Source organism: Pezoporus flaviventris, unplaced genomic scaffold (genome assembly GCF_033815535.1).
Source record: "Pezoporus flaviventris isolate CSIRO_AGI_PZ_B2104156 unplaced genomic scaffold, CSIRO_AGI_Pfla_v1 ptg000055l, whole genome shotgun sequence".
In the NCBI taxonomy this organism is placed as follows: domain Eukaryota; kingdom Metazoa; phylum Chordata; class Aves; order Psittaciformes; family Psittacidae; genus Pezoporus; species Pezoporus flaviventris.
The window spans coordinates 3,243,794-3,349,212 of record NW_026892603.1 but is presented as its reverse complement, the minus strand read 5'-3'; the positions used below and the strand labels follow the sequence as shown (position 1 = coordinate 3,349,212).

Sequence of the window (105,419 nt, the reverse complement as noted above, 5' to 3'; positions counted from 1 at the left end):
GTGGCATTTGCAATAGAATGTGCTGTCTCTTTTACCACAGTGTACCTTAGTTACTTTTTCCTGACTGATTTTATAGCCAGGATATACCTTTTTGTCTTCTAACTTCACCAGCTATATAAATTAAAGAACAGGACCCAGCAATTTCTGCATCAGCCATAATATCTGTTCTAGGCTGGGTGTCTTTCTGAAAGATATGTTACAGCTCAAGTTAAGAACTGCAACAGATGGAAAATACAGCACATCATTATGTCAGATTTTTTCCAAACATTAATTACTATCACTTGATATTTGTGCTCTGTTTCCAGCTCAGAAATGTCAAAATTAAATTTCCAGTAGTTTCATTCTTATTATTAATTGGATAATGTCAAATAACAACAGCAACTGAAAAATAACAATTCATTCTAAAGACTTTGTTAGTTAACTAAACAGAACTGTTCAAGAACATCTTTTCCATGAAAGGTCTTACAGACTGTGAGAAAGTCTCCTTCTAAACTTCAGTAAACTGAGCTTCTTCAGTGTCTCCGTAAAAGGCAAGTTTCCCAGACTTCATACCTTTCCTGCAGTTTTCTTCTGGGTCTGTTCCAGTTTGCCAGTGTCTCCTCAAAGCTGTAACTGAAGAGAGTATTCCAGGAATGCTCTCACTAATGACATACACAGAGTATCATCCTCTCCATCCGTATTCCCTTCTTATATATGAAGCATTGCACCTGACAATCATAGCATCATTCTGGTAGCTCGCTTTAAAATCATTATTTAAGTCTATTTTAGAGTGCATGCTCTAGAGGTTTCAGTTCCCCCATAATAAGTGTTATATTTAGATTCTTTATCCTTTGGCCTCAGGTTTGGCCATGCAAAAATACCTTGTTTTGATGAATCTGCTGTAATGAGCACTCATTACAGATTAGCTCATTCTCCTTTCATCATTATTAATTGTTCATCAAATGATTTTGTCACCTACAAGTTTTGCTATCGATAATCTCAAAATTTACAGACTTTGCTTAAAGATATTGAATGGCACTGGAGAAAAGAACAGATCCTCACAGGACCACACTAGAAAAGTTTTTGCTATATGGATATTCTACACCTATGCTTATTTCTTTACTACCTACATTTTAGTCAGTCTTTTGTGTGATTTTTTTATCAGATTTTTAGTTGCAAACCTCATTAATAAAGTCTTTATCAATTTCCCCCACATTCTGTAATTAAAAAATGCTTAGTGCACTGACATAAGCTACATTGGCTTGCATCACAGCTATTATCTGATCCTGCCAATTAGTAAAAAAAAAAAAGGAAGAAGTAATAATATTTGTTCAGCATTGTTTCTACCTACTGGTGGGATAGAAAATACTGTTGATTAGCTTCAAGGTAGAAACAGATTTTCTGTCTTTTTCTAGACAAAACAAGAGTGTATGAACTCACCTGCCTTTTGTACATCGTGATCCATTTTTTTTACTTTCCTTGCTAGGTACTGGATTTAAACCATTACTAAGATCGCACTTTTTTATATATATATATATATATATATATATATATATATATATATATATATGTATACTTATTGTTTCCTATTTTCCTCTGTCCTCTACAGAGTTTTGCAAAGATACTTTCAGCTTCATGTATCAATTGCCCTTATTTCCCTAGAGCCAGTTTTAAACTCACTGCTATTACTCTTGGTTATAGTTTTGTGAAACAGCATATTTTTAGGCTGAAGATGTCTTTTAAGTATTGCAAAATAGTGTCTTTTGGCACTGAATTTATCAAATCTGAATTATATTTAATATTTTCATGTTTAAACATTTCCTGACACATAATTTTTTTCACAGTTTTTCTCAGCCTTAGGAAACCAGTTTCTAAAAGTAGAAGTATATACATTACTAGTAGTGTATTGCCAAGGCAGATATTGGCAAACTACATAGATATTTTTGATGGGAAAAAAATAACAATCTCACTCTTTCCTTCCTCCAAATGCACATCAAAATAAAGTTTGCTGTATGAGAATTCTGGGGTTTGGGTTTGCTTGTTTTTTTTTTTACTCACCAAATTAAATTAATAATATTTTCTCTGCTTTTCAAACAAACATTTAACAGTTTAATTCATTGTTTCTACTGATTTTTCCGAAGGAAAGATACATACTAACTTAGAAGTTAACCTTAAACATAAGACCATATAACCTGCTCTGACTCAAGTTGTCTGTGATCTGGAAAAAGTCCCTTAGTTTCTCTGTGCCTCAATTTGCCATCAGGAAAATTGAAACAACAGTTTTCTAACATAGATAGGTATTATGTACAAATGCAGAAAATAATGTGATGACCAGGAAAGCATGCTGAAAAAAATATGTAAGTATTGATGATTTAAAACCAAAACCACTAAATGGATCTGTATCCATCAATAAAACTAAGTGCAGAAACATCGTAGAACTGCATCTGGTGTTCCTTTGTTATTTTCATTTTGGAAATGACAGTTGTGTCTTTGTTCCACTTCAGAAGTTCTCAACCTCTTCATTTTAAAATGAAATATTGTATACACACGTGTAAAGCCAATAGAACTAAGGATTTTTGTATTTCCTTCTGCATGAATATCTGTGTAGCACTGTCATTCACTTAGGCATCTGTGAATTCTTTGACTTTTCAGTGAATGTCACAAAAAGCAAGCTGAGTTTGATGTCTGGATCTTTAATTTAACCAAAGCATGCGTTAAAGAGTCTGTATAGATAGACATGTGACAACCTTGCTAAATAGGCTGAAGACCATAACTTATTCTTTCCAAAGTCAACAGTGAACTGGTATTAGAGTCTTCCAGAATTAATGGCCCAGAAATAATTTATTTGCTTTGAAAAAGAAAAAAAAGACGTGATCACTTGGGGCCAAACCCATACTGTCTCTTGGAGATTCACCAGTGGAACTGGAAATAAAATAAAAAGACATGATCTTTACAGCATCATAGAAAAACGGTGAATGTAAATGTGAAATACTGGCTGACACGAGCCTTCAAATTCTCAATTTCATAGCTGATCTGACAAGCAAATTTGTCTTTAGAGGATTAATTAAAGTGTACACAGGACAAAACCTAATTGTTTTACCCAGGCCACCAAAGACACCTCCTCTGCTGCTGCTTCAGAAATGGTTTGCTCAGATTTAGTTCTTACATCATGATAGCTATTAATTTTTTTGTGTGTTTTCCTTTAGAAAGGGGGAAAATTTATGGAGACATCTGACACAAGCATTCAGTTTTGAAAGGAAAAAAGTGTCTTATTTCTTACCACTTGCCACATATTTCAGTTCAGAACAGAATACATAGCATCTACCTCTAAAATACACAAAAAAACTCCAACCCCAAACATCGTAGACCTTAGCATCCAATCCAGACTTTGAATGCCGAAGTGCTAATGTTTCTGTTCCAGCTTGAGGTTCTGTGCAATAAAGAACTGGGAGCAGAGTTCACAGGTGGGTTTGCATGTGTATGTGTGTACACTTAACCAATTTTCACGGGGTTAAATAAAAATTAACTTATAGAATCAGGAACTTGGTTACAAATATCTACACTTGTGAATTTGCCTGTTTGGCTGAAAATACCATATTAATTTTAGTTCACTAAAATATAACCCAGCTGTAACTTGACCTGTTTTGAGTAGCTATACTTAAACCAGTGTTATGTTTTTAGTACTAAAGACTGATAACTTGATAGCTCCCCAGGGTTTGTTGGTTACAGTTTAAGTACAGAGTTGACATTACATGCTATTTTTCTGAAAATCCCAGCAGTAATATTACAGATGAGATACTGGTATTCAAAGATATATTCAATGATTAAGTTAAAGTGTGGATATCTTCACACAGCATCATTCGCTAACCTGCAATTTTATTAATTTTCTGGTCTGTTTAATCTTACGAATATTGAATTGTAAAACCGAATGAAAACAGCAGTTTAGGAGTATTCGTTGGACCAAGACTAAACCAGCCTGGATTCTGTCATCCTTACTCACAGTGTACAGTAGGTTACTCTGTAAACAGCCCTCATTATTTCAATATGAATAAAGATCATCCAATTTGGTGATTAGGGATTACGTAATCATTTTTCATTTTTATTTCTCAACTTCTTTAGAAAGCATGCCTCATTCATTCTTGTTTCACAGTTGGGAAGCTGTGTAGAGTTAGATCAAATGAGTTATCCTATATTGTTCAACAAGACAAAGGGAGCCAAGAACTGAACCTTTCTGAGCAGATTTCTATGAGCATTTCTTTCTGCTTCACCATTTCCCAAAAGCTACATTTCAAAGAAAACAGAGGCCTGCTATATCTGTTTTTATTTCTTAGCCCATCAATGGATGCAAGCAATGATGCTGTCTGATCATGAGAAACTTTATTTCAAATGCAGAAAAAAAAAATTGCCATTGGTAACATATCTATGAATCTGAATGATTTAAGGCTTTAATGCAGATTAATGGAGGGGTTTATTCCATTTCCCAGAATTTATGTGTTTGTTTTCTCATAATAAAGGAAGTTTCTAGCTTCTGGTTGTGAAGATAGCCTTGACAATGTAAACCAACATACTTTCATCTTGTTGAGTCCTCATCCTTACCAGCTAAAACAATAGCATCAAGCGAATTTAACTTCCCCCATTCATCTTACTGGATTGTCAGCCTTGAAGCATAAACATGCACACTTAAGTACCAGCACCGTTAACCAATTCACTGCTTATGATCAGATCAGAAATAACTAATCAGCGCAATTAGACAGTGACTGGATGTTTGTGATGTTCTTGCATGCTATCACTTGAAAATGTTTAGGAGACTATTGATTAGAAAATAGAGAGCAATCTATAAAGTTTAAGTTCTATTTTTCGAAAATAAGTATCTGTGTAATGTTGCGCACTTAAGTTTTTGAATGCTTTTTAAACACCTCCTTCTTTTACATGCCTAAAAATCTCCCAAACAGTGACCAGTTGCTGCCTGACTGTCAGCTGCCTATGCCCTACCAGGGAACTTCATATATATATTCAACTTCTTTGAGAGGATGTTAAGGAAGAAGCATTCAAAATTGGCCCAGAAGCATATGTATACTCATTTATTGTGAACTGGTTGAAACAAGCAAGCAAAAATTAAACAAAATCCACACTAACACCATTCTTAGAGTATTGCAAGGATGAGGAAGGAGGCAATGGAACCATATGAAACCTCTCTTCTAAAACACCTTGCATAAAAATAAATAGTGCCTTATTATTATACATCACATTTTCTCTCTAGAATGAAAAACCCTTAACTGATTGCTTCTGCAGTGCTTACTGCATCCATTTTATAGCTGAAGAAACTGAGGCATTAGGCTGAGAAGGTCATTCAGTGGGAGAGCAATGGCAGAGAAAGGAAAGGGTGTAAAGTCCCAAGACAGCTCTCAATTTATTAAATCACTGCCTCTGCTCAGGCAGTATCTTAAGTATGCATTGCAAACTCTGTAAACAGCTGCCGGGAAAAACAGCTGCCCTCTGGCCCCCTTACCTTGAATGTCTGAATAATAATATGAACCCAGAGGCACAGCATCAAACACAAAGTCTGAATCCTACCTTTGCTACAAGAACATAAGCAACGCTGCTATTCATGCTTCACCATGCTACCAGCCTGCCAGAGGACAAGACTGGTGGAGGAAACCACAAAAACACTTCATAAAGTACCCAAACAATGCAAATGGACTGTAACAGGAACCAAAAACATATCACTGATTCCTCTGTCTGTATTGTTCAGTGTACTTTGGTTTGCACCAGGAACAAATTAATCTCATTAATACACGCAGCAAGTACCTCATTCCTGGAAGTCTATCTGTGTTTCCCACTAGGGATTTTTTCTTCTTACCTGCATTCATTTGCTAGACATAAATTTATTGGCAGCTTTTCTCAAGACTTTTTTCTGCCAACATCTTCCTCCCTCTGCCTCTTTCTTGAAGCGTCTTTCAGATTAAAACTTTTTACACTGGAAATGCAGTTAAACACGAAATAATTTAAAAAGCAAAATACTGCAGTATGAGGAATTAGGATGTATTCTTTACATAATGACAGTGAAAATATTTGGAGTAGGTATTTTTTAGAATAAAAATATAGTTTTTTTTCTGACACAGTTCTGAGACAGCACCTATGCTGCTGTGTTTATTGATCAATACTTGACATACATTCATTGAGCAGCCATCAATGATAGCACTCAGTCCATGTGGCTTTAAATGATGGGTAGATTTAAAAAAAAAAACTGCATTTCAAAAACTCTGTTTACTTTCCCTGACAAGTGTTTAGCTATTGCACAAGGATTCTTTCTAACTACTTTAATTTAGCAGGCACTTTTCACTTTCAAAGCAATTAAGAAAGATTCTGCTAAGTATTACACAAGTTGCACAATTATTTTGTTGATGTATTTATATTTAGATACCTAGAGGAGTGTACACAAGCCTCAGTTTTAGCAAAGAGCAGGAATGAAAGCAAGAGAACAAGATACCACACTGGCAGTAATCCCAAAATGCTCACACACTGACGTTCAGGACAGCACATGAGGGTGCCACATGCGCAGGTGAAACTGTGATTCGACATGTGTGGAAGGGAGGATAATAATTAAACAATCAGATGTGCTAAGTGCATCATGCTGGGACATCACTACATTTCATATGGGTTGTGATATTTGAAACCAAAGGTGCTAACTCAGGAAGTGGGCACATTACAGCTGTAATCGTAAGGTTTTCTGCGTGGTCCCTGGAGTGCCTCGGTGCCAGTCTTGTCCTGACACAGTCCCCGGTAGCATGCCAGACGCTTCACAGCGTAAGGTGAGCCTTCGACATATTTCAGCTGCTAAGGCTCTAAGACTTTCACTGTGGATATATTCCAAGGCTCCTCTCCTGCGTGCCCTCCCTAGACACCATCTGCAAGATTTCCCCCTGCCGCCTGCTCACGGAGACGGCGACTTGTCCGTTGCAGCGGCGGAGACCGGGACCGGGACCGGCGACGCGGCCGGGGCCCAGGGCTGCCCTCTGCCGACTGCCCGCCGGCCCGGAGCGGCATCAATCGGTAGGGCAAAGGGTCATAACAAAGCCCGAGGACAAAACCTGCCCTCACAAGGCTTTATGAGCCGTTGAAAGCTTTCACTGCATTTCAGTATGGCCTCCTGCATCCTGACGTATCCTTCCCTCTCCACTTTGACTGACAATCTTTGCCTGGATGGTTTAACTGTAATGTGACAGCTGAATAATAACAATGTAGTAATAATGGCAATGGCAATATCAATAATAACAATATAAATATCGATGACAACAACAATAATAATAATGTTATTATGTCTTTTGAGGTAGAGGCTATACTATGGGGATTTATTCTTTGCACTGCAACTGAACTATTAACCTGAGCTGCACGGAAACACTACACCAAAAAGCCATACATTTGTTCAGCTGGTTCTGCACCTTTTTAAAGCCAAACCGGGGTAGTTTCTCAAGAAGAGCTACAGCAGGGGGTCACAGAGGGCACCCATCCCTCCGCTCCCAGGCCCTGACCTGAGGAGCACCATGGGGCCCTCCTGTTTCTCCTGTCCTGCGCACACACAAAGCTGTTGGGGGGACCTGTGTGGATGCATGGTCATGTCAGTGTGCAGCTGTGTGTTTCCACACAGTCTCTCCACGCTCAAAAGTTTGAAGGGTAAACAAACAAACATATCCTCCTGTGGACTGGAAGTCACAGCTCGCAGCATGGGGCTCAGCCTGTGGGACAGCTCCATTGGCAGTTCTGTGGCTTCCATAAGTTGCTTCTCTCAAACGTCTGGTTTCCTTTCCACCGTGTCTAAAGCATCTGTATTTTAAATTGCAAGCTCTTCTGCACAAAGATGATTTCTGTCTACACACTTGCAGAGTGTTTAATACAACAGCCCTGATCTCTTGCATTGCATCTAAGACCTACCATCATACACCACTAGCAGTAAATGCACATTGACTAATATTTTTACTCCACTGTCTCTATCTGAATACAAAGAAGTTCAGAGCTTTGCCTCTCATGATAGAAAACTTGCATAGCATGAGCTCAAGATATTTCACAGACCACCTGCCTCTTCTTAACCATGTGCAGAATTGCCTACTAGGATCCCCAATATGTTTTATATGTTATTAATAAAGATAACATTTCTAGTAAATACTACTCTCTTCTGGGATTCTCACCCAACCCTGAGAGTAATAATCAAGAAAAAACTTTCTGTCACATTATTAAATGTTCAGTTGTAACACTATAGATGACTGGTAGCATAACTCCATGTTGACATCTTTCCAGTATGGGAAGTTCTTTCCATACTTTTCTTTTTTTCAAGTCAATTTACTGCAAAGCAGTTGCTTTCTATAATATCACAGATTTATCCAGAGTTTACAATGCAATAATTGCTCCATGCTATTGGAAAAGATTTATTTAGCCAGTTTTGGCTTTGATTCCAAAAAGCTGAATGCCAAATCATTACAGTGTATCTGGTGTTTTGTAGTCAGAAAATATGATCTAGCATTAAGATACTACTCAGAAACTCTGAAAGCCAAAGAAAATAATTGTGGTAAATCAAAAGCTCATAAATACTTTATAAAGTTGTTTTTAATGTCTGTCCTTATGTGTGACAAAAAAGTACCAGTTTACATGCAGTGAAAACACATGAGTTTGGAGGCTTCATTTCCTATATTGTTTAAGTTTTAAAACAATATTGAAGTCTATCCCATATAGATGGAGGAGTCAGGCGGTAGTTGTCACATTATATTTTCTGGTGCTACTGCATTTTAATGTGACGGAAGACAGCAAACTACTTTTCTAGACTTAACTCCAAATGATGTTTGGTTTGTTTGTTTTTTTTTTGTTTGTTGGTGGTTTTTTTTGTTTGGTGGGGTTTTTTGTTGTTTTGTTTTTTCTTAAGAAAAAGACACCAAAAGGCTAAGAAGCATACACATGGTTCTGAAGCTGAGGCCATAACTGTGCAAGCACATAGGCAATGCTCAGTGTGGTTAAAGAAAAGAACATGCCAAAGACTTAGGAGCAGCTGGCCCCAAATTTTGGCCTCAACACACCATATGAAATTGAACATATGTGTGGACTACATTTGACTCCCTTCAGATGCTTTTGAAACCAAATAATATCTCACTGGGTAGGAAAGCTGTTCTGTCTTCCAAACTACCTATGCCAATAACTTTTATTTCTCCACCAAAAAATTTTCCTGTGTAGCACATCAATGTGACACATAACAGTGATTGCCAGAAGTTTGGAGATGGCAATATGTCTGTGATGGATATTAAACTGAGTCTGTCTGGGAGCATGGGGGAGCAACAGGCAGAATAATAAACTCAAGCAAAGATCATGTCCAGATCTTACCCTGTAAATATTCCACGTACTTATTTTTGGAGCACCAGAAATCTATCAATAATTTAAGGTTGTAAAATTAGACAACCTGTGGGCCAGCGAATCTGCTACTTTACGTCATATTGCATACAAATTCAGAAGCAGCTAACTAATGCAATATGGGGAGGTGTCTCTTTTTTGGAAAGAGGAAACCATAGAGGCCAGGAGATAACATTGGATTAAGAAGAGGGGCTGAGCTTGCAGGTAGCACTCGGCCTCATCTGACTCAGTTGCTTCTGAGCAGTTTAAACCATGGCCATATTCCAAAGGAAGACAGAACTTATTTAAGGACTGTAATGCATCACTGGTGGAAGAAACTGAAGGTAGTAAAATCCTGCCGAACTCCGATGTTCATGGTAAGCTATAGAAGTAACAGCAATTTTACCCAGATGGGGTTTTTTTTTGCTAGTGGGGAAGGAGACTGATCTATATGTTCTGAGCTGCCCAGTATTTTTATGGGCCTGGCTCAAAGGAAACAGATTTTCATAAAAGTACTGAGCATGTTCTGAATATTAGGCAACTTTAACATTGTTTCATGTTGAACAGTCTGAACCTGACAATATTCAGTCTTTAATCAACTTTGAAAATTCTGGCTGTCATATGGACCTGTTCCTGGTAAAAGCAGAGAGCATCTCACCGAGAAACTGAAACCGAGGAAGAGGTAATCTAGGGAGCGTATACCCTCCATCAGAGATTTTAACCCATCCTAATTCCTATTATATCAGAGTGCTTTTTGAGTAAGTCAGCCCCTCTGCTGACACTGCAATGACAGTCTCGTTTTTAAAAATCTCCCAGAGGTAGTAAGCCTTCACAAATCTGGAATCAAACCCAAGTTCTGAAAGAGCTTGGTTTTGAGCTGGATATTCCAATTTAGCAGACTACAATTATAATTACAAATGGATTACTTCCAGTTTACTAGGATTATGGAACAAGAACTCTTCATTTGGACACTGTCTCAAATAGTCTTTAAATGGCTTCATAGTCTGATGGTAAGGCTATGGTAAGTATAAATGATGGTAAGTATAAAAGGAAATTACTAGTAATGAAAAAGGGAAAACATACAACATAGAAGAAACAAAGTTTACTTCAGTTAGATTCAGCTTCAAAGAAATATCAGGCTTTGTACCAACCACAATTATTTTTTACTGAAACATCCCAGCCAACATACTTCTTGCACACACTTAAATGCTTTCAGCACTTAAGTGCTTTCACTGAAGGTTTTAAGAAACTGAAGTTTCATAGCAAAGCAGTCAAAATACACAACTTCTAACACTGCTGCCTGAGCAATGTTAATTTGGTCCTCTTAAATATATACATGATGATTACTGTCTCGCACTAGTGTTCCCTTACTGTATATTTCTTTCTTTCTCTTTGTTTCATTGGGGATATTCCTAGTAAGCATGTAGTGAATAGTCCATTTCATCCATGCAATTCAAGGTGTGACTTCATGTCACATTTTGCTACGATTGTGAGCGTTGAGTAGTTCTGCAGCTTGCTCCTGCATAACCTCTGCTATCAGACACTCAGAAAATAAATAGCACACCATTTCTGAGTGCCTTTGAGAAGCCAGTTTTAATGGTCATCTGGCACCACCTCCCAGGAAACAAAGGTAGGAATCACGGCACCATGGAGCAGCTGTACATGCAAAATGATTTTCTACTTTCTGCAGTTCCTGACTCATTCAGTATGCCTCTCAGCCTCTGCAACAAGCAAGAAAGTGGCTACAAAATCCTGATTCACCCCCTAGTGAGTTTATCCTGTCGGATGAAATTTTCTCCTGCTAAAAGAATAAATAAACATGTGAACAAAGCCTTTTATAATTAGAGATACCAAAAGAATACAGGTTATCTCTTTGTGTTCCCCAGAAAATTCTGCAGTTAAGAAATGTTGAACTGGCCTCACAAAGCTATAAAGAAAAGCTCTCTGAAGCTGATCTGTTTGTCTTGATTTCAAATTTTAAAACTTTGTAGTTTTTTATATTGTATTTAATCCAAATAAGAAACAAGATCACAAGAGCTAACAAAGCATTTCATTCTGAAAATGGGGAAACAAAACCATGCAGCACTTTTTCCACCCCTGCCACCAATGGAAATCTTTGAAATCAGCAGATATAAATATATAAATTATCTGCACCCTCAGTTCTGGCACAACCAAATTTTGGAAAGTTCAGAACCACAACATTTATGGTGCTTGTGTATGTTATTTTATCTTAGAAATGTAAACTGGAAAATCAGAAAAAAACCCGTCATTTCAAGTTCCAAGCAGCAAAGTGTTCTTAACACCTTCATAAAGATTATAACCTGTATCTCTAACTTACAGAAACTACGGGCAAAATTCAATTATCCTCCTTTTTTTCCTTTTTCATCTTCCCTGGTCAATGAGAAATATTAGGATGAGTAGGCACATTCACATTATTAGAGTCCATACTAGATTGTGATTTCTTGTGGTGGCTTTCAGAACATGTCACTTCCTTGTGAATTTCCTTTAAAATACTATTTGACTTGAGAACTGCTTTGTGTTCATAAAAAATTAAGATCAAGTTCAATGAACCCACTATAGACTGAATATTCGCAACTGTGTGTGAAGTTTTACTTCATTGTACATTCTGAGACAGCCACACTGACAGCAGCTGGGCTCCAAGAGTAAAAAAATCTATCTTTCACACCCCCTGTGGAAAAAAAGATTCCATTATTTATAGATACAAACACATTGGCCAATTGTCCATGCCAAAGCTATTTTTCCTAAAGCTGTGAAAGCTTCTAGGTTTTGAAAATCTCTTTCCATGCTAAAACTCCACATGCTAAACCTTAGAAAATAGTTATCATCTTGTCAATCAGCATACAAAATTCACAATTGTATCATTTAGATTTTCGCTTTGAGGAAGTTTATATTTTCATAAAAGGATATGCTGTCCCTTAAACCACAGTCCTGTCTAAGGCAAAAAACAATAGTCAATAAATACACTATATAAAAGTATCTTTATTTTCTGCCCTGAACTTGGATAATGAAAAGTTTCAAGTGGGCAGAATAGCATCAGGACAGATTACACTTTATTTCTACTTTAACTTCTTTTCATCTAATTTTCAGGTTTAAAACTCTATTTCATAACAGATGTCTGTGTTCAGTGAAAAATTAAATTTTTTATACAGAATTTTAGGTGAAACAGGGAAAAACAAAAAACAAAAAAAAAAACCCCAACAAACAAACCCCCCCAAAACCAGCCAAAAACCTAAGCCCTCCATTAAAAAAGAATTGCCATGACACATTGTTATAGGAATTTAACACTTTGGGAGGCAATAAGAATATGAACACTACTAAGGCAACACACAGTAAACAGAGCTTCAATTGCCACACTGAACCTAGCCCAAGGTTTTCAGGCAGCACCATATAATGTCTGCACCACCACCTAAGAGGTATGGTGTAATCAGGTATTCTGGCCCACAGGATGGAATGGAGACACGACATTTTAATATTTTAACATATTTTTGTTCTATACCACAGAAGGAAATAATAAGAGAAGGACCGAATTACAAATTCCCTACTGAAGAAATTCCCAGTTTCTGTTTCAGTCATGTTTTGAGGGGTTTGACTGTTTTACAAAAGCTTCCAGGAAATGCCTATGAAGATAAAAATTGCTTTTAGATGTTAGTTATCAGTGCATATTTCACAGAGGGGGTGGATGGATGCAGAATGAAAAAAAGAATGAAAAAAATAAAAAGAAAAAAGAAAAATAACATTTTCAGTTAACTCATAGGTTTCTCATTTCAGCTGGCAATTTTTGAACCACTATTGTACTTTTACGCAAATCTGATGGCTTATTACCATGCTTTGAAATACTTAGTTTTGGTCAGATTCTTAATTTTTAACCTCACAAAAAATCCCTGCAAGGTCTTTCCAAATACAATGCTCTCAATCCAGAAGAAAAATGAGTACTAACACAGTAGGTGGTCTTCCCTCTGAATCACTATCAATGCTTGCACCATCTGGGTTTTCCTTGGAGGCCTCCTATCCAAGAACTGACAAGACTCAACCTTAATTTATGAGACAAGATCACAGCCAATGATGATGTGAATGCAAGCATGTATAGTAACATTCATGAGGTTTGCAAATATTGTGTGAAACAACTGATGTATAAGTAGGCTTTTAGGGTCATTATCACACCTTTACAGAATTCTGTGTCAGTGAACTTTCATGGCCTACTCAGTTTACACACTATTTGCCTGGGAAAAGTACACAGAGAAGAAAATAAGATTTCATTTTTGTTGGAAAACATACAAAAACTTTATTTACTACACATGGATTATGTTTTGAAAATCCAGTGCATGCCCAATTTTTTTCTCCTTCGGAACATCAAAAAGTGGTAGTCAAGTGGTAGCATAGTTGCCTACATAAATCTAGTCAAAGAATACAAAGGAGTTTATGCAGAAATTAAACAAAAATTTTGTGTACAAAATCTTTATTTTTTTCTTGCAATTAAATTTTATCCTGCTTAGAATTTAAGAGAAAGATGTCTATCTGTACCTAAGGGACTTTAAAGAAGGAAATCATATTTTTTAAACTCTGAAATAATACACATAGAAGAACTTTAACAGACAGAAGCCTATAGGGATAAAGAACTGTAATTGGTAACTGAGAGCAGCAAGTGTTTCAAATCTCTGAACAGTATAGCTGAGTCACTGATATCCCAGAAAGAAATCTATATATTTAATGATTAACAAATACTTACCAATATTCCAAATTAGAAAGGCAGCAGAAAATCAAGTTCAGAAGTTCATATCTAGGTTTAATACAAACTGAGCTGAATTACAAGTCACTGTGGTTCTGACCTCCTACTCATGAATTTTGCATGGTACGAAAAGTTTTTCTTCTTACCCTTTTATAGTTAGTAATTCGTCTACTTTCCCAAAGAAACATTTTTTTTACTAACCTAAATATTACTCACCAGTTTCTTTTTTTTTCTTTGCTACTTTCTCATTTTAATTATTTTGATTTCTTTTTCTCTCTTTTAAAATAAAGAGATCCACTATGCAGACTTTCACAGTTCCCTAGTATATGCAATGAAGAGACAATGGATGAAACTTTGCAGCCCATGTCCAGCAACAATGGGCAAGTTTCCACTTAATTTTCTCTTAATATCAGAAATGCATCTGGCTTGTCTAGACAAAGACAGAGGATAAAGACTTTAGGCATCCAGTTTAGGAGCACTAGCTCTGTGTAAAGACAGGATGGATGAAAGGCTCTGTAGTACCTGCAACTTCATGATGAGAAGATTTCTCTACTGTTCATCCAGACCTTAAGTAATGAGAAGCAGCTGTAAAACATTAATCCAATGGTGTTAGGGATGTTAAAAACTGGACTGAGGAACTGGGAATCTCCATTAGCAGCACTGCCAGCTGCTTCTGGCAGCTAGCTACTCAAACATGCCTTCTTGAGAGCAGTTGCCCTGTCAGCACAGATTTACGAAAGGCAGGTCCTGCTTAACTAACTTCATTTCCTTCTATGACAAAGTGACCTGCTTAGTGGATGAGGGAAAGGCTGTGGATATAGTTTACCTGGACTTTAGTAAAGCCTTTGACACCTTTTCTTACAGCATTTTACTGGAGAAACTAGCTCCTTGTGGCTTGGATGGGTGTACACTTCACTGGGTAAAAAATTGGCTGGGTGGCTGGGCCCAAAGAGTGGTTGTGAACGGAGTTAAATCCAGTTGGTGGCTGGTCACTGAGGTGGGTGTTCCCCAGGGCTCAGTACTAGGGCCAGTTCTGTTTATCAATGATCTGGACGAGGGCATTGAGTGTACTCTCAGTAAATTTTCAGATAACACCAAGCAGGGCAGAAGTGCTGATCTGCTGAATAGTAGGGAGGCTCCACAGAGGGATCTGGACAGGCTGGATTAATAGTCCAAGACCAACTGTATGAGGTTCAACAAGGCAAAGTGCCCAACCCCACATTTGGGTCACAACAATCCCATGCAACACTGCAGGCTTGGGGAAGTGACTGGGAAGCTGCTGGGCAGAAAAGGATCTGGGGATGGCAGCTGACAGCCAGCATCCTGATGTCAGCAGATCTCATTACCCTCTAGAAGACTATCAGTTTAGCTCAGCTGTTGCAGTCAGTTGTGAAAGCACAATTCTTACCTGCCTGCAGTATACAGGGGCAGTTCTACTGACTGCAATAGAGATGACAATTTTTAAACTACCTTTTTACAGAAATCACGATCTACAATAGCTTCCAAGTCTTAATGACTATTGCCTCCCTTCTGCAGGGCAAGAAATTACACAACAAAACAGATAACCCCTTCCTGCAAGCAACTCATTTCCTATAGGTGAAACTCTGCAGACCAGAACAGATGTCTAGGAGAGGATGACAACATGAGTCACAGACTCATCAGTCATTCTGAGCCAAGCTCAGCCACAGATACCCTCTCAACATATCTGATGTTTTGCAAGGTCTTTTGTATGTCTGAATCTTAGTGTCACAGATGCATTTAAATTTGAGCTCTCATGCATGAATTTTCATCCAGATGTAATCCATCCACTTTTCCTTAATACTACCACAGATATTTGCCTCTTCTGTTACAAGCTTAGTTATTTACAAAGCTGTTTTCAATAATTTGGATTGTCCTGTTTCAAAACCTACAGTCTATCAGAAAGCCTGAACAGCTTTTTGTAGTTCTTAAAAGGCTAATAAGAAATCAGGTTCTTAACAGCTTAAGTAAGGGGATAGAAAAGTACATACGGAGTCCCAAGGAAGTAAAAGTCCGTGTGTTCATTGCTAGCAGATGTCACTGGACATTTTATTTCTGACTGACACAAGCACTGCACAAAATGCAAGTTCAACTTAAGAATCAGGTTAAGGGTAATAGTATAGTCTATATAATATTTAAAAGAAATAAAGCATTGTTAGTCCTAGAACACTTCACACATAAATGAATCTTAATTTGTAGAAATAAAATCTCTAAAATATTATTTCTCTCTGTATTCATAAAAGAAAGCAGGTAAGAACTCCAATTGAAGTTATGTCTTCTTTACAAAGGTACCATGACCTGCATTATTTAAGCCAAGGGTGTAGAAAGCAAAGCTCTGCTTCTCTCAGATATTTTTCTTAGCTAAGAATTAATAATCAAATGTAAATTGTCTAGCCATTTTAAAGTCAATGAGACTTGCAAATAGGCAACTAAAGATCATATCAATTTAATCACACATTTTCAGGGAAAAGCAGGAAGGCTGTTCTGTCGTCCAGAGAGGAAAGCATTCACCTTTTCATTTCGTCTGATATATAAGAAAGATTTAAGAAAGAAATTCTTCACTGTGAGGGTGGTGAGGCACTGGAACAGGCTGCCCAGAGAAGTTGTGGTTGCCGCATCCCTGGCAGTGTTCACAGCCATGCTGGGTGGGGCTTTGAGCCTTTGTGGCAGGGGGGTTGCAACTAGATGATCTTTAAGGTCCCTTCCAACCCAAACTGTTCTATGACTCTATGATTCAATGATTTTCAGGTATACTCAGAGTAAGCAAAGTACATTTTGAAAAACAGGGTTGCTTTAACATGAAAGTGAAATGCAGCTTCTGTTACTGAAAATACACCTCTGCATCATGGGTATCATACCTATGTTGCAGAGAGTGTTGCATTATGTAAATGCATATTCCTTCCTTTTGCTTCAGTCCCAGACTGATTCAGACATATGGTTTGCAGAATGCTTGCAACTGTCTCATTTTTGGCACTTCAAATACAGGAAGCAATACGTTATTTGTATATTCTGTTAGGGACTAATACAATACAAAGCCCACTGAAACAGCTCAACTTTGGATCATACCCTTCAATTCTCTCCTGACTAGTCTACATTGTTTCCTGAAAAGTCATCACTTAGGTTTTTTTATAAAGGTAGTTTGACAGCTGCTCTACTGGTTATTACTAGCATTAAGGCTTTTCCTGCATTATTCTGCATTTACCCTGTATTTTTTTCCACCACCTCTGTGTTGGGCTCCAGACCTGATCTCACTGAAGACAACAGTAATCTTTCCATTACTTCATGACAAACAGTTTGGCTTGGAAAGTGAGTCTTGCCCTCCGGGGTGAGAAGTGAATTGCATGTCTTCCAGCTGGAGAGGCTCTAGTCTGCACCAGGACACTTGGCTATCTGATCACACCCTAATTTCTGAGTACTTATAGGAAAGCTACAGATTTGCTGTGTTAGCACGTTAGGCAGCAGTGCCTTTAAAACAAGACAAAAAATATGTTTCTCTAATTTAGTGTCAACAAAGTTTATTTATAATATATCATAATCCAGTTAAATTATGTTCTAATATGGCTTAAATTAGTGTCATTTAATCACAGTTTTATTTTTACTGCCCTTGTTTTCAGTCCCAGTGAGGTTGCCTTTTAAAACTCTGAGTGATCACAGAGATTACAATGACACTAAATATTACACCTTGCTCTTTTCAAGCAGTGCATGTGGTCATTAATTTACCCTTTGTAAAAGGATGCTTTTTTCAGTTCGGTCTTCCAAGATCTACAGTAAGGTCTTTTCTTCTAGGAAGAAAACAGGTTAATAAATAATCCAAAGTCTGAGGTTTATTGGCCTTTTTTGTCATTCACCTCCAGTGGGAATTATAGCAAAGAACAGTTGCCCTTGTTAACCTGCAAACATTTTTCACTCAGTTAGGTCATTGCCTCTGGCTCAAGGGTCCAATTTTCCTTTCATTCATTAAGCACATTGGGAAGCGGAGTTCCTAACCCTTTCCAGTCTAAATGTGGAACAATCACATCCCCTCACAATCAAGTGCCAATGTGCTGGGACCTTTACGTTTCACTGTGATCTCTCAGTGACGCAAGTTTTTAACAATTGAAGGATATTAAGTCAAAAAGTTGTTTTCTAATTGGAGGAGCTCAGGGGATTTCAAATAATGAACTCTTATAAACTGGAAGCTGGTACATGTGCCTTTCCAATTATTTTTGTTTAAAATCAGGCAAGAGGGCACTGCTAATCTCAGAAAGCAGATTCCAGAAGTCCTACCTAGGAATTAAGGCCATGAAGCGTAACAGTTGAGCAGGCATAAACCATTATTGCTTTGGGAGATGAAATGACATAGTCTCATATGTCATTTTACCAGATGGTGTATTAGCTAAACAACAATGTAATTCCAGTTTTGAAAAGTGTATTACTTATTCATTTTGGAGCATTCAGAAAGAAAGAGGGGAGAATGACTGTTTCCTACTGGTAAAAAGCTTTGCAGCAGAGAGTCTCTGGATTCAGAGATGGATGAATGATGGATGCAGTCTGATAATTAGGAGTGAAACACTTAAGTTCTATATAAATAGACTTCTCTATCCACATCATTGGCTGTGCCAAAATAAAATGAAAATCTTATCTCTGTAATAAGTTAGCATCAGTGTTTAAACAGGGCCAGCTCTATACGATAAGCAGAAAAATCAATAATCTTTCACAGTGGTATAATTGGAGATTTTGTGAAGTAGAATATTTTAAAATGGGAACAAAATAAGTAAATGGGTAAGCTCTGTAAAACTGCTCCGGAAAGGCTTTGGGATATGGCAAAGGAGAAGACAACTGAGTGAGAGAAATGAGAATATGAAAAAGAAGATTCTGTCTGAATTTCACATCTTCACCTGATTATTACTCCTCTGAATGGTCAGAGGAAACATAGGAAGGATTACTCAAGAGTTATATGTAATGATTTCATGTCATAGTGTGGAGGGGTATACTGGAAAAGAATTGCAGTTAGGACATGAGATAAGCACAGTATGTCCCAGAATCTTGGCAATGGAGAATGAGGGGAAAGGGATGCAGACTGAAGACTTAGCAGAAGGAAACAATACACAAGGGTTTGGATGTGTGGGATGCATGTAAATAACAACCCAGCTAGAGACAGAGGATGAGAAAGGTTGACATTAACGTTGGCGTTAAACAGAAAAAAGAAAAGAGTTGATGGTCAGAAGCTGGCAGAAGAAAAGCGGCTGTGGATTTTCATCTTGAAAATATTGAGCTTATTGTGGTCTGTACAAAGATTTCCAGAAAAGTTAGCAGACATGACAGGGAAAACATTAGGGAGAGATGAAAAGGGAAATTTGGGAATTATGTCTTGGCCAATAGTTGAAGAAATTGGAACTGATTCAAATTTTCAAGGAGGTTCCCAAAGAGAGGGAAAAGCAAAATTAGTTCTTTTTGAAAATACACACATCCAGCTTCCTTCTTACTAGTACAACTTATGTGTGAAATGTCAACATTTTGTTATTTCTAAGAAAGGAGGGAAGAAGCAGATTTTGTCTGAACCATGTGACTGCCTACATGCAGATAGCAAAAGTGAAGCCTTCAGGTAGAAGAGTGAAGGGTAGTTAGACACACACATTTTGAGGTATTTCCTGAATAAGTTATCAATGCAGACACATTGTTCTGCTGTCTTTACACTCTCAAAGGCTCAGAAATAAGTTAGGGAGGAGACTGGTCAGTAAGAGGGTAAATCACAAAAATTCAAAAGCTTTTTTTTCCTCCAGTTGGGATTCTCTCAAAATTTAATTCCTAAAGTTTATATGCATAAGTACATCTAAGTATATATGCAGAGAGAGAGAGAGAGAGAGAGAGAGATCTATACCAGCATAGTTACAGAGACATAATTTCCATCTGTTAATATTGTGCCAGATACCAGCTAGGTTCTAGAGCAGGCCTTAGTCTCCTGTTCAACTGCTTTTGCATCCAGAACCCAGAAGGAATAGCTGGTGGATCCTCATTCCCACACTCCCTGTCCCATAGGGTCCAGAGCAGGCAGACTTCCCTATGAGCTGGAACTTCCTAAGGTTTCCAGGCTACTATTGACTCCAAAGCAACTTTTTTTTTTCTTTTTCCTGCCTTTTATTTTTTAAAGCAAATATGAAAGTCTTTTCCATACTGGAATGAAAACAAAGCTTCTCAAGTTTGTATGTGTGTGGCAGATTTATGCTGGAGGAATTCAACTGTCTCTCACACGGTGGTTATTACAAAAGCCTGGGACATCAGAGGTTATGATTCTTGCTCTGTTATAAAGAACAGTTCTTTATCCGTATAACAACACAAAAATCTGAGTGGGACCTATGTCTTCTGTCCAACCTGGACGACAGATTATTTTTCCTCTTCTCTGTTGCCTCCCAAAAGCAACTGAAAAAAAGCTGGCAGGTCTCTAAAAGCTTCCATTTTGAGAAAATGTATACTTTGGAAACTCCCGTGCACTGAAGCTTTTTTGATTACTCTACTCAAAGCTCTTTGGAGTATTTAAAGAACACTAGGAAGCCAATGCCATTTTCCAAAATGCTCCCTCTGGGTATAGGTTTCAAGTACAGTGGTTTGAAGATGAACACACCATTTCAAAGAGAATGCCTTAAATTTAGTTTTACAGGAATGAAACTAAAATAGAAATATGCAAAAAATCTGTGAAATGGGGTTGCTGCTTTCTGTTCAATTGTAGCCGTACACACAGGTTTTACTGGAAAGTCGAGGATCTTGGTTAGAGAATAAACTGAATGATAGGGAAAGAATGATGTTCTGTCAGCTCTTATCCTGAAACCTGTAGTGCTGCTGCTGCGGATTACGCACTTTCAATGTCAGCAGTTATTGTAGCAGCTGCTATTTGGTGGTGTTCCTGAAAGCCCAACTTCTGGAATCTTGCATAAACATATGAATTTAAGAGTAATTTTCCCCTCTAAAACAGATTTAAGTTTGTATTGGCTGCAGAGAAAAGTTTTAAATTATGAGTCAAAATGCTCAACCGTCAGTCACAGAGGAGATGGAAAGACCCTTCTTTTCAAGATATTTATACTTAAAGTTCATGAATTTAAAGCAATTTGCTGAATTTCTGGAGCACAATTCAAAATGTTTGAGTGCTCAGGTTTGGCAATACTTGATTTTTTCTTTGCCCACACACAAGCTGATGCAAGCAAGTCATGAAAAAGGACTTAATACATCTAGTTATAAGGCCCTGCCAAACCTTTGTTTGCTGACAAGATCAGCATTTTGGAAAGGCCTGAGAAGTGCTGAAAATCTCTTTGCCAGCTTAAAAAAAAACCAACAAGTTGCACCTCTGTATTCCAGGCCACACAGACTGAAGTAATTTCTGAAATGGAGATTACAAAGGAAAGAATGTTCTCATATACATTTGTTAAAGCACTGAAATCCAAATGCAGGAGTGATTCTTTACATTATAAGTCAATGTTACAAGAAAAATATTAAATCTGTGAGTGTATATGGCAATAACAACAGATTGTACTAGTCTGTTCAGGAAGAAACACTTCTAGGTTAACTTCTTGATCACATTGAGAAATTATTTAAGAAACACTGTAAAAGCTGTTTACACTTTCCATGTATTATACATAAATATTTGTTTATGGAGCAACTGTGTGGTACTTTGCCTTTGTCAGCAACTGGAAGTTGTTACTAATAATGACATTTAGGGTTATAAATGCCATAACCCCTATCTGACTTCATGCAGTACTTTCCAAGAAATTGCAAAGTGAGAACTCTGGCCTGGGCTTCAGTGAAAAGTTATGCTGAGACACACAAAAGCATTCTATGAGAAACTTTTGAGTGCTTTCCATACTCCACATTAGTCCCATCTCCGCAGCCATGTAGAGGACACTCTGGAGCTTTACGCAAATGTATATCTACAATGTCAGTTACCCAGAAGTTTGAGCCCACTGTTAAAATCAGACCTAATCCCTACCATGCGCTATAATATCACATCATTCTTCTCTGTCATCCAGTTCAAACTTCTCTCTTCACTAAGTACCTAAGTCCCTGAGCTAGACAGATTTGTTGACACTAGTGACATATACTCTTAATAGCAACGAACTTTATCTTCCTCTTACATTTCCATGTTTAACTCTTAGTTCATTTCATTCAGATTTTTAATTTCAACTAATACATGTCACACAGAAAGAGTAGAAAATCTGAACTGTGTGTTTGTGACATGTCAGTCATCAGTTTAAAGATTTAAGAATGAGCCAAAACAGAGCAGAAAAAATCAGAAAAAATCCTTTCTTGTATTCCAGATATCAATATCAAACTTGCACTAACTATTTAGGTACTAACAGAAAGGCCTAGGGAATTAGTATTGTGTCCAGCTTCAAGACATCAGGTCTTACTACATTACCTTGCCAGATGAAAGAGAAACCTTATGTAACAGGATAGACAAATGAGCTCAGGAAAGTGTTCTGGGCTTTCTGCTGTACGTAAGGTTGTGATATCCTCCTTCAATAAGCACAATTCCCAGATTCCAAAAGTTATTCCAAAAAAATTAGTACAGTATTTGGCCCATTGTTAGCATACTATGCTTAGCAATCTCTAGCATAGAACAATACCCAGTGGATTTTGTGGGTTCAGCTTTCTACAAAACTATTTCTTTCCTTTGCACAAAAAAGGACAAAAAAGAAGAAAACACACAGGCCTGGGAAAGTAAGTTAGGCAGGAAATAAGCCTGTATTCACATTTGTTATCCACAAGAAAAGTGCATTTAGGAAAAAAAAATCATCTTAAAAAAGCTGAACATTTTAGCTTAATTTTAAGTAGTATTTAATCGGTGTCCTGTGAGAAAGAAGAATGAATACTGTATAACATATATGATGCTGGAAAGCATCAAACTCACATTAATTAAAGTAGAAGATGGAAACTGAAGGTCCTGATCTATATTTTTATTTGTAAATGTAATCTAGGCCACAATTTGATAATAGTTAAAATAGTAAAGCATTTGGGAATTTGTATCAAGTAAGAATTCCTAAGAGAAGAATCCTGCATGTTTAAGTCTCTGGAAGCGATGAAAATCATGTGGTTTAACAGACTGTGTGTGGCCAGTATGCTTAAAGTAATTTCTTTGATACCAATTTTGTTGTAAGTAAAATTATTCTGGTTTGCATCTACAGGACCAATAATACAAATGTAGGAATTATAGTAGATGTGTCTCAGTTTATCTTACCTGTCATTAGACAAGCCGTTTCAGAGTAGTTCTGTGTTAAATTATATCACTTAGAAAATTTGAGAAACAAAAAACAGTTCACAGAATTTGGGTGAAAAGTAACTCAATCCACTGATGTTCAGTTCATACTTGTTATACTTCACTGGAACAAAGAGTATCCTGATAAATCAATAAAATCAATAAAAAAGCAAATGATGTATGAACTAATAAAAGTAAGAAACACCACTGTTAAATTCATCCATATTTCTTACCACTTTTTTATTAGTAGGTAGTTCTCAGTTTCTTATTGGTAGGCATATTAAGTCAACTTTTGAGAGCCCTCCAATGACAAATCATTCAGGCTTTTCCTCTCCACCATATAATCTCCCTCAAATCTTCTCACTCTAGTTTGAGAAACAAACATGAATTCTCACTAGTTTGAGAGCAGCTACCCACTATCATTAAAGAAAAGGTGAAGAAATTCTTCATGGTCACTCCTATGTTCTGAAGGCTTCTTTTCGGAAGAGAGGTTATCTTCAACACTAAGCATGATCCCTATTTGCAAACCCCTCCCATTATTATAGTCTTACTTCCTGCACCACATGTCACATTTCTTTTAAGTTTGACTGACAGCTTTTATCCTTCAGAATCCCTTTTTTTTTGCTTTAGATCGTACCACATGGGAGAGCATTGCCTAGTACTGGCTGTGGTTTCGAGAATCAGTGTCACGTACTGGAGCTCTCACTTGCATTTCCAGAATTCAGGCTGGTCTGTAAAGTCAGGTGCTCATGATGTACAAAACAGTCTCTGTTTTTTTTTGCACAATCCAAAGTATGCAAAGAGATTAAATATGATTACTTGACCTAATGAAGTAGTGGAAAGGTGCTATGCACACATACTCCAAACACATCATTACATTTCTGAGCAGTTTATGTAGTAGACTCTCTGGTTTGGAGATGTTACAGCACAGATTCTACTACACTGTTCATGAAAGGGCTGCAACTAGGAAAAAGAGCTTCCTCTACATATATACGTGAATATATCAGTGTATATCTGAAAAGAAAGGAAGAAGAGTTCCATTAAAGATCTGCTCTATGAAACTATGGTAGTGCTGGCAAGATATTACTAAAACAGTGTGTTTGGTTCTATGAGCACTGGCAACTGTTGATGTTTAGCTGGAAATAATTTTTTCTTCTAGTAGGGTTTGTCAGGAGGAGGGTGGAACTATAAAGTTCAAAATATTTCCTGAAACACTTGTAAGTTTTTAAAAATGAAAGGCATGCTCAGTGAGTAGGAAACTATTTGGTACATATTTCCATTAAAACAGTCTTAAGCTTTGAAAACAACGCAATTATCAGCCTACAGGCCCATTCTCCAAACCCTTATCAGAGTGAAAGGGTAGAAATAGTGAGCTTATTTTTCTTGTTGCTCAAAATTATGTTCTCCACCTAATTCTGGACAAGTGGGAGGGAAGAATTTGGCAAATCCAATTTCCATCGAGTAGATAAAAAAAAAAAAAAAAAAGCAGTTCCAAACCTCTTCTTATGTATGTCCCACCAAACTCTAAATAAATTGTATTAACCATTACCCTGGCTGTCAGGTATTTTCTCTGTTTCAGAAAGAAGATGCAGCCTTCATTTAAATCTGCTTAACTCACTCACAGTGAACCTGCTGTGTGAATAACAAAATCTCCTTTATCCTGTCCTGGACAGGATACTTAATTAAGTCCTGACCTTCAAATATTTTCTGACTTCACCTAGAATACACGCTGAAGCTTCCAAATGCCTATCTGCATTACCTCGAAAGGTAATTAGGTTTTGAATTGACACAAACTGCATACTTACAAGGTTTTCCAATATCAGCTGCTTCAGGATTCCTCTTGAGAATTTTTTTTTTAATGGTTTGATTCATATAATTCCAAAGGTCTGCATTTTTCCTTATACTATTTCCCTTTCCGGCAGCTGTTAGCTACCTTTGATCTGGCAACATAGCTTGATAGACTAGGTTTCTGTGCTCTGGTTCCTCCTTCCCAGTACAAGGGGGTCAGCCATCCACATGTGCTTACTTTTTAAATGCCCAAAGGTAAATAGCCATAATTTTGACAGTCTCTCCTCATGTTATCTTTCAGCTCTTTAACAATTGGTAAATATTTTAGATAATATTCTTAAAATCACAGAACATTTTCCTATTGATATAACAAAGCCCAAAATTTTCTAAATTCCTATCACTGTCTGTATTTCACACGAAGTGCTCAGACCTTCTTGAACACAGGAGAATTAGGTAATTTTTAAGCTCCAGCCCTATTTAGTGTGTGTAGTTTTGTACCCACTGTCAACTGTGACTACCAATTGACAGATATCGAAAAAGAGCATGAGTGTCAAACTTCAGTGTGACAGTCTCACAATCCTGTCCTTTGGGATCAATCAATCAATCAGTCAATCAATCCCAACTGTGAAACACCTGAAGAATAGGTGCCTGGTTTCTGCTCTTTGGAGCCTTCGTGTCCTGATCTCATCTCCTTATTTCTTTCTTTTTTTGTTAGGCTAAAACTGAAGTTAGCTTTTCTCATTCCTATCCAGTTGCCTTTCGTACAATATATTTATTTCTTGTCTTTTGTGTTTGCATAAGAATCTTGTAGCACTCAAGTACACACGCTGAAAAATAAAGATTAATCACATAAACTGAAAACTCGGAAGAAAAGTATCAACTGAGCTGAAAACGTTTAAAGTCCTGCAAGGGTTTAAAAGGTTACAAACTGAAAGGACAAGGGTTTCTGAAAGCAGACTTATGAGTAAACAACCTCACCATGACCTTGTGCTCATATAAGGAGTGAAGAGGAGGCGATGGACCCATTAGGCAGGAAGTTACAAGAAATCTGCTGAGCTAAAAAACAGCAGAGAAAATAATATATGAAGGTCTGCAGTTGAATTTGAAGAGGAGGAATCTCCAAGGACTAACTGGAGAGAAGAAACTACATTACAACATTTTCCTGGCCTATAAGTCTAAGTTAAGAAGCAAGCAAAGCCCAGACCCGGTGCCAGATCACTGGGATTCACTGAAGCTTACTGCATGCCAGAACATCCTCCAAATTGAACAAGAGGGAACAGAGACAACAATGACCCTTTTTTTTCATAAACTTTCCTAACTAGGAGCTGTAAAGCAGCAAAACCTAGGGACTGACCTGGAGATACTCCATATGAATCTGCTGAGCTTTCCACAGGAAGAAAACTCCCAGAACAATGCACAAGAGGGCTGAGAAAAGGGATTTAGATGGCTATCTAAATGTAGAGAAAGAAGTTCATCTTTCCTACCAGACAGGATACTCAGAAATGTTTGAAAGGAATTTCTGCAAACTGACCTTATTATTTTTCTAGTGTGAGAAAACATGCCAGGTACCTGACAAGCAAAGAGACAATACCAGTTCAAAGAGCATCTGACCTTAATACAGCATGACACCAGAAGCAACGACTACAGAAAGAAACAACTGGAACAGCAACCTCTACCTATTTATATTCAACTTAACTGGAAAGGGGGATGAAGCAATACTGAGGAAATACAGTTAATGGAGAAAGCACTATGCTAAAGTCAAAAGGAAGTTTGAGAGCCAGGTTAAGAAAGAACAGGAGCTAGAATGAGTAAAGAGCCTACAAGGAAAAAAGAAAATGTTGCAAGAAACCAAAAGGTGTTTATTTTAGAGAAAAAGAAGAGTCAGGAAATGAAGATCCAGTAACAAATGCAGTCACTGTTTTAGGGTGTAGAGTTCCATGATGTGTGAACTTGTAAATAATTAATATAATTAAATAAACTCAGCCTCCTCAGAGTAATGGTTTTCATAGGTGACCTAGACACATAAAAGTAGCTGTACCATATTCTGCCCAGAGAAATGTATGGATTCCGGTCATCCATTCCTTACAGCAGGTATTATACTTTAGAGGGCTCATCCAAAATACATGCAGTTCCGTTTTTGCCTGTGCTTTCTAAGCTGAACAAAACCCACTTTGCTGCATCTTAATATAATTTGAACTTGTGGGGGAAAGGAAGGGATTAACAAAAGTATGGGAACATACAGGCATTTCACACCACATACCTTAGCCTATTTAGGATTCTGTCTTCCACCCTGAAATTTCCACAGTGAGTACAGAGGGATAGGCAGTTGTCAGGCAGTTTTTCAGAAGTGGTCTCTAGATGTGTCTGCATCCTCCACTGAGTACCATCTAAGGAGTTTGGAAAGGCTAGTCTTCTGGGCTGGGTGCTTCAGTTGAGTGCCTTGTCCCAGTGGTTCAGAGATTAAAATAAGGCTTCACGAGTCAAATCTTTATACAATCTAATTCCTCCAGCTCTAGTCTGTACTTTATACTATAACTTTGAGGATGGTTCCTATACATAAACACTACATAAGGTCAGTATTTATGTCCTGCAAATGAGTCCCTTAAAAATTCTCTTGTGCTCTTGAATTGGTTTATAGAAATATTTGTTCCACATGAACATTTGCCTCACCACACTTGTCCCAGCTTGTTATACATTTCTTTGTTCAAAGGCCTGGCTTCTCATTTCACAGAAATCGTTAATATAAAATATAAATATAAAAGCTACAGGGTGTGTGATGTATAATTGCTTCCCATTCCTGAATTGCCAGGTTTCTCCCCCCACACATAGTCATGGCACTCATTTAACAAAGAGATAAAGAGAGAAATCATCTTCCTGGAACATTGTAAATGTCACTGAAGCCAGTCAGCAAGACAGACGGGCTGGTATGAGATAAGAGTGGAAATAATAACCTCACAGAGGTACAACACATGGAAGCTGAATGGTGGACTTTCATGGGAGTGAGCTCAGTGAAGCTAATTAGGGTGTGAGTGAGTGAACAGGTAGGCACAGCATATAAAGGCAGTAGTGTGTGTGTACACATAAACATCTGTTTGTTTATGGTATATGAAGGAACAGAGTGAATTCAAAATTCTAAAACTCAACATAAAATGAGCTGAATTCATAACACGTATTTGTGTGGCAGCCTTTGCTGCACATGTCATATCTGCAATAATCTGGGGTCCAGATGGCTGGATAATGAGAGCCCACTGGCCTGTCCTGGATAAGGTTCCCAAGTCTCTTCTCACACATGTCGACTTCTGGAGATGCAGCTGCTGTGCCAGTAGGCACACTGCACCATGAGCTAGATACATCTATGTTTGAAACAAGCACGACCTCTGTAAATTAATCCATCAAGGCCGGGTAGGGCTGGAATAACACAGACTGAAGTAACCTTCCTGACAGTGACATTATGAGGAGGGACTCTTCTAAAGCAAGTTATTTCACTGTTAGACTAAAAAAAATGTTATAGAGTTCATAAGAAACCTACACTCTGAATTTCAGACACCTGTTTTCTGTGAATTACCAATAGTTGACTGCTCAGTAGTCAAAACTATGGGGAACAGCCATGAAAACAGCGCATCGGTCAGTACTTGAGTACTTTAACCCCATTCATTCATTTTCAAAAGTGCTGTCAGGCTGTTGGCTCTGCTACAAAAATAGTAAAAGCGAAGGAAAGACATGTGAACTTGAGCCTGAAGTAGCATTTAAAAGGAAACAGACTATACAAAGTATTAAGGCTTGTGGTGGTGATGGAGACACATAAGCACAAATGCTGAGTCTATTGGCTACTCACAGTGGAGGGATTTTCTGTAGGTGAAATGAACTCCAGTCCATTATTAAAATTATTAATTCATTCTGGATCATCCCTTGTGCCAGCTCCACCTATCATTCACACTTCATGTGAAGTTCAATTAAAAACACTAGCAACTGCCATCTTTATAATGTTAAAGAGTTGTTATTAAAATAGAAAATAGCAGCAACCCGTATCATCAGACCACCATAACATTGCACAGCTTGGCACAAATCTTGAAGTCTCTGCTGTACTGAGGCCCTGTCCAGACCACACACAGAGCCTGAAATAGAATAAATAGAATCTAAATCATAAAATAAAGAAAAAGATAAAAATAAGATGGTATGTCTTAATCAGAATTTGTAATATAACCATCTGCTTTGCCTAATCTTTAAGGGGCATAGCTGATCAAAAATGAATTTTCCACCCTAGGGGAAAGTCAGATATTCTGATGCTTGTTTTTATAATTAACTGGGACAAAAGTTAAAAATTTCTCTTTCTTCTTTTTCAGCTTTCTAGCTGAATTATTTCAATATCCCTGAATCAACGTATTTTATCTGATCTGTCAATCCAAACTGAAATAAAAGGATCTGTTCTCTCTGCTAGCATGAATCCCCAGGGACTGACTGCCATGCAGTATGGAGAACATAGTCCAGATGCACAGCATCTTTTCTGTTGAGAAGAAAAGCATGAAAGATCCAAAGCAACAATTCTATATGTCCTTACTAAGCTTATGCTGAGACAGAAATTAAACACTGACGGACCTGAAATATTTCCACCTCCTTCCTGTGAAATCTTCAGAAAGGACAAAAAAAAAAAAAAAAGATGCTTTTTCATGAAAATTTCCATTCTGATAAAACCACATTTATTGATATGGAAAATTCTGTTCTAATTTCATCACATATTAAAATTACTGTTAAGTCTATGTGAACACAAAGAACAGCCACATCTAAATGTGCATACATATACCTTACAACAAAATAAAATAACTACACAAAACTACCCATTCTGGCACTTTCAACATCACACATACAGCAGTTAAGAAATCTGCAAGTCAAGCATGTCTTTTCAACTGTACTACGGTTCTCATGTGCTTGTACATTAGGATACTATCTTTAATTACAGAAAACACATACTGTTTTTTCCACAAACACCTCCTACCTCCCACCCCCTCACCCCCTTTCATTCCCCCCCCTGCCCTGGCTCATTCGCTGGACAGAGTGAAAGGTGATGCAGAAATGAATCAGTGTTCTGCAGTGAATGAGCCCATTGTCCATCGGTCCCTCGCCTCGCTCACTGCACAGCTTAGAAGGTGTCCGGTAAATGAGGCAAAAGGCTGCAGGAAGAGGATTGTTCATCCTGTGCTCTGTGTGCCCCCTAAAAGTGTTGTTACAATTATGCCATTAAAATCCTGGTTGCAGTTCTTGTGCACAAAGAGACCCAGTTGATGTCATCTATTAAAACATAACGATCATTTTCTAACTTTTGAAGAGGTACATTTGCAATGTTCATTTATATACAGACAGGTAGAACTTCTGCACTTGGTATCAGACTTCAGCTGGGCTTTCTGCAGAGAAAGAGACCATTCAGTGACAAACTTTAATTCACAGATTTCCAAGAAAAGAAAAAAAAAGAAAAAGAAAAAGAAAAAGAAAAAGAAAAAGAAAAAGAAAAAGAAGGAGAAAACGAAAACGAAAAAGAAAAAGAAAAAGAGAAAACGAAAAAGAAAAAGAAAAAAAGAAAAAGAAAAGAAAAAAGAAAGAGAAGGGAAAGAAAGAAAGAAAGAAAGAAAGAAAGAAAGAAAGAAAGAAAGAAAGAAAGAAAGAAAGAAAGAAAGAAAGAAAGAAAGAAAGAAAGAAAGAAAGAAAGAAAGAAAGAAAGAAAGAAAGAAAGAAAGAAAGAAAGAAAGAAAGAAAGAAAGAAAGAAAGAAAGAAAGAAAGAAAGAAAGAAAGAAAGAAAGAAAGAAAGAAAGAAAGAAAGAAAGAAAGAAAGAAAGAAAGAAAGAAAGAAAGAAAGAAAGAAAGAAAGAAAAGAAAGAAAGAAAAGAAAGAAAGAAGGAAAGTAAGTAGGGGAAGGGTTTGAAATAAATTCCTGTAAAACTTGAACAAAAAATACTCAGCCATTAAAGAAAGTGAAAACCAATTTATACCACTGCTGCTAAGAGGGCAACCGTTCATTTCAGTATCAGAAAGCTTGTTATGTTGTGTCAAGCTGATACTGCTGAAGACTACTGAAGTGCTGATATGTGAACCTAATTTGGAGGATTTGCAAGCTGTGGAACTAGTAAGATCACAGATAACAAGAGGATGGATCTATTACACACTTTCTCTGGTTTCATCATGACATAATGCTCCAAAAATCAGAAAGTAAAATACAGAATTGGCTCCAGTCCAAGCATCCCAATATGTTAACTACAAAGCTGGATTTGTGGATGCAGTATCCATTAGTTTCCTTTTTAAAAAAAAAAAAAAAAAATTGAAAAAAATTAACACAACTGAAGGCTAGAAGTCCTAGAAGTCCTTGTTAAAAACACAAAGCAGGCTTCTTCCTAGGGGTAGGCTGCAGGGGAAACTCAGGAGGGCTATAGCTCTCTATCTTTCCTTTTCCCCTCCAGTTAGCATCATATAGCACACCACAAACTCTGGGTCACATGCAGTCATATGGTTTGCAGAGCTCTAGTCCTTCCTCTCTTCGCATCACAACTGTGTTTAGCCCCTGCCTTCTGCTGCAACATACCTCTGGCCCGAACAGAAAGCATATTTTCAAGCAGGATATTCTAGCTCAATGTCCATTCAGGCTTCTGAAACTGACAAAAAACTAATGGAAATGTGTTGCATTTACGGTAATGATTTTTGTGTTATAAACACCTGGTCTTGATGGCTCAGATATTTGGTATAAGCTATACAATGACAATTTAGGTCACTGTTGGCTCTCAACTTTGAACATATTACTAACAGACTATTGAAGGTTCTACACTAGAAACTGGTGAAAAGAATATTTTCATAGCAAACAAAAATTTCTGAAGATTTTCCTAGGTAGTGCTTGGATGAAACAGACAAATTTTAGTGTATTTTGAGAGAAAACAGCAAGAGAGTGTCACCAAAATAATCAGTGTCCCTTGATGATGCAAAAGAACCAAGCTCAAATCACCGTCCTGAATCAATGCAACACAGACTGAGCCCCCATACTGAGGGTAAGCACCCCAACCAGTTAGCCATCATCATTCTGGGTTGGGTTTCTGTACTGAAAATTCCATCTTGAACCTGCAAAGCCTCTCCTGAGAAAAAATTCATTGAAACCAGCATGCTTTCCTGCAAAGTATGATTTGTTTTCTGCACTTTCCAATAAAAATAATAATTCAAAAGTATGAATTGCATTATAATTTATATCTCATTTATTAACTTGGCACCTGAATTACAAATTAATTTCTTTATAAGCATGAGAATTTCTCAATTCAACTTACCAGTTTTCTCAGCAGCCAAACTCCTGAGTTTTGTCTGATTTGCAATCTTGAATCTGATGACTTGGGCCAAAGATATGAAAAATAGGACATTTGGCTTCTATTTCCAGTACTGTCACTGAGTCTTTGTTGCAACTTGGATAAGTCATTTAACCTCTCTGTCCAACAGTTACTTGATCTACTAAATATATACAGCAGTATGCAATCTGAGTGTGTTATAAAACTAAATTAAAAGCCTTGAACAAAAGGTTCTAAGTGTCACTTCCCCTCCTTTTTTTTTTGCTAGTTATAAGATCAAAGAGTAAGAAAGGCAATGTATTGTGTTTATAAGCAGTGAACATCTGATAAGTTTCTTAGTCTATGCCAGTATCACTATAATCCCCTTTAAACCTACTTTCCCCAATTACAAAGATAATAATAAAAGGTCTTGTAAGCAAACAACAGTGCAAAAGACATTCCAAGGTGCAAAGTACAGTTATGTTTATTCTTATCCCAACAACTTTGGTGGGAGTGTAACAATTAGGGCAAGCCACAGCAGGCTTCCCAGTCCCCAAAGTTTTCTGATGATTGCCACCACACAAGTTTTCAGGGATTGATGTAGACTCCCTGTTACTGATCAAAATCATTTTGCTGGACTCCATTTTTAGGTTTCTTAGATTCCTTAACCCCTTCCAAGACTTAAGGGAAAATGGCAGCATAAGCACACTTTTCTTATATTCCAAATGTAATTGGTTGTGCCATGCCATGTTTATGCTGCAGTTGTGTATCAGATTTTGTAGCTTCACGCACAGATGGATAATAAGGAACATTACTACCAAATCTGCATGGAGTTATACAACTGGATATTGTTCCCGTACACACTTCCATCTCTGATTTAAATGTTTGCCTTATGTCTTTAAAGTGCATGTCAACAGGATCTGGGAGCATACATTTATTCATATTGTCAACAGAACACTATCATGTCAGACATATTCATACCTCCACCAAAATCCTACATGAAATAACCTTAGATGTGTCACTCAGGACAAGCCATTTCTCCCTTATTCAGCACTGCTACCTGGTGAAAAAGCTTACATTTTTGTTTACTGCTGTGGGCACAGTGTATTGAAGAGTAGAATAAGTCTTTGACTGGAAAAGTCTTCTACAACTTACTTCCCTGTGGGTTTTCTATTTCCCCTGCATTGTGCATTCAATGCAGATGCCCAGTTCACATGTGTTTTTTCTAAATTTTTATGCAATCTATACAAATATCTGTTCTTTTTCTAACCACATTGATCAGTTTGAACCTGGCTAATGTGGATAGCAATTGCATGATTATCCACAGGTTCTGGCCTAATTACTGTGGTGTTACAGTCTGGTTAACACTTTTTGCTGATCTTGTTTTTCGAAGTTTATCTGATTTTTATTTAAAGGCAATCTTCCTAATTTATTCTTATCAGAAGAGCCACCATTTCAGTATTAATACATAAGGACCTCAAATCTATCTTCAATCCAATGTGAATTTGATTTGACAACCAGGAAGTTACTTCCACTTTTGTTATGCCCCTGTGTTTCCACTTCCTGCAAAAACATGAACTCCAACTTAACCCACTCTTCGGACCCACATGATTTATAATACCAAACAGGCCATTGCTTCTTATGATGTTTAGTAAGTGAGATGTATACTCTTCCAACTGAACCCATGCTCCTTTCCCTATATTATAGCTCAAAATACCAAGAGCAGTCAACAAATATTAAAGCAGAAATAAGACACTGGACTCCAAATGTTTATCTTCTGTGCTAAACAGGGAAAAGGGGAGAAATGATGAAGTCATTGCTGACTTATGAAATATCTATTACTAGAAAACAACCTAATTCTTCAGGAATTAGATTTTGCAGTATTGCCTATATCATTGATATTTGGAAACATAGTAAGAGCCTAAGTAGCTTAGACGAAAAGGGTAGAATGTGGACAATTAAAACAGGCCAAGAAAAAGGCAGAAATTAATTCATTTTCTCAAACATCAAAACTGTCTCAAAGAAGACAATACTGTTCAAGACGAGAGCCAAATTTTAAACATCTTTATGGATGTCTGAAGACTGATAAAGAAATTCACTGATAGGGCTGTTGCTGATTTCAGCTAGATCGTACTGGGAGATTACAGTGTAAACTGGAAGGGCCAATACTGAAAAACTCTTTAAGTAACCTTTTGTTGTCTTCACTAGGATCTTCAGGGCATCTATCCAGTCCAGCTACTTTCTCCATTTGGTTACATCTCAGTCTTTTACCAACACATCTTCACTCAAAATACACAGTGAAAATACCGCCTTGGTAGCAGCACCAGCATAAGGCAAGTTTCAGGCATAGAATATGAAGTCACCATGAGGAAACTGGTTATCACAGATCATTACATCAACCTCTGGCCTTGTCTTCCAACATCCATGTCTCAGGGCATTTATAAAACTGCTTCAAATCTGGGGTTAAGACTATGTTTAATAACTGTCTTCCTCTGGAAGGCTGTCCAGCTCTCTACAGTAATTAAAGTGTTTATCTAGGCAAGAGACAAGATTTTCTCACAGACCTTTCAAAACTCTGAAATAAGCTCACTCATCAAGTAATAAGCTTTAGAAGTCTCACCACCTTTTATTCCAAGATAAAAGCATACTTCCATTAGATGGACTTGTAAAACGGTAACTGTATCTATAAAAAATAAAGAACAAATCAAAAGAAGCTCTACCAAAATAAATGTAAATGTCATTTTCCCTATGTGAATAAGATCTGAAAAGCAAGTGCCCCATGCTATTGCTCAGCATCTTATTGAGGGTGCTCACATTCTGAATTGAGGAATGTGACAAAAGACCTGGTCTGAAAGTATACACATACAAAGGTACTCATGCAAGAAGAGTATCTCAAGGCATAGACTAGCAATGCTCACCATTTAATCATATTTATTGTTTGACCTCTCACCCCTAGGTCAAAGTTCAGAATATTTAAAGATTTAAAAGTTTCCAAATAATTCTATATTACATGTGGAAATAGCTTTTCAAATACTCTTACATACTTTTGCATGAATGTGCTCTCAGTCATTTTACTGAACAAACCATACTCCCCAGATTTAAGCTGCAATCCATCTTTAAGAGCTTTTTATCTAAATTAATATTGCCTGATTTTTTTTTTTTACTGCATCTGGAATCTTCAGGGTCCAGACATACTTTTTATTGTAAAAATCCTACATCTAGACTAGCAGGGATCTAGTAAGCAAAATTATTATGTAATTTCTATCTAAAGATTCATATCAACTCTCACTAACATCATAAGCCCATCTGCTTCATTTGACTTTATCCCTTTGATTTTCTCTGATGGTGTTGTAAATCCCCTGTCATTTTCTGTTTTCTGCCACATGTCTACCATATGTATTGCATAAAAATAAAGGTTATTTTTCTACCTCCCACCTATGAAGACTATTCAGCTACCAGAGTGTGCTGAAAATGATTCTTAGATGTTTACTCTAAGCAGCCTGCGAAAAGCCAATCTACAATATACAATAAGAAATCCTAAAAGTTGGCAAATGGAAGATAACCACTTGACCAAACAAGCATGTTATTTATTACCTACCTTGGAATGAGGATCAGGTCTCCAGAGTTGAAGGGCTAGGGCACTAAGCCCTGATTCTGGGGCTGGAAAAACTATCTGCCTCTGCACGTTGTTTATTGAATTTCATCCTTTCTCTGTTTCCTGCTTGTCCAAAATACAAAGCACAGTTTGGATCTACTGGAGCTCTAAAAATATTTTTCTTCAGCTGGAAGGATTCCACTTAATGGATGTCACATTTGTGGAGATTGACATTATTTGAGGCAGTGGATATCTTCATTCTACAGTGCTCCTACAACACACTGGATGGCACAAAACCAGGACTATCTGTGATCTCAGATTTCTTATCAATTCCTTCCTTGAAACATTCATACAAACACGGCATTCAATATTCTTTATAAAAGTGCAGGTTCTAAGCATTCTTTCTTAAAGGTGTCTATTGCTCGTCGTAAGTGTATTCAAAATACAGAACTAAAATGCGTGATTTCTTTGGGTAAGCCACTAAAGAAACATTTTTTTGGTTATGTCCTGAACGGCAAGCTCAGAAGTGTGCAAAACCACAAAGAGAGCAAATTCTTTAAATAACAAATGTGTACATTTTTTGTTTGTATGTAGCTCTTCATGTCAAAAAATAATCCTCTTGCTTTGGTGAGATAAATCTGATGACACAGTCTTGAAATATATTTTTGCTCTATGCCACTTTTATCTCCTTTGTAGCATTCTCTAATGTGACTGCCAGAATGCTGTTCTAATTTGGAGGATAATTTTCTATATGAGAACTGACAGAATGAAAATAAATTCAAAGTTCCAGGAAATAATGAGTTCCTGATTATGTGTCTGATTACTGTCAGCTCAAGGAATGTACAGGCTTCAGAAATGGAGGAGACCACTTTTGCTTTCACCAAACTGGGAGCCTTGATTTGATGGCAGAGGGAGAGGGCTTTCAAGTACTTTTAAATCCTCCCCAGTTCTACATGAGAGTTATTTTGAGGTCATGATCACGTTTCTAGACTGGATAAGATTCTCTGGTAAAGACATCTGAGTCTTATCTGCCTATTTCTGGCTTTGTTTGAGAATGTTTATATTATTCAATGTGGGAGACTTGAACTCATGACAAGGAACATGATAAATTTTCTTAATCAAACTGGGTATCAAGAGGTGGTCTGTCATCATTTCCCTTTTGTTGCACTGTGAAAGAAAGCAAATAAGGAGCATCTAATGTGATCCCCACTTCTGTTTCAAGTCTCCCCATCAAACCATTAAACATTCTCTGGCCTTTGTCAACAGCCTGGTAAACATCCAGAGAGAATCAGAATAAAATAGTTTATTTAACATTCCTCTCCTCCAACTGCTGATTAGGATAAATAGTTTGGATAAAAAGCCTATCTGATCCAAAACTCACAAAAAGAAAGGATTCAGCTATCAGCAAAGTTTAGATTTGGTTTCAAATATTTTTAAACAGCAAAAGAGTTTTTTGTGCTCTTTGATATTTTCTCAATCCTCAGCACATCATGTTAGCACTGTGTCAAAGCAAAACATCAACATCAAATGATCACTGGGTAAACTCCAGTGAACTGGAGTAAAAGGCTGGAGGCTGAAATTCCAGGCACAATATAAAATCTGGAACGGCGCCAGAACAGAGTTCTTTTTAAACTCCCTAAAAGGCTGAGGAATTGATACCTAGCAAATCCCTTCATTGACCTAATAGTTTGGCAATTGCTAATTCTGGTCAGACTGATGAGCCCTTTGAGCCAGGATCATTTCCTCTGACAGGGAAAAGTGTCAAATGATTCAAAGAAAAACATAATCTTCTTCCTCTGGCCACCATTGTGCTCATCCATAATGAAAACAAAGCAACACTATGCCTAACAGAAAGCATGTACCTAGCACACAGAAACTTGCGGTCAGCTCAGGAAGTGAAATAGAAGAATTCAGAACTTGTTTATATTTTAATCCTGGACAAAGTGATTTTGTAATCCTGATCTCCTTGCATTGAAATACTGGGGGATGGAATACTCCCCAGCAGTTAATTATGTGCTCTGACAATACTTCTCTATAATAATGTTGTTGCCATTTATGTTTGCCAACTGTCCTACTGATCTTATATTATACCACAGTAAACAGAAACAGCCGAATTATCTTAACAACCTTCAGAACTATCATGTCAGACGCTTAGCTGACACAGGTTAGAATAGCTCTGTTGCATTCAATCATCATTTTAAACACTGAATGCCCATTCTTTGTGTTCGAGTTCCGTAAGAAACAGTCAGTCAACAGTTACTTTTTATTGTATGTCTGATATGTTTAATATCTTTTAAACACTGGGTCAGATCATCAGTTACCATAAATCAGCAAAGCTGAAGTTACTGTATCAGTTTACACAACTTAGAATGTTGCCTGTGGCTTTCCCACAGTAATAAAGTTAGACCACATATCCACTTTGGTGAAATATTTGAAAATATCCAAACAATCTGCATCCTTAGCTCCCTTTAACAGGAATTAGGGATAATCTTATCCATCTATCTGTTGGGTAATTTCTATTTGCAAACCACAGTTCCCCACAGTGCACATACACACATCAAAGTGATAGAAGGCAAGAAAATGCCACAAATGAAGTCCACAAAGGAATGTTTTAATATATATATATTCTTTTGTCAAGAAACTGTAACCACAGAATGTGATAACACCATGACTGAACTTAAAATTGTGAACTCACTTCTAATCTTTTAAAATGTATACTTTTAAATTTCTCTTGAGAAAAAGTTTCACAATTTTGGCACATTAAATAATAAATAGCTTTAGATTTCATGGTTAATATACTAGTAAAACATAATAATAGAATAACTTATGAGTCAAGAAGCAGACAAAAATAAGTCAATTTTCATTTTTACTATTGTCCATGAAAAGAAAATTAAGATAAGCTTTTTCAAAACCACTTTTAGGAAGAGGCTACATAACTGTAGCAGTTGAGTGAAGCAGGGAGTTTACCACTAAATTCACCACTGAAAATAATGTTCTTCAAGTAACTGTGAATGCATGCTGCACAAATGATCTAGTATCCTACACCACACACAGAAGTGGAGTCTCTTTAAAATCTTACAACTTTATCAATAGTCTGAAAAATATTCATGATTTTCCTGAAAGCTACAGCTAATTTCTTTATTTTATTAGGTCCCTCTTTTTTACACGGTTTAGGAGAGCTGGCTGAAAAGGTGATCAGAACAAACTGAACAAACGCTGGAACCAGAATCAGAAACAGAGAAATGCCTTCTCCTAAAAAGTCATGTTTGAAAGACCACCATTCTCACAACACCAGGGAGCGCTAAGGAGTGTTTCACCAGGATGGAGACCCCAACAACTGCTGGCTACTTCATGCAAAGAATTTTGTGCATGTACTTTAAAGTAAGGCCTGTTAAATAAATGTATGAGGACAGCGTATTCTCATTGCAATGAGAGTATGCATTAAAGACCCATTCTGTTATTTTGACATCAATTCTGAATCAGAGTGAAACCAAAAACATTATTCAAGAAATATGAAGTTTGAAACTTCTCACTTCATAGTTTCCCTCCTGTACTTCAGCATTTAATTTCACAAACTACTGCAAGACTGTCCCAAGGCAGCTCAGCCACATGAAAACAGCATAGCATATCACATGAGGATGGGCACAAAGAAAATGAGGGAACTCCAGCTCATCACTACAGCTCATCCTGGTGAACTGGGGAAAGAAAAAATAAATAAATAACAGAATCTAACAAATTAATAAGGGGAAAAAGAAATCAAATTAGTTATCCTTCTTCTTAAAACAGAGGAAAAATAATTTTGTTCATCATTTCTGCTCTAACATTTGTGTTCACCCCTCCTATTCACCCTCTTACAATTGAGACTTTAACAATAAACACTGAGTTTAAAAAACAACACAAAACTTCCATGATCATATGGTTTGTTTGCATTTTTTCAGCTAGTACCATTCATTAGAGTGGACCTAGGAGGAAAAAGAAGCAGTAGCTGTATGCTGCCACTAAAGGTGAGGAATGCCATGAAACAGCAGTAGCGTGCAGAGAGCAGGAGAGAGGAAGCCAGGTATCATTTCTTATCTGCAGAAGTCAGCCTGGAGTTGGATTTCCTGGATAACATGAAAAAAGTGCTTGATTTGTTGTTGTTGTTGTTTTTTGTTTGTTTTGTTTGTGAAGTGTTTTTTTTTTTCCCTTTTTGCAAAAAGGCAAATATGGTTTGAATACAGAAAAAGCTCTAAGCAGCAATACAGAAAATGCTAGTTAAATTTGGTTTGTCTGGTTTGGAACTGGTAGCCTGGACAGAGTTCATTTTAAATTGTTGAATGCCATCTGTAAAATGATTCCGTATGCATAAAACAACTTTGGGGAAAGGGAAAAAGAGAGAAGAATTGACCAGTGGAATCCCTTGTGAAAGTATGTCTAAAAATACTGAGGTTTAACATAAACCGAAAGAAAAAAAAGCCAGGAAATTCTAACTTAAACCTAACAACTCCATCCTGAACCCATGCTGCTGAGAAAAATAAAAGGAACAATGCTGAGATTTCAGAACAGATCTGCACCTTTAACTGAGCTTCCTGGTTCCTCTCCCTTTGTTAAACATTTCTAATGTTAACATTTAAATAGTTAACAGCATTTGTGACTGCTCCTAAACAATAAGTTTTGCAGCCATACTATAGGGTAAGTTCATTTGCTGCAGGCAAAGCACTGGGTTTAAGCACTTTTCATGATGTTTCTTGTGTAAACAAACATCAGTGAAGCTTTGTGAAGGTTCTTTTTTATGGCAGTTTCTTAATATCCTGCCATACCTAAGTAAATGAGGGTTTTTTCCAGGTTATCTCCTTGGGATGATGCAGTATTTTAAATATTATGAAAATTCATAAAATTATTGAGTAATAATTCTATTTGTATGCCAAAATTATAATCTGTTCATTATTTCTACTTAGTTTGTTGGCATTTTCAGTTGTTAGTGATTTGCTGTTTGACCCTGGATATGATACAGGCACAAATGTCCTCCTGCAATGTGCTTATATGTGATATTTAGATTATATTTATGATACTGGCATTTATTTTGCAGAATATTTGTTTTCCTTTCTAATGATTATTTCACACTCAGAGAAAAGAAAGCATAAAGTTTGCTCAATCAGATGAGATGCGTATTTTAAAATTGTCTAATAAAAGTGATACTGCTCTTGCTTATATTCTGGTTTAGAAACAACACACATCCAGTCAGAAGACTGATGTTAAACCATGTTATTCTTCTGCCAGTCAAGAAGAAGCTATATTATTATGCAATATGGGTTTCCAAATTCATACTGCACACCGCAGCTTGGATTTTATCAACTGAATACGTTTATATCCATCTACAAAAGTTCACATCATTTCCTTTGGGATACTGAAAGCATAAAATGACCAAATATTATTTGTCTGAATTATCTGCTGATTTGCCCTCAACTCCCACCAGTGGCTAAGTCCTTCCCACAAGACATAGCTTTTTTCCCAAAGCACATGTCCATGAAAGACGACTTTTAATTACTCTTTGATCAACATTGAAGAACCTGAATATTTGTTTGCTTCATGCACTGATTTTTTAAAAACTTGTTTTTCTTCTGATTTGCCCACCTGTTTGCTATTATGCTGAGTTCAGTGTAGGTCTCAATGAAAACATTTCTACTGTTGGCTGACCAAATGGACACTGATTGTATAACAGCTGCATTTTGATAGGTGTAGGAGATGAGCCTGTGGAAAATGTGGCAATGTGTTTAGCAGACTTAAAAAAAAAAAAAAACAACAAAAAAAAAACAACAAACATAAAACAGTGCTTTGTTCAAAAGCAGGCACTCAGGATTATTATGGTTATTTATGTTTTATTGGGATAGGCAATGTATGGATATTAAGCATAAGAAAGTCTCTTTACTGAAAGTAAAGTAGGCAATATAACCCTGAAACAGGGCAGAATGCAGCATTGGAGGCACACATTATTTCAGTCCCATGCTTTTGGAAGGACTGAGTAGTTAAGATCGGTAGGAACTGAGTGTAGAAAACAAAGCAAATAAAAGATGATAAAGGCATATGTGAAAAGACTGTGAGAGGATCGGAGGAAGCAAGACAAATTTGGAGCTAGCAGTCTATTTGCTTAGTGAGAGAATCTAGTCAAAAACCTTGATATTTTCAGCCAAAATCATCATCATCTTTGTTTTGTTAGGTTTTCTTAGTAAGTATAAGCAAATGCTGCTAAATTGCTATACTGAAGAGCAAAAATATTTTCAGATACAAAAGCCTCACATCTATCTACCAAGTGTGGGACATCTATCTACCTCCAAGTGTGGGACAAATGTGATCCAAAGGTGGAACAAATTCCACAAAAGAAAAGAGAAATTATACATTCCAGAAGTCTTTCAATGTATCATAGTGGCATCTAGTGAGCAAAGCATCGGTTTCTATTGGGAAGAAATTCAAATGTGGTATTGAACACTGAATTAGCTAGAAAAGCAACTCAGAGGAGCTAAAAACACCTCCAGTAATTAAAGGACGAATCACAGCTCTTACCAGAAACTACATCACATGAAAAATTAACAGGTAGGTTTCACCATAATAAAGAATGTAAGAAATGGAAACATTCCTGGGCCACACTACTTCTGCTCTGCCAGCAAATTATATATAAAAATAAAAAAATAAAAATAAAACAAACTCCATCTCTTCCACGTTCCCAGTGGCTTATTTAGCAACTTCTCTCTGCCTACATAGAGAAAGAGGACTGTATTTTCACAGATGGTAATAAGTGACTCTTCTGCCAGAATCTGGCAACTGCTGCCCCATATTGGAAGATCTGGGAACTCTAACTGCAGCAAATTGTGCAAAATGTATGCTATATACAGCACAGTTTGTCTTGTAAAGTAGCAAGGTATTCAAATAAAGGGAACTGATTCACGTAACAGTTTGGAGAAAATTCTACAACAGATGCAAGTACTGGTTCAAACCTCTTTCTCAAAATGCTGAAATATCAGTACAGACATTTGCATGATCTTATAGCTAAACATGAGACAGTGTAGTGAATATACAGTCTTCCTGAGAATTCTTATTCATCCTTGGACATTTGGAGTCCTGAAGCTGCGGACCCACCCAGTTCCATGTGAATATATAGAATTATTCCATGCTTATGTACTACAGCACACAGATTGAAATGTGCTTTTCAGTTCCACCATATTGACCATATTATGCAGATGGGGTGATTAAAAAAACATTGCAAACCAAAAGCAAAGCAGAGAATCTTGTTGTAAAAATGTACAAAATTACAGTTAGGGCTTGAAGTCCAGATTACAATTATATTCCTTTCTGCAATAATTGGAAGGTTACCTTGAAAATAAAGGAATACAGTTATTCTGTAGCAAAATGATTTAGAAAATATTTCTTTTTGTGTTCTGCCAGTGGTTTTCCAGGTATTTAACAAACAATTTATCAGCTGCCTTTTACACACAGGGAATTTAAGATGAACATCAGCTATTTCCTCAGGTTCATAACACAGAGTTTTGGCAAAGCTGGAATAGTTCCCATTTCTGCTTTTCATACATAAGCATGACAGTGGTTGACCTGGCAGCTCATCTGAACTAGTCTTGATTAGTTTTTTTAGCTTTTAGTTTTGTGTTTTCCTAGTATCTGCTGGGTTCTAGCTCTGCTTTCTTCCTGGAATCAGAGGAAAGAAAGAAAGCAATACAGAAAAAAAAAAAACCAACAAAACAAGCAAACAAGGAAACTCTAAACATATCCAGTTACCTTTCTGGTTTACATCACCCAACATGTTACCATTCTGCTGAAGGTCTGCATGTGAAGGACCCACTTTCCTTTCAGCCCTGAGGCAACGATTGAAACATAATGTACTCCAATGAGCAAAGCACACCTTTGGAAGTTTTGGAATAGCTATTCTGGAACTTCTCATTTCAATCTATTTTGAATAGATTTCAAACTATAGATAATGAGATCGGCTGTAGTAACAGAAGCTCTAACATTCCGCAGGTGGAACACAGGACTGTAAACCTGGAAAATCGCAAACTTGCCTAACATCTAAATACAAAGGATGAAGTCTGTGCCTTACTGAGATGGTTAGGAATTTTTGTTGCCACAAAGATATTCTCAAGAGCTTAATGTCAGTGCAGTGCAATGACAAAAAAAAACAAACAAACAAACAAAAAAAACCAACTTTCTTTGGATGTCTAAAACTGAGAGTATTAAGCAATGAAGAAAGAGTAATCCAGCTTCTGTTTTGCACAGCACTAATAGGGCAAGTACTTGACCATACTTGTGTCTGAGCTTTGGTGATAGTGGCAGATCCTGGAGTTCAAAGGAGGGTCACAGAAATGATACAGGGCCTGAAAAACAAGGCATAAGGAAAGCTTCGCTAGTGCAGACTGCAGGAACATGCAGGGAGAAATTCGGCAAAGTAATAAGAGCTTTTCAGCCTTTTTCACGAGGATTTTACAAGACTTTTTCTGAACACTCACTTTGAAAAATTCAATCCCTAGATATGACAGTAGCTTAACAGTGAAGATAATTAAACATAGGGAAAGTCAGGGACTAAGGAATCAGGTTTCTAAGGTGAAACTATCTCTCTAACAAAGTTTTTGCTTTCATTGAGCTTTAAGGAAAATTTCTTTGGCCTCTTCTTCCACAGACAAGTATGTTCATATAGAAGAAGAGGCAGTGAGAGGAAACTGGGCCAAATGGAAGTGCAGTCTTTCCAGATGTCAGAATTCAGATCTCTCAGATGTGAGACCTCAGTTGGAGTATTGTGTAGAGTTCTGGTGTCCTCAACATAAAAAGGACATGGAACTGTTGGAACAAGTGCAGAGGAGGGCCATGAGGATGATCAGGGGACTGGAGCACCTCCCTTATGAAGACAGACTGAGAAAGTTGGGGCTGTTCAGCCTGGAGAAGACTGCGTGGAGACCCCATAGCAGCCTTCCAGTGTCTGAAGGATGCTGGGGAAGGACTCTTCATTAGGGACAGTAGTGATAGGACAAGGGGTAACTTAAACAGGGGATGGTTAGATTAGATATAAGGAAGGAGTTCTTTCCTGTTATGGTGGTGAGGCACTGGAATGGGTTGCCCAGGGAAGTTGTGAATGCTCCATCCCTGGCGGTGTTCAAGGCTGGGTTGGAGAGAACCTTGGGTGACATGGTTTAGTGTGAGGTGTCCCTGCCCATGGCAGGGGGGTTGGAACTTGATGATCTTAAGGTCCTTTCCAACCCTAACTATTCTATGATTCCATAACTGGTAGAAATGTATCTCCTACATCCCCTCACCTTATGTTCAACCATAGATATTGTGCCTCCACATTACACGACACATTTAATGGTTTGAGGTGTCAGTCCCTTACATAAAAGTCAAGAAGCAAGAAGAATTATTTAACTTCTGCTTTACATTGCAGAATTTTTTATTTTTTTTTTTTTAATCCCATCCCCCCCCCCCCCCCCCTTCCCTTCTGTGAAAGAGAGAATCAATTATTTATAATTTCAGGGCACTTAGCAGCCTTCAGTACCTAAGGGAGATCAACAAGAAAGCTGGAGAGGGACTTTTTAAAAAGGCAGGTAGTGATAAAACAAGGGGGAATGCTTTAAACTCAAAGAGGATAGATTTAGATTAGATATAGGAACAAAGTTCTTTACCATGAGGGTGGTGAGGCAGTGAGCAAAACAGGTTGCCCAGAGAAGTTGTTGTTGCCCCATCCCCAGGAGTGTTCAAGGCCAGGTTGGACAGGGCTTGGAGCATCTGGTCTCCTGGAAGATGTCCCTGCCCATGGCAGTGGGTTTGGAAGTAGATGAGCTTTAAGGCCACTTCCAACACAAAACTTCCTATGATTCTATGATTTGCTGTTTGTGCAGCTCCTTTTTCTCACAGCTTTGCTGCTGAGAATCAAAACATTCTGTGCAAGTGCTGTAAGGGGATGGGTGAGATCTACGGCATTCAGCACTAGCAGTGCAAGGCCAAAGGAGACCTTATCATGATATACTCCCCATTCTTTCTCATACACCTCCTGTGTCCCACACAATAGCAGACACATTTTGAGTAATTATATAATTGAGCTAAACCCAGAAATTTTGTTTCTGGATTAGTTAGAGTCTGTCCACATAAATGAATGAAATGCAATAGTGTTTGCAATAACTTCCCCATGGATGATGATGCTTTTTTACAAAACAGAGTCCACACATAGCTGTTGCAGAGTAAAGGCAATTAGTGATGGACTTGCTTGGTGAGAGAAGTCATCAGGCAAACTTTGCATTGCAACTGTGTTTAGAGCAAGTAAAGAAAATAGAAATTTAGTGGGAGGGTTGAAAACATAGGCATCCCTGGCAGACGTTTATGGAAAGCCAAGAAAAGAAATAAGATTCTAAGCTGCTCCTGTACTAGTCAAATGAACAGATTCTGTCCATGAAAAGCAGTTGTTTTCTTTCCTCCATTTGTTGGGTGACACAACATCCTTGCTCTAAAGCGCACTCTTCCAGAGTCCCCATACACCTAACTAAAAAGCCTCTGAGCACACATTATCATCTCTCAGCAATAAGTCAGCCAGGTCATGGACCCCACTTTGCTTCCTACTGTCCAGAGATACTGGACATGGCAAAGATTAACCAAGCCATCAGTCTATGTATGTGAATAAGTGGCAATAATTTAACAGTTATTGAAAGGAAGTTGGAAAAGTACAGTCTAAATTATTTGATTGTGAAACCAGTGATGGTCTGTCAGTTCCTAGGACAACTCTCCTAGTTTACAATGTCCAGGCAGGTCCAAAGTATGCACGCCAATCACAGTGCCCAGTGGGACCTGCTTATACTAAAAATAAATAAAAATAAAAATAAAATTAAAAGCCACCACTTTGTGAAATCTCAACTTTAGCTTTGGCATTGGGGAGCTAAAGTGGCCAAGGGAAGTCCCATCCAGGCCCCATCCACGGAGGCCAATTTCCAAAGCCCTTTATACAGCTGCAGTTTTCCAGGACTTGTTTTGATTCTTCAAAGAGTACATGAAATCTCAGTAGTGCCCCTCTCTTTCCATCCCAAGCATACAGACCAAGAAGCTTTAAAGTACTCTTAGAGAACAACAGACAAAAAAATGCTTCTGCTTCCTTAGCTATCTTTGTTCCAGAGACTTTTTAAAAAGAAAACATACATGAGAAAATAATGATTAACTAATAAAATAAACCATCTTTAAGTCCTTTTCTGTCTATTGAAACCTTTTTACAGGCTACTGTTAGGCATCAGGTAGGCTGGTAATCTCTGTGCAGTCAAATACTGTATCACATGAAGTGAATTACTGGCAAAATGTGACAGGGACCACAATGGAAACACTGAAGTTATTTTAATTTGGGTTTTATAATCTAATTTCCTTTGTTTCTGTAACAGTCTAAGAAGCCAAAGGAAAAAAAAAGTCACAATCAAAGTGTGAGAATGACTCATGATTTATAACTTTTTGACAGCTATCACAGGGAGTCACAGGAAGAGAGAAGATTGAAAGTCCTGATACCTGGAAAGATGCATATAAATAACAGCACTTGCCAAGAAGCATCTCGTTAGGCTCTTACCCATCTTTCAACTTCCTTTATTAATTATTGCATGATATTATCACTCCTTGGAACACCTCCCTCTAAGTAGTAGCAGCAGCATAGACCTTTTAGCATATATCAACTGGAAGCCAGGAAGGGGGTCACAAAACAGGCCAAGCCTAAGTTCCCCACTCTGTTCAAAGCACAGGATAACACTTTCATTAATAAATGTCTTTGCTACTGAATAGTTTAATGATCCCACTTTCATCTCAGTCTTTCAGATTTTAACTATCATCTTCCTCTTTCTTCTGCATCCCTTTTTTAAAAAAGACACAGAGAAAAAGCATACCATCCAAACCAAACTTGTGGCTATACAAAATAAAATCAAATCAAAAGGCAGGGTTTGAAAGGAAAAAAAGATGAACCCAAAAATTTCATTGAAAATAAGTTGCTAAAATAGTTCCAAAGTTCTCGCTGTTTCTTTCACTTAATAAAAAAATCTTGATTTTTTTCCTCCACACTCAAGTTTGTATCACTGTGCTATTTCATAAGGAAAATAATGGGGGAAAATGAACAGGACCAAAAAATATCATTTGTGTCTTAGTTCAAACATGCAGAGGAAATATCACAATGACAGATAAGTTTAGCAACCTAAGATCTTATTTATCACATTATGTATGTTATAGGGTCTTTTTATATTTTAAGAACCAATGCTCCTTCAAGAAATAAGGGGGCATTTTGATCCTAAGGATGAAATCACAAAGAAATCTCCCAGTGCACTATGACTAGCCTTTTTCAGAAAGCAGGGGGTAGAATCAAGATTAGACTCTAGGACTAAACATGAGCTTGCTTTATTCCCAAAAGTTTTAATGCGTGGAGATAACAGTCTCTTCACAAATATCTCAGATGGTGCTTCCAAGCCCCAGGTCAGAGTTAGAGAAAATGAAAGAGTGGGTAAATCAGTGGCATTCATATTCATGCCCTCTGTTTTCATGGCAGTTGCCCACAGATTTGCAAATACTAGGAGTGTATAATCTTTTCCATGGATTATTTTTGTGGTTTCCAGTGGTAGCTACAGTCACAGGAATCTCAAATAATGCTCCTGCTGGAGACCTATGGTGGAAAGAATCCACTGCTTGCTGCAAAGCCACTGTCTAGTTTTAGTATCTGAAGCATGTTTTTTGCTTTTCACCAGATTTCAGAGGAGACTGGAACCGATAAAGTGATAAATTAGTTCATTGATCAGAAATAATAGAAGGATATGGAATTCCATGGATGAAAACCAAGACAAGAACCCAAAAGGGTGATTTAGGGAGAATATCAAAAAGGACATTTCAACAGACACTCGACTCTGGGGAGGAGAAGTTACTACAGCACTGTGCTGGGATCCAGGGAATCTCCAGTTTAATTCTTGCCACTTATCTGCCAAACAGTGTGGTTTGACTGCCTAAGCTTCTTGATCTACAAAATAGCTCTTAGGACAGGATATTTCTTTAAAGTATTTTGAGATTTTTAAGTCAATATTCTACATAAAGGTGACTTATTTCTGTTACAGGCAAAGCTATCAGAGGTGAAATGTAGTCCATGCATAAATCAATCACAGTTTGCCAAAGGTTCAAGTTTTTGTGTGTGAAATTTACTGTGTATGGAACAGTGCTGTACTTGCAAGCTGGTTGAAAAAAATTTCTTTTTCTGGTGTATAATTTCTATTGTTCACTTCTATTTATTGTAAAGGAAATAGATCGTGTTGTACCAGGCCCAAAGGTGGTATTAGCTAGTAGGCGCCTTTGGAATTGAGGTAATAAATTATCAAGTTTTTATATCAGCTTTACTAAAGAGGCAACTCTGTGATCACATGCTGAACAAATGGAGCATTGTTTCAGAGGAGAGATTCTGATTCAGAAGGGATTCCAAATTTAATTGCACGGAACTGATAAAAGAAACACTTTCCCCCCTTTATTACCCGATAATATACAATTACACTAAGAAAAAGCACACAGAGCTAGACATTGCCACTGGAGTATTGACCTGAAACAGATGGGAAATAGCTGAAAGATCTACATTTATACTGTCACCATACATCTACATTTCATTTAAAAATAAATGTTCCTATTGGCATTGTATTTAGACCCCTTATTAACAAGGCAATGGACACAAAAACTATGCTAAATTAAATCTTCTACAGCTTACACACTGACTATGCTGCTTTTTTCGTCTCACTCTTTGGCCTATGCAATTTTGTTTCCACGCAAAGAATTTGGCCCTTTTGCGCATTACAGAGAATCCAAAGGATTAACCTTCTGGTGCTGGGAAACAGCTAATGTTCCTGCCAGTGAGCTAAAGCTGGAGTATCCCTTTGTCATGGCCAAATTTATGACATGGATCAAAAACTATAAAAAGCTGTGTTGCATCCTGCCATTAAGGAGAATTAATATTTTCAGTGGTACGTTAACCAAAGTTTTTCCAGTGTCTCTCGTTAAAAGCAGACTGTTGACTTTTCATCCTGGTGTGCCAAACATTTTCACTGAAACTCTAACAAGACTTTCATCTTACAACCATTATTTCTTAATGGACTTGGATAGGGGCAGTGTACAGGAATGGATTTCCTTTTCAGCTCAGCGCAATGGCCCATCATTAGTGTGCTGGGTCTTGGAGAACCATTACACATGCAAACATTTAAAGTATTTCCAGGGTAACTACTTTTCTTCCCTGAAATGCAATTCATGTTTTATCTATTATATTTAAGCAACATTTGGTTGCGTTTCACCTTTCAAGTATCTCTACCATGATCACTTCTCATTCTGCTGCATAGTAAAACTCATAATGACTGAGCTCATACACAAAAACATTATATTTTTTTTCATGGAGTGGATTTTGTAGAACTTTCCCCTCATCTTGGGCAATAAATCTGTCTCTGAAAACCACGAAGCCCAAATGCTTACCATTTGACAAGAATACTGTATGACAACACCACTTGCCACTTATTCCTTATTATTGGGTAGATTATAGAATTCATAGTTGGAAAAAAAAAAAATATCTACTGTTTGCCCTTTTAGTGCTTCTATTTTTTAGTGATTTTCTATTCATTCCTGTTTTCCTACTGGTGACGCCCTGATATCCGTCACCAAACAGCATTCACTTGCTTTGCAGGAATGTATTTTATTTTTTCCAAGCTGACATGAGCAGTGTCAACTGCTTTCCAAAGTTGCCTATTCCTCCCGTTAAGCCCTCTCATTCCTAATATGTACTTCTAAAGATTCCTTAACAATTACATATACAGATGCAGTTTTGGAAACTTTCAGCCTTTGATGGTATTTTGAATCATGGCCCTGTTGGCAGCAAATGAACTCAAAGTTACAACCCTGGAGTGTGATACCATCAGTTCTAAGAAGCTGTGTAATATTTATATGTCTTCATTCAGACTTTATATCAAATGTAACAGGCTTTGCAACCTTCATTAAGATAATCTGGCACCCAGAGGTTACCATATGTTCCTCTTTTTAGGCTAGTATTTAAGTGCAGATGTATATTTATTTTTCCACTCTACAGTCCACCCTGAACCATTCTTACTGCAAAGCTAATGAAACCATTGCTTTAATCCCCTCTGGCCTTCAGGGTACGTCATATGGTCCTTACTATTTCAGAATTCTTTTTAGTGTGCTTTCTATTTCCTTACTTCTGCAGTATTTATAACTTCCCAGTTCAAGAGGCTTTGGTTTTTCTACGGGCGTCAGGGAAACTAAAACCGTGAGTATCACACTGAAAGTGGAACTGAAGCCAAATCTGCCTAAGTCAGATGCAGAACAGTTCTGCCCGCACACTTCCCTATTTTCCCAGCATCTTCTCAATTAGTTGAGCCATCCAGGATGGCCTTCCTTTATAAAGAGACTTATCAGACATTTTTAAGTTGGACTGCTAGCCATTCTAGTCCGATGATCCTTCTTGTATTCCAGATATTTATACAACATAGACAGTTACAGAAGACTCCTACATTCTGAACCCTTATTGTTTAAGGCTTTGTGATAGACACTGGCCACCCTCTTTACAGCAGACGAATGCAGCTAAAATGTCTATTATTTCTCTTCCTGCATTGTAATGTTTCCGCTTTTCCTTCAGGCCTGATCCAAACGCTATCTGAATTAGTGAAAGCCCCACAAAAATAGTGGACAATTTTATTTATTTTTTATAAGAAAAAACTGCAATTCATTTGAATTATGAACCTCATCCCACTGCCTTGATTCACACTGATAGCCTTTAGTCAGAAGAGCAAACGCACGGCACGATGGAGGCCTTAAGGCTATTGCTGAAAGCAATGGCTACGGGTTTGGCCCCATTTACTTCTTTTCCTTTCTGCAGTGGATGTTTTGCAAAAGATGAATTCCTCTGTGCTTGATAGTAGTCTATAAGGTTAGACTTTTATACTATATTTTATACTTGAACAAATCCCACTGAACTCATTCTGGTTTATGCTTCTTCTTAGAGGAGACTATTATATGTAAGCTGAATCTCTTAACTATATCAAATCCAATATAAACACCCTCTTTATAAGACACACCTCACTCTAATGCTCAGTGTGGAACTCCTAGCAAAAATTATAAATGGAGTGCTTTGTTCAGGCATTTAACTCTTTCATTCCTAATATCAAATCACAATGCATAAGCTGTTTTTATTTTGCACTTAAAAATAAATATAAATGGAAGCCGTAACTTAACCCATATGATGTGATTGAGCAAAACTGGAAGAAGATTTTGACAAGCAACAAGAACTTCACCAAAGTTTTGAGGGGTTTTAATCTTATTTTTCGGAGGGGTGTCTGGGAAGGAGTGGGGGGAGGGGAACGTGCTAAAACTTTGCTAATTGTTGGAGAATTCAAACCTGTTTCCATTTATTTGAAATTATTACATAATGGAAGAGGGACGCTATAATTCAACCCAAATGGATGACTTCAATAAGCGGGTGGAAATGATTCAGTACATTAAAGAGAAGCTGTTTCAATAACAAATCTTTATTATAATCAGGAGTGAAGTGGTTAATTTAAGTTTTTACTGAAAAACAGGCTGGCAAAAATGTTTCCAGGGATGTAGGGATTTTTTTCCTTTTACTCAGTAGGGGTTTGGAGAGGAGGTTTGGAAGGGAAGGAGGGCTTCGGTTCCAGGATCCCCGCATTCCCACGAGTTCCATTAAGGAAGGGGGAAGGGCTTCCTGCTGAGGCAGCCATCTGCAGCTTTCTGTGAACAGCAGGAACCAAAGGCCTGGTAAAAGGAGAGTAAACCCAGGGTGACAATTTTGTCTGCATTCAAAGTCAGAATGTGGCTGATTTTTTTCTATTAGTTGTGTTGTTACTACTACTATTATTAAGGAGGAGGGAGGGTTTCTCTGGCAGAATTGGTAGGTCTATAATGGAATATTAATTAAGAGCAAACAATAGTGTTACATGCAGAAAAGTGTCTAGCACAAACACACCATGACAGCCTCTCCTGGAATGTGCCGCCAACAGCAAGCTGGGATTGTCATCATCCGAGCTACTGTCACTCTGCTACAAAATATCTGGAGCCTGCGGATGCTTGTCTGAGGTCCCCTTAAGTTATTGCTTTCTAGGCTAGAGTAAATTAGACCTGGATTTTTCTAAAGTGCTGTCACTTAATACCTATTTTATTAAGGTTATTTTTATGCCCATAATTTGAAGGTAACACATCTGTTATTTCCTCTGCTGCCTGGCTTTGGTGAACACTGCCTATGGAAAGTAACAAAGAGTGACACTGGAAAAAATAACAAGGGTGTTTTAACTTCCAACATCTGGAGAAAACAATATTAAGGAAACAGGAACAAATAGGTACGGTAGCCTACAAAGCAAAAGTCCTCTTTTTAACAACGGTGCACAGTTTATATGGTACAGTAGATTTTTATGATTTTGGTCTGGGCAATCTAATACAAAAAATAAGGTTGAAAAATCTCATTAAAGAAGCAGCAGCTCCAGTTCTTGTTTAGGTCATCCTAATGCCAAAACCCCAGGTACAAAGGGAGAGAGGGGAAAAAAAGTTACTATTATCCCTTCCAGAAAAGAGTTTCAAAATTCCACCACTAAAGCTTCCTGTTATGTAGCTTTCAATAAACTTTTATCACTGCTACATATATGTCCCTGGCTGCTACCTACAGAGACGCAGAAAATTCTACTGTATCATATGAAACTTCAAAACTGAATTAAGCATTCCTGTGGAGTGATAAATATCAAGATTAAGAAAGTGGTGGTAATTTTCCAAGTAAAAAAAAACAACAAAAAAACCCACCGAAACCAACAAATATACAAATATACAAACCAACAATATAAAACCTCTTTGTATTTGCATTCACATTATTGAAAAAACAAAGTAAACTGTTAAAGGATCAAGTAATCTTTTAGGGAAAGGGATGCATTTACCATACAAACATCTATTTGGAAATGCCATATTTCAATACCACTATTTTTTCTTTTTAAATTTGATAGATTTATTTTTACAATGTACATTCCTGAACCCTCCCATTTGTTGTCTGAATTCCTGTTTGTGACCTTGGAATTCCAAATTTGTTATGTCATCCTCTGCCTTTTTTTCTAAGGGTATTGTATTAGAAAATCAAAACAGCATGAAAATACTTCCCTGTCCCTTCACACCCTCTCCTTTTCTCCTGTTAATTGGTATTGCCCTGGCATCCATTTAAAAAAAAATATTTCCTCTAAATGGAAAGGTAACTTATGGTACTCTGCCAAATAGAAGGCCTATCTTTGTTTCACAAACATGAGAGGATGTGTTTAGCAGAAGCTGCTTATTTCTAGCTACTGTTTTGGGGTAGAGGGATTTCTGCTTTTATTTAATATTTTCTTTTATAGAAAACAAAACATAATACTGATCTGTTTCAGGTTTTTTTGAGTTTCTGCCTTTTTTTTTCTTTTAGATCTCCAAAAGGAAGACTCCACTTCCAATGGTGCATAATTATTTTAGCAGTTTTCCTTATATAAAGGCTACATGTAAGTAAAGAATGTTTCTCCTGCCAGTAATGAGCAGGAGACGGCCGTTAAGAACAGATGCTCCTAATGACTGGACCACTGCTTGTGACAGCAAAAACCAGAGGAAATCATTACACCCCAAGCTGTAGATGTGCTTTTAGTTCTCAGTACAAATAACACATGCCTCGGGTCAGTAAAGGACTACTGCATTTGAACAAGTTTGGTTTCTATGCAAAGCTGAAGGTGATTTTTAGTTTTTAGTAGGTTTTCTGTCTGGATACATAAGAGCGACTCCAGGCACAGGTGAAACAACTCTATGAACTGCCTGAATACCCCACCCAAGCTGCAAAACTACAGGGTGCAGTGCAGGAGAAGTTCCAAGTCACAAGAAACTACACTTCCAAAAGATATCTGATTAAAACCTTTGTGCAGTGTGAAAGCTGACATAATGAATGCCAGCCTAACCCAGAAAATCCTCATCCTTTTAATAGGTGTTACAAATGCTCAGCACTTCGCAGGCTTAAGTTCAAAGTCACCTTTATAAATAGCATTTACTTCACAACCGCAAAGTACTATTTTTTTTCTAAAGAAACTTTGGGATTCAAGCTCACACAAATACAATTTAAAAAAGAATAGTCTGCTTTAAACACTACCAGCTGAAACCGCAATGCTTGCACACTATTAAGAAGAATGTGAGGACCTGCTTCTGTCTTTACGTTGCAAAACATTGTTTTGCTCAGATGAGGCTGTAAATGTAACAGTTTCCCAGCGCTGAAATCAAAGTGCTGCAGCAACATAGGTGTTGTCCCATTTTACCACAAGAAACCTCAGACAAACAGGTTTTCCCCACTCCTGTCCCCCACAGCAACCTTCTCAAAGCTGCTACCCAACATTCAGAGATGTTTCCTTTCTCGAAAAACACCAGGCACTCTCACAGAACTTTAGATATTTAATGACATAATGTAGATTGGTTCATGTAGATGTGTTTATATCAGCTTCATCTGTGATTGCTCTGTATCACCTGGTGCAGAAAACACCATGTGTTTTAGTGGATTGAGAACATAGTAGGTATCATTAATGAAAGGTACAACATCTGTTTAAATAGCACAGTTTTTTTCAGTCGGTTAACAGCATAATCGCTTTAGCTATGAGAGGAACGTGGTGCCTATGGGTAGCATCTCAGAACAGCATACAGGTATAGTGCATGCATTCATAAATGAATAAAATTTTTCACTGAATATATAGGTATCAAGAGACCTCTCTTTCACTTAAGTCCTCAGAGTAAGGCTCCAGTGGGATTTGAAAAATGTGTGGGCTCTTTTCCAGCCCTGAGAGGTGAATTATACCTAGTGAAACTACAGATCTGCCTGTGCAGACAGGTGCAGGCAGTTTCCTCAATTCCTCTGTGTCTCTGGTCCCAGGCAGCCGCAATCCAACTCCAACGCAAAGGCTGCACAGGCATGTTTAGCTGAGAGATAGGGTGAATCGGCTTGAACACACTAGCCTTCAAACATGCTAGCTAAGAATCTACCAACTAGCTCATGAAGTGGGATTTTAGTTAAACTTGTTTTGTGCACAGAGTGCTACTTGGAAAACAAATTGAAGAATGTAATATTTTTCTAAAACTCTTTCAAAAACATTTCTAAAAATCATGATAAACAATAAAAATATCTTCTAAAATGTATCAAAACTGTTCACAATGTTACAATTTTGGAAAAAAAAAAAATTGACTGAGGTTGTTTTTAAAGGTATGCAGTTGCATCCAGGATTCACTGTAAAAGAAATGAGGTCAAGAGGCCGATTTCTTTTAAATTCTGATATCCTTCCTCATTTATATGTGCCATAAAATGAAGTGGAAGAGGTAGATGAAGCAGTGAGCATGTAACAGCTTTACTGACAGCTTTTGTAGTACCAAAACAAACCATGCTGCACTTTTATTTATATACTGGGAATTCACCAGTTCAAATACTGACCCATGACCCTAGTTCTGCAAAGTACCCAAACATGTATTTAAGCATTTTCTGAATGTGTAGAATAAAGCTTAAATTAAAGCATATGCTTAAGCACTTTGCTAAGTTGGAGCTTTACTGTTCCCATAAATTGCAGTTGCAAGGCAAGTAATTGTTCTACGAATTACTCTGAAATTATTCTAAAAGCCTATCACAGAACTCTGAGTAATTCATAATACTGGAAAGTCAACAGGAAGACCAGTGTCTGTCAACTGGTGTTTGGAGCAAGATATTGATTCCCAAGTGGAGCAGGGTTAAAATGTTATAGCAACATGATCTGGAATGATTTTTCAAAAACTTACAAATGAGGGAAATGCACAGGGTATGCACCCAGGGAGCACCAAGCCGTGATTCTGAGAAGGTTGGAGTTAAGGGTAGAACTCTGAGGAAATCACAAAGAAAAAAAATCATGTCTTTCAGTCCGTGAGGGTCTGCCTATGAATTTATAGCCAAGGGCATGAACCTCTAGTTTACTTGTGCTTCTGATCTGTCAGAAAGAAACCTTCCCTTATTCTTTTCCACATCACAGATACCACTCCTCCTCATAAGCCAGTACTCTGCTATTTCGATCAGATCTATTGCAAATAAAATAATAGTAAAAAAAAAAGGAAAATCAGTCTTTATTCATCAGAAGGAGACAGGAATAAGGTCAAAACAACTTCAGCCCCCTTTGCTTTCTAATTTGACTTTGAGAGAGAGATAAGCTAAGAGAAAAGAACAGAGGAAGATTTCTGATCTAAACCTCACAGGCTCAGGCAACTAATCAAGGGGAATTTGGAAAAGCTGTGACACATCTGAAGAAACTGAAAATATTTACTAATATTTACTAACCCAAAGCCTATCGTCCACTAGTGCTCTCAGCTAAGACTCAACGACTCCCTTCTCACGTTCCAGTGTGATAACAACTCACTACAGAATAAACCACAGGAAAGGTAAAGGTCATTACTTGGTTGTTTGCATTAGACCTAGCTTCTTCTTGATTTTAACATATGAACCCTGAAACAAATACCCATTTCCTTTGTACCATGGGAAGAGGAGGTCTTTTAAAGCAAAACAAGTAATTGAAAAAAGATATTTTCTGGTTTTAATAAGAACTAAGCCAACATGATATAAAAAAAACCTCTGTTTTGCAACACCTGTCACAACTTCAAAGAACGTTAAAAGTGCCCATTGCAAAAATAACAGGTGTCAGCCTGGAGATGTGAGGTCCAATACATGGCAGAAGCACAGTAATTCAGGCAATTGCTATTAAAAGAACACATAACCCAACCCCCCCCTCAAAAGGCAAAATGGAAAAAAAATCTTTATGAGCCATTAGAGGATATTTTAGCAAGTCTAAGTTTTCATACTATCTCATGAGAAATATATCACCAAAGTATGCAAAAAGATTCAAAAATAGATTGGAACAAACCTGAGGTTGAGAATTCAAGCATTCAGTGCCAGGAAAGAGAGAAACAAAGGTTAATGTTTAACTTTGTATTTTAAAATATGACCTTGCAAATGCTGTAAATAGATAAAAACAATGCAAAATAGATCATCAGATGTAAACTGATAAAGCTTGCATGATCTGGGAGATACTTCAGTTTCCTGGTCATAAATGTATCCAAAAACCTCTAAACTGATAAATCTTTTACATGGTCCTGAAAACTAGCAAGAATTTTCCAGTTAGTCCAAATTAGAACATGTTGAGTGGCAGAAGCATTGGAGGTATTACAAATATGTTCCTAAACACAAATTACAACTGCAATTTTCATAGGAGGCCTTACAATACGCTATGGATAAAGGGACCGTAGCTGAAATCCCAGGAAGGCTCATGAAATGTTTATGATTTCATATTTTTGAGTCTACTGCCACTAAATCTCTGCTAAAAGCAGGAATTAAATTTTGGGGGGTTAACAATATATAATTTCCTTTTCTTTCTAACTACCCAAGAGGGACAAAGAGTAACATCCGATTAGTAACCAGGCTTCCTCTGTGATGCTAACTGTGAAATATGTAGCTGGCCCAGAGTATTAACAGGGAGTTATGTGCTTGAAGCATAGAAACAGACTGGGTTGTTTAAAACATAGCAACAGACTAGGATACAGGGTCCTCCCTCACTGCTACCTAATTTGGCTTATTCAGGGTTATTCATGATCTGGGTCCCCTGAGAAACTGTCATGGTGAATCATCTAAAGCCCATATCTGGTGTGTTTATTATCATGCTATTGTATATAAGAACAGAACATCAGTGACAGGCCGATGTGCAACTGATGCAAGGTTTCTGGAGTAGTTAAAGAACTTGGACATTTACTCTCATTTTTTAAAAAATGGAGCTGAGCAACCTATCTAATGGTAAGGCAAAGTCCCTGGGATGCTTTGGAGATCCTTACCCTGCATTTCCAAAAATAATTGTTGTTAGTTAAAAGATTGGAAAGTGTGAATCCATTCAAGAGATGAACAACTGTTTGCTTCCCATGAACAGGAAAGCACCTGAAACAGTGTTTGGGACCAGTTCAAACCACCAAGGGTACATTGGTGGTTGGTGCTCCTAGAATTAAGCTGGTACTCCTTAAGGGTACCTCTACATAATCCTAGAATTAGGCTGGTACTCCTAGAATTAAAGTAGCTTCTTACTATTTTTAATGAGCCACCTTTTTCTCCTTTAGTGCTATTCCTGCATCTCTTAACATACCACCTTTTAATTATCACCTTATTTGAGCTAAAATTCTAAAGATCCCAGTTTACCTAAGTGTTACTTCTTCAGGCTGATGGATACTTATTTCGGGAAAAATGAATGAGGGCATTCATTGTTTTGTCCTGTTTTGCAGGAAGCGCAATGCTGATTGCCAGCTGGATGAATGTGGGAAGAAAGCCTTCCTAAGGTATCACAATCCTGTCAGAGACTGCTTTTTTGTTCCGTGAAGCTTAAAGCAGCATCCATTTCAGACAACATTTTCTACTGAATAGACAGTGCCAGATGCTCTCAGAACTTAGGGCTGTGCTCAAATAATCCAGTTAATTTTGTTCTCACAAAAGAACTGAAGGTTGTGCCCAGTTAATCCAAATAATTTTACCCCAAATGTTTAACTGGCCACAAAACCCTCCACCTTTGAAAACCAAATCCAAGTCAATGTAGATAGAATTTTCCCAGTACTCTGCAGCATACATGGCAATTCCAAAGTAAATTTTTATTAAGGCCTTATTTTAACTAGTTTAGAAAATCAAATGTCCTATAAAAGCAGAAAGAGTACAGACAACACCATATTTGTTAAGTAACAGCAGTCAAAATCAACTTCCTTCAAAACCCCCAGTCAGTTTTTTCCTTTAAAATTATGTTCCATGATTCAAGCTCTTGAGAATTTAAGTTCTTTGCTCCTGTGCCTGGCTTAGCCAGCTTAGTCAGGTCTTCCCAGCAGCTGGGAAGGATTGCACGTACATAGCTACCAGCTCATTTAGGACCAAATTGTGGTACAGTTATTTATGACGAGCAGGAACTTACACTCCTTGCATTAGTTTTAATAGGAGTTTACTAGGAGAAAATGCTGCAAAATTCTGGTGCTTAGTTGACAAATTGATATATTTACCAAATATCAAACAGGACTGGAGACTTCAAAATGCAACTCCAAAACAAAAGTTTCAGGTTTCATTGAAGTAGCCAAGAAGGTAACGTTTCCTGATCTCTTGAGAGGAATTCTCATCATTGTTTGCAACTTTAACTTTTTACCTAATAGTACCCCAGAAACTGTAAAATATCCCATTTTTAATGAACAGAAAAAAAGAGTCATGACAAGGGGATATCTGAAGACCAGCTTTCCTGTCAGCAGAGAAATACCTCTTCCTCCAGTAATGACTTCCTAACAATCTTTTCTCTCTATTTCTCTCATGTGTAAAAAGAGGAAGATAGACATAAAGAGAAACTTTTTACAGAAAGGTCATTTGACACAGGCTCCTCCATGACACATACCCTGGAGAACCTCCCTGGCAGTGAAACACAGGGAGGAAACAGGTGTAGGAATGAGCCACTCACACACTTCCCTAAACAGTGGCCACAAAATTCAGACACAACAGGCAAACCCCACTACTGCAGAAGCAATGTCTGTGTCAAAATGTCAGTTTACTGTTTGTGGTAGAATATTAATAGTGTGAGGAACCTTCCAATATATAAGATAATGGAAGGTGAAGCAGTATTTCTCCAGAAGAGAGATGACCAGAGGAAAAAACAAGTAAAAGCCTGCAGAGCCAAAGAATACCACTTGATAATTCTCAAAGTTGGTACTTAGTTGCTGTGTGCAAAGCGCTTCTCTGTCTAATGCAGAACATCTCTGATGTTATATATTTGATAGTTTTCACAAAGCCACGAAGCAATTACTCAGTTGTGTTCACCTGTAAATGACAGAATGCCTTAAGGATTTTTGATCTATTGTTTATTTCCCCAGCATTTATCAAAATGTCTTGCTTCAAGAATGGGTCTAAATAGTGACAAAAGCCAATCTACAAGTTTTTCTGCAGTTACTGATCCTTAGTTTTTCATTCCCATATCTCAAACGGAAGGGTTTCACTTCCACACATTTCATAAAAGTTGTAAGCAGTTTTTAAAAAATACTCACCTACCACTTTCTCTTTTGCTGTAGACTGAAACTTTGTGCAAGATGTTTTTTCTAGTTACTCTAATCACTCTATAGCATTTCTATTTTATAACCCCAGCTAATTTTTATTAGTGACAGTGTTTTCTTCTTGTCCAGCATGCTTCTTCAAGTATACCAATGCATAACCTTGACCTTTTATTTAAAATCAACCCCATCACCTACAGACAATAACTCCTAGAAAATCTAGGTTCTTTCCATATTTTGCTTTGCTGAGATCCTCTCAGGCACACACTGCCAGGTTTTAAAATCAGAAAGGATATGGAGTTTCTGCAGATTGTGGTTTCTAAGCCATAACAAATTAACTGACCAAATTGTGTAATATTCTCTGCATTACAGTATTCACTCCCTACACGACGATATTCATCACCCACCCTCTTCCTTCCTCCACAGACTCTCAGAAGATTCACACTACATCCATTTCCAGCACTCCTCTCAGATTCCCCAGGCAAATGCCAATCAAAGCTTCCTTTGTTGGCGATATGTACATTCCTCCATGAGCTATAAAGGGTAAGAATGTCCCAACTTTCTACAGGCTATCATAGGCACGTGCAAAATTATTGTCCCATAGTTTATCTTACTATACCCCAGAGAAATCTCATCCTGTTTTCTTTATATGGACTACAGATGTCTTAGCCAAGCTTCCTCACCACTGAGTCACCAACCGGGATTGTTTACATCTTCATAATGAGTCACCTTCACGATTTGGCTCACTTTCAATGCATGGGCTGACTTCATCTACTCTCTGTTTTGTCTCATTCTCCTTCATCTTGTCAATGTAGCTGTACCTGTTGGGAGTACAAGCACAAAATGGCTCCCTCCTACTTTTCCTTTTGCTTTCTTTATGCCACTTCATGTTGACTGATGTCACTTTCTATCTCTAGATTGACTGCTGTTCCAAAACTTTGACTTTCATGTCGTTCCAAGTTCCTGTGTCATAGGAAATACAATTCATATTTCTTTTTTTGCATCCAAGAATATCTGCTGACATGCAAAAGTGCCGCATCTTTGCTCAGATGTCAAAATACATTTGTACCTTTCATCCTCATTTATAAATAGGAATATTATTAATATTGCAAATATCTAGGATGCTTTAGAAGTCATATTGCCTTTTTCTATATGATATGTTCTCCCTTATTGGAATGTGTAAATGACTAGGAATTCTGTGGGCCTTAGAGCTTTCCTTTTTGCACTATCCACCACCTTGAAGGTTCATTTTGTGAATGTTCCGTATTTATTAATTCTTTCCTTTTCTAATCACTATGTTTAGTATGTCCACTCCTCAACTAACTCACCCTTAGATCTAAACTCCTTGCAATCAGTGGTTGGCTGAACTCCCAGAGTCAGACAGTATCATTTTCTGTTTTACCTTCAGGCTGTCATGTACTGCTTCAGAGCTATTGTAGTTATGTTTCCAAAACAGCAGAGTAATATTAATATTAATATTTTCATTATCTCATTATTTTCTAAATGTATATTGTAGATATGTTTTTATATTACTTCCTTTCCTTCAAAAGATTAAAAAAAAAGAAAAAGATTAAAGTGCTCGATAAGGTCCCTTTAAGAGTCTTTCACAATTCCTGTTTTTGTAAAGTTGCAGTGGCTTTGTTGCATAAAAAACCTTATGGCAACTAAATTGGGGTGAGAGGTAAAATACTGCCATGAATTAGAAACAGGCTATGAAACCAAAAGCAAGGTCAGAATTAATAATCAGTTTTCGAGGGAAAAGGTTACCAGGAAGGTGACCAGAATTGAACCCAGTTTGCTAGGTGGGGTAGAATGTAAAGATGTGAGTAAAAACATTATTGTGTTTAATTATTACTAACAATATAAATAAATCATACCTAGGTGTTTTGCAACTAGATCTGTGGAAATTACACACAAAATATCTCCTGTAAGTGTTAAGTCAGTAACTTCTAACATAAACCTGATTTTTATTTAAACCCACAACCTTTGTAGATAGAAGCATGCCCTTATCTTGTTTTTAAATAACAAAGTGGTTGTGTGGAGGGCCGCATATCTTTGAAGAGTTCCAAACCCTGTGTATACGAGACATAGCTATACTGAAAAGTGAATCTGTTATTTAATTCTTCAAATTTGTCTACTGATCTTAGCTACATTTTCTCAGGTATACAGAGTTTAACCAGACCCACCCACCCACCCAGAAAAAGGGTTTTGTGTCTTCCAGTACCAGTTCAGACTAATGGCCAGCCCTATGATCTTGTTTATTTTTAAATCAACCTAGATAAACAAATCTTTCCATTTGTCATTATCGTTTCTCTTTTTGTAATTAATCCTCTGAGAAGTTAGGAATTAAACAGCACTTACTCAGCCAAAATGGAAACTTCGTATAATAGTTTCTTTCATAAAGTGCAAATCAAATATAAATTCACATTTTTTGAATATGGAAATACTCATAGTGATGAAAGTTATACTTAGTACATGTGGAATGTGTGCTTCATTTTTTAAGTGTGGTTTGTTTTGTTTTTTTTTTAAACAATGATGCCAGTGAACTTCAAGATGATGAAGTTTAATGGGCCTTGGAGCCTGCTCAGATCTAGCTGCCTCAGTCCAAATGCTAATGTGAATTCAGAACTGTGAGCAGAGAAAGTCCAAGTCTGAAAGACTCGTTGCCCTGGTGGGAAATATTATTTATGCCAGTGACAGGAGCCACTGGCTGCTGTATGTGAGTGAAAGATTGAGAACATTGGCCCACATGAGGTGTATCTTGGTTGTAGACAGGATTCCACTATGAAACTTTCCTTGATATTATGACTGGCTTTAGATGAGGCCAAGAATAGATGAGGCAAGAGCGCTGTTTGCATTGTTTGAGCTGCCTTAGGTACTAATAAAGAGAGCAATAGGCATTATGCTGGATTCCAGAGGTGAAAAATGATCTAATAATTCTTTGTTTTCAGATGCTGGACCTCATCTTGATATTTTTCCTAGTGTGGTTCTCGGTAAGAGACCTGCACTTGTAGCCAGTTAGCTGTTTGTACACTGACACACACAACTGTAAAAGAAACCAGACTCATTATGAATGTGACAGAGCCAATATCCTAAATTCTGGAGGTTTTCTGTTAAACAACTGCCATTCAGTGAGGATCTTGACACACTCCTGCCTTAAAAGAAATGGAAACTTGCGAAACTTACTTACGCTGTTAATAACCAAACGACAGCAACAAAATTATATTCAGAGTAGGGAAAACACAATTTACTGTGGACTTGGCTCCTTTGACAGTATAGGACAAGATAGTCTCAGCCTTGCAGTTCAGCTGAGTGTCTCAGCCTTGCAGTTCAGCCGAGTGTTATGCTATCCATCAAAATCTGGGATCATACATGTCCAAATGTGGAACATCTGTATACTGTTGAGAGCCTCAGCATAATTTTTAATTAGAAGATGTGTTTTGAATGTTTTCTCACTTAATGTGCTAAATAAACCAGCAATTTTAAAAACACAAACCCCAAATTATTTATAGGCAAACCAATGAAATCTGCATTCCAAACCCACAACCAGCCCAGCATGAATGCTGACCTCACCTCTGCTACTACAACTAATAGGAAAACTGATGCACCACTTAGGCTAGGCATAATTAAGAAGATAAAAAGTTTGCCAATGGATGTTTCTATTTTTCGCAAGACATCTGCCACAGAGGAAAATGCCAATCTGGATTCTCTTCCTAGGCCCAGTAACAGAGTGTCGTCTCTAAGTAATGCACATGTTAGCATGAAGCCCGACACATAAAAATCGAGAGAGCATAAAAACGGAGCGATTAATGAGTAAAATTGAAATAAAGGGTCAGGCTCGAAATGGGGTATGAACAGTTTCACAAGAGATTGCTTTTGTTTACTATTCTGATTGATGTCCTGGTTCTAGAACATGGGAGACCCTGCAGATGGGGTCTGCAGGCAACACAGAAAGGCATACATCAATGTATAGGAAGACAAGGAAAACCTACCAAAAGAGCTGGCTATTTATGAACTGAAATGAAATGACATTCATTAGTGAAAGTAACAAAACATGCATTGAAGAGTAAGAAGGAAAACTCTCATTTGGAAAAGACTCAGCAGAGTCTGCTCTGGAACCACCAGATGACTGCAGGAGGCTACAAAAGCAATGCTTTGCTAAGGTAACAGTAGAGGAAGAGTATCAAATTCTTAGTGTCCAACTGTGCAACCTTCAGGAGACCACATCTACAATACTGGGTACAACTTATGTTTAAGGAAAACTAATTCATCACTAGCAGGTGTAGAGATGGTGCACCAGGCTTCCAGAGGAATTAATAATCCATCATGTGAGAAGAAGCTATGAAAATTTCTGCTTGTATAGCCTCACAAAATTAATTTGGGGTGGACAAATGAACATCAGGAAAGCAGAACAGTTATGCAAGCCAATAGACAGGGCTGGCAGGATAGTAAGTCAGAAAGCACTGGTCATAAATTACTTGCGGCTGGAAATTGAAAGATGGTGTCTAGCAATTACAGCAATAACTGTCCAATGGAAGAGGAAGATATGTTCCAAAGCACTGAGGCAAAAATCATAACTGTTCTTCAGAGAAAAACTTAATAAACTACAAAAATACGTGGTAGCTATGTTAAAGAACTTGAACAGATAACTCAAGAGTTCACTTCTATTCCAATGTTTCTGTCTCATAAATTTACCTGGAAGGATAAATGCCCAGCTGGACACAGTTCTTGGTTCTAGAGGCCCATTAAGGAGAAAAGCTATAGTACGAAAATAGCTTTTTTCATTGTGATAGTGTTGTGTAAATTAGATGTGAGAGCAAAAAAATAAATAGGCTGACCATAAAAATATGGGGCAAGTATGCAGCCTTGCACAACAAAGAATGCCACTTTACCATCCAACCCAGTTAAAAATCCATTACCTGTCAGTAGCTTTAACCTTGCAAAAGGAACTCTCATGTAAGGTGTTTAAATCTGAGGAACAAAACTCTCCTTAGGCTGTCTAAAATAGTGTTTGACTGGTCTGAAATGAAGGTGAACTCGAAGTTGGAGTCGTATTGGTATAACTGAAAAAGTATTGAATTCAACTTTTTGTTTTATACAATTTTGGGCTCCTTACATGTCTCCTAAGGCTCTTTGTAAGCTAACATTAGTTTTCTACTTAAATTCCTCTGACAAACAGGTTTCTCAGGTAATTTAATGTCATATAAATGAATATGGCTATAGTTAAGCAGGATCACAAAAAAGTGCTCTAAAAGTATTTTCATCCAAGTATATTTGATTCTTCATGGTGGGATATATTCAGGAAATGTCTTTGAAGAAAACAAACTGTAACAGCCATCATCTCTACTGAAGAGTATTGTTTAATCCAAAAAGATGCAGGAAAAATCAACCAGGATAAAATGATGTTTAAAACACATTGCATCAATGATAGAAACCATAACACAAGTCCACTTTCTTAACATTGTTAAAGAAGGGAAAAAAAGTCATTCCCATTCCATACGTTTTAGCATTTTCCTGTGCCTAATTAATTCATTAAATTTAAGAAACAGGTTCTGGCTGGAATTTCCATATTTTCATTTGAACTCCTGAAGAAATTCATCACAGAAGAGCCCTTAGATCTTACTTTGCTAAATTCAAGCAAAGTCAGGATTCCTTCAAAACCCACAATTCCTTTATAAGCAGTGGATTAAAAATATAAACAATGGCTTATTTCTGATCTTCTGCATTGTCCTACATGCTCAGATCATTCATTCATTCAAAAAATGCATGCTTAGTAACTATTTTAAAAGTGGATTAAATCCTTTGGCACATTATTACTGCACTGCCTCAATAAGTGCTTAGTTTACCAAAAAGGTTATTTACTGTAAATATGGTACTAGAACCAGCTGCATCACATTTACACAAAAAGAAAACATACTGGATTGTTTAGAAAAAGGGCATAATATAGTGGTGATTGCTTTCCCCTATACTTCTGAATTAAGAATTTAAAATACTGTGCTTGAAGTCCCATAAAGCTTGGTATGCCTTTGGAACAGCACTCCTAGCTTAATTTGGGCCAGGCTCCTTTTTCCACTTTGAAGGAACAAAATGAGACTTTAACAGTTCCAGGAGCCTCTAGGTAGCTGCAAACTGAGGACTCTAAAGCATTCATGTGGACAGAACTTAGCCTATAGTAGAAAGCATATTTTAGGGAGACTGACTTCTAGAGCAAGACTGGATCATCTTCCTTCCTACCAATGCAGAAATAAAAACAAATCACTTTTTTTTTCCCCTCTCTGTCTCCTATACATATTTTAAGATTTATGAGACCCTTCTTGAAGTAATATATGTAAGTGAATCACAGTTGTGAGATTCATATCATTCAGGGATGTTCATGACTGATAAGTCAAAAAAGGGAAGCATTTGGAAAACACAGGATAAGACATAAGAGTACAAAGAGCAAGTTTCATCATAAACATTGCAGAGGTATGCAATATTTACGTACAAAAGGTATTTAGATATAAAAAGAATAGAAGCCACCCTTCCCCTTCATTCATCCCTCAAAATAATAGGGTTTCCAATCCCAGCATGGAGCATTTTCAGAGATTTGTGTCATGCAGAACTATGTAGCTCAGGGCTTTTAGCCAGGAAATTCTGCAAATTTGTCCTCAGATTAAATGGTGCCATGCAACCCAATCACATTACAGCTCTATTTTGAATGCTTCCACTTGGCAATGCCTCTGGCTGAAGATGTCTTGTATTTTTTGGCTTCTTCAGAATTTATACTAGAAAAACATTTTGGCACAATTGGCATCTACTGTTTAATCTTTTAAAAGGGTATGGGAAAAATTCCTTTAATTGCTCTTAGATGCACACATGTCTCGAAAGGTTTAAGACTAGTTTTTATAACATGAGCTATATACGCAGCCTGTACTACCTATCCAGCCAGGATGATCTTTCTAGATTAAAGATGAGGATTCAGAAAGAATGCAGTAAAATTGCATCAGACAAGAAGCTTACTGTCTGGCATTGCTATGCAGAGGTTAAAGACATGTCTACATGGCAGCCAAGAAGTATGATTTAAAGCTTGTTTGAGGATGTGTGCACATGCTGCAACTAGCTGGTCAAGTGATGATAAAGATATAGCCTTAGCAGAGCAAAGTGCGAACTGAAAACTTAATCTGAAAATTTGGGCAAATATTTAGGAGACTAAGCTGCAGTCAACTCCACGTTGCCACAGCTGACACCTTAGTTGTAGATTTCAAATTCTTATCTAGCCATAATGATTAAAAAAATCTGTCAAGACTTTGTTCTAAGTATATTATGAATTCAAACAGTAGGAGTAAAATGGGCAACGCGGGTGACACTGGACCTTTTAATCTGAAGCTCCATTTCATCAATAAAACTATACTGCTAAGTTCCCATGATACTCATGCTTCTAGCAAAATCTCTACCTTCTCTGATTTGTTGTTGCAGTTGCTGTATTTGGAAAAGTGTTGTTTGGAAAGTGTCCCTGGACTGGGGTTTTTCATGAGAAATTTCAGAGAATAGTTTATACGTGCTCTTCCTTAATTGACTGGATCCATAGACTGAAAAATAACCTTGAAAACCTGGAATAATAGTGCCTGCTTGCTTCAACAGACCCGCCTATGATTGTGTGCTTTAATTTTTCAACAAGATGTGGAGGTAGGGCCTGAGGAAACCCATAAAAATGTTTGGTTTGGCTTTCTGGCAGTTTTCCCCAGCAAGAGCACATGAAAAGCACTGAGGATGCAAGATCCTGCTAAGTTTCCATGGAGTGCCTGACTCGAGCACCACAGAACATTCTGTACATCCCGGAATGGAGGATCATATTGCCCTGCTCACTCTGGGGACAGCAACAAGCAGCAGCAGCAGCAACAGCAGCAACAGCAGGTCATCAACTGGAAACTGGAAACCTGCCATCTTTTAATTAGTTGCTCTCTACTTCATAGTAATCCTATTTAAAATCCTATAAAACACAAGGTCAGGTTTGCTGTGCAAGCTCAGATAATGCCAAGCCAAATTTTTAATCACGTAATTAGCCAGAAACACATTTTTAGATGGAATAAATATCATAATCTCATTAAAACTAGGGAGTATAATACATGGCCAGGTTCTGTTCTTTTCTGTTCTTAATCATTGTCCAGATGAACAACGATGTTTCCCAACTGACTCTGGATTCAAGAACCACTTTGTTTTAACTAAAGACAACACTTTCTATACAACTTAACTTGGATTTGGTCTCAAACTCCATGTAGATAATCTTGCAGATACGCAAACTTAGCTCTCATTCCTTTTACACCTTATACAAAGGTATTTTAAACCATTCCAGGTTTCAGTGATTCCAACCAAACTGCTTTGTGAGCAATCACTGGATGCATTTTAAAAGCAAATAATGCTACCTCATACACACTGTACACAAGACCTTAAAGAAAAGCATATCAAAAGCATCAAAGTCTTATCGACATTTCACAGGCTGTTGCAGAACTGAACAGGAAAGATTGTTACTTAGTCACACAGCAAATCAGTTCCTGACTCAGACACACAACATGGGTCTCTCCTGACTACTAATCCAACAGCATGGAGGAAAATGTCCTCATCTGCATCTAAAAGGAAGATTTCTCACTTCTGGCCCCTTCCCCATTTCCACCATTACACCACTTCACTGCTTGTCCAGGATGCCATGTTGAAATGTAGTCCTTGCTGTGGACCTTACCGTGGCATTAAAAAACAAAGGAAGAAAAAAAGTGCAGCAATTTACAGTGGGTGGGTTCATTTTAATGCAAATTCATACATTCTTCTGTAAATATGCTGCAGTATATTGTGTAATATAATATAATCCTGGTAATCTGAACCCTTGTTACAGCTCTTTGCTACTAAATCATTGCCAAAAAGTGAGTAAAAGCTGCCAAATTATGTGCAAATCATGAAGTGTGTACATTCACAAGATTCGGCCTTATTGAAAAAAGTAAACTCTTTTTGAAATAGACTGATTTAGATAGCTGCTTTCTTTAAATGCATTCATTTTACCTTGCAGGCGTCATCCATTTGGGCAGGAAATTAACTTTTCAGCCAATGATCTTTTTCAAAACACCTCTTCAAATGATATTTTTCTATGGAATACTAACAAGAATAGCTCTGTATGAACATACTCCAAGAACAAGTTTACAGTGCCTGACAATACCCTAATATTTCAGTAGGTGCAGAGCATAGAGGTCCTTGGCATTGAGACAGAACACCAAGCCCCAACTCACAAAACAGCACAGAGCTGCATGCTGAATTTGACAGGTCTGGGGCTTAAACCTCACCCCAAACAGGCAGACAGGCAAGCAGCCAACCTTTCAAGAACTACCTCGGGCTGCTGTAAATCCCATCTCTCAGCCTCGAGCTTTCATCAAGCAGTGGATCATCCCTCCCCTCCAGTGGTTTCTGTTCTAATGGGATATCTTGGGGGATTCCTCTTGACACTCTTCTCACTCTTTCAAGATCACTCTTTACTTCTATTCCTCTCTACAGGACCCAGCTCTCCCTCCTTCACCCACTCGGAGGATGAGTTTGAGGCTTACCAGTCTTAAAACAGATTTCTTTCTCAAACTTACAACATTCAGACCTATTTGTCTAACCTACTAGAGCTCAACAATCATGACACATAGCATAAGTGTTGTCAGCGATGAACAGGATTAGTAAATAGGGAGGAAAGGGAGCTTGTTACTTTTTCCTAATGTATTCTCAGATAGGGGCAAAATAGAAGCACTTCTACACCTGGAAATGATCCCACACCAAGCCACTTTCCAAGCTCAACATCACCTCAACTCTGCACTCAGTTTTAAGAATTTTTCTCACTGCGCAGGCTGTGCCTGAGACAGGATCTTCTCAAATTTGTAATGGAAGAATTCTCTGGAAAGAGTTCACTGTTATTTTTCCAATGAAAAGTGACCAAATGGAATACACTCATGGAAAGCAGTTCTAGTGAAATGCCTCCCCCTTTCGGCACCCCCCTCTCCTTTCATTTGCCATAAAACAGTATGATTTTGGTAAATGCTGTCAGTTGTTTATATTTAGAATAAAAAACTGCTCTCCACAAGTAATTTGTAAAGCCAAGGCCCAGTTTGGATTTCAAAATTTGGAGGAAGTTTTGGGTATTTATTTCCACACTTACCATAAAAGCTTTGATACTTGCATGTTTTTCCTCTTATTTTTTATTAATAAGCAAAAGCAATGACGTAAGACACTGTTACAGATTCAGCACATAAGACCTTAAACACTTTTATACCCAAAGAAAGGGAAATGAAATGTAAACATTGACAAAGTGAGAAAGCAGCTATAGCTTGTTTTACCAGTGTCAATCCTAATAGAGTTTTCACTTGTTCCACTGAGAAAAATAGATTTTCTTATCATCCTTTCTTAGTTCTAACACATTTGCCAAGAGGATTTTTTTCATGCTAGAAATCCACCTTCATTTTTCTTCCATAGTGTACTGTGAAACTACCTGTATTCAGTATCCTGAATTGGTCTGTCTGAAAGGGAAGAAACTCTACTCTCTTGGTAAGAGTTTGCGAATTGCATTTTTTTTCTTTTTTTTTTTTTATTTTTGCAGATTCCGAAAGATATAAGGACTTCCTAAGATTGTCTTACTAACAAGGGCAACAAAAATACATGACAACAGAGCTGAACCGGTGCTGCTTATGCCATGTGGTGACCAGAAGCCTAAAATAAACATAAGAATCTGAAAGAAGAAGAAAAAATGAAATGTATAAGATGGCTGGCAGGCCAAGAATGAGACACAATGGTTGTATCTACACTAGTAATTTAAGCATGCCAGAATGATCCTGACTGCTGTAAACAACTGGCATGTCCTGGACCATGACCATATTACTAAATTTTTTTCACCCTGCAAGCACAGGGCAAGTATGTGTCAGCTCCTGCACAGTGCTCTGAAAGTGACCCAGAGCTAAAACCATGCTGGGGCAGCCATGGCAATTTAACAGTACAGTTGATCAAATCCCAGCACCCAGGAACATTGCTTTGACTTATGAGTATGGGTGGAGCCAGTGAAGCCACACTGATCATTTATAATAGATGTGCAATGTCGCACTTCTGTTTCTGTGGAAACCAGTAGCAATATTTCAGAGACGTAGCCTGTTGTATTACTAGCTATTTTCTCTTTAGTATATTCAGGGAAAGGGCAAGTCAATGGAAAGTTGTTGCCTGAATTCATGGAATCACTGGAAAGGAAATAATAAACAAAAGAAGCAGAATTGAAAGGCGAGTTAAAGATGTCACTTTTCAGTTTTCTCCAGGGCTGACGTTGAAAAGGTTATTTTTTGCATTGTCTTTGTAGTCGTATGTAGTACTGACATGCCTTTGCTGCCTTTACAGTTATATATTAAATGTATAAGTACAAAAACAAAATACAGGCTTCCTCAGCATTCCTTTGCAAAGTCATGAGTTTTCTTAGCTATTTCCAAAACTTATTTGATTTAGGATTATTATAGGACTTCAGTAGAAATACCTGTTTTCCTTTTAAGCTTACAGCACTTGGTAGATTTAGTAAAAGTCATTTACTGGTTAGCAAAAAAAAAGTAATGATGGATTTTAACTTATGGTTATACCATTAGAAATATATATTTCAGGCCTGCGACCTTGCAGCTGCAAAATATAGAACAGTTTTTACTTCACAAGAATTTGTCCAAACATTTTCTTTCATTTTGATCCAAATAACTTCACAGCCACTGAGTTAGATTTTGACTTTCAGGTTCGAGCAAACTGAAAATTTCAATCAGTTCCTTAGCTAGAGTAAATGGGTGTAGCTCCACCACCGAGCAAAACATTGACTTCAATGGAACTACACCCATTAACACCGGGTGAGGATCAGATCCTGATCAAATTGAAACTCAGTTGAAATTGCTGTGCTTCACCTGGTGTTTATTCACACCTCACATCAAAACCATGCAAAGCTATGAGTTTTGCATGATTCTGATCCAAAGCCACACACCATATATGCTTAAAATTGAGTTCAGGTCATTCAGGAGTTCCGCAATGCTAAGCAAATCTTTTGATAAATATGGTTTGCGTTACTAGTTTGTAACAAAACTCCACACCAGGTGACTTTTGTGTGGTCTGGTGTTTCATTGTGAACATTGTGCACTGCTCTAATGAAACATGATTTCTGAGACAACTATGAGATAAAAAAGTGTTTCTATTCAGTGTTTTACCCACGAGTTCTGCAACATGCACACAAACAGTGACCACATTAAACTCCTAATGTCTACCATTTGAAACTTAATTCCCCATTAAAGCATCTAAATAATGCTAAATAGTGCTGGTGTGATCTTCTAGATACCCTGTGCAATGGACTGCAGGTATCATTATTGGTAGAATGGTAAGTCAAACTACTTCATCTTAGGTCTTTACATAATGTGCGACGTCATCAGAGCTTGCAAAGCTTGCAAAATGTACCTGAATGTAATGGTGGCCACCTAGGGCTAGATTCATTGCAGGCATTGGGCTCTTTAGAAAGGGACAGAAAAGGCCCTGTGTGTGAAGCTCACCCAGTATCAGCCAAGAAGTAACACCGTGACAGGAGCCCTTTGACTCTCTGAGGAGCTTTGGTGACAGTCGCAGTTCTGAGCACGTGGGATCATGAGCCTGGAACATTAGGTTGCTTAACCTACACAAAAGTATTTGCACACGCTCACATGTTTATTGCACTTACATGAGTCTGCTGCCTTGCATTTTCCCTGCAGGAAATGTGTGTGACACATGCACAGGAGGCCAGATGCCTCCAAGAAGCTTTGAACTTGTATTTGCCCTGGGCAGCTGATTTGTGCATGTGGGGCACATTTTATACGCACAAGTAAAATGCATGTCTGGGATTCCTGGATTACTCCATATAAAGTCTTCAGGTAGGAAAAGAAGATATAGCAAGGGAAACTGTGACAAATGGCAGCCTTATGCTAGCAAGGCTTCCAACATTGCTTACAACTTCTTTTATTGCACTTAGTAGAAAAAAAGAAAGACAAGACAAGGCCATGTATTCCCATCCAGATGACTCCACAATGTGCTAGGCAGCAGTAAATCCCTTCAGGTGAGATGAGTATAGAATGTGGGTGCTTCCCCATGGGGGAGCGCTCTAAGCTACAAGTTTCTATATGCAGGCCTGCCATGCTGAGCCTTTCAGAAGAGATGAGAGAGGAATCTGTTGTTTCATACTTCTAATGAAGCTTTGGAGGAAGATCAGTTCCCACCTGCTCAGGGTTAGGCAGGTGCAGCAATACAACAACCAAAATTCTAATGGAAAAATTAAAGTCTGTGGTGAGAGGTCATTGAATTTAGGCCATTATGGCTGCTAGGTGGCACTGAAGAAGCTACAATCTCCAGATTTCATGTGGTTCAGTTCCACACAAGAAATTCCCTAATCCTTTGATGAATGTAGGCTATGATATATTGTGCAGAATTTAAGAAAAGTTAAAGTAGCAACACTACTGAAATGTAAGCTGTGCCCCTCCCAGAATGCCACCATTTTAACATGTCTGAGTCCTGCAGGATCTGTTTGTACTTGCACCTCAGTATGCCAACTCAACTCAGCATTGCTTTCTAAAACACGTAATTTGGCACAAGAGTGAACTCCACATAAGACACAGAGCCAAGGCGGCCATCTTAAAAATCCTTACTGTGAGAGGAGGAAGTGTTATATTTTATATATAGTTCACATCACTCCCAAAGTACAGGATGCCGGAGGGAAACCCTTTCCTACTCTGTAAAGGCTTGAATTTATGTATTTCATCTTTTAGCAAAGTGACAAGCTATGAAAATTCTGCACATTCCTGTCTCTTCATTTAAAGATGTAGGTTCATTGGATGAGAGAAGATAACCAAACAGCTGCATTACTCCCCAGCTACCAATAAAGATAAACTTCTGGGAAAGAGCAAACTAAGTAAATGAGTCCACTGTCTTTTTCTCTCCAATGCCTTTCAAATAACCCTGTGTGGCTCCTTTACTGGTATTTTCAGATATGCTATTTTGTGTCTTTGAGAATCTTGTCCTTTGCACCCAGTTCCTATTGGATCCCCGTGATCAGTGAGTTTAAATGTAAGCATCCACATCCTGGCTTATACACTGATTGGTTCCATGTTATTACAGTACTTTGAAAATCTCCAGTGGTGATCTGACCATTAAATCAAGCTGTAAATTAGGTAGACTGGATTATCATTTTCATATAGGGAAATCACATGCTTCTTCATTCAGTATAAGGACTTACTGCTGGCATGAGATTTTAGGCATGAAGACAAGAATGTATTGCACTCAACAGTGGCACAGATGACTGAACAAAATATTATGTCACTCATTTCTCTTGGAAGTATCTCATGCTCTTTGGATTGTAGCCACACTGGTGCTTGACACTAATTTCCACTATTTTCACAGAAGAAAGTCATGCAGGAACTGAGACTCGACAAGATAAAAATAGCTAAGGTTTCCTCACTGAAATTTCAAAATGTGAGGAATGGAGATAATACTTTGTCCCTTGGGAAAATTAGTACTGCTTTTGCCAGCACCAAAACCAACATCTTCTTCTATGGTCTAGTGAAAATGCTTCTCTGGGTCAAAATTACTTGATGAAAACGTTTATTTCCAAAGTATTTCTATTTTAGTCTTCAGTGTGTTCATTTACAGAACAGCACAGCCCTAAAAATTTTGCATACAGTGTTTAGTTTTACTTAGGCTACCATCCCTTCCCAGTCTCATAAAAAGGTTTACATACAATAGATCACAGAGACCATAAACTAAAGACAAAGACCTACACAACGCTGTTGAGATAATCCTTTGTGCTGTGCACATACCAGTGCTGTATAATATTTGAGGAAAAGCACAATGAAGTATTTCAGACATCTGTTTTTAAGGTTGCAAAACACTACAATGTAAAAAGCAGACACTACAAAGCACTCACATTTCCACCAACTTCAAATGATCCTGGATATTCAGTGGAGAGCACCAAACTGAGTAACTGCTCTCCTAACTGACTACAATAGCATGATGTTAAATGAGACAGATTCTCTTGCTGACAGTATGTTGTACTGTCTTGATTTCTTTGCTCTCCATATGATGAAATAGGTGGTAAGTGGAGTTTGACAACCATGCATTTGCCTCATCATATTCACTGTTAATTCCTATCTGGTACTATATCAGATTTCAGTGCCTTGTTTCAAAGAGCACAGCATCTGCTTATTAGAATTTATGCCATTATCTCTACTCAAGTCAACAGACAGCAAAAATTCTAAATAAAATTGCTTGCTACAATTACAGCTCTGTGATTTCTTCCAATATATTAAATACTTTATCAAAAACCAATCCAGGGATAATGTCATAATGAAGCGGAAACAAAGCAGCTCTCAGGCAGCTGCTCAGCATTCCTCCTTCTGTCTTGTTTTCTTTTCCCTAAATAAAAGGAAACAAAGGTTCCTGTTTGCTCTCTAAACCTGCTTCCCATAGCACAGCATCCTCCATTGCAAGCCAAAAGTATAGGGCCATCAGCAACATAGCTGGGCTTTGGTGAAAGCAAATGCTTCACTAAAGTACCTTGTTCCTTTCAGGCAAGTAAAATAAACGTATTATATCACCTACATAACTTTATAATAGTCAGTCAAATTCTGTATCATCTCAAGTTGCTTGTTCAAGAAGCCTTTGCAAAGTCCACATCTGCAGCTTCTGGAGAACACATTGCCATGAAGATGACTAGTATTTTTGGTCCAAAGAGGTCTAATTTTCCCTTAGTGAGGAGAACTCTAAGGTTCTTCAGCTCCAAGAGGCTTGCAGAGAGACTTAAAATGTTTGGTATATTTTTTCTGCTATCACTTTCTGATGTGTTTTCTATGCTCTGGATCTGGAGTTTGTGCATCATGGCAAAGACTGCTGAAAAAGTACTCCTGGATTTTGTGAAGGCACTCCACCATGTACAAAGCAAAGATATTCTTCAGCTCCTGTGCAGTATATGGCTCTTTGGTGGGCTTAAAGCCAGAGCTCTGCAGAGGAATCTCACAGTACTCCAGATCCTGTTATGAAAATATTTGGGGGTTGTTGTTCGGTTTGGTTTTGTTTTGTTTTGTTCTTCTTTTTTTTTTTTTTTCTTAAGGGCTTCTAAAGTACATTCCTGAAAGAGGGTCTGGTTTATGTTTTCTGTACTCAGAAAGCATATAGGAAAAAGCATCAAAACCTAGCAAAATAAAGCAATGCCCACTATATGCCCAATAAGATAAAAAAAAAAATATCTATTTTTTTTTAGCTATCAAAGAAAACCTGCCAGTGTCTCTTTTTGTGCTATAATTTTTCAGTCAACAGCCATTAACAAGCTAGGTCATGGGAAGGTAAGGCCCTATCATGGGAAGGTAAGGCCCTACATACTGTGTTCCTTCAGCGGAGGATAATAGCATTTAACTACAGCCTAGGTTTTAATGCCTGAAACCTTGGCTTGATTGACTCTTGTTCTGGAGATTTAAGTATGAAGCTAATGTCTGGAATGAGCTTGGGTCATGGCAATACCCTGGGTAATTTGGTAGTGAATAAGAATGTGGTTTACAGCCTGCTCTCAGGGCTCATCTTCTGCAAAATTAAATGACTTGGGACTTTCTAAAAGACTTCAATATAAGTTTTGCTCTGAGAACATGCTTAATCAATGCATGTTCTGGTAACAGTACACCTGTATGGGGACAAATCTGCCTGCTGCCCTGTCCCCTATCTTTCCTCCCATATACTCCTGGTCAATAGCAGATTGGAGGCAATGGCAGTATAGAAAAGTTTTCTGAGGAAAGTTACCATTCACAAGACTCACTCAGTTTTGATGAAAACCTAAGAGTAATCCAGATGTCAGCTTAACACTGGGCTAGCCTGGAAAGGATGCAATGTCTTTATGACCAATTACGGTCAAAGAAGCTTTTGTTTTGATAATAGTGGTTTTGACGATACCTCTCTTCAGAAGGAGGATGTAATGTTTCCTATATGACAAACCTTCTGTATTGTTTCTTATTTTCCTATGTTCTTTCTTTTCCAGGTCCTGTTTGCCTCTCAACTCTTTTCTTGGGTGATATCTCATTTTTGTGTCATTGCTTTTTGTCCTTAGAATAGCAGATCATTTATATTATGTGTTGGAAAAATGTTGGTGTTATGAATGTTCTGTCTGCCTCCCGTGCAAGTAGCATATGAATGAATTTACCAATCTGACAGACTAAAATGTAAAGGATTGTTTTAAACAATCAACTCAAGTGAAAACAATCTATTAAAGAAACCTTAGATGTATGGCACTAGGCTTTCTCTTTCTCAGTATATCTAGCTCTCCATATGGTTCATCATGAATATTCATTTATATGCCAGACAGGGCATTTGTACCAAGATTTTTCTTTGTTCTCCTCTAGGTATTTTAATATTCATATAGGCTATATCTACCCAGAGTAAAGACAGACAAGAGTGGTCACTTACATATTCTGGACGGGGAAACCCCCTCCTCCCCAACTCCTGCCAGCTGGAGCTACCTCTGCTGTGGCCAGAGGAGGTGCTGCAGTTCCATTGTAGCTGCTGAACAATCTCTACCAGCAAGGAGTTAAAGGAGTTACCTACTAAGAGTGTCATGACAAAGAGCAGGTTGTGCCTAGCAGTCAAAATGTGTCTAGCTATCAAAGCATGTCTCTGCAATTCTGCCTCTGCAGGGTACAGTCCAGGTACACATATACTTCACAGGCAATGGAAGAAAATCCGCATGAAGCAAGGATGCCTTTCAAAGTTCATATGTGTCATTTCCTTGAAAAAGAGCTTGTTTTTTCTCTTCATTACAAGCTCCTCAAAACAGATAAACTTTTCCCACGTGCAAGCATTGGAGCAGACACAGATGCTAGATGCAACAGAAAAGAGGAGGGCTGCACAGCTCCATGGATGCAACCACACCATGGCACAGTTATGTATGCCATCCAGCCAGTGCTTATGGATAGATCTCTTTTGAAACTTCTGATGTCATTCAATCTCTGTCCAATTGCACTTGGAACAATGTGATCTTGAGTGAATGGGGATCCTTGTCTCTACACAGCTGAAATCACTAATTCTTTTGGAGGCAAATATGGATATGTCAGTAAAAAGATTGGTTTGTAAAGCAGTAAAGGTGAATATAAACCTCTGACAGTAATCATTCTGCATGAAGCAGACTCACATGGGTGGGAGTTGTTAGCAGTTCATTTCTGTTTGATAACCTGAATTAGTCAAATGAAGCGGCAGTAAGGGGTTTTGGCCCTCAGGCACCACTTCTTACCACTGCCTCGGAGCCCTGTTTGACTATCTTCCCAGCATGGCCAGACTTTGACATGGCATGCTCTCCCTTTTGACTGGCAACTTTTTCCAGATGTTTCCACTGCAGCTGTCACAGCCCAGAATGTTGGACAGCACGGGTAGTACATGAGATTCAGTCATGTTTGTACCCATGTGGCATCCTTTTTTTATTTCTTTTATTGAATACTTCTATATGAAGAACATATTTTTAGGAATCAATTTTCATTTCTGAATAATTACATATATAAAAATGAACTGAGTAATTGAATTCCAATGAACAATTCAAGCATCTGTAATATTTGAATCTATAATCTGCCAGAGTGTTATATGATCTTATTTCCACTTGATTCCTGAGAGGAAGTGCCTTACAAGCACTGGTACATAAAGTTGTCTCTAAACACAGACACCATCCATTGTAAATATTGAATGTCCAATCACGAATTACAGCACCTGTTTTAAGTGATCAGCTACTAAAGGGTGTATATAAAAAAAGCGGACGGAAATAGGGGTTTCTTTCCAGGAAGATTATTTCCTGCTGTTGAATTTCTACATCTCATTAAAATGCCGAATTCAGTCTTTGTTCTTGCAACATCTATTGTGCATATAGCTGAAAACTGAAATAAAGATCTTAGCATGGAATTTCAGTTACAACACGAAATATTTCAACCTCGTTTTGCATGCACAATGATTTAAAGCCTTGGCTATCTGTATACATGTGATATACTACAAAACAGGGCCCACAAACCTTTGTTCACTTTCTCAGTGATTATTTCATCAATCTTGTCTACTGTTACAATTGGGTTTAGTATTCCTGATAATTTGTAAAATGTCACTTTTATTATATATGCCCATATTCACCTGCAAAAAATATATTCAGTGGATCTTCTATGAAAAATTCCTTCTAATCAGGATAGTACCTTAAGAGTTAAGTGACATATACTGAATAATGAAGAGTCAGCAATTAGTGGTAAAATAAGTGCCTTACTAAAAATAAATAGAATACATAAGAAAGTAAAAATAGAATATAACAGAGAAGGGGGGGGGGGGGGGGGGCAACTCACAAACCTTTTTGGAATGATTCACATGCAGGAAAACAGGGAAAAATTCACAGTGGATCTGTTTCTCAAGGAGTTTGGTCCAAGTCTCACTGGCAAGAGTGAAGAGGGAGACTTCACAAATATGAAGCAGGAGAAATACATTAAAAAAAAATGGAGTGAGGGGAAGGAGTTCATGCCACTTTTTCCTCTTGGCCTTTATACTCTACACACATTTTCCTTACCCTTACTCATACTCGTTTGTCTGGGGAAAATGTTGGGATTGGGAAGTGATCCATGAGAATGAAGCAGCTTGAAAAGCATTATATTAGTCTGTGGAATAAGTAATACTTCAACCAAATGAAGTAATGGAAACCACTTCACCCAAGTCATTTAAAATTGAACTGAATAAGGCACTGGAGATTATGCTGAAGGGAACAATTCTGCATTGGCAGGAGTATGGACAAGATGACTTAATAGATCTAGTGTCCATGTGCCAAATCCTGAGATCCGGATCCAGTTTTTATTACTCTATCGTTACTAAAGTTGAACTTCCATTCACTTTATTGGAAGCTCACCATGACACAAGGAAAAAATAACCAAGAGTTTCAGGATTTATGCATAAAGCCACGAATAAAAACTACTTCTGTACCAATTAAAAAATTAGCTTACTACATATTAGTTATAAAGTCTGAGTGTAAAAATAATACTATAACGTATATAGAGCACTCCAGAGCACTCCTTGAATTATTCCTAGCAGCCTGCTCAGAAAAGTTACACAGCGTTTATCTAGTTTAATTGGTTAGAACTTGCCAGAGCCAGTGAAAACCCTGCTGCTCACTTGAAGTAAGTCTCTGTTTATGTTATGGTGTTCCTGAAAATATCTGTGAACAAAACATTGTAATGAAAATTAAAGTTTAAGTATGCTTTACCATTTAAGCATGGGAGCAGTATTAGAAGCTTACATTTAACCCCACATAATTTAAATATAAGCAACAGTATTTTTTCCTTTTTTTCATTAAATATCAGTGGGGCATTTCAATGTAAATGGCAGAAGGTTCAGGCTAAACGGAGTCTGTTTTCCTTGGTGTAGAAATGTATATAAAGAAATAAAGGCTCTTTAGAAATTGTCCTAAATTCTGATTTGTTTTAGTTTTAAAACAAAATAGAGCTAATTAAACCAAAATTAGTTCAGAAATGCTATCAAGAGATTTAAAATGAGAGATTTGAGGGTGACCTGAGGACAGAGAAAAGTATGCCTTTGCATGTGCACAAGTGTTGGTTTAGATGCAGTTAAATAGTTCCAATTTTCACTCTATTTCATTCATACCAACACTTGTTGCCTGCTAAGGTTATTCCTGATAAGGAAACACTGATTCAGTTCCTCTGGCACACTATAGAATGATCATACACAGAGAAATCAAAACCATATTATAGAATCATAGAATAGTTTGGGTTGGGAGGGACCTTCAAAGGTTGCCTAGTCCAACCCCCTTGCAATGAGCACGGGCATCTTCAACTAAATCAGTTTGCTCAGGACTGCATCCAGCCTGGCCTTGAATGTCTCCAGTCAGAAAGATAGCTGATGTAGCAAATTCTTTATTTTGCGATATAGAGAAATATACATTAGTTATACATTAGTTAAAACTTCCCAATAGGGTAGGGGATTGGGAACTGTAGGAGTTCCAGTATTTAAACCGTGGCTATGAAGAAGACTTACAAGGAGTCACCTAATGGGTACAAGTTGCTCCTGGGGAGATTCTGATTGGACACAAGAGGAAAATTTTTCACAATGAGAACAATCAGCCATTGGAATAATCTCTCCAGGGAAGTGATGGACTCCCAAACAATGGACATTTTCAAGATTTGGCTGGAAAGGGTGCTGGGACATCTAATCTAGGTCACACTTTGCCTAGAAAAGTTGGATCAGATGATCTTTGAAGTAACTTCCAATGTGGTATTCTACGGTTGATTATACGAACTATAGGACAGTAGAATTTCTTTCCTTCTAATAAAAAAGCTACATTAAAAGTCAGTTGGGGTCTTACTAATGATTTTTATACTATATTGAAAATTCATCTGAGAAATTTTCTAAAATTTGTCTTATTTAGGAATTCTTATCTGCTCTTACAGTGAGCTCTAGTCTGCATGAAGGGACAAGATTTTCTCGTATCTTTCTAGAGTAAGGTTATTGCCCAACACTATAAGGCTACAAAAAGTTACGTGTGTTCCCAAAATCAGAAGAAAGAAAATGTAAATTGATAATTTCTTTTTGGTTTTGCTTTTGGGTCAGGTTTGGGGGTTTTATTGGTTGTTAGTTTGTTTTTTCTGCTTTGGTTTGGTTTGATTTTTGGGTGTTTTTTTTTCTAGCCCTGGCTCTTCCTTTGCATATCTCTGCAAGTGAGGACACATTTCATAGCTTCTTCCTCCATGGTTCTACATGTCCACCTGGCAAGGGCACAGCATTACAGATGCAACACAGAAAGAGGGGCAATGCCTTCTCCTTCTGTGTTCCAAGCTCAGTAAAAGACAATCCCTAGCTTCAACTAAGCCTCAACTAAGCTAAGTCCACCCACATATGGGACACAGTTTCCCCCTTTCACTGGCACAAGACCATTTGTGCCAGGTACTTGCTGGACACACTGAAAAACTGTCACATACCAAGGACAAAAAAGTATTGAAGAAGCTATGGGAAAATACAAGTGGTCTGACCCTACTGCTCTGACAGAACAAGCATCAGGCATCTAACAGTGATTGTACAATTTTAGAGGAGCCAAGGACTGCTTTAATTTGCACCACCTGTCTAAGCAGCTGTGGTTGACCATGGGCATGGGGAACAAGGACAGGAAATGCATAGAGATAGATATTGTTAATATCTATTATTGAATTCATACTTTACAAAGACTGAAGCATGTATTAGGTCTCCCCAAAAGCAAAAGAGTCACTGCTGCCTAGAGAGCTTACTGTCTATACAATGACCAGAATTGCTGCATTCCTCCCCAGCTTCAGCTGTATTCTGACGATGCACCTGATTGATTGCTTGGACCATCATTATTTTTAAAGCAAGTCAAATGCCTTTCTGCTTCTTTCAGTATGGAAGGCATCACTTCCACAGTATGCTTCATCTGGAACTGTATTTAAGTAAGTTCAAGAGAGCATATTCTATATAGGCAATACAAAATCATGTGTGATTTTTTTGTTGTTGTTTCAATAGACAGGGTTTGAGTAATGTCAGGGTTTATGGCTTTTATTTTATTTGTAGGGTCTACTTTTTAACGGAAGCAGGAAGCAGTCCTTGGACACAGTAAGTCACGATATATAAATAGCTCTACTGAGAGTATAACAAAGGCTCTTTTGTGGTTTTTGCCAGCATAGCCAATCGTACATGCAACTTGGTAACATAAAAATACCTCATCCCTACTTATGACACCCCTACCTTATTAAAAAATATTAAGACATCCATTCAGAATGTCTATCAAAAGCACATTACTTTCATACAGAAGTTGCAATTATTTTCTTCAATAACTGTAGAGAAATTCAAGAAATTTGCTGTTGTCTGATTACTAAATAGAACATACAGATAATTCATCTTGAATTAGAATATATTTGTGGAAATATGCTTCTCCATATGGTTTCATATTCACTTCTGCAAGGTGAATACAGTGACAGGATTTTTTCAAATTAGACTATACATTTTTTTGTTAAATCAAAACCAGTATATTTCCTGCATAGCAAGCATTCTGGACCTCATTTTAAGCCATTTGAAGGAGGTCTGAAGTTTATTGGATTTTAAATATATCCTTTTCTTCATTGAGGGTCTTTTAAAAGATAGTTTAATCTGTCTAATTTACATTCAGGAATTTCATTTTACATGCCAGGCTCTGGGACTGTCAAATCCTTCAGCTTTTCCTTCTTATCAAACATAATAAAGTGATCATATATAACCAGTAAGATGATTTTTTTTTTTTATTTTTATCCAAATGCCATTTTTAAAACCAACAAAGTTTAGGTCCTATAGGTTGCCAATTTTCTACAGTTCAGAAGTTAGATGTGTTTTCCAAAGAAAGATCATCAGTAGTAAGTATAAACATATGTCAGTCCATTAACTCTTAAAAAAAATACCCAGCACATCAGACTTCATTCCCTGCTACATTTTCAAATAATACAGTAGGTCCTACTTGAGACTTTGCAAGGTCCCAATACAAAGGCTCCCCAAAACTGTGGAAATCTTTTGTTTTCCCAGTGGGGTTAGTACTTAGGCAAACTCCAATTTATTTGAGTCGGCTCGATCATGTCTTGAGGTTTGGGACAGATAAGGGCCCCATGCAGCCTATTCTAGCCACTGGTGAGAATAGCTTCCAGTGAAATATTCTCCAGCTGCTCCATAACTTAAAAGAGTTATTATGTCCTACTCACAACCAGAGACAGAAGTTAAATTTGCCTATTGTCAGCCAATCATCCCCTCTTCCCCCTCTTTCCCACAAATGTAATACTCCATTTTTACCCTTCTAAGAAAAGAAGATTTTCCCCATTTGGTTAAAATCAATACAGCTTCTATACAAGATGTTGATTTGCATTTCTTACTCACCAATATTTTTTCTTCAGTGTTATGAGAGAGCTTAGGAAGTATTTTTTTCTCCCTGTACTTTGAAAAAGAAAGGTTCTTTTATTTCCAGCTTTAGGAGCAACCAAATTTAAATCCATGCTAATCCCTAAAGTCAAGTAAATTCTAACTCCTTAGAAGTAATACTAATGTTACCAATTACTTTCTTCCTCTGCTTAGCATGATGCAAATTGGTACAGAGCAACCACAGCAGGTTTGATTTCCCTGTGCAAATGAATTAGATGGTACACCAAAACTCAGTAATATACTCAACTTGGGTTATGTGCTAAGTATCTTATTCCTTGTATACAGAGAATATTTTAAGATTAATAAAGTATATTTCTTAGGCTTTGTGAAAAACTGAGTCTGTCTTTAGAGGAGCTTTGTACTGTAAATGGGGATAGATGGGGGTTCTGCCAAATCTAGTACACAACTCTCATTAACATAAGCCAGGTGAAGTTTCCCTATTAGCTAGAATCAAATAAAAGTTATGAGGGCAAATTTCTTGTCTCATGTACGCAAATGTGTTTGGACATACAAAAGGAGAACAATTCCTCCTTTCCTCAGTCTTCAAATAGAAGGCAAAAGAGATTGAGGACTGACTTATTGTTGTTTCTTCAAGCAATTGCTACATCATTATGTCAATTTTTAAGATTTTTTTCCAATATATTTCTCTGGAGACAGAAAGACATACAGTACCCATCTGTTCATGAGCCTAGTTGATTCTGTGTCTTAAGATGATAATGAAAAATCACTTAGAAGTCTATACTACTTACTTTAATTCAGGGGTAGCTAATAAAAACATATATATATGCACTTCTCAGCACCCTCTCACAAGAATGGAGCACAATTTTCAGTCTGCTTTGAAAGCAAAATGTGGATAATAACTCAGAGGGCTAAGCCTGTCCCACTAGTATGGCTCTATGTTAGAGGCACCTCATAGCAGCCTTTTCCCTTGGGCAACTAAGAAAAGGGAGCAGGATTCAAAATGTGTTCCTGAGTCCTTCCATGAGCAATTAATCTTCTCCGCCTTGAGCAAGTCAGCACGCTGATCATCATGTTAGCTTATTTGTATCAACTGGTCGGTATGGTTGTACACCGAAACCTTTGCTCACTTCCTTTTGCTGTAAGCCAGCAAAGAAACAAAGAAAAGTAGGCACCCAGGTCATACCTCCTATTGCCTGGCTTGCACAGAGGCAGAGAAAGCTTCAGTATTTTTCCATCTCTGGGTCTATCCCAGTGTAAAGACTGTTAGGATAGCGTAGCATCAAACTCCCTTCAGAGGCTATGGGCCAACATATATCAAAGGTATCGCAGTAAGTAAAAGCTCAGGCTAGACTCTCAATCAGTGGTATGGAATCCTCAGCAAACATACAGGGCTAGAGAGAAAGTGCTTCCCAAATATATGACCTGGGATTTTTGTATTACACCTCCTGAGTATAAAAGTGTTTGACAAGATTTATAAAACTGAATACTTCAGAAAAAGAGAACATATAGCTTTAATAGCATCTGGTCAACAGTCAGGTCAGAGAGACATGAAGTCTTGCTTGAGATCACAAGGTAGGTAATATCCATAGTTCCTGATTTTCTTTCCAGCAGCTATCAGTTAGAGAGTCTCTATTATCTCTGTCAAAACAGAAAGCAAATATAAAAAGAATCACTCCCATATCCCACAATATCCTCACTTCCACCAGCAACTATAAGATTCATTTTACATTCACACTTGACTTATTGTTATGCAGCCAATAAAAAACAAAATATGAAGCCATACTGAGGAGCAGCTTTAATTTGGTAGCATTTCTGAAGCATTTGGGGAAATCTGCTGTCTATGAATGCTGCATAAATTCTGCTGTTGTTTTTTACAGTACTGCAAAAGGAGAACTTCCAAGTGTCGCTCACGGCAGGAAATGCCTTCCGCCTATTTCTACACACAACCAATAATTCTTAAGTTAATATCTGGTGGGGCCCCCCAAGCATTTAAAAATAGTATGCTTTCTCATAAGGACTGCATAACCTACAAAAATTGGTAGCATGAGTTGTGCCATATCATACAGATGTGTTCTCACATCAGTTTTATTTACTACAGAATCATAGAATCATAGAATAGTTAGGGTTGGAAAGGACCTTAAGATCATCTAGTTCCACCCCCCCCACACCATGGGCAGGGACACCTCACACTAAACCATGTCACCCAAGGCTCTCTCCAGCCCAGCCTGGAAAACTGCCAGGGATGGAGCATTCACAACTTCCTTGGGCAACCCATTCCAGTGCCTCACCACCCTCACAGTAAAGAACTTCCTCTTTATATCCAATCTAAACTTCTTCTGTTTGAGTTTGAACCCATTATCCCTTGTCCTATCACTACAATCCCTAATGAAGAGTCCCTCCCCAGCATCCTTACAGGCCCCCTTCAGATACTGTATCAGTGATGCAAGTTGTGATTAGAAAAAAGTTAGCACAGTGGTTAAAATAGGTGTTCTTTTTTCTTTTTATGCCTTTTTCCTCTTTCTTTGCAGAAGAAAAAAAAAAAAATCCTACCCAGATCCCTGCTTTCCTATTCCTACTCATCCTTCCTCAGATCCCTTCATCATAAAGTGTTGACCATATTCATCAAAGTTCAGAATACAAGAATGGGATTTTCCATTCCACTGCATTATCACTTACCACTGCATTAAACTTTCTTCCCTTTCATAAGAAAGTTTCATTCTACCTATTTTCATATTATTTATTATATGACACCAGACTTGTATTTACAAACTTTTTATATGCCATAAGACTAGAAGAGCTGCTTATACAGCATCAGACCATAAGTCCACCCATTCTGTTAACAGTAGCTAATAAGTGATATCTATGAAGAAATATGAAAAACCAAGGCATGTGTAGCATGTTTATATATTCAAAGTGATATCACAATGCTCACAGATGATAATGAAAGATGCACTGATCATCTCATTTTCATCTTGCCAATCAGGTTTTGCCCCTTTCAAGCTGGACTATTTCTATTACTCATATAGCTAAAATTTGAGGTAAGTTAATAGCTGTGACAATTTATGCTAGCTGAGTTCTAAACTTCTAGCTACATCTCATTTAAGATTTAAAAATGCAAATCCTACCGAATAAATCTATTTGATATTACAAAAAGTGGATTAGGAAACTAAATTTGACAATTTCTAAAGCGTTTGGGTGGGTGTTTTTAAGGAAAGATGCATGCTGTAAGATACTTTTATTTATTGAAAAAGAAAGCAATAAAAACATTTTTTCAATGAACTTTTTAAAGTTCACAGAAATAGCAACACAAAGCCCACAGAGTAAAAGATAGAGCATGCATCTTATTGTGGTGTACACCAGAGTTACTTGGATGATTATGTGAAAAATGAATTCTCAAACTTCTGTCCTGCTCATTTTAATATCAGCTTTGGGATTATGCATTTCAGAAGCAGACAATATGCACTCAGTTAGAGAAAGATTAACTGAAGTCTTCTTTATGAAAAACTGGGGAGAAGTAGGAACCTTAAGTTCATGGCTATGTCTGTTTTAACTGTGCTGACCCTATTTGTGTTTCACAGCTGATGCTGAGAGCCTTGCTCTGATTTGAAAAGTCAGAGATTTCAGAAGCTATTTGTCATGGACTGCGTTCCCTTTTCTGGCTATTTGATCATAATAATTTTTAAATTGTCACCAAATAGACCTGTGTTTAAATTTTTCTAATTCCATTCTTTAGAAAAGGAAAAGTCATCTTCTTAGTTCATAAAGCTAAAACAGTCAAGTCAAAATACAGAAGTACAATTTCTCAGTATGTCTGCTCTATCCTTATTTGTTCCTTTTTTTTAGTGACTGAGTATTTGGTTCAGCTCAGGCAGCCACTCCCAGTTCCTGAGCCTCAGCCAGGTCTCTCAGGCCCATTCACAATTCCAGCACTAACTTTCCATAATTATTTTATTTCCTTAATCTTCCCAATGGTTGGTTTAGCCCCAGATGGGCCTCATTCCTCTCCAAGTTCAATAAGACAGTCTCTTACTCCCTCTGCTCTCCTGTCTCCTCCAATTTTGATTTTTGCTGGCAGCCTCACAGTATCTCCTCTTCTCTTTTACACACACAAACACACATGTGCATGCACACACAATAGCATGGGAAATACCACAACCATTTGGAGAGAAACAATAGCAAATTGTAATTTTCCACACTTAGAAAAGAAGGGAATGAATCAAAGGGTGACCCAAAAAAAGCATGTGAGGGAAAAAGAGGACCATAAAACTTTAAGAAAATTGAAGGAAAAATGGAAGAGTTTAAATATAGCATTAGAAGAATGGTGGAAAAAAATCTTATATATAAGAATAAGAAAAAAATCTAAAATATGGTGGAGATGAACAGAAAATGTAAAACCAGAAAAAAACTTCAGCCCCAAATAAGCCAAAGCTCAGTGTAGCTACTGCACTTTCTATCTATCTGTCCAGTATTTATCTCTAGAAGTGTTTAAAAAGATGCAAAACACCCCAACCAGTTTCATCTTACTGCCTCAGTCTTAGTTTATCACAAAGTAATCCCAAAGCTTTAAATGACAACTACTGGAGCATTCCCTTGGCTTTTTCCACAACATGTTAACCTAGAGTGCAGTACATATCATTATGCAAGTGTAATGCTGCATGCTACATGCTTGTGTAGCATCTAACTGTACTCTAGAGGCTAAGTCTGTCGGCTGCACCTTAATGAACTCTAAATACATGGCTGATTTAAAGCTATGTCTATGTCTAACCTGTGGAATCCAGGCATGCTTCCTACAGGAGCATGTGTGCGTGTGTGTGCGTGCCCCAGCTGCACCCTGGCTCCATGCTAACTCCCTTCCACCCTCCACCCCCACGCCCGGTTTCCGGCCCAGCCAGGTCCCCCCTGGATGATCAGGGACATGGCTATGGCACACACCCCACAGTTCAGACGGAGCCTCTGGGAGTCATTGAGTGCTATGCTTGCAGCAGCCTGAAGCAGAGCTCTGAACTCCAGGTAATTATTTTGTGAGCTGAGCCTTGTATGCATATTGTCTGCTGATAGTTTTGCTGTGAAAAAAGAGTATCTTTTCTCACTCTCAAAAGCTGAAATAAATTCAGTTCATTTTTTAAAGAAATTACTTTAGCAGCTTGTGCCACAATTAGTCAAAGGAATATAAGCATACAGCAGGGCCAGTCTGGTAACAAAGACATGCTGGTTTGGTAAAAGCAGCCAGAGCATTCGCATAGCCACATCGCCATGTACTGCACTGAAGTGTACTCCTAGGTGTCAGTAGTTCATGCTTGGCCATCTGTATTTTGTCAACAATAGCAATTCACTTTTTAATGAATGTTTAAAATCTCAATTCCCCCAGGAGTAACAGCTATAGAGAGCATCAGCTATTGCTGAAAGAACAGGGATTCTAGGAATAAACAGAATGTTGTGGAATGGCAAACTGGGAACCAGTGACCTCATTATTCTGGAAAATGTCTCCTTTTGAACCACAAGGAACTCTGACAATTGTAAAGGTTTAGTATTGAACAATGGAGTTTTGCAGAGATAGAGTGAAAGCAAAATTGAGCCCCCTGTGTACTTATGGCAGTTCTTTATTATGTGCCATATATTATCATGTTGTGCTGTGTTTTGCTTTATCGTTGTTGCATCTTTATTAAAGGTGGGCCAGAAATAAAACACAGATGTAAACATACCTGCACTTCCAAAGCACTTGGCTTTAGGTAAGAGCGTGGCAGCTGAAAGCCATCCTCAGCACATTTTGCTCTAGAAGGTTTATATTCTTCCTTTAAAACAAAAAACAAGGAAAACATGTAAAATAGCAAATAAAATTTTACTGTTGTAAAATAATTATGTTTTGTGTTATTTGCTGTAGTTTAAAGGAATCTGGTCATGCAGGTATAGGAAATGACCGACTTTACAGAGAAACACAGGAGGATAGCAATTTTTCTCTCTAGTGTGCAGAATACTAATACAGGACGCATTCTTGTCTTAAAGTCAAGGGATTTCCTTTGTTTAGGCTTATTAGGCGTATTACAGACTGGTGTCTTGCAGGCAGACACTGAGGTCTGCAGTGGATCCTTGAGTTGTAGGACACAAAGCCATATAAAGCAAGAGAAGTCATTATTCCAGTGACAATGAAGGAGAAAAAATATCCACTGCTGACAGGCCTACTCGCTCACAAGTCCACTGGTGTCAACATACATAGCAGTAGAGATAGAATAGGTTAGGAAAGAGTTTTTTACGTCTGGATAAAAGGGAAGTGTAAGAGCTAAAGGGATGCAAAATACTGTATGTCAATATTTGCCCTACTGAGGAACAGCAGACACATACTGGAACTGAAGGATACCATATATAAAGACGTAAGTAACCACATGTATTATTTCAGCCCTGTGCCCCAGCTGTAAAACATTATTTGAAGTTATAAGGTTATAATAGTTGCACAGCTGTGGGAAGGTGAGGGTCATCCATTTTACATACACATTCAAATTAAGAATGCAGGGCTGCTGGCACAGAGCAACAGCAATGATATGGCCTCAAAGGTAGGAATGTACAGAAAGACAGTCAAAAGTCTCTTTTCATTTTCTCTTTGGAGGTGGATGTCAGCTTTTTCATTCCTCTCTTGGTTATGTATGAGTAGGTCTGAAGATGGAAAATGATGACCAACCTAGGTATTTGAAGTACAGATTCACAGAAAATTCAGAAACCCAAGTAAAAAAAAAGTATCATGCAAAAAGGCCTGATTTACACCTAAATCAGGTGGTGCCTAAATGCCCTAAGTGCTTTCTTTTTCAATTTTCAAATGTGTTTCTTGAAACACACATCTGTTCATAGTAGAACTGCCCTGGCTACACTTTCCTTAAACTCCATCTGGATTCAGAAACTAGATGCTTCCGCATATGAATGTGCCTGCACAGCAATACACAGGTCACATGTACCTCAACTGGCTCTTAATGAACTAGTCTGGGTACCAGAAGCTCATAATTTATCACTCCCCACTGAGTAATTTATCCTGTTATGATATGTCTTCATGACCTTCCACTCACCATGTCAAAGAAAAACAGAATTGCTGAGGTTGGAAGGGGCCTCTGAAGATCATCTGCTATGAACCCCTGCTCTAAGCAAGGTCAGCTAGAGCAGGTTGCTCAGGATCATGTTCAGCTGCATTTCTAAATATCGCCAGGTATAGAGACTCCACAAACAGGGCATCTTGTTCTGCTGCTTGACTACCGTGACCACAGCGAAAGTGGTTTTGCTCATGTTTAAATGGAATTTCTTGTTTCACTGTATTGATTGCCCCTTGTGCTGCTGAGACTCGGGCTCAGCAAGCTTAAGGTTCTGCTCTAGGCACACCTCCCAGCCCTTTGTCTGCAATCAGAACACTGAGCCTTTTCTGTAGCTGCAGCTCTGCAAACAGAGAAGGAATCATATGCCAGAAGTCAGAAGCTAGCAGCCCTCACCAAAAAGTGAGGTCTCTAATACCGGGGGTTCTGCCTTCCCCTCACTTTGTCCAGGTGGAATTCAGGCTCTTGCAGCTACAAGGTCTTAGATAATATCAAACTTCTTTTCTTGTCTGTGATGCAATGTAGCCTGTAGACCTCCTCCTGCAGCTCTTTTACTTGGAGACACAGATCCTGTATTAGTACACAGATTTTGCAGACCAGGACACCATCCTCCCCCAGCCCATGTCACATGTCACGGTTTAACCTGGCAGGCAGCTAAACATGTTCACTCACATGTTCTTCAGTGAGATGGGGGAGACCATTGGGAAGAAAAGTAAAATTCATAGCATGAGTTTAATAGGACATAAAGAGGGGAGAGAAGTAAGGGGGGTAGGAGAGGTGAGAATTAGTAGTAGCAGCAGTAGTTAGTAATTATAATAAATAATAGAACAACAACCAAAATTATAGAAGAATTAGAATATACAAAACAAGTGATGCACAATGCAATTGCTTACTACCCACTGACCAATTTCCAGACAGCTCCTGAGCAGCAGCCCCTAACCAGCTTTCCCCCTAGTTTATATGCTGAGCATGACATCATATGGTATGGAATATTCCTTTCACCAGTTTGGGTCAGCTGTCCTGTCTCCTCCCAGCTTGTTGTGCCCTCCAGCCTAAACACTTGTGGGGTGATGTGAGAAGCTGAAAAGTCCTTGCCTTAGTGTAAACACTGCTTAGCAATAACTAAAACATCAGTGTGTTATCAACATTACTCTCATCCTAATGCCAAAACAGCACTATACCAGCTACCAAGAGGAAAGCTAACTCTATCCCAAACAAAACCAGGACACCTCAGTGAGGCACCCCTCCACTAACAGACCTGCAGAGCTGCGCCTTCCCACAGGTTGAGTTGATGCCAGAGCAAGTTGCTTTTGTTGCTGTCCTGTGACAGGTCACTACCACTGCTGAGCATGTGTACACCATCCTCAACAGAGTTTCCGCCCTTCTTCTGTGCACCCTTCTGCGCACTGCAGAAAGTGCCACAGACTGGTGCATCTCCTGGTTGCCTCTGTTCACTGCACTCTGTCACACACCTGTGTCACAAACGTACACTTGAATGTCCTGAGGGACATAACCCAGCTGGTTCTCTTAGCACAAGACCAGCAAGACCTGTCTCTAAAAATACAGTAACAGATGCTGTCTTCAGCAATGCCAACTGAAACACTGGAGAAGTAATATTTTCCCTAGGATCTGAGATAATTTGCTGCATATTGCTGCAGTTCTAAGCATGTTTTAAAAGCACAAATTGCTATCTTTTATTTTTACTCCAGAGTGGTTTGAAACACTCAAGTAACCTCTGCTCGTATCATCAAAAATAGTTTAGAGGCATCCTTTTGACTTTCAGGAAATGGGTACTACCTATTCACTTGCTCTGGCCAGTTCACTGTTTTGCTTTTGACTTTAGGTGCTTCCTCAGTCAGCTAGTTAAATATTCTAGAACCTGGCTTGAAGCACCTATGTTCTGGGAGTCTGGATACCTAACTTAGGGGACTAGATTATCTGATACACAGCAGGAGAAAAATATTTAAAAGGAATTATAGCTTTAACCTATTGAAATTTCTGGAATAGAGATCCAGAAAGAAGAGTGATGTCCCTAAATGCTACTGATTGATAGTATGAATCCCGGGTCCTTAAATATCCAAGGACTAGACATTCAGATGCTCAACACATTGGCTCAATGCAAGAATGACGGCAGAGTCCATTGTGGTGCCAAATGAGTGTTAGGAAGCTAGCTCCTGGTGTTGGATTCACAATTGTTCACCACCCTCCACGGGTGAAATTCTATCTCTCTTTCATTCCCATTCTAGCAAAGGTGACAAATTAGTAACTACTAGCTGCAGAGAAGAAGGATTTAAGATCTCTAAGAAGCAAAATCTACATTTAACTATGGCAAAGTGAGAAAAGTAAATTGAACACCACTATCATGTAATAACGTGTGGTTAAAAAGGAATAAAGATAAACTAAAAGTAGTGTCAAGATCAGAAACTCAGTCATTCCTTCTGTACTGGTAATTGTGAGACTCTTAAAAATAGATCCACCAGAAAGAAATTGTATATTATATTATACATAATAAATTGTATAAATTGAGTTGGTTTAGTCCCATCTGGTAAAAAATGTCAAAGTCTGTAAAAGTAAAATTTAATAGGCAAATGACCATTCTTTCCTAATAAGACAAGTAATATGGAATGGACTGTGTATATACATTCGAACCTTCTTTCTTTTCCAAAACTGCCTACTGAGCATGAACCATGGTCTCTGCTAGCTCCCAAATCATGCCAAGCTGCTCTCTAGGAGATCAGTAATTGTCTCAGGATAAAATCTTGCAGGAGACTATTCCAACAGTTTAGTAGTACAGACATTGAGGCACTCATAACATTCACTGGATAATTTTCTAGTATAGACATGACCTTAGAAACTGATAAATCTATTTTACACTTAAAAAGAGGAAAATCGTTTTTTTAATCTAAATGAGTTTCTTTTATTATGGGATAGGCTTAAAAACATATATTTTTGAATGGAAAATCAGTATTTCTAGTTAAATTTTCCAAAACTGAACTACCCGCAATAGTGCTGTTTGCCTATCCATTTTTCTGTTCAACCTGCCTGTCAGCTCTACTTTCAAGGAAGTAAGTGAACATAGAATGCAAATCCAAAGAGCCAGACTTCATTAATATTCAAAACAATCCTTATTCCTTAAAGTCAAGCCATCATGTAAGATGTGATTCTCAAGAGCTTAATTTCAAATAATGCTAGAGGTTGATATCAGAACTGTAATTACACAACAAGATATCATTCAAACATTGTATCTGAATTCAAGGCTGTAGTAAAAGCAATCACCCTGTAAAAATCAGAGGTATCCTGACTGGAACTTGTTTTGTCTCTTACAATGCACTGTGACTCTTGGAGGTGTGTAGCATGAGGGCAAGATGCAACAGGTGCAAGTTGAAACACTGGAAATTTTTACTAGATAAAAAAAAAAACAACAAACAAACAAAAAAAAATTAGTTAAAAAAAACCCAAACCATTATAGTTGCTCACAGTGTCTGTGAAGTCTCCATCCCTGGTCTAGTCCCTGACTGGATGAGGCCCTGAGCAGCCTGCTCTAACTGAACTTGCTCTGAGGAGGAGGTTAGACTGCACTAGTGAGGTGGGGGTCGGTCTCTTCTCCCAAGTAACAAGTGATAAAACAAGAGGTAATGGCCTCAAGCTGCACCAGGGGAGATTAAGATTGGACATTAGGAATTTTTTTTTCAGAGAGAGGGTGATCAGGCATTGGAACAGGCTGCCCAGGGAAGTGTTCAAAAAATGGTAGATGAGGTCCTTAGTGACACGATTTAATGGTGAACTTGGCAGTACTGGGGTAAAGGTTGGACTTGATGGTCTTAAAGGTCTTCTGTATTATTCTATAATACACAATCGCCAGAGGCTCCTTCCAGCCCACAGAACTTTATGGGTACTTACATGGAGTCTACGAGCAGAAAAGGAAGAGTTGGTACGAGAATTTAAATTGGCTCCAATTAACTCACAAAATAAAAGTTAAGTCTTGAAATCAATTCATATTTCATTGGCAACTAACATGTATTAAAGGATGTCTATATATCTTACTGGCTTGTTTTGATACTATTTTACCTCTGTTCAGTTGCAGTCATTTGACTGCCCTATAATCTTCATTTTAGTAAACTCTGAATTTTTGGATAAATCTTACAAGGCTTTCAAAGCTGTCACCAATAGCCTAGCACTGATCTATACAGCCTCTGAATACAGCAAGTTAAGTGAAGCATATATTCATGTGGGGAGATTCCTGGAAACAGCAGAAAACAATACTCAAAGACAAAAGAAGGTCTAACACTAGGCAAAGTCAAATGGACCTAGAGATTCCTTGAATCTAATGCAGGATTGAACGACTGCCAAAATGTATCAAAACAAATAAGAAACCAGAAGTCTTTAGATGAAACAGTTACAAGACTGTAGACTTGAGAAGTAATGCAGAACATTTTCTGAGTGACAAAACCAACTTGGATACTGCAAGTAAGCTAAAAATATAACTGGTTGTTTCTATTATTTTCTTAGAAACAAGATTTTGCGCACATCCTTTACAAATAAGAAGAACTGTACCAAAATGGGTGTTTTAACTGACCTGTAGTACACTTCCGTAAATTGAAACAAATCTGCAGGGCACAGACAATGAGAACTAGAATGAAAGAAATGGCACGTGCAATGCAATTACCAGACATGTATTTTGTGGAATTTGAAAACCCTGAAGATACCTAGTCAGCTCACTAGGTGTCACTCCAGAAAACTCCAGTTTTCCTTATCTGCCAGCCCCTTACACGTATCCCAGGTACTTTATTGTCTCAAATAGCACCATCTATGTGTAGGTAAGTGAATTGAACCCCGGATGTTCAGACCGAACATAAAATTTGCGTAAATCTCATCCCACTTGCCAGTGTGGAAGCTAGAGCTGACTGTTTTCAGTCCCACGTCATATTTCTCTTCTCACCCTCCTCACTACTCATGTTATGGTGGAATGAAATAAGGGCCTTTCAGACAGAAAAGCAAAGGGAGGTCTCATCGGTCATTCCAGACAGCAAGAAATAACCCAGCAATTCAGGCAGACCTGACAGTCCAAGATTTCTACTTCCAAGCCAAATGTTTTACGCTACAGAGGTGATCTCAGACACTTCCATCTTTCTCTCTGGGTGTTAAAAGGTCTCCTTTGTTTTAAGTAATATCCATTGAAACACTGGAAGAGGTTACTCATGCATTCTATGACTGAAACACAGTCTAGAACTAGAGATATCAATTAAAAGTAGTGGTTGGCAAACCTGAAGTAGAGAGTCTTCATGTAAGACGCCTCATGCAAGGTACGTGCAAACTTTGTGAAGACTTTTTACAGGATGTTTGCAGGTGCTACAATTTTATAGCGTGAAAAGTGATTAGAAATATTAATTGAAAAATTATTATTATTATTATTATTAGTTACAGAGCTAAATGGCATGACTGACTCCAGTTGGCATTGAGTCAGAACATTTCAGTATATGTTCAGCTTTAAGCAGGCACATTCCTTAAGCATGTACTACTGACTACTGTCAGACAGGCTGCTGGGCTGGAGAGGCCTTTGGCCTGTCTGATGTGGCCATTCTTATATTTTTAAGTCCCTTACCTGAATGAAGCAGAGCTGCACTTTGCAACAAGAAAAGGAGAAAGAGAGAATCCAGAGTTAACGTATGTCTCTGTGATTTTGAGAACCACCACCCTCCAGTTCCAAAACTCCTTCTGAAACTTGTTCATATATTCCCAGCATTATCTGATGAAAAGAAAAATAAAAAAGAACATTTGCTTAAAAAGTCTCAACCAGCTCCTCTGTTATCCAAACCAAAACTCCACACTTCCCTGAGGTTTGCCTGCCAGAACTGCAAAAGATGTTGGCACGTTCCATAGGCTCAGGCACCAGTAAAATCCAATACGTATCTAAAGACTGATTGCCTGTCCCTACTGCAATGATTTTAAGGTCCAGTGCTCCACAGGGGAGAGATACAAGACAGCCAGGAAAGACATTGTGAAAACAGACTGGTAGCATATAAATCACCACTGCAATTCAGACATGGAAACTAGGAAGATATCTCCTTTTTAGAAGATTAACTACCCTGTACATGCTAAGGCAGATCAAGCAAATCTTTTGATATAGATAAAATGCAGAATACTGTGTGGACAAGAAAGGTGTTATCCTTCTGCCCCCAGTGGAAGCATTGACTTTATTGAGCCAGGAACCAGAAAGGGTTATTTTTTTCCTCATGCTGAAATACAACCTCCAGACCATAGCTGGGAGGAAGATCAGGGCACTTGCCTACAGTGATTCAGTCTAGTATGGAAAAAATATATGTTCTTATGATGATTTTCTAACACCAAAGAATTTGTCTATTTTAATAAGTCCAGAAAACCTAGGTGCTGGTGATTTCTTGTCATAAATCAGGAGCTCATTAAAAGGGAAAAAGTAAGAAAAGAAGGCAAAAATTCTGGCAGGAGTCTTGAGAAAACAATTGAAAAGCATTTTTTTAAGTTTCCCTCATTTTGTTGCAATATGTGCAAAGGCCACAGCTCTGAGTACTAGTAGTTCTGACATCTGCCAAATAAGTACCTAAAAGCTCCTGAATTTACTGAATTTTAGACCATGGATTCAGTTTTCTGGCTGTGTCTGGACACTGCTTGCTTAGAATGAAGCACAAAGCTGTAGTTGTGAGAGGGAGGTACAGAAAGTCATGCTACCTGACCAACAGGAAATTCAAAGTGCATCAATTGTAAGAGTCCAAAGAGCTGTTGAAAAGTAAGATAAGGTTCAGAAGGGGATTACTGTGTCCTAAATGTGATATGTTTATTGAGAGGGCAGTGCTTAAATTACACTTTTATGAGCCAGCGTGGCATACCATCACTTTTTCATTTTACTGGGAAGCTTGCTGGGACTTCTCTGGTTCACAGCTGCAGAATGGATTAATTTTATTCTCCCCTGAATGAGATCTTCAGTACCACCATAACTTCTAACTTGGAGCAGAATGCAGATACTACAAGACCAAAATTATTACATCATCAGACAGTGTAGAAGAGAAACAGGAACAAAAATGGATAAAATGCTACGACTTGATTCAGCAAAAGCATTTATGTGCATATTAGCCTTAAGCATCCCTACTTAGTGAAGCACTAAAGCATGGTCTTGGGCTTCATTGAAGTAAATGGGATTTACACAGGTCCTGAAGGTAATCACATGCTTCACTGCTTCATTAAATCAAAATACAAGTATTACATGGCAAGGTTTATCCTCAGGGAATTCCATTGAAATACAGGGTGAAACAAACCTATAAATTATTTTAAGGTATTTATTATTAAAATGCACACAAAAAATGTGCTAAGAGGACCATAGGTTGCAGAAGAGCTCAGCCTCAGAATAGCACTTTGTTTAACAAGATATCTGAGACATAAGACCTGTTTAAGTGTAAAATCAGAAGTAACTACAGTAAAAACAAGGCTGACACAGCTGAGATCAATATTAAACCCCAGAGAAGGGGATTTTCTAAAAGTATGGGGGGAGGGGAAGAAAAATGGCAGAACAGGTCCCCAGAGAACATGATAAATGATGATGGGTTAGGCAATATAGTTCTGCTTCCAAAAGCCAGGCTTAATCCTCACTCAGGAGTAGACATTGTGCCATGCATTTAATCTATGCCTTAGAGAGAGTCAAAAGGATCAAAAGCATCACACAGATATTTAAAGGGAAAGGTCATAGTCCCACTGAGAACTAATGACTACATCCGTTCCTGCAAGCATGGGGATTTCTGGTGAGGGAGCTAACACTGCAGTGTTTCTAGCGTTAACTCTGCCTATAGGGTGTTTGCTGTCACATCAGCTTCTTGAACCCTTTCCCTTTGCTCCAAACTACCCTCATGCTGTGAGCTAGCAGCTCCCCATGTTTCTCCTACAGCTTTTCCATACCTTTCAGCAAAGGGATTTCTTTAACAAAACTAAGCTCTGATCAGATCACCCGAAGCCACTGCAATGTCTCAAAACTACCAAACCCTTTGTGGTTACAGAAGAATTGTAGAGAGCTGCTATAATTTAAGAGCAGGGATTTTTTTTCCACTGTAGTGGTTCAATGTGTGTTGTGCGCACACATGTGCTTCAGCACAGATGGAGAATCAAATGAATATCAGACCCTTTGGTGTGAGTTCAAATTTCCTGAAGGTGTTGGAATGTCTGTAAAACATCAGATGCCCTTTTGGTTGTTTTTTATAAATACATTTTAATTCTCTGCTGATTTGACATTTCACTTTATTTAGGAAAAATGCAGGAAAAAATGGTAACATCTTAAAAAAAGTTATTACAGAAAAAAAGAACAGGGAAAGGGAAGGAGGCTTCTATGTCCCTGGCAGCTACCTGTGTTTCTTATGCAAAGCCACCTATGATTCTTCTACAAGCACAAACAAGCCAGGTTTTCTTTGTGTTCTGTCCAGAAAGGAAGTTAAAAATATGTACATCTACTCCAAAGCTATTAATCTATTTTATAAGATTATTGGGGGAGTAGAGAACCATTGTCATCTTTCTTAAAATAGATTTTCCCCAAAGCTTCAGGAATCTTTAAAGTAAGGTTTAAGATATTCTTTCTTTTTTCTTTCCTAACATATTCTCTTAAAAATAGTTACTTTAACACTGATTAACTTTTCTGCTAATTATATAATTTTTTCTGTTTCTTCAGAAAAACAGGAAATATTTCCCAACCTACTGCCTTTAGAGCCCTGCATAGATGGCATTAGTTTCAGCTTCCTACTGCCAACCCAGACCCACAGGACTGGATGAGCTGTGCACCCTCAAAGGCTGAAAGTTAGGTTACATGAAATAGTTTCTAAATGTAAGAAAAGTAAGAAGAAAAAACCAACAACAATCTCTGAACCTTCAGATTTTCCAAAATGGTTTTAAATGCACATTGAAAGTAACATAAGGCAAAAGAGCAACAAAAATCAGAGTCAGGCCCCTAAACAAATGTCATCACTGCTTAGTCAGGGTGTTAATTATTATCACAAAGTGAGGAAACCACAGAATTCTTGGACCAAACACATGATTCATGGGGAGAGAGTAGTACAAGCAAACCAAAAATACATCATTTTCCATGGAACTATCTAACCTACTACAATACAGCTTGCATCCCAAGGTTACTACAGCCTTCCATGTGCCTCTAATTTATTAACTGTCTCAGCTATGAGATTACAATGTCATTAAGAAGGAGCTTGGTGTATAAAATCTACATCCATTGTATTATGACACTAACACTGGAGAAACATCCTTTTCCCATATTCTCACATTTGCAATTCTTTTAAGTCTTTTAAACTAAGATATGCAATTATTTCACATGGGAAATAGTGTATATGGTCTACCCGGTGGCTGAGCCATGCACATGGTGAAAACCATGTCCTTTTCAGTGAAATACAGCACAGGGAAAAGTGATACATATAGTTCAAAAGTTATCCCAGAGAATGACAAATACCAGGGACTGCACATTAAGTCAGCAGAAAGGCCACAGTAAGTAGCTTCTGAAGAATCTGTCTAGAACGTATTCTCTTTCTCCCTTCTATCTCAAGGTGATTTGTTACCTGAATCTTAATAAGAAAAAATACCACCATATCCTAGTATGCATCTAATAGAGGAGCATTATATAGCTGTGCCACAGAGATTTTATTAATGGACCAAGCTAGCTATTTACAATGTTCAGAGCAAAATGAAGATTAGGAAGTTCACTGATCTGTTCTCTCAGAATTAAGAAGGACAGATCCTTTCCTGGTATGAAGTCATCACAATGAGAATTTTTTAGAGCATCTCCTTGCTATATACTGATGTCGTATATGATAAAAAGCTAAGCTGACAAATTCAGGTTATGTCTCTATTACCACATTTACCTGAAGTAAATAGACACAGTGCCAGATCTTATTTTTAGTTTGCTAACAAGTAATATTTTACAGTTATGTACAGACAAGGCAAGGAAAAATCTGCAAGTGCCTTACAAAGGTGATTGATAGAAAAAAAAATCACAGATTAGAACTTCCAGTCAACTTTACTAAACCCCTGGAAATTCCTACCAACAAAGTCCTAAAACTGGTGTACTGAATGCAGTTAAACTGCTTTAGTTAACTGAGGTCATTTGGCATTAGCAACTTAAGGTAACTTGCCCAGCTTAACTTAAACCAGGTTTAACATGGTCTAGTTTTTCAACTGACCCAAAGCAGTTCCATTCCTATATTTTCTAACTGATGTACAAATTAATTATTTTAAATGTCGCATACTTAGAAACTTGCAAGCAAAGCCAATGCTGCACAAACCACACCTTTCCTTGAATTTATTGCCATCTTTTTAGAAAGTTTATTTAAAAGAATATAACCCAAATATGTGTTTTTCTATGAAACATACTTTTCAAGTTCATTTTGCCAGAGAAAATACTCATTTTCCAGAATGGCATATTTCATTCACTACCAAAGAGGAGTGACTGTAACATAAAACTAGTGACTCCTTTAGAAGAAAGAGAAACAATTTGACATGGTAGGTCTGGTATCCTTCTGCGATATCAAATGAAGCCCTATATTTTCAAAATGATGCATGGGAATTTAAGCACGTGGTGCCCATTAAAGGCAATGCCAGCTCTCATGGTTTATGAGGTCACCAGAAGTCCTTGATGGAATTACACCCTTGTCCTGTATGGCTTATTCTCTTGTATCACAGAGTCTGAACAAAAGCCTATAAAGTCAACAAAAATGTCTGCAGTCAGTTTGGTCAGGTTGAGATCAGGTATTTCCACTACAAAGAGGGAAATGAGGGAAAAAAAATACTGAACAATTGTTAGTTTAACAGTGTGGCATGGGTCCTGTTCTGATACATACTCCTGTATAGTAAGGGGGAAATAATGTCTTCCTGTCATCGTGCTGGAGGCATCTAATGAAAAAGAGAAACACTGAGGAATATTCCTTGGAAAAACAAAAGGACATCCTGTGAGAATGCAATTACAAAGTCATTCTTTAAACATACCTAACAGTTGTCATATAACAAACACAATATACTTGAGTAATAAATACTCTGGGCTCTTTGTGCATCACCTGCATATTTAGAATTTGCTGTATTGGTGCACATCTGTCAGTTTTGTATTTACTGAACTGAATCTTTTAATAGCAATCACACACTAATAACACTCAACTTCCAAAAGTGAAACATAGCACCCAATTTGCACAAAGACTTTGCACATTGTTGTGTTTTAAAACACTCAGTAGTTAATAAAATACTGTGGTCTATTGCCATATTGATTTTCATATTCTCTCAGTTGGAATATGATCTTGCTTTAGCAATAAACTGATATGTTGATTGAACACTTTCCAATTCTCTAGCTTTCAGGTAGTGTTCCTGGGGCTATATCACTAAAACACAGTGACTTGCTATAGTTTCCTGAATCTATGTATGTAAGATACAGTGATTTTATTCAGAAAGTAGGTGCTTGTCATGCTACATGATAATATTCCACATTAAAAGATGGGCCAGCATGTTTCTAGGAGTTTGTGTGCCTATCTGACATAGTCAGGATTCTATCAGAATATAAAGTGTCCTAAGCCAGTTAAGAATTTAGTGAGCAATTTCTATGCACACACACATTCATACACCTACACCTCACAAACAAAGATCTAGAAAAAAGCAGCATGTGTGGTATAGTTAGGTTCTGGGCTACCCTGGCCAGTCAAAAACATAGACAGTGCAACAGCAACCCACAAAATCAAATCAGAGAGAGAAAAAAAAAAAAGCAAAAAAAAGCTGATGCTTAACATGACACCTCTCTGAACTAGGGGATATAGATGACACAAATATAGCTGTACTGCTTCTGTATTCAGGTGTCTTCATACTCAGTGCCCTATCTGTCCACAAGCTGGATAGGTCACCTACCAGAGAAGTGTGAATTAACCATACCGGGAATGCAGCGCTGTATCAAATGAACTTCTGTAGCAGCTGTGAAGGCTGTGGCAAAGTTTCAGTGCCTTTGAATGGCTGATCTCAATGGTACCATGGCTTTTCATTTTCCAAGAAAGATTCTTTGAACACAAGTTGGAGTATACTTTCTTGTGTCTTTTGTTTTAGTCTCTTAGTATTCTTTGGAAAGAAAAAAAAAAAAAAAAAACAGTAAAGTTCAGAGTGGGGGCAGCTTTTTCATTACAGAGGATTGAATCACCCGGTAAAGGACAAAGTTTACAGCAGGAATCCTGTGAAAGAAGCATTGTGTACATATGTTCACATCCAAACCTTATGATATAGCCTGTAATATTTTACTTTTTGCAGCCAGACTGCTTTCCTTGCCTTTGCTTAAATGAGCAGTCAGAATATACACAGCTGGCCTGGGTTATTCCCTTCTCTCATAATCTCTTCACCCTTCTGAACATCAAGCCCCAGCTAAATTTTACTGGTAAAGACAACACTATGCAGAAGAAGAAATACGCATTCTTTGTGCTGTACAGCTGAGCAGGGCTAATAAAATGTCCCGGGCAACAACTTAGAAGGTGTAAAGGAAAGGGTGGTGCTGCAGGTGGTTCTGGGAGGGGTGGGATGCTGGCTGTGAGGGGGACGTGTCTGTCACTGAGCTGAAGCCGATGCCAGCCGTGCTGCACGGTTTGCACAATGCTACCCCGAAAGTGACTCCTGATTTGTGCAGTGCTTGACTTCCATCCGAGGGCATTTTGTATGAGCTGAGGTGAAGGTTGTTTGAAGTCTTCTTCTAAACATAACTCAGGTATTTGGCACGGGTAAATCCTCTGTGAGCAGCACAGAATCACTACTTAGGAAGCCGCTATCTCCAATGCCCTATTTCTGAGGCAGTGTTCACAGCCCTGATACAAAGGCTGGAGTATGACAGACATGCAGCCACAGCGCCCAGGCTTTTAAGGTGCTTGCGTAGAATGAAAAGACTGAAATCGGTATTCTAGGGTTGCCCCTTGAAGGAAACCTTACAGGTCTTCCCCCCTCACGCCGTGCAGGGCCCGTTGTACCGGTGCTCCCGCCACGCTCCCCGTCGTGCTCACCCGCAGCGAGCTCCCGGCAGCACAGATCACCAAGCAGTCCAACGGCCAGGTACCTCAGCCGGCCGGTGCGGAGCATGGCCGCTAGGAGGAGCCCCGCTTCCCGCCGTGAGCAGGGCGGCCATTGCCATGAAGCAGAGCAAGGCTGGGGCTGTGGGGGGCGTGTGGGGCGCGGGTGTATCTCCTTGTACCGTACGGTCCGCTGTCAATGCAACGTGGAAAATGTTAGTAAATCTCAGTGTGGAGGGCAGATTGGTTGCCATTCAAACCGAAA

At 37.9% G+C, this 105,419-nt stretch overlaps 1 long non-coding RNA gene across 4 annotated transcripts; it reads right to left on the bottom strand.

Annotated features, from left to right (window-relative positions):
* Positions 1 to 38,331: 38,331 nt before the first annotated feature.
* On the bottom strand, positions 38,332 to 105,216 carry LOC133277428 (uncharacterized). Of its 4 annotated transcripts, none has more exons than XR_009746201.1 (7): positions 104,022 to 105,216; positions 90,756 to 90,845; positions 85,051 to 85,107; positions 80,494 to 80,575; positions 61,737 to 61,943; positions 60,766 to 60,895; positions 38,332 to 39,707 (listed from the first exon to the last, which is right to left on the bottom strand). It is a non-coding gene; the product is annotated as an uncharacterized LOC133277428 (long non-coding RNA). The 4 variants fall into 4 exon arrangements; XR_009746202.1 differs by lacking the exon at positions 38,332 to 39,707 and adding an exon at positions 52,526 to 52,791; XR_009746204.1 differs by lacking the exon at positions 38,332 to 39,707 and adding an exon at positions 52,526 to 52,791 and having other exon boundaries at positions 61,806 to 61,943.
* Positions 105,217 to 105,419: the final 203 nt, after the last annotated feature.